This window comes from Hemitrygon akajei, chromosome 21 (genome assembly GCF_048418815.1).
Source record: "Hemitrygon akajei chromosome 21, sHemAka1.3, whole genome shotgun sequence".
Taxonomy (NCBI): Eukaryota; Metazoa; Chordata; class Chondrichthyes; order Myliobatiformes; family Dasyatidae; genus Hemitrygon; species Hemitrygon akajei.
The window spans coordinates 926,112-1,036,883 of record NC_133144.1 but is presented as its reverse complement, the minus strand read 5'-3'; the positions used below and the strand labels follow the sequence as shown (position 1 = coordinate 1,036,883).

Genomic DNA, 110,772 nt, shown 5'->3' with positions numbered 1-110,772 from the left:
GTGACACTTGCCCGGAATACGGAGAGCAGTCGCCGAAGTTGAGACGTTGCACCCTCCCGGTGCTGGGGTGAATGGGGTGCTCCTGGGGTTCACGAGAGGGGTGAGGGGGCCGGGCTCAGCTGATTTACTGCGGATGCCGGATAACGCTCAGAGCAATGAGGGGCGAGCGACAGTATTAAACACAGGTAGACTGGGTGTGGACAGGAGTGGGTCAGAAGAGAGGAGCCCCTTTACCCTGAGGGTGGTGAATCTGTGGAACTCATTGCCATGGGCGGTTGTGGAGACCAAGTCATTGAGTATATTTAGCGCGGAGGCTGGTAGGTTTTTGGTTACACAGGACATCAAAGGTTACGGGCAGAGCGCAGGAGAATGGGGTCGAGAGGGAAAATAAATCAGCCATGATGGAATGGCGGAGCAGACTCGATGGGCCGAATGGCCTCATTCTGATCCTTTGTTTCATTGTCTTACATGGGATCCCCCCGTAATTTAAACCCGCTGTTGCGGAAGGACTTGAGCGAAACCAGGCCAGGACTCGACCAGCTCTGGATCACCCTTGGCTCACGCCGGATTCTGACCGATTCGAAACCGACGGCTGCAGTGTCCGGACAGACCGTTTCAGCACCTCCCGCCGGACCGGCTCTGACTACCCAACCCAGAACCCTCGCCCCAGGTCACAAAGTCAGTGGGGCGTCTCACTGTTGGTTAAGCGGTCAGTACCCGTGCCTCGAACCCCATGATATTGTCGACCCTATTAGCACCAAGTCCGTCGACGCTGTCACCGAGGAGGTGGAACGGTGCGAGCACAGCGCTGGCCAGTAAAGAGATTGTCGTGGACTTCTGGAAGGTTCAGGCAGACCACTCCTCCGTGGAGAGTTGGGAGCACCAAGTGTGAGGGAGTGGACATCTCCTGGTCCCTCAAAACCACGTTTGGTCAAGGAAGCAGACAGAAGCGCCTCCACCTCCCGAGGCGAGTGAGCACCCCCCCCCCCCCATTCTATCTAATTTTTACAGGGGCACTGACCGGCAGTATCACCGTCTGGAAGGGGAAATGCAAGGCAGCTGAATGCCAAACCCTACAAAGGACAGCTGGGGGGATCATCGGTGTCTCTCATCCGAGATATTTATCAGGAGCCCTGTGTAAGCAGAGCCCTTAGCATTGTCAGTGACCACTCCCATCCATCCAACAATCTCTCTGGCCCCCCACCATCAGGCAGGACGTACCGCAGCATCAGGACAAGGTCTGTTAGGATAGGAAACAGCCTCTTTCGCCCAGGCTGTAAGCCGCCTGAACTCCCAGCCACACCAGGTCTCATCCCGTATGAAGCGCCAGTTGCGTTATATTTTTTAAAACTTCTGTCGTAAATGCAGCTGATTATTTGTTAATTAATGTGTGATAATATTACTTTGTGTTGTGTCTGTTGGTCGAGAGCATTGTTGTTGTCGAGCGGAATACAGGTGTACGGTTGAAAGACAATAATCTGAACACGGCGAGGAACTGGCACCGAGAACAGCTGGGCATTGCGCGGGCAAGACCCTGTACCAGCTCCTCTGACAAGAACCGCTCTCCACTAGGAGATTAAAGTTCACTTTCAACTCTAAGCAGGAACCTTTAGCCCAGTTCTTTGGGAAGCGGGGGTCACAACTTAGACCGGGTTGGAAAATCACGCAAGTATGATGTTAAACAAACACGAGATGTGCAATGCCAGGCCGCAGCTGTCCGCACACAGTTCCGCTTCGAGATTTTGGGCGAAAGCGCGACCACGTGCACCGTGGCTGCCCGCGGCCGATCCGACAGAGACTCCTGGATAGGGACATAGAGAAACAGAGGGCTATGTGTAATCTCTAAAGTAAGTACATGTTCCGCACGGCATTGTGTTGGCAGGTTTTCGGTGTTTCTAAGCCGGGGCACACCCCTCCCCTCTGATTGTGGCGGGTACGGCTGTGTGGAGACAGAGACGGGAACAAGGGGAAACCCCAAAGTGTTCCGTAAAAGCAACAATATTCAACATTCAACTTTTGTCCCGTGATGTGGAACAGAGAACAGTACAGCTCAGGAATAGGCCATTCGGCCCACAAAGTTGTACTGAATCAATTAAATTATTCGTCAAATGGCCAATTAACCTAATTTCTTCAGCCTACACAATGTGCATATCCTTCCATTTTCCTCACATTCATCTAAACGTCTCCAAGTTATCTGCCCCCACCACCACTCCAGGGCAGTGGCCTGTCAGACACCCACCATTCTGTGTAAAAAACTGTCCCTCACACCCCCTCTCGCCTTAAATACATGCCCTTGGGTTTCAGATATTTTATAGAGAAGTACAGCACGGAAACAAGCCCTTCGGCCCATCTAGTCCATGCTGAAAACCATTTAACCTGCCTACTCCCATCGATCTGCACCGGGAACAGAGCCCTCCATATCCCTACCATCCACGTATTTATCTAAAATTTGAAATTGTGCTGACAGCTCATTCCACACTCTCACATCCCTCTGAGTGAAGAAGTTTCCCCTCAAACTTTTCATCTTTCACCCTTAACCCATGCCCTCTGGTTGTAGTCCCACCCAAGCTTAGTGGAAAAATGCCTGCTTATATTTACCCTCATCATTATGTATACCTCTATCAAATCTCCTCTCAATCTTCTACACTTGAAAGAATAAAGTCTTTACCTGTTCAATCTTTCCTTATAACTCAGGTCCTCCAGACCCAGCAACATCCTTGTGAATTTTCTTTGCACTCTTTCAACCTTGATTACATCCTTCCCATAGGTAGCTGACCCAAACTGCACACAATACTGCCTCACCAACATCCCATCTTCTGTACTCAACACTTTGATTAATGGCCAATGTGACTCAAACAACATCCCATCTTCTGTACTCAACACTTTGATTAATGGCCAATGTGACTCAAACAACATCCCATCTACTGTACTCAACACTTTGATTAATGGGCAATGTGCCCAAACTTCCTTTAAGACCCAATCTGAAAGTGATGCCACTTTCAACAAATTATACACCCGTATTTCCAAATCCCTTTGTTCTACCACACACCTCAGTGCCCTACTGCTCACTGCGTAAAACTTTGCCTAGATGGCTCTACCAAAGTGCAAAACCTCACACTTATCTGCATTAAATTCCATCTGCCATTTTTCCAACTGATCCAGATCCCTCTGCAAGCCAGTACAGTCTTCCTCAGTGTCCACTACTCCCCAATCCTGGTGTCATCTGTAAATTGGCTGATCCAGTTAACCACATTATCATCAAGATTGTAGATGACAAACAACAAAGGACCCGATCTCTGTGACAGGTCTCCAGTCAGAGAGGCAATCCTCTACTGCCACTCCCTGGTTCCTCCCACAATTCACTGCCTCATCCTGCATGCTGAGCCACTGAGCCTTCTTGACAAGACTCCCATGTGGGATCTGCTCAAATGTCGTGCTGACGTCCATGTAGACAGCATCCACTGCTTTGCCTTCACCCACTTTCCTGGTAACTTGATTGACAAACTCTATAAGATTGGTTAGACATGACCTACCATGCATGAAGTCACGTGGGCTATCCTTAATCAGTCCATGTCTATCCAAATACTTGTGTATCTGGTCCCTTAGAATACCTTCCAATAACTTTCCCACAACTGATGTCAGACTCACTGGCTTATAATTTCCTGGTTTCTGTTTAGGGCCATTTAGAAACAGCAGAACAACATTGGCCAATGAAAGCCAATGTGCAAAAAGATTTCTTGAAGACCCTATCTACCAATTCTCTGGTACCTCTTCTGTTGCTAACGATATTTTAAATAGGCTTGTCGGGCCCTGGGGATTATCCACCTCGATTTGCCTCAGGGTTGCAAACACCTCCTCCTCTGTAATCTGTACGGGGTTCATGAAGTTGATGCCGCTTTGTCTCACTTCTGTAGACTCTGTGTCCTCCTCCTGAGCAAGTACAGATGTAAGTAATTCATTTACCATCTCCCCCATCTCTTTTGGCTGCACACATGGATTATCATTCTGGTCTTCCAGAGGACCAATTTTGTCCCTTGCAATCCTTCTGCTCTTAACATATCTGTAGAATCCCTTAGGATTCTCCTTCACCTTGTCTGCCAGGGCAACTTCATGGCTTTTAGTCCTCCTGATTTCTTTCTTAAGTGTTCTCTTGCATTTCTTGTACTTCATAGGTACCTCATTTGTTTCTACCTGCTATACACCTCCCTTTTTTTCTTAACCAGCACCTCGATATCTCTTGAAAACCAAGGTTCCCTACACTTGTTATCTTTACCTTTTATTCTGACAGGCATAAGCTTTGTACATTCTAAATTCAAGTACTTTCCAAGTACACCTTTGCCAGAAAACAGCCTGTCCCAATCCACACTTGCCAGATCATTTCTGATACCATCAAAACTGGCCTTTCTGCAATTTGGAATCTCAACCCACGGACCAGACCTGTCTCTTTGTATATTTACTTTGAAGCTAAAGGCATTGGGTCACTGGGTGCAAAGTGTTCCCCTAAACAAAATTTTGTCACCTGCCCTGTCTCATTCCCTAATAACAGATCCAATATCACATGCTCTCTTGTTGGGACTTCTATGTACTGATGAAGGAAACTTTCCTGAACACATTTGACAAACTCTATCCCATCTAGTTCTTTTACAGTACGGGATTCCCAGTCAATATGTGGAAAGTTAAAATCATCTACTATAACCTTATGTTTCTTGCAATAGTTTGCAATTTCTTTACGAATTTGTTCCTCTAAATCCCTAGGACTGTGGGGTTGTCTATAATATAATCCCATTAATGTAGTCATAGCTTCTTATTTCTCATTTCCACCTATAGCACCTCACTAGACGAGTTCTCCAGTCGGTGCTGACAGAGCACTGCCGTGACATTTTCTCTGACTAGTAAAGCAACAGAAATCCCTTTAATCCCTCTTGCTCTGTCACACCTAAAACAACAGAACTCTGGAATATTGAGCTGCCAGTCCTGTCCCTCCTGCAAACTAGTCTCACTAATAGCTACAATATCATGATTCCAGGTGTTGATTCATGCCCGGATCTCATCTGCCTTTCCTACGACACTTCTTGCATTGAAATATATGCAGCTCAGGACATTAGTTACATCATGAGACCTTTTGATTTCTGACTTTGTCCAACATCTGTCTCCACGACCTCTCCACTAACTGTTCTGGCACTCTGGTTCCCATCCCTCTGCAATTCTAGTTTAAATCCCACCGTGCAGCATTAACAAACCTTCTCACTAGGACATTAGTCCCCCTCCAGTTCAGGTGCAAACCATGGGAGAAACGATTCTGTCTGTCTACTCTATCAATGCCTCCCATAATCTTATGAACCTCTATCAGATCTCCCCTCAGTCAGAGAAAACAACCCAAGTTTGTCCATCCTCTCTGGATTAGAGAGCACATGCACTTAATCCTGGTAAACCTCCTCTGCTGGGAATGGAGAGGGTTCACAGGACATTCTTGAGAATGATCTGTGAATGAAAAGGTCACTGACTGGGAAACATTTGATAGCACTGTGCCTGTACTCATTGGAATTCAGAAGAATGAGGAGGGATCTGATTGAAACCTATGGAATATTGAAAGGCCACGATAGAGTGGATGGGGAGGAGATGTTAACTGGGATGGAGGGGTATAAGATGAGAGCACACAGCCTCAAAATAGAGAGGTGCCCTTTTTGAATGGAGATGAGGAGGCATTTCTTTAGCCAGAGGTTGTTGTTTCTGTTGAATTCATTGCCACAGATGGCTGCAGAGGCCAGGTTATTGAGTATATCAGACGTAGAGATTGATAGGTTCTTGTTTAGCAAGGGGTGGGGGTGGGTGTAAGGCAGGAGATTAGGGCTGAGAGGGAAATTAAACTAAATCAGGCAGATGAAATGGCAGAGTGAACTTGATGGGCTGAACGGCCTAATTGGCACAGGGTATGGGGACACTGTATACAGTGGAGTGGGTGAGAAGGGATGAAGTCACAGTAGTCACGGGACACCAATTACAAAACCTCAGGAAGCTCGGCTGCTCATCTGATCCATTATTTGGTAAGCAATAAGATTGCTGTTCCTGTTCCTAGCCCATAGGGAAGTTGGCTGTCAAGTTCTTACACAGATTCCTGTTGTGGAGAAGCAGACAGTCACATCAGCAAACTCCACTTCCCTTCCTGATGAGGACAGACAGTTTTAGTTCCATCAGGAAGACATTCAGTCTGATACCAAAAGTGCTTTTACATTAGCTGGGCTGCTGCCTCTCCAGAAACCTTCACCCTTCAGGGAGTTGGAGATCTTAACCCAGCATCTTAGCCAGGGACGGTTTTTAATGGCCAGCAACCAGCGAACCAACAGTAATAGGTAAAAGGCGACACAGTGAATCAGAGGGCGCTTGGGCCTATGTTGAACAGAGGGAGGATGGACAGCCCTGAGGTTGCACATCAGGTGGATGGTGTGTTTAAAGCTCCACAGGGATAGTACAGGCCCTTTGGCCCACGATGCTGAGCTGACCTAACCCAAGATCAATCTAACTCTTCCCTTGCATATAGCCTTCCATTTTCCTATCATCCATGTGCTTTTCTAAGAGTCTCTTAAATGTCCCCAATGTATCCGTGTTTAACACCGCCCCTGGCAGAGTGATCCAAGCACCCACAACATCCTGTGTAATAAACGTACCCCTGACATCCCCTTTACACTTTCCTTAAAATTACGCCGCCTTGTATTAGCCATGTCCACTCTGGGAAAAGGTCTCTGGCTGTCCTCTGTCTATGATCTGATGCTTATAAGGCTACTATCCAGTAACGGGTATATGGTTGGTATGGGGATGATGAACTGAGGTGACTGTTCTTGTACAGTCTAATTCACAGGATATTGCACAATTATATTACATCAATTTCAAAATTATATTATTTAAAAGACAATTCCAGCTGCATGGCTGCACAGGCCACGTGCACAGCAGTATTTTAGTTACCGTGCAGCCACAGACGCACGCAGCTTAGAGGGAACAGTAACGGAATGTCTGGAGACACTTGTGAGCTGCCCCAGCACATACACGGGTGTGTCGGTTATTAATGCAAATGAAGCATTTCACTGGATGTTGATAAATAATCTGAATCTTGAATCTTGAAATGTTTTCACACAATGAGCAGTGAAGATTCGAAACACATTCCCTCAACACATTTAGAAAGTCCACGAATCAGACATCAGAAGTTTTGAGAGGAGGCGACTTCAATCAGGTCCACTGCCCGGGTACAAAAGGCAGCAGCGGATTGATACAGTGAAAAAGAACTTTGATCAATGACCAATTGGTGTCTGGGATTGATCAGCAAGAGCAAATTAAAGGAAGGCTGGGGCAATCACAGCGGCCATCATCACAGTGGGCAGAGTCAGAGTGGACAGAGTCACAGTGGGCAGAGTCGGAGTGGGCAGAGTCGGAGTGGACAGTCACAGTGGGCAGAGTCAGAGTGGGCAGAGTCAGAGTGGACAGAGTCAGAGTGGACTGAGTCGGAGTGGACAGAGTCGGAGTGGGCAGAGTCACAGTGGACAGAGTCAGACTGGACAGTCAAAGTGGGCAGAGTCGGAGTGGACAGAGTCGGAGTGGGCAGAGTCGGAGTGGACAGAGTCAGAGTGGACAGTCACAGTGGGCAGAGTCAGAGTGGACAGAGTCGGAGTGGGCAGAGTCACAGTGGGCAGAGACGGTGTGGACAGAGTCAGAGTGGACAGAGTCACAGTGGGCAGAGTCGGTGTGGACAGAGTCAGAATGGACAGTCACAGTGGGCAGAGTCGGAGTGGGCAGAGTCACAGTGGGCAGAGTCGGAGTGGACAGAGTCAGAGTGGACAGTCACAGTGGGCAGAGTCAGAGTGGACAGAGTCGGAGTGGGCAGAGTCACAGTGGGCAGAGTCAGTGTGGACAGAGTCGGAGTGGACAGAGTCAGAGTGGGCAGAGTCGGAGTGGGCAGAGTCGGAGTGGGCAGAGTCGGAGTGGACAGAGTCACAGTGGGCAGAGTCGGAGTGGGCAGAGTCAGAGTGGGCAGAGTCGGAGTGGACAGAGTCACAGTGGGCAGAGTCAGAGTGGACAGAGTCAGAGTGGACAGAGTCAGAGTGGACAGAGTCGGAGTGGGCAGAGTCGGAGTGGACAGAGTCGGAGTGGGCAGAGTCGGAGTGGGCAGAGTCACAGTGAGCGGAGTTGGAGTGGACAGAGTCACAGTGGGCGGAGTCGGAGTGGACAGAGTCGGAGTGGACAGAGTCAGAGTGGACAGGGTCGGAGTGGACAGAGTCAGAGTGGGCAGAGTCGGAGTGGACAGAGTCACAGTGGGCAGAGTCAGAGTGGGCAAAGTCAGAGTGGACAGAGTCGGAGTGGACAGAGTCAAAGTGGACAGAGTCGGAGTGGGCAGAGTCGGAGTGGACAGAGTCGGAGTGGGCAGAGTCGGAGTGGGCAGAGTCGGAGTGGGCAGAGTCACAGTGAGCGGAGTTGGAGTGGACAGAGTCACAGTGGGCGGAGTCGGAGTGGACAGAGTCGGAGTGGACAGAGTCAGAGTGGACAGGGTCGGAGTGGACAGAGTCGGAGTGGACAGAGTCAGAGTGGGCAGAGTCGGAGTGGACAGAGTCACAGTGGGCAGAGTCAGAATGGACAGAGTCGGAGTGGACAGAGTCAGAGTGGACAGTGTCAGAGTGGACAGAGTCAGAGTGGACAGGGTTGGAGTGGACAGAGTCGGAGTGGACAGAGTCAGTGTAGACAGAGTCGGAGTGGACAGAGTCACAGTGGGCAGAGTCAGAATGGACAGAGTCGGAGTGGACAGAGTCAGAGTGGACAGTGTCAGAGTGGACAGAGTCAGAGTGGACAGGGTTGGAGTGGACAGAGTCGGAGTGGACAGAGTCAGTGTGGACAGAGTCGGAGTGGACAGAGTCACAGTGGGCAGAGTCAGAGTGGACAGTGTCGGAGTGAACAGAGTTAGAGTGGACAGTCACAGTGGGCAGAGTCGGAGTGGGCAGAGTCAGAGTGGGCAGAGTCGGAGTGGACAGAGGCACAGTGGACAGAGTCACAGTGGGCAGAGTCAGAATGGACAGAGTCGGAGTGGACAGAGTCAGAGTGGACAGTGTCAGAGTGGACAGAGTCAGAGTGGACAGGGTTGGAGTGGACAGAGTCGGAGTGGACAGAGTCAGTGTAGACAGAGTCGGAGTGGACAGAGTCACAGTGGGCAGAGTCAGAATGGACAGAGTCGGAGTGGACAGAGTCAGAGTGGACAGTGTCAGAGTGGACAGAGTCAGAGTGGACAGGGTTGGAGTGGACAGAGTCGGAGTGGACAGAGTCAGTGTGGACAGAGTCGGAGTGGACAGAGTCACAGTGGGCAGAGTCAGAGTGGACAGTGTCGGAGTGAACAGAGTTAGAGTGGACAGTCACAGTGGGCAGAGTCGGAGTGGGCAGAGTCAGAGTGGGCAGAGTCGGAGTGGGCAGAGTCACAGTGGGCAGAGTCGGTGTGGACAGAGTCAGAGTGGACAGTCACAGTGGGCAGAGTCAGAGTGGACAGAGTCGGAGTGGGCAGAGTCGGAGTGGACAGAGGCACAGTGGGCAGAGTAAGAGTGCACAGAGTCGGAGTGGACAGTCACAGTGGGCAGAGTTGGAGTAGACAGAGTCAGAGTGGGCAGAGTCAGAGTGGGCAGAGTCAAAGTGGGCAGAGTCGGAGTGGGCAGAGTCTCAGTGGGCAGAGTCGGAGTGGACAGAGTCACAGTGGGCAGAGTCAGAGTGGACAGAGTCGGAGTGAACAGAGTCAGAGTGGGCAGAGTCGGTGTGGGCAGAGTCAGAGTGGGCAGAGTCGGAGTGGACAGAGTCAGAGTGGGCAGAGTCACAGTGGGCAGAGTCAGAGTGGGCAGAGTCGGAGTGGACAGAGTCAGAGTGGACAGAGTCAGAGTGGGCAGAGTCAGAGTGGGCAGAGTCGGAGTGGACAGAGTCACAGTGGGCAGAGTCAGAGTGGGCAGAGTCGGAGTGGACAGAGTCAGAGTGGACAGAGTCGGAGTGGGCAGAGTCGGAGTGGACAGAGTCGGAGTGGACAGAGTCAGAGTGGACAGAGTCGGAGTGGGCAAAGTCGGAGTGGACAGAGTCAGAGTGGGAGGAGTTGGAGTGGACAGAGTCACAGTGGGCAGAGTCGGAGTGTGCAGAGTCGGAGTGGACAGAGTCACAGTGGACAGAGTCAGAGTGGGCAGAGTCAGAGTGGAGAGAGTCAGAGTGGGCAGAGTCGGAGTGGACAGAGTCGGAGTGTGCAGAGTCGGAGTGGACAGAGTCAGAGTGGACAGAGTCACAGTGGACAGTGTCGGAGTGACCATCGCCTGAGTGGACAGTCAGAGTTGACAGAGTCGGAGTGGACAGAGTCAGAGTGGGCAGAGTCACAGTGGACAGAGTCACAGTGGACAGAGTCGGAGTGGACAGAGTCAGAGTGGACAGAGTCACAGTGGACAGAGTCGGAGTGGACAGAGTCAGAGTGGACAGAGTCACAGTGGACAGAGTCGGAGTGGACAGAGTCAGAGTGGACAGAGTCGGAGTGGACAGAGTCACAGTGGGCAGAGTCAGAGTGGGCAGAGTCACAGTGGACAGAGTCACAGTTGACAGAGTCGGAGTGGGCAGAGTCGGAGTGGACAGAGTCAGAGTGGACAGAGTCACAGTGGACAGAGTCACAGTGGACAGAGTCGGAGTGGACAGAGTCAGAGTGGACAGAGTCACAGTGGACAGAGTCACAGTGGACAGAGTCGGAGTGGACAGAGTCAGAGTGGACAGAGTCAGAGTGGACAGAGTCGGAGTGTGAAGAGTCGGAGTGGGCAGAGTTGGCAGAGTCAGAGTGGACAGAGTCACAGTGGACAGAGTCAGAGTGGGCAGAGTCAGAGTGGACAGAGTCAGTGTGGAGAGAGTCAGAGTGGGCAGAGTCGGAGTGTGCAGAGTCGGAGTGGACAGAGTCACAGTGGACAGAGTCAGAGTGGGCAGAGTCAGAGTGGGCAGAGTCAGAGTGGAGAGAGTCAGAGTGGGCAGAGTCGGAGTGTGCAGAGTCGGAGTGGACAGAGTCGGAGTGGACAGAGTCAGAGTGGACAGAGTCACAGTGGACAGAGTCGGAGTGGACAGAGTCAGAGTGGGCAGAGTCAGAGTGGACAGAGTCACAGTGGACAGAGTCGGAGTGGACAGAGTCAGAGGGGGCAGAGTCAGAGTGGACAGAGTCACAGTGGACGGAGTCGGAGTGGACAGAGTCAGAGTGGGCAGAGTCAGAGTGGACAGAGTCACAGTGGACAGAGTCACAGTGGACAGAGCCGGAGTGGACAGAGTCAGAGTGGGCAGAGTCAGAGTGTTTCACTATTTCACAGAAATGGACACTGACATGGCCATGCCAGGACATTAACTTTGTTGTTTTTAAGCCATTGGCTTTACGCTTGGAGTCATTGTCTTGCTGGAAAACAAATCTTCTCCAAAGTCACAGTTCTCTTGCATTAGGTTTTCCTCTAGGGTTTCTGTGTATTTTACTGCATTCATTTTACCCTCTATATTCACAAGCCGTCTGAGGCCTGCTGTAGTGAAGCATCCCCACAGCACGATGCAGCCACCACCATGCTTTACGGTAGAGATGGTGTGTTTTTGATCATGCGCATTTAATCTGATGGCCAATTTCGGTTTTGTTAGACCATACTGCCTTCTTTCAGCTGATTTCAGAGTCTCCCACATGTCTTCTGGCAAACTCTGGCTGAGATTTCACGTTGAGTTGTTTTTTTCTAACAATGGCTTTCTCTTTGCCACTCTCCCATAAAGCTGTGACTGGTGAATCACCCGGGCAACAGTTGTATGTGCAGTCTCACATCTCAGCCACTGAAGCTTGTAACTCCTCCAGAGTTGTTATAGGTCTCTTGGTCTCCTCCCTCACTAGTCCTCTTCTTGCATAGTTACTCAGTTTTTGAGGACAATCTGCTCGAGGCAGATATACAGCCGCGCCATATTCTTTCCATTTCTTGATGATTGACTTAACTGTACTCCAAGGGATATTCAGTGACTTGGAAACTTTCTTGTATCTATCTTCTGACTTCTGCTTTTCAATGACCTTCTTGTGGATTTGCATGGAGTGTTCTTTTGTCTTCATGGTGATACTGACTCACCAGCAATTGGACCTTCCAGATACAGGTGTGTTTTTACTACAATCAATTGAAACACCTTGACTGCACACAGGTGATTTCCATTTAACTAATTATGTGACTTCTGAAACTAATTGGCTGCATCAGTGATGACCTGCTGTGTCATATTAAACAGGGAGGAGGGTATACTTAATGCAATTAATTATTTTGTGTTTTATATTTGTAATTAATTTAAATCACTTTGTAAAGATCTGTTTTCACTTTGACACAAAAATGTATTTTTCTGTTGATCAGTGTCAAAAAAAGTCAAATTAAATCCACTGTGATTCAATGTTGTAAAACAATAAAACATGGAAAGTTCGGGGCGGGGGGGGGGTGAATACTTTTTTTAAGCACTGTGTTTTGTTCTCCTTTACAGTTGTGTACTGAAACCTACATTGATCAATCCTGAATCTTCAATCAAATAAATCTTGGCCTTTAAAGGCTACAGTGTCCCCTCTGATCCAGGCACAGCGAGGGGACTGACCAGCTGCAGGTCCAATTCATTGACTTTACAGTTACTGCCAGACAGACAGCCAGGATTCAAGACTTCCGAAGCAAACGTTTCCTGAAAGACTCTCTGTCTCTGATTGGGAGACAGCAGCTGCCGGCAAAGGCTCTTTCAGACTTTGCCCACAGTGAATGCTATTCACATTATGCTAAACTTGAATGAGGAAAGGCTGCCGGCAAAGCTCACAAAGTGAAAAAGACTTTTGAGACGAGCAAATTTCAAAGCCAGGAGGCAAAACAAAACTTGGTTGAGAAACCAGCTGAAAGATGATTTTGACAACCAGTCACTGAGAGACGAACATGGGCAGCTCCACGAGCACACAGCACGCCGGTCAGGAAATCCAAGTGGCCAAAGTGTTCTGATTTTGTTTAAAGAACACAGTGATGAGGTTTGATAGCAGCAGACGTGAACTCCTGCATGGACTCCCAAGCCTGATCGTGAAAGGAGGAGGGTTGGGTATGGGGCTCGTAACCCCATCCCATAAAAACCCAGCATTACAAAGATGCCAACAGAAACTCCAAAGACCTCATCCTTGCAAGGAGGAGGATCTTCGATGGGCTACACCTTGAAAGACTGGCCCATGACAAGGAACCTGATGAGCTGCTGTCAGCAGGCTATGCCCAGTAGATGTGTTCTTCCACTTAGGGTGATAGACACTGAGTATAACAGCACCAACTTCCACTGTGTGCTAGGTTCCCATCTGCCCAGCGGTGGAGATTGGCACCGTCCATTCTGCTAGATCACATCACCTCTATCCACAGCCGTCTGTGCAGAAACTCAGGTTAATCACTTCGTCAGGGGGGAAATAGCAGGAGTATTATTTAGTACACAGGACAAAATGTCTGAAGAGATGGGGTGTCCTTGTAACCGTCACTGAAAGCAGAGAGAGACAGCAGAGACAGATGATCGGGAGGCCTCAAGCACAAGAGGGAGAGGGTCTCACTGAAGTGTGGGGCCTTGTGTAGAACACACCAGCAAAGTTATTATACTCTCTGTTTAAACTTTGTATATATTCTTCTATAACTTATAGTAATTTGTGTGTGTTGCACTATACTGCTGCCACAAAAAAACTTCACAATGAACTGTATGTCAGTACAGTGAACTCTGTACTGGCTGAGCCAGCCAGCTCTAAACTTGATAGAGCGACGCACAATCAGAGGAACTCAGCATCTGTAGGAGGGATTGTTACTGTGCCAGGTCCTGATGCACAGCTTCAGCCCAAAATGGTGACAGTCCTTCCCCTGCACCCTCTCCCCACTGATGCTGCTCGAGCCGCTGAGTTGCTCCAGCAGAATGCACGTTGCCCCAATTACAGCATCTGCAGCCTGTCGCGTTGCTGGGACTGGGCTGACAAGGCTTGTAGTTGCTGAAGTTCAGAGGAACAAGGTTACAGTAATTGAACACAGAGGCTAGATCCTGGCCTGGGAAGGTGGGGAGTGACAGAACCATGTTAAAGGGCAGACAGGTGTAAAGGCCTGTCTCCCCCCTCCCTTTTTCTCTCTCTCTCTGCCTATCACTCTGCCTGTTCTCCATCTCCCTCTGGTGCTCCCCTCCCCCTTTCTTTCTCCTGAGGCCTCCCGTCCCATGATCCTTTCCCTTCTCCAGCTCTGTATCACTTTCGCCAATCACCTTTCCAGCTCTTAGCTTCATCCCACCCCCTCCGGTCTACTCCTATCATTTCGCATTTCCCCCTCCCCCCACTACTTTCAAATCTCTTACTATCTCTCCTTTCAGTTAGTCCTGACAAAGGGTCTCAGCCCAAAACGTTGACAGCGCTTCTCCCTATAGATGCTGCCTGGCCTGCTGCGTTCCACCAGCATTTTGTGTGTGTTGCTTAACGGCCTAAAGCTGTTTTATCCCGTTTCAAGTAGATTGGGCAGTAATTAGTTTGAAGTTTCAAAATCATTGGTGTTCTAATGGCATCCACACAGAAGGGTTTTTGGAATCTGGACTGCTTGAGGAGCAGGGCTATAAACCAGAACCCTATCCTTTTCATGAGTCTACAGCCAAATAACCAAATTTTACATTCTGATTAAAATAAAATTCCTCTAGAAAAATGCTTCTTGCAGCCTCCGAGGCCCTGTGGGAAAAGCATCTGAACGTTCCTCCAGCAGTGGCCCGGCTCGGTAGTCTACAGCCTGACGGGCACTCCCAGACAGACTCATCACACGCATCCAGAGCCTGTTGCCCTCGAAGTGGCTGAGACCAGCATCCATCTCCTTCAGGAGTGTACGTCGTCCCACAACTCTCCCCACCCCCAAGTGAGGTGTGGACAAGATAGAGGGGACTTTGTGCTGTCTAGTGCAGCAAAGGAGGGTTGCAGTTAACATAAATCCTTCACAACACCAGCGGTCAGGCTTCAGTTTCTGCCATTGCCTGTAACGAGTTCGTAAGTTCTCACAGTGACCATGTGGATATCCTACTCTGGTTTCCTCCCAGATCCCAAGAGGTGTGGGCTAGGGTTAACAAGTTGTGGGCATGCCATGCTGTTAACATGTATGGACTGCACCAGCACCTAATCACGTTGTGCTGTTAATGCAAACAAATGTTTCGATCCAGAGAGTCCGAGTGGTACAACTGAGAAACAGACCCTTCAGCCCATCTAGTCTATGCTGAAAACCATTTAAACTATCTACTCCCATTGACCTGCACTGAAATCACAGTCCTCCATATCTCTACTACCCATGTATCTATCCAAACTTCTCTTAAACTTCTATTCAAACTTCTCTTAAACGTTGAAATCGAGCTCACGTGCACCATTTGTGCTGGCAGTTCATTCACACACTCACGACCCCGAGTGAAGAAGTTTCCCTTCATGTTCCCCTTAAACTTCTCACCTTTCACCCTTAATCCATGACCTCTGGTTGTAGTCCCACCCAAGAGCCTGTTTGCATTTGCCCTATGTATACCCATCATTGTTTTGTATACCTCCCACTCTAGAAGATACAGTCTGAACCTATTCCATCTTTCTTTATAACTCAGGTCCTCCAGACCTCGTAACATCCTTGTAAATTTTCTCTGTACTCTTTCAGCCTTATTTGCATCTTTCCTGTAGGTAGGTGACCAAAACTGTTCACACAACACTCCAAATTAGGCCTCACCAACATCTTATACAACTTCAACGTAACATCCCATCTCCTGCACTCAATACATTGATTATAAAAGGGTAAATTGGCAACAACACTTTATGACCCTATGTATCTGTGCTGCCACATTAAATAAGTTATGGACCTGTATTCCCAGATCCCTTTGTTCTACCGCACTCCTCAATGCCCTACTGCTCACTGTGCAAGTCCTACCCTGGTTGGTCTGGTGGAAGTGTAAAACATCGCACTTATCTGCATTGAATTCCATCTGCCATTTTTCAGCCATTTTTCCTGCTGATGCAGATCGCTCTGCAAACTATCCCTAATCTTGGTGTCCTCTGCAAATCTGCTGATCCAGTTTATCATCCAGAGCATTGATATACTGTTTATGACAAACAACAAATGGCCCAGCACAGATCACTGCAGCACACCACTAGTCACAGGCCTCCAGTCAGAGAGGCAACCTCAGGGTTGCAAACACCCCCTCTGTAATCTGTACAGGGTCCATGAAGTTGATGCTGCTTTGCTTCACTTCTATAGACTCTCTATCCATTCCTGAGTGAATACAGATGCAAAGAATGCAGTTAAGATCGCTCCCATCTGTTTTTGGTTCCACACAGATTACTATTCTCGTCTTCCAGAGGACCAATTTTGTCTCCGGCTCTTAACATATCTGTAGAATTCCTTAGGATTCTCCTTCACCTTGTCTGCTAGAGTAACTTCATTTAGCCTTCCTGATTTCTCCCTTGTGTTCAGTTGCATTTTTCATACTCCATAAACAACTCATTTGTTCCTATCTGCCTACACCTACTATGCACCTCCTTTTTTTTGTCTTAACCAGAGCATTAATGTCTTTTGCAAACCAAGGTTCCCTACACCTGTTATCGATACCTTTTATTCTGACAGGCACATACAAGCTTTGTTGTCTCAAAAAAGGCCTCCCATTTTCCAAGTACACCTTTGCCAGAAAACAGCCTGTCCCAATCTACACTTGCCAGATCATTTCTCATACCATCAAAATTGGCCTTTCTGCAATTTAGAATCTCAATTCATGGACCAGACTTGTTTTTTGCTGTATATTTATTTTGAAACTAATGGCATTACAGTCGCTGGATGCAAAGTGCTCCCCTACACAAAGTTCTGTCACCTGCCCCATCTCATTCCTTAATATCAAAACCTGTACCACACGCTCTCTCATTGGGATTTCTATGCACTGATGATGGAAACTTTCCTGAACACATCTGACAAACTCTATCCCATCTAGTCCTTTTACAGTATGGGATTTACTATCAATATGTGGAAAGTTAAAATCACTTACTATACCTTATGTTTCTTGCAACAGTCTGCAATCTCTACAAATTTGTTCCTCTAAATCCCTCAGATTGTTGGGTGGTCTGCAATATAACCCCATTAACATGGTCATACCTTTCTTATTTCTCATTTCCACCCATAACACCTCACTAGACGAGTTCTCCAGTCGGTGCTGACAGAGTACTGCCGTGACATTTTCTCTGACTAGTGAAGCCACCCTCCCCCTTTAATCCCTCTTGCTCTGTCACATCTAAAACAACAGAACCCTGGAATAATGAACTGCCAGTCCTGTCCCTCCTGCAACCAAGTCTCACTAATGGCTACAACGTTATACTTTGGTATTGGCCCGTGCCCTGAGTTCATCCGCCTTTCCTACGATACTTCTCGCATTGAAATATACACAGCTCAGGACACTAGCTGCACCATGCCTAACCTTTGATTCCTGACTTTGAGGCCTTACCAACATCTGCCTCCACAACCTCTCCGCTAACTGTTCTGACACTGTGGTTCCCATCCCCTGAAACTCTAATTTAAACCCCACCATGCAGCATTAACAAACCTTCCCACTAGGAAGTTAATCCCCCTCTAGTTCAGGTGCAAACCTACCCTTCTGTACCGGTCCCACCTTCCCTGTAAGAGAGCCTAATGATCTAAAAAGCCTTCCCTCCTACACCAACTCCTTAGCCACATATTAAACTGTATAATCTCCCTAGTTCTGGCCTCATGAGCACATGGCAATGCTGAGGTCACAACCCTGGAGGTCCTGCATTTAACTCTCTGAAGTCCCTGTGCAGAACCTCATCACTTGTCATTGGTACCTACAGTTGACCACAACCTCTAGCTGGGAATGCTGAAGACTCCCTCCAAGATGTCCCGTACCCTGGCACCTGGGAGGCAACATACCATCCGGTACTCTCATACCATCCACAGAACATTCTGTCCGTTCCCCTAACTAATGAATCCCCTATCACCACAGTATGCCTCTTCTCCCACCTTCCCTTCTGAGTCTTGGAACCAAACTCAATGCCAGAGACATGACTACTGTGACTTTCCTTTAGAACCATAGAACATTACAGCACAGAAACAGGCCTTTTGGCCTTTCTTGGCTGTGCCAAACCTTTTTTCTGCCTAGTCTCACTGACCTGCACCTGGCCCATATCCTTCCACACACCTCTCATCCATGTACCTGTCCAAGTTTTTCTTAAATGTTAAAAGTGAGCCTGCATTTACTACTTCATCTGGCAGCTCATTCCACACTCCCACCACTCTCTGTGCGAAGAAGCCTCCCCCCCCCAATGTTCCCTTTAAACTTTTCCCCCTTCATCCTTAACCCATGTCCTCTGGGTTTTTTTTTCTCCCCTAGCCTCAGTGGAAAAAGCCTGCTTGCATTCACTCTATCTCCCATCATAATTTTATATACCTCTATCAAGTCTCCCCTCATTCTTCTATGCTCCAGGGAATAAAGTCCTAACCTATTTAACCTTCTCTGTAACTCAGTTTCTGAAGTCCTGGCAACATCCTTGTAAACCTTCTCTGTACTCTTTCAACCTCATTAATATCCTTCCTGTAATTCGGTGTCCAAAACTGTACACAATACTCCAAATTTGGCCTCACTAATGCCTTATACAACCTCACCATAACATTTACAACCTCACTTACACTCAATACTTTGATTTATAAAGGCCAATGTACCAAAAGCTCTCTTTACTACCCTATCTACCTGTGACACCACTTTTAGGGAATTTTGTTATCTGTATTCCTAGATCCCTCTGTTCTACTGAACTCCTCAGTGTCCTACCATTTACCTTGTATGTCCTACCTTGGTTTTTCCTTCCAAAGTGCAATACCTCACACCTGTCTGTATTAAACTCCATCTTCCATTTCTCAGCCCATTTTTCCAGCTGGTCCAGATCCCTCTGCAAGCTTTGAAAACCTTCCACACTGTCCACTACACCTCCAATCTTCGTATCATCAACAAATTTGCTGATCCAATTTACCACATTATCATCCAGATCATTGATATAGATGACAAATAACAATGGACCCAGCACTGATCCCTGTGGCACACCACTAGTCACAGGCCTCCACTCAGAGTAGCAAGCCTCCACTACCACTCTCTGGCATCTCCCATTAAGCCAACGTCTGATCCAATTTACTACCGCTCCATGTATACGTAGCGACTGAATCTTCCTAACTAACCTCCCATGCGGGACCTTGTCAAAGGCCTTACTGAAGTCCATGTATACAACATCCACTGCCTTCCCTTCATCCACTTTCCTGGTAACCTCCTCGAAAAACTCTAATAGATTTGTTAAACATGACCTACCACGCACAAAGCCGCGTTGACTCTCCCTAATAAGTCCCTGTCTATCCAAATACTTGTAGATCCTATCTCTTAGTACTCCTTCCAATAACTTACCTACTACAGACATCAAGCTTACCAGCCTATAATTTCCTGGATTACTTTTAGAGCCTTTTTTAAACAGCGGAACAACATGAGCTATCCTCCAATCCTCTGGCACCTCACCTGTAGAATCCGACATTTTAAATATATCTGCCAGGGCCCCTGCAATTTCAACACTAGTCTCCTTCAAGGTCCGAGGGAATACCCTGTCAGGTCCTGGGGATTTATCTACTCTGATTTGCCTCAAGATAGCAAGCACCTCCTCCTCTTCAATCTCTATAGGTTCCATGACCTCATTACTCGTTTGCCTCATTTCCATTGACTCCATGCTAGTCTCCTTAGAAAATACAGATGCAAAAAACCCATTTAAGATCTCCCCCATTTCTTTTGGTTCCACACATAGCTGAACCACTCTGATCTTCAAGAGGACCAATTTTATCCCTTACTATCCTTTTGCTCTTAATATACCTGTAGAAGCTCTTTGGATTATCCTTCACCTTGACTGCCAAAGCTACCTCGTGTCTTCTTTTAGTCCTCCTGATTTCTTTAAGTTATTTTTGCACTTTTTATACTCAAGTACCTTATTTGCTCCATTTCCTATACATGTCATACATCTCTCTCTTCTTCTTTATGAGAGTTCCAATATCCCTAGAGAACCTAGGTTCCTTATTCTTATTCACTTTGCCTTTAATCCTGACAGGAACATACAAACTCTGCACTCTCAAAATTTCTCCTTTGAAGGCCTCCCACTTACCAACGACATCCTTGTCAGAGAACAACCTGTCTCAATCCACACTTTTTAGATCCTTTCTCATTTCTTCAAATTTGGCCTTTTTCCAGTTTAGAACCTGAACCAGAGGACCAGATCTATCTTTATCCATAATCAAGTTGAAACTAATGGTGTTATGATCACTGGAACCAAAGTGTTCCCCTACACACACTTCCGTCACCTGTCCCAACTTGTTTCCTAATAGAAGATCTAATATTGCATCCTCTCTAGTCGGTACCTCTATATATTGATTTAGAAAACTTTCCTGAACACATTTTACAAACTCTAACCCGTCTAGACCTTTAACAGTATGGGAGTCCCAATCAATACGTGGAAAATTAAAATCCCCTACTATTACAACTTTATGTTCCCTGCAGTTGTCTGTTATCTCTCTGCAGATTTGCTCCTCCAATTCTCGCTGACTATTGGGTGGTCTATAATACAACTTCATTAATATGCTCTCCCTATAGATGCTGCCTGGCCTGCTGTGTTCCACCAGCATTTTGTGTGTGTTCCATTAATGTGCTCATACCTTTCCTGCTTCTCAGCTCCACCCATATGGCCTCGGTAGACAAGCCCTCTAATCTGTCCTCCCTGAGCACTGTTGTAACATTTTCCCTGACTAGCAATGCCACCCCCCACCCCACCCTTCATTCCTCTGCCTCTATCACGTCTGAAACATCAGAACCCTGGAAATTACCAGTCCTGCCCCTCCTGTAGCCAAGTTTCACTAATGGCTACAATGTCATAATTCCACGTGTCAATCCACACCCTCAGCTCATCAGCCTTCCCCACAATACTCCTCGCATTGAAATAGACACACCTCAGAAGATTATTACCACCACACACAACCCTTCTATTTGTGACTTTGCATGAAACTTTATCATTTATTTTCACCCCTGCTCCACTATCTACTCTGTCACTGTGGTTCCCATCCCCCTGCAAATCTAGTTTAAACCCTGCCCCCCAATAGCACTAACAAACCTCCCTGCAATGATATTGGTCCCCCTGTAGTTCAGGTGTAACCCGTCTCCCTTGTACAGGTCCCACCTGCCCCAGAAGAGGTCCCAATGATCCTGAAATCTGAAACCCTGCCCCGTACACCAGTTCCTCAGCCACGAGTTCATCCTCCAGAGCATCCTACACTTATCCTCACTGGCACGTGGCACAGGTAGCAATCCTGAGATTACCACCCTTGAGGTCCTGCTTTTTAACTTCCTACCAAGCTCTCTATACACTCTTCAGGACCTCTTCACTCTTTCTTCCTACGTCATTGGTACCGATGTGTACCATGACATCTGGCTGCTCACTCTCCCATTTCAGAATGCTGTGCACATGATCAGAGACATCCCTGACCCTAGCACCTGGGAGGCAACAAACCATTCGAGAGTCTCTGTCACGACCACAGAACCTCCTGTCTGTACCTCTAACTATCGAGTACCCCATCACCACCGCTCTCTTCTTCCCCCTCCCTTCTGCACTGCAGAACCAGACTCAGTGCCAGGTTAGGTCATTCCCCTAACAGTATCCAAAGTGATATACCTGTTGTTGAGGGGATAGCCACAGGGGTACTCTGCACTGGCTCAACCCCTTTCCACTTCTTGTCACCCAGTTTCCTGTGTCCTGCACCTTGGGTGTAGCTATCTCTCTATATTCCCTGTCTATCACCCCTTCAGCCTGCTGAAAAATCCGGAGTTCATCCAGTTCCAGCTTCAACTCTTTAGCAGTTTGTTAGAAGCTGCAGCTGGATTCACTTCTCTCAGTTGTGGTCATCAGGGAACCCGGAGGTCTCCCTGCCTTCCCACATGCCGCAGGGGAGCATTCCACTATCCTGCCTGGCATCACCACTGTCCTAGCTGAGCAGATATAAAAAAAGGGGGAAGACAGCTTCTGCAATGATGGTGGCTACACTTATTCCTCCTCCCTTTATTTTGTTCTTGCTAATCAATCCCAAACGCTGTCTGGTCGCTGGTCAGAGCTCAATTATGTTTCAATGACACTGGCAGTGGACCTGAGTGAAATCCCCTCCTCTCGAACTTCTGACATCTGGATTGGTTGCTGGTCAAAGCTCAATTACATGTGACAAAGAAAGCTAATCTTGGTCTGGAGTCATTACCAGTTTTCTTTGTTGGGAGAGGTAAACAGATTTCTGGAAGATGAGACCAGTGAAAGAGCCCCTAGGGTCTGGACAGTGCCAGGAGCTGTTCACAGTCTTGCTGACTGTCCACAGACTGGGCTCCCCTCCCCAGAGGCTCAGATACAAGCCCATGTTCAACAAGCATTTGCAATCAGACAGTTTGATCACAGAACGGGTGAAAGTGAGGAGCCACACTCACACGACACGTCAGATCATTCTAAGCTCAGTGAACAATGCAATATTGAGAACAAACCTAGAATAGAAGAATGCCCCTATTATCCAAGCATTTCTTTTCAGACCCATCATCTTTCATTCTTAAAGCCAAGGCTCCTCTGCATGCTGAGCTGGAGTGTGACGGATAGATCTCCATTGACTGGGCACCCCTGAGGCACTCTGTCCCACAGCACACACATGCAGGTTTTGGGACTACACCATTGCATTTCCAAAGCAGTCACTGTCCTTGCCCCAGGTTTGAAAGGTCAGTAGATTGCAGAGAGCTGTGCATTGTAGCTGTAGTGTGCCAACAGACGGAAATGATTGAGATAGGGCTGGAAGGCCTATTCTGCACTTAGACACCTCGCCTAGCAACTCCCTGTTAAATCTAGTCTACTCACGGGACAATTTTACAATGACTGATTAACCTACTAACTAGTACATTTATGGACTGTGGGAGGAACCAGAGCACTTGGAGGAAACTCGTGCATTCCATGGGAAGGACATACAGACACCTTACAGAGGGCACTGGGACTGAATTACAAGCTCCAACGTCCCAAGCTGTAATAGCGTGCTAGCTGTGTCTTCACTCCTGCACAGGAGAAATGAGTAGTTTCACAAGTTCTGACAAGGGAGTCTTGACATGAACCAGAGCTGTTTCTCTTCCCACTGATGTGGCCTGGCCCGAGTATTTCTAGCTGTTTTTAAAATTTTTACTTTCAATATCAACTGGCTGAAAATAAATACAGAAATGTGAACTAGATGTGCATGGTCCAGGGACCTCTCTCCCAGACAAGTAGTGTAGCAGCTAGATTAATGCATTACGGCATCAGCAATAGGGGTTCAATTCCTGCCACGGGGCGACTGTGCGTCCCACCTGGGTTTCCTCTGGTTTTCTCCCACATTTCAAACATGTCTGCGTTAGGGTCAGTGAGTTGTGGGTGCCAGAAGTGTGACAGCACATCGCTGGACTGTGTGCCTGTTTTCACAATTGATACATTTCACTGGATGTTTTGATGTCTCAATGTAATGTGACAAACAACGCTAAATAAAGCTTCCAATAAAAAAATTTCCCTCCCCTCTTCTGTTCCCTACTCTCACCCGCCTATCACCTCCCCCCCCTCCCCCCAGGTCTCTTCCTCTTACAGTCCACTCTTCTCTCCTATCAGATTCCTTCCTTTCCAGCCCTTTACCTTTCTCACCCACCTGGCTTCACCTATCACTTTCTAGCTTGTCCTCCATCTTCACCCCCAAATTCTTATTCTGGCATCTTCTCCCTTCCTTTCCAATGCTGAAGAATCTTGCCCCAAAACATCAACTGTGTATTCATTTCCATAGATGCTGTCTGACCTGCTGAGTTCCTCCAGCATTTTGTGTTTTTGCTAAAGCCAATTGTTATCTTTAAGTCATTATCCAGTAAAGGTATACTGAGCAGTATATGTTGATGCATTTGCTAATTGTGGGATTGGCACCCAGCAGCTGATTATCTACTGGCAGAGTTGTCCTGCATGGCAGAACACTGAGGACACCAGGTGAACTTAACAGTTAACATTTCGACTTCCTGCTGTGACAAAGAAAACAATAGGATTCAGTAATTTTTTTTAAATCAATTTATTGTGAAAGTAAGAGTCACAAAAACAGACAAGGAACTGAGAATTGAGAACTTGGTGATAAGGGAAGATCTCAGATCCTCTGGAATTACATTAATCAAAAGTCAAAAAGATTCTAGTGCATAATGTGCAAAGATTATGTCTGTGCACTTGAGTAACCAGTACCTATAAACTGAATACGAGACTAGGTACCCTGTGAGGGTGAATAAGACCATGAGAACAGAAATGTAAACAGTGTAGAAAATAGTTCTTGCTGCCTCTATCTGTCCTTGCTGTCAGTTCAAGAACACAAGGTCACTTGTCTTGTTAGTCAAGGCAGGGTGCGCTGCCAGACAGGCGCACACACACACACAGACATTACCCAGGAACTTAACGACAACATGGCAGTGGGGTAGGCAGGAGAAGACAAGGGTTTGGGTGTGACGCTTCAACAGGATCAGTGTGAGCTCCCCCAGTGGTTATTGTAATATTACTCCATCTCACAGTAAAAATATCAACTCTGGTAACTTGCAAAGAAAGCAAGCTCAATCTTCAACATCAAATTTTCCATGGCAAACACAAGTGTTGTAGAGTTTCCACAAACAAGGTGCAAAGCAAAATAATCCCACTCACTGCGGGCAGAATGCTAACAGGAGGTTAAACTGGCTCTCGACAAGGTGGTGAGTCTCATTTTAAACTACCCACTGCAGTTATGGCAACCTATGTGTTTTGGCATTTATAAACTCGATCTGTTTGCAAGGGAATGCTGGAAGCCTTGCCAACACAAACCAGCTGTGTTCTCATGAAGGGGTTGGACTATCAAAGCACATGGTCAGTCCAAGTAGAAAGCTCTTGTACAACTCTATATCCACATCACAGGACTCCTCACATTCACATTGTTGCACAAGAAGTGCACCAGTCCAATGCGTAGCTTCAGGAATGAGAGGCATTTGTTAAACAGTTCCCCCTACTTGTGAGCTTAGCTGGCCTTGGACTGAGACCAACTTTGAAAGCTACAGCACAATGTTATGTGAGAGAGCTGGGAGGAAGACCCTGCCCTGACCACATGACAATTAGTCATGTGCCCTACAACATCTCTCGGCTCTCCCACAGCCCTGTAAGAAAATAGTCAGAGACACACAGCTCTGCATCTCTTTTCATTTCAAGAGCAACTCCAAGTTCTAGCTGTGTCAGGGCAGAGAGCATGTGGGAGTTTGTCATCAGGAGAGCCAAGTGTGGCGAATACTGACACTGCCCCATTCACCCATCTTCCTGTCTCCCTCTCAAACTCACATTTCATGGGCACCAACTTGATGCTCCCAACACTAAAGGAAATATGTAAATTACAGATAGCACGAGGTTTGTATGAAGAGCAAGGAAGAGCTGCGACATTGAAGAGACTGTCCCTTTCACAGACGAGATTGCAGTTTCATTTATAGGCTGGAGGTAAAGTATAAAATGCAGCAAGTGTCCATTCAGCTCAGCTCCCATTATGCAATTGCTTTAGCTTCTGGTAGAAAGGCTTCCCAGTATTTAATAAGCTGTCAAGAGAAACAAGAGTCAGAACAGAACACAGAACACCACAGCACAGTACAGGCCATTCAGCTCAAGATGTGCTGACTCCAAGATAGATCCAACCTGCTCTCCCCTATAACCCTCCTTTCTCTACCATCCACATGCCTTAAATGTCCCTAATGTACCCGATTCTGCAATCACGCCTGGCAGGGCATTCCACACACTTACCACCGTGTTAAAAAACCTCCCCTAATACTTTTCTCCAATTACTTAACATTACAACCCCTTGTATTAGCCCTGGGAAAAAGGTGCTGGCTGTCCACTCGATTTTCTTTGTAAACCTCTATCAAGTGTTCTCTCATCCTCCTTCGTTCCAAAGAGAAAAGCCCTGGCTCGCTCACTCTATCCTCATAGGACATGCTCTCTGATCCAGGCAGCACCTGGTAAATCTTCTCTGCACCCTCTCTAAATCTTCCACATCCTCCCTATAATGAGTTGACTAGAGCCAAACTCAATATACCATTAGTGAATTAGAAGATACAAAAATTTCTCAAGAATGAAGACTAGATGGAGTCATTCACAACATTTTGGGTTTCCCAGGCTGCCATTTCACAGTCCCATCTCTCCCACCCACCCACCCCGTCTCCCACAGGGGGGGGTAAAACACCCAGTTTCTGGTATCCCAGTCCCATCTCCTCTCTCACCCACCAACCCTGTTTACCATGGGGGGGGGGGGGGGGGGGAATGAAGACCATCCAGTTTCTGCTATTCCAGCTTCCACCACAGAAAACGTTGCTGTCCTTCTCACAAGCGAAACATAAACATGGTCATGAACCAGTTAGATTAGACCTTTTCCCCACCCAGAGATTTCTGTCACTCAAAAAGTTTAGAACTCTATCCCACCTCCCTCCATCCAGTGAGACCATTTTCTGTGTTCAAAATGAGAACTGGTCACCCCTACAAGGCAGAATCCTATTCACAGCATGACAAATTTGACCACAAATGGCAAGTTATTACAGAGACTGACATCCTAATTCCTGAACGCTGTTGTTCAGCTTTGTAGAGCTGTTCTTTCCCCAATCACAACCTGCCAGACGTTACTAGAATGAGAGAATCACATGGACAAACGGAGTATTAAGAGATTAGGACCACAAGACAGGAGCAGGATTAGGCCATTCAGCCTCCCAGGTCTGCTGTGTCACTCCATCATTCCCTTAAGGAGATATGAGGTATATGTGTTTCCATACTCAGGGTAGTGGCTATCTGCAATGAGCTGCCAGAGGAGCTGCTGGGAGAATGTTGAGATAGCAAAGGTATAGGGGAGTAAATGGCCTTTCCCCATCCAGCTTGTCCAGAGTGTTGAAACTCTCCTTGTACATCTGCAACCTGTTGTTCCTGAGGGTGAAAATGTTCTCAGTGATATCAAGTCATCAAAGGAAGCAAATCAGTTAGTATAATGGCGAGGGAGCTGGGCGATGTGCGAGATGCACGAGGGATCCACCGAGATCCAGACAGGAGGAGGAGCTAGCGGATCCAACAGGGACTTAGTAGAGTACTGGTCAGTCTGTGCCAAATATTTTGTACAACCCCCTGATCTTGCGTTTATTTCTGCCCACTCATCTTTTACAGATGACCTTGAATAAGCAGTGCACCAGTCATACTAAATTCTGGCATCTCCACTACTCAGCGATCAATCTAATCTATCACAAACCGATACCAATAGACAATCTTCTGCCCTGGGTCAAATTACTCACCTGTTGCTGAGAATTCTGAAGGGTTTCTAAATACGTAATAATTCGACTTTTAAAGTCTTTGATTCTCTCAATCTGGACAAGAACAGAATACAGGAGAATATTTTTTAGAAAAGGAGTTTCAACTATAGCAAGATCAGAATATTGCAGCACATCTCTTGGACAGCCTCAGAGCACTCACCTCAAACCGAGCAAATTCTTTTCGAATAGTGACCGAGATCCGCTCAAAATCTCTTTCACATTGCAGGACTTTGGGTTCCCACTGTGGGAGAAATGATGGTTAGTTCTCACAATTTATCAGCCAATGCCTCCGTCCCACAACATCACTCCCTATAAGGCAGCATCTCTAAACCGGATACTGGAGGAGGGTAGGAAATGGCCTCGAGCCCTACAATCACGAACACAGCTGGATTTGGAGTCTGATCACAATACAGCTTCAGGTGCTGAGAGAACATCATAAGATATAGGAACAAATTAGGTCATTTGGCCCATTGAAACTGCTGAGACATTCCATTCTGTCTGATTTATTCTCCCTCTCAGCCCCATTCTCCTGCTTTCTCCCTGCAACCTTGGACACCCTGACTAATTCAGAGCCCATCAACCTCTGCTTTACATATTCTCAATGACTTGGACTCCACAGCCACCTGTGGCAATAAATTCCAGATTCACCAGCTTCTGGCTAAAGAAATTCTTCATCTCTGCCCTAAATGGATGCACATCTTTTCTTAGATAAAGGGCCCAAAACTGCTCATAGTACTTCAAGTGCAACCTGACTTATAAAGCCTCAGCATTACATCCTTCTCTGTTATTCCCACTCCACAGATAACAGAACTAGGTCATGAACAGTCAGCACTCAGCATCTTCAGTAACATTTTATGGTTTCTGTAGACCCTACACAGGGTGAATCTTAGGTAGCTTTAGCAAATTTGAAAAAGTGCACTAAAGCTTTATCACAGAAAGGTTAGAAAGAGAGTCACAGACACAGATGGAGAAATAAATGGAAGAGTTTAGGGAAGGATTTCCAGAGCTCAGAGTGTTGCTGTTGAAGACACAGCCTCCAATACTGACAGGCAATCAGAAATATACAAGAGTTCGGTGGGAGGCAGGGTAGATCAGCAAGGCCAGGCATGAGAAGTTGAATGAACTTGTGTGAATCAGGGAATAGTTTTACATGAGTTCCAAGGGTAGAACAAGGGACCAGATACTGGGAGGCTCGCAGCAAAGAGGAACTTAATGCTGATGTAATGCAGGATATAACTAAGCAAGGGAGCATAAGCCTCAGATTCATTGATCTGTACCATACCAGAACACCTCCCCTCTCCTGGACCTCACCCACTACCCATACCATATGTTATTAGAGCAGAATTAGGCCATTCATCCCATCAGGTTTGCTCCACCATTCCATCATGGCTGATTTATTATCCCTCTCAACCCCATTCTCCTGCCTTCTCCCTGTAATCTTTGATGCCCTGACTAATCAAGAAGCTATCAACTTCTGTTTTAAATATACAAATAGTCTCCACAGCTGTCTGAGGCAATGAATTCCTCAGATTCATCACTCTCTGGCTAAAGAAATCTCTCATCTCCGTTCTTAAGGGACTCCCCTCTATTTTAGGGGTTTCCAGTCTGGGATCCCTTGCTTAGTGGTTTTGGTCCATGACACCAAAAAGGTTGGGAAACCCTGCTCTATTTTAACTCTGTAACTTCTGGTCTTAGACTCAGCCACTAGAGGAAAAGTCCTCTTCACACCCATTCTACCTCGGCCTCTCAATATTGGAAAGGTTTCAACAAGATCCCCCTTCTTTCTTCTAAATTCCAGCGAGTACAGGCCTAGAGCCATCCTAACCATAACTCTTTCCTTCCCTGAATCATTCTCATGAACCTCCAATAGACTCTCTCCAATGTCAGCACCTCTTTTCTTAGATAAGGGGCCCAAAATTGCTCTCAATACTCCAATTGCGGTCTGACCAGTGCATTAAAGCCTCAGCATTACATCAATTCCTCTTGTATTCTAGTCCTCTTGAAATGAATGTTAACATTGTCCCTAATATACCCCCTCACTGCAAGTGATCCAACATGGGTAATCACCGTATCTCGTATTTGCTCAACTCCTCCTATCCCCACTACAGGATGTCTTCAACGAGTAGGCATAGGCAGCCATGGGGTGTGGGAAACAATCTTCATCCCACTTCCAGCAGGGACCTGAGCAGGAGAGGGGAGTGTACTGGCTCCCTCTTCACACAAAATGTTGAAGGAACTCAGCAAGACAGGCAGCAGCTACGAGGATGCAGCCTGATTTGTTGAGTTCCTCTAGCACTGTGCATGTTGCTCAAGATCTGCAGAGTCTCTTGTATTTGTGACTCCCCTTTCAGCTTGGGAGCACTGCAGTCAATCTTTACAGCAACCCAAAGGCTCAAGGCCATTATGAAATCCTTCTGGTCTGTAGCTGGGCTTTCTGCTGTCTGTACACATGTATACTGCTGAACAAAGCAATGTTCCTCTGGACCAAGGTGCACAACACTACACACAACATATAAAGTTATATTACCACAAATAAAGTGCATATACAATACAAACTAAAAAGTAAACAGAATAATGACACCGCATGAAGAGATTCGTATGTGGTGGCAGGGAACCCAGTAGTCTTATGACCTGAGGGATGAAGTTGCTTCCCATCCTAACAGTCCTTATCTTAATGCTACAGTATCTCCTGCTTGATGGTAGGGTGTCAAAGAAATTATTGGACAGATGGGAGGGTTCATTGACAATACTAAGGACCCTGCACACACAGCGTTCCTGTTAAGGATCTCCAAGATAATCCTCTCAGCAGTCCTCTTCATAGGGACCCAAGACTCAATACAGGAGTCCCTCAGGGCTGTGTACTAAGCCCCCTCCTTTACTCCCTGTATATCCATGACTGTGTCACCACCCACAGCTCTAATTTGCTAATTAAATTTACCAAAGACACTACATTGCCTGATCTCAAACACTAATGTTTGAGAAGTCACCTCTCTGACAGAGGTGTCAAGAAAGCAACTCAATGGTCGCAAAATCAAAAGAGCTGGTTGTGGATTACAGGAGGAATGGAGACAGGCTAACCCTTATTGACATCTATGGATCTGGGGTTGAGAGGGTAAACAGCTTTTACCCTCTCAACCCCACATCACCGAGGACCTCACATGGTCTGTACACACCAGCTGTGTGGTGAAAAAGACACAACAGCACCTCTTTCACCTCAGACGGTTGAGGCAGCTTGGTATGGGCTCCCAAATCCTAAGAATTTTCTACAGGGGCACAACTGAGAGCATCCTGACTGGCTGCATCACTGCCTGGTATGGGATCTGTACTCCCTTAATCGCAGGACTCTGCAGAGAGTGGTGCGGAGAGCCCAGCACATCTGTAGTTGTTAACTTCCCATGATTCAGGACATTTACAAGGACAGGTGTGAAAAAAAGGCCTGTAGGATCATTGGTGACCTGAGTCACCCCAAATACAATCTATTCCAGCTGCTACTATCCAGGAAACATTACCGCAGCATAAAAGCCAGGACCAACAGGCTCCGAGACAGCCTCTTCCACCAGGCCATCAGACTGATTAACTCACGCTGATCCGAGTGTACTCTATATTACATTGACTGTTCTATTTATTATAAATTATTAAAATTACTATTATTGCACATTGTACATTTAGACAGAGACATAACGTAAAGATTTTCACTCCTCATGCATGTGAAGGACATAAGAAATAAAGTTAATTCAATTAAAAAAAGTAAAAAAAAACTGTCAGGGCTCTAACAGTTCCACGCTTATCCCTGACATAGGCGTCATAGCCATGTACACAAAGCCAATCCATTCCTTATGGTCCAAGACAATCAACGAGCCTCAGTGAGCAGCAAGGATGCATACCTGCTCCGATTAATGTAACAGCCTAAAGGAGCAGTTCGAGAAGGTCCTGACCAGTACTAAAGTTGCAGCTCTATAAAACCGTGGTAGGACCACACTTGGAATATTGTGTTCAGTTCTAGTCACTTCATTTTTAGGAGGATGTGGAAGCTTTAGCGAGAATACAGAGGAGATTTAACAGGATATTGCCTGGATTAGAGTGCATGTCCTATGATAGGCTGGGTGAGCTAGGGCTTTTTTCTCTGGAGTGAAGAAGGATGAGAGATGACTTGATAGAGGTGTACAAGGAGGACAGTTCAAGTAGACTGCCGGAGACCCCGCAAAGGGTAGAAATGGCAAACACAAGGGAGAATAACTTTGTGATTGGAGAGAAGCATGGATGGGGGGGGGGGGGGGAAGGGGAAGATGTCAGAGGCAAGCTTATTTTTCAAAAAACCAGAGTGGTGTGTCCTGTCAGAGGTGATGGTAGAGACATTTAAGAGGCTTAGACAGACACATGGATACAAAACAAAAAATGGAGGGCTATGTAGGATGGAAGGCTTAGATTGATGCTAGAGTTGGTTAAAACTTCATCACACCATTGTGGGATGAAGGGCCTAAACTATAGGTCATAGGGTGGCATACATAGATTGGACAGTAAGAGAACAGAAGGCAGAATACAAGGGGGCATAATTAAGGTGATTAGGCAGTATAGGGAGGATGTCAGAGGTAGTTCTTTCATTACAGACTGGTAGGTGCTTGGAACACCCTGCCAGGGATGGTGGTAGAGGCAGATACATTGGGGATATTTACCAGACTCTTAGATAGGCACGTGGATGATAAAAGTGGAGGGCCCTGTGGGAGGGAAGGGCTAGGCTAAAGGGTCAGCACATCATGGGCCAAAAGGCCTGTACTGTTTTATGTAATACACGTACCTCTGTTATCTCATCCTTGGCTTGCTGCAGTTTCTCAGGTTTGTTGGCCCAGATGAGTCGTGCTTCATTCTCTCGTTTTTTCTGCAGCGTAGTCTGTGCATCCTGCCAGCGTTGCCATGCCTTCATCCGCTGGTCAAACACTCCCTACACCAGGACAGCCATACCTCCTTAACATTCAGTTAAAAGCAACCTGCTACCCCAACAGTTTAGTGCACATGTTAAGTTAGTGGAACCACAAGGTTCAAACTCTGTCACTGGTGGGTACAAGACTCGGGGCAGGAGAATGACCCAGAACCACAGATGGCAAAAACAGCATTGGGCCCAGCTGCAATTCCTGCCCCATTTGCCAATGCCCGCTGTGAAGATAGAGGACCCTTCACAGGAAGGAGGCATGAAATGACAAAAACCCTACCCACCAGCATTTGCTCTCTCAAGCATCTGCACACAGACTGCAGAGCAGGGATTTCCAACCTGGGATCCACAGATCCCCCAGTCAATGGCATAAGGAAGATTGGGAACCCCCCCCCCCCCCATAGAGGTTATTACAGCTGGATGAAATCTGTTAAGAGGGAACTGCACCACGAGAGTGATCTCCACTGTGCTGCAGAGAACAAACAGCAGCTTTGAAAGGAGAGACTGAACAACCAAAAGACCCAACCACTAACCCCAGCCACCACGTACTCATGTCCACACTACAGCAGGATATGTGAATCCCAGACCGGTGTCTACAGCCACCCAAGGACCCAACAGACAACCCCTCAGGAGAACATTATACTCTATTCAAGAGATGGCTGTAAAGTTACACTTCCCCCAGTACAAGGACACCAACTCCACCATGGATGTTCTCAAGACCGGTTGCAAAAGGAAGAGGGTTGGGCATGGGGCCAGCAATGACATCCCATAAAAAACACAGTGCTACAGAAACTGTAACAGAAGCCTCATCCCTGGGACAGAAAGAATACACCAAGGAGGGCTACACCTGGAGACTGGCCCAGGCAATCTACTGCCTATGCCCCAGTAGGGGTAATGGGCTTGAGGAGGGGGAGTACAAGGGCAATGGCAAAATGGAACAGTAGATATACAGATAATCAATAGCTAAAGCATCCAAGCATGAAAATGGCGAGGAAGAACCCTGCAACAGGAAGGATAGGGGTGAGGACCTTTACTGCGGAGATCAGCCGGATGTAGTCACTGAACAGCTCAGCCAGCAGGAAGAAGTCATTATTGGCTTGCTCCTGCTGAAGTTGCTCAATCTTCTCCTGAACCTCTGCCAGCTGCGACAGAGCCCGTGATAATGCTGTGTGGTCCTCCGAGCTCCCCAACATGGCAGCGCTCTTTGCGAAGATGCCTGTGTTCACCGCCAGCTCTGTGGACAGAATCACAATGTTACTAACTCCACTCCTGATGTGGGATAAACCATTACACCCGCCACTCTGCTTAAACATAGGACTTCCTGCCATTCTTGGTTCAGTTCAAAGAAACTGGAAAATTAGGCTATTCAGCTCATCAAGTCTGTTCCACTATTCAGATTGTTTATTGTCATTTAGAAACCACAAATGCAATGCAGTTAAAAAATGAGACAATGTTCCCCCAGAATGATATCACAAAAGCACATGACAAAACAGACTACACCAGAAAATCCACATAACATTTGGCAATCCCCAATCCAGAGTCCACCATGGTATTAATGGTATTAATACCGCGCTACCATCTTAGCGCGTTCCCCGGAAAGGAGCTCCAATTCCACCAAACAAAACAAGACCAAAAACTAAAGCTACAAGACCTGCACAAAACCACATAGTTACAACATATAGTTACAATGGTGCAAATAGCATAATTGATTTAAAAAAACAGACCACGGGCACAGTAAAAATAGTCCAAAGATGTTAAAAGACTACAAGTTCAAAAGAAACCACCACATAGTTTCCACAAGTCCTCAGGGTTCCGATAGACTCGTCATCCCACGCAGGCGGCAGAAGGGAGTACACCCGCTATGGACTTCCACGGCGCCGCCTGACTCAGCTTCGCAGACGCAGCACACAGTGAAAGTGCCCCGACCGCAGCGGATTCCGAGTCCGTCAAACCTCCGAGCCTCCGACTATCCCCTCCGGCACAGCTTCTCCGAGCACCATCCTCTGCCGAGCGTATTAAGACGGCCCCACCAACGGCCATCGGCAATGTGACCCCGAGGACTGGGGGCCTGTTCTTCCCAGCAGAGACCCGGACCTCACAGCAGCAACGAAGAAGGTCTTCCTGGAGATTTCCAGATGTTCCTCTGTGCTCCCACGTCCGTTTTTCATCCGATTATGATTGCGTATGGCACCCCACTTCACAAATAACAGATAATCAGCTCCAGAGTGGCCGCTGCAAGCTGCGTCGCACCGCCATCTTGGAATTCAGCACCATGGAATTCCACCATGGCCGATTTATTATCCCTCTCAATCCTGTTCTCCTGACTTCGCCATGTAACCTTTGATGCCCTGATTAATCAAGAACCTATCAACCTCCACTTTATATATACCCAATGACTTGGCCTCCATAGCTGTTCACGGCAATGAATTCCACAGATTCACCACCCTCTGGCTAAAGAAATTCCTCCTCATCTCTGTTCTAAATGCCTCCATTTTGACACTGTGCACTCTAGTCCTAGACTCCCCCAGTATTGGAAACACCTTCTCCACATCCACTCTATCTCAGCCTTCTAATATTCAATAGGTTTCACTGAGAATCCCCCTCATTCTTCTAAACTCCAGCTGAATATTGAAAATGGGACACAGATTGAATTGTTTCATTCTATGTGAAAGGAGCAGTAGGAGGAACAGAGAGAAAGACTGGTGCCGGAATGTGTGACAACAGTTGTGAGCTGCTCCCAACACCCTTGGCTGTGTTGGCTGTTACAAACAATGCATTTCACTATACATTAGGTGGCCACTTTATTAGGTACACCTGCTTGTTAATGCAAATACCTAATGATGTGGAAGCAACTTAAATGCACAAAAACATGCAGACATGGTCAAGAGGTTCTGCAGTCTCCCAGGGGATTCCGAGAGATAGAGGCAGTGTGCTGCAACTTCATGGTGAGAAGGCTGGAAGCCAATGTTCGACTCCATTTCACTAGTTAAAGCTTCCATTGTTCACTGATTAAAGTGACAATGGATTTTGAAATGCCACCTGCCTGCGTCTTTAAAAAAATCGCGGGGGGGAGGGGAAATCGCTCTACTGCTGGAGAGGGGAGACTGCCTTTTTTTAAAATCGCTGGTGAGAATGTTCTGCTACAGAAAGGGAGAATGTTGCCCAGGTATTCTGCTTTTTGCATGTAGACTTTGACTGTGGACTTTCTTTTCAGTCATGTTTTATTGAATTCTGAGGTTTTACCCAACCTTTTCCATTCTTTTTGTGTGCTGGGGAAGGGGATTTGGAGGTCGATGTGCCTGTTCTGTTTTTTGTACGAGCAGGGATTTGGGGGTTGATGATTGTGCTGCTGTTCTTTTCTTTCTCACTTTCATGGCTATCTGGAGAAGAATTTCAGAGGTGTCTACTTTGATAAATGAACCTTTGTAATTCAGACCGAACATCAGAATGGGGAAGAAATGTGATTTAAGTGACTTTGTGGAATGATTCTTGATGCCAAAGGAGGTGGTTTGAGTATCTCAGAAACTGCTAATCTCCTGGGATTTTCATGCAGTCTCTGGAGTTTATAGAAAATGGTGCAGAAAAACAAAAAAAACACATCCAGTGTGCTTCAGTTCTGTGGGTGAAAATATCTTGCTAATGAGAGGGGTCTGAGGAGAAGGGCCAGACTGGTTCAAGCTGACAGGAAGGTGACAGTAACTCAAATAACCCCACCTTACAACAGTGGTGTGCAGAAGGGCATCTCTGAACACACACATTGAATCTTGAAATGGATGGGCTACAACACAAGACCACACTGGGTTCCACTCCTGAACCTAATAAAAAGTCCACTGAAAGAATGTTTAATGCACATGTGATAAATAAACTAGAATTTGAAAGATTAAAGCCCTTTCTATACTGCCCCATCAGAAGTGACCTCACAGGTTAGATACACAACATAATACGGTCAAACCATCCTGCAACAACCCAACGTGCCCAAGTTACTTAACTGGAGACGAATGGTTCTAGAATAAATACCAGTTACAATCATAAGCCATGTGTCAATATTATGTTAATAATTAAACCTGGACAAACACATCTGTTGAGGGCTGGGCTCACCTTTCCAAAGGATAAAGTTATTCTCAGTCAATCTATCCAATTTCTGGAATGCAGCTGATCAATCTTCTTCAGAGGACACAGCAAGGTGAACACCACCATTGAGCGAGAACGCAAGGAAAGCCATGTAGGTCAGAAACAATCTCCCAGTCCCCTTCACGTTTCAGTGTTCAGACACAATGTCAATGTCAACACAGAGCAAACACCACCTTCACGGCTTGTTGGCATCAACACATTCAGCCTGGATTAAACTGGGAGAATCAAATTGCTACTGTACCAAATCTCAAAATGCATAGCAGTAACCACGCCAAACAGACACATGTACAGTCCTGCGATTAGCAAGAACAGCAAAGCAGATGTGAGGAGGCTCTGCCTTTTACTAAAACCAGTTAGGTTCTTACAAAACCACAGATCAAGGGTCCAAAATGGCAAGTTTATTCCCCTCCATAGGTGCTGCAGTTCCTCCAGTATTTTGTGTGCAGTGTGGAACTATAGGTAAATCTCAAGCTATAGGGCAGCCTCAGGAGAGACGAAAGCTGTGGGAGTGAAACCCACACAGCAAATCCGGAGTGGAGCCCCTAAGGGGCAGGAATCACTGAACATCCTTCTGGCAGCTCTAGCAACCAAGCTGTGCCAAACATACTGCTTCGCTTTCCTTTAGAATACATCAGTGATACCAAGAGAGGGATCTTGACAACTAGGCATCCCGAGATCTCCTGGACTTGTGCCCTGGAGAGGTCACTTCCGTTGTCCTTCGAGACAGACGGATGCCATTAGAATGTAGACTGCTTATCACCCTTCATAAATGCTGCCTGACCTGAGTTTCTCCTGCACTTCAGATACTCTATGCAACCAGCCTATGTGCTCCACACCTCTCCATACAGGTGGGTTGATTTTGCAAAGCAGGTCAAAGAACAGTTTAACTGGATTTGTGGGGCTTTATGGGACTTTACTGCCACAGTTAACAACTTTGATGTTATTGCCACTTCTTTGAACTACACGCCTCACCTTTCCTGTGATTGACAAGGGTTTCAACAACGGCATGGAGTTTGCGTAACTGCTGGTCTTCATTCTCAATTTCCTGAAACTTCTCTTCAAACCACTAGAAACAGAAGAAACATTTTGTATAGCAGAGGCAAAACAGACAAAACAATAAAGAAACCACCCAGTGAAGGACTCCTGTCTGGACATTCCATGGCCTGTGTCAGACGTCCAGGCACAGGGCGAGAGCACACAGGGAATGTGAGGAAGAAACTTATGCACCCAGAGAGCACTGCAGTGCCCAAGGGGGTAGTAGTGGCAGCACATTACTGAAGTTGGTAACCAATACATATTTCCACCACGGCTTTGACATTGAATAGCTGGGGGAAGTTACAAACCCTAACTCAACACAGCCGCAGAACACACCTTGGCAAAAAGGGAACGTGTAGTTTTTAAGGAACTCAGTAGGTCAGGCAGGATCTATGGATGGGAATAAACAATCGACTTTTCAGGCTGAGACCCATCAGGATTAAAGGCCTCAGCCCAAAATAATGAAACTTTATTGCTCTCCATAGATGCTGGCCTGCTAAATTCCCCATCATCGTGTGTGTGATGCTCTGCATTTCCATCCTCTGCATAACCTCTTGCTTAATGTGTGCAGCTTTTAAAACTGAATACACAGAGAACCAGGAACAAGGAGCAAACCAATACATCTAGTTGCAGTCACATTTTCTTTCTAGGGTCCAGGCTGCTGACAATAGAGCACTGTCCCTGGTGAGCCACATACTCAGCAGCTGATGCAGCCAATGCTCCTGTACCTACCAGCTCCCCCCCCCCCCCAATACCCCATAAGAGGGCAAATATATTGGTAAATGAAAGGTAACAGGTTAATTACCTGGAACTGGCCATAGATGGGACAGGACTAGTTGATTGACATGTACAGCCATAAAGCAGAACCATTCACAGCAGCATCCAGTAGTGTTAGAACCTTCCAGTTAGTCAGGGGTTCCCAACCTGACTATAAATAAGGTTGGGAACCCATACAAGTGATGGAAATTCTTTCTTATACAACTAGGAGGCACAAAACACTTACGATGTCAGACTCGTTCATCTTTATAGTCATCTTACTGACAGCATCAGCAGCTTTGTTGACCATCCGAAGGAGACCAGCACCACTCAGAGCCTGAGTGTTTACTGCACGTGGTAACTGAAAAGCAAGTTCAAATATTAGACAACTCTACACAAAGAGCATTCCCTTCAAAATTTCAACATCTTCAACAAATAAAGCCACAAGACACAAAAATAGAATTAGGCTGTCAAGTCTACGCCACCATTCCTTCAAGACTGACTTATTTTCCCTGTTAATGCTATTTTTCTGCCTTCTCTCTGTAAACTTTGATGCAGTTACTAACAACCTCCACTTTAAATATACCTTTGCCTCCACAGCTGGCTGTGGCAATCAATTCCATAGATTCACCACCTTCTGGCCAAAGAAATTAGACCACAAGACACGAGAGCAGAATCAGGTCATTTGGCCCATCGAGCCTGCTCCGCCATTCCATTATGGCTAATTTATTATCCCTCTCAACCCCATTCTTCTGTCTTAATTTAACTTTGTGATGCAATAGAGTAACAGACCCTTTCAGACCAACGATCCCACACTGTTCAATCACACTCGTGTGACCAATTAACCTACTGACCCATGCCGTTGAAATGTGGGAGGAAACTGGAGCACCCAGTGAAAACTCACGTGATCACAAGGAGGGCATACAAACTCCTTACAGACAGCGATGATAATTGAGCCCAAGTCACTGGCGCTATAAAGCGATGTGATAACCACTGTGCTGCTGTGCCTTCTTCCCATAATCTTTGACACCCTTACAAATGAAGAATGCATCAACCTCTGCTTTAAATAAACCCAATATTACGCATTTTTGAGAGGTTTCTAATCAAACCAACAAGCATAGTGACCAGATTCAAGCAGCTCAGTAACCACACCACCAATGCTGCCCTGGAAGAGTCAACAGTCAGAAGAGTCAGGTATAGTTTCCATATGATACAAGTAATTGAGTGGGGATTTGATAAGGATGTGGGAAAAATTTGCAAAGAATAAATGGAATGAATGTAGGATTAGTATAAATGGGAGTTCCTTAAGGTTGTTATAGCTGGGTGGGGGTCGGGTGGTGGTGGGAACAAGCTCCTACTACCTATTTAACGCTCCCAATGGCGTGCGCCTCAAATAGCCTCTAACAACCACGTCCAGATCCTGGCCTTCACGTGTGGCTTAGCTACTAAGCCATTTCTACTGACACAGGGGCAAAGATGGGTTACTGGAAATTTAAAACCAGTTGCTTCAGGCAGATGGGACTCATCAGCCTTGGTTGGCAGCTCATCCATGAGGAAAGAAACCTCTGATCTCAAAGTTCCACTGCCTTGTGTCTATGCTCACTCATGGGGAAGGCTTTGAGAATAAACCGCAAAGAAAAACCCAGAGTTGGAATACCCAAGGCAGTCCTGCGTTGAGTTCAATGCTGACTGGCAACCCCTGCCACTCCGTTGATGCCAAACTGTATCAGTCTCTGCCATTCCATTGCATTCATCAGCTGTGTGGAGAAGGAGAGCCTGCTACAAGGGCAACAGCTTGCTTTCCATGTCATAGAAACATAGAAAATAGGTGCAGGAGTAGGCCATTCAGCCCTTCGAGCCAGCACCACCATTCAGTATGATCATGGCTGATCATCCAACTCAAAACCCTGTACCTGCTTTCTCTCCATACCCCCTGATCCCTTTAGCCACGAGGGCCATATCTAACTTCCTCTTAAATATAGCCAATGAACCGGCCTCAACTGTTTCCTGTGGCAGAAAATTCCAGATTCACCACTCTCTGTGTGAAGTTTTTCCTCATCTCGGTCCTAAAAGGCTTCCCCTTTATCCTTAAACTGTGACCCTCGTTCTGGACTTCCCCAACATCGGAAACAATCTTCCTGCATCTAGCCTGTCCAATCCCTTTAGAATTTTAAACGTTTCAATAAGATCCCCCCTCAATCTTCTAAATTCCAGTGAGTATAAGCCTAGTCGATCCAGTCTTTCTTCATATGAAAGTCCTGCCATCCCAGGAATCAATCTGGTGAACCTTCTTTGTACTCCCTCTATGGCAAGAATGTCTTTCCTCAGATTAGGGGACCAAAACTGCACACAATATTCTAGGCGCGGTCTCACCAAGGCCTTGTACAACTGCAGTGGAACCTCCCTGCTCCTGTACTCAACTCCTTTTGCTATGAATGCCAATATACCATTTGCCTTTTTCACCACCTGCTGTACCTGCATGCCCACCTTCAATGACTGGTGTACAATGACACCCAGGTGTCGTTGCACCTCCCCTTTTCCTAATCGGCTACCGTTCAGATAATAATCTGTTTTCCTGTTCTTGTAACCAAAGTAGATAACCTCACATTTATCCACATTAAATTGCATCTGCCATGGATTTGCCCACTCACCTAACCTATCCAAGTCACCCTGCATCCTCTTAGCATCCTGCTCACAGCTAACACCGCCGCCCAGCTTCGTGTCATCCGCAAACTTGGAGATGCTGCATTTAATTCCCTCGTCTAAATCATTAATATATATTGTAAACAACTGGGTTCCCAGCACTGAGCCTTGCGGTACCCCACTAGTCACTGCCTGCCATTCTGAAAAGGTCCCGTTTACTCCCACTCTTTGCTTCCTGTCTGCCAACCAATTCTCTATCCACATCAATACCATACCCCCAGTACCGTGTGCTTTAAGTTTGCACACTAATCTCCTGTGTGGGACCTTGTCAAAAGCCTTTTGAAAATCTAAATATACCACATCCACTGGCTCTCCCCTATCCACTCTACTAGTTACATCTTCAAAAAATTCTATAAGATTCGTCAGACGTGATTTTCCTTTCACAAATCCATGCTGACTTTGTCCGATGATTTCACCTCTTTCCAAATGTGCTGTTATCACATCTTTGATAACCGACTCTAGCATTTTCCCCACCACCGATGTCAGACTAACCGGTCTATAATTCCCCGGTTTCTCTCTCCCTCCTTTTTTAAAAAGTGGGGTTACATTAGCCACCCTCCAATCCTCAGGAACTAATCCAGAATCTAAGGAGTTTTTAAAAATTATTACTAATGCATCCACTCTTTCTTGGGCTACTTCCTTAAGCACTCTGGGATGCAGACCATCTGGCCCTGGGGATTTATCTGCCTTTAATCCCTTCAATTTACCTAACACCACTTCCCTACTAACATGTATTTCCCTCAGTTCCTCCATCTCACTAGACCCTCGGTCCCTTACTATTTCCGGAAGATTATTTATGTCCTCCTTAGTGAAGACAGAACCAAGGTAGTTATTCAATTGGTTTGCCATGTCTTTGTTCCCTATGATCAATTCACCTGTTTCTGACTGTAAAGGACCTACATTTGTCTTGACCAATCTTTTTCTTACTGTCGTACTGCCCTGGCCTGTATATCAAATGTAGATAGCTATGATGCAATATCCATGGTCAACCCTGACCAACGCAGTGGCCTCAAGCTCAAGTGTAAATTGCTGATGGTTAACGAGGACTGAGTGGACTGAAGGGTCTGCTTCACTACCTTTGTATTTGGAGCCAGTTTAATTTCTGATGCTAATTATCCAAGATTTAGCCAATAATTAGAACTTCCCAGAAACTCAAACACAATGAAGGGTGCAATACCCGATGAAGGACCTCGGTTCAAAACATTGACTGTTTATTACCCTCCATAGCTGCTGCCTGACCTGCTGAATGTGTTACAACAGAACTTCCCAGGAGCTCAGTATCAGAATAAACCGGTCTGGACACATGGACCGTAGAGTAGAGCCAGATCAGAGACTGATTCTACACCACGAGGCACTGAAAACCAGGGCAGATCAACCCCCACCCTTTGCTTTGGCGAAGAACCTCTGAAGGAGCAGAGCAGACAAATACTGAATATGAACAGAGCAACACGGCCAACCAACCCTCCTAATGGACTCCAGCCATCTGAAGCAGATTACTGACGTGAGGGAGAATCTCTGGTTAAATCTTCAGTAACTGGCTTCAATTAGAATGCCACCAAATTTTATTTTGCTTGATTTTATTTGGAACCATGGCATGGAACAGGCACTCATGACCCAATGAGCCGTGCCACCCAACAACTCATCAACTTAACCCCTAGCTAATCATAGGACACTTAACAATGACCAACTCATTGGTACGTCTTTGGACTATGGGAGGAAACTGGAGCACCTGGAGGAAACCCCATGCACACATGGGAAGAACTTACAAACGTGCTTACAGAGGATGCCAAGACTGAACTCCCGAACTCCGATGCCCTGAGCTGTAATAGCACTATGCTACAGAGGCATCCAACAACAGCACAGACATGGGCCATCATTACCCAATCCTACGTAAATCCTGTTTAAAATTCTTCACTTATTCTTATCAACTCCCCCCTCCCCCACACACTTGGGATGATTAGTGGTTAATTCACCTACCAACCTGTCAGTCTTTGGAATGAAGAACATGGGAGAAAGCTGGAACATCTGCAGTCACAGGGAGAACATGCCAACTCCACACAGTCAGCACCAGAGATAGCAGTTCTCCAAGTTGTTGCACTGTGCTACGAGGTATCAAATCTTGCGGGAAGGTGGTAGGAGAACGGGGGTTGGGAGAGTTAATGAATTAGCCATGATAGAACGGCCTTATTCTGCTCCTACATCTTAGGGAAGCACTCAAAGAAATAGAGGGTCGAAACAATAACACAAGGAGGTAAGTCACTGCTGTTACTGTCGTTATTGCTGATGTTAGACTGTCGTTAAACTGGAAGTGCTGATATTTAGAAATAAAAAAACTGCAGATGCTGGAAATCTAAAATAATTCAGATCAGCAGCAGCTGTGGAAAACATAGCTTGGGGTCTGCTCAGTCTCATCGTCTGCTATTCCCCTCCACTGCGTTCCAAACCACCTTGCATTGAGCAGTTACCTCATCTTTTTCCAAGAATTCCCTCACATCAGGATCCTGTAATAGTGTGGGGTGTTTAATGATCCGCTGTAAATACCTGGAATGATCAAAACATTGGATGTTTAGTCTGGAGTTCATTATTTTGATAATTTAATACTGTTTTTGTACAAACTTCGTTACACCAAGGCTTACAACTGTGGGCATGTTCAATCTTGGTAACAGCAAGAAAGATATTAGCTGCCTTCTCAGTACGCTGTAGAAATGCCTAGTCTAATCCCGAACAGGAAATGTCAGAGGCTGGCACATTCTGTAACAGTGTACCTAATTATTGATTGTTTTAGAGGTAGTGCAGAACAGGCCCTTCTGGCGCCACCCAGCAATCCCCGATTTAACCCCAATATAATCACAGGATAATTACCCTGATGCTTTTGGATGCTGGAGGTAACTGGAGCATCCGGAGGAAACCAACTCGCACATGGGAAGAACAACCAAACTTTCTTACAGAAGACACTGGAATTGATCTCCAATGTCTCAAACTGTAATAGCATCACACTAACCTCTATGCTACTGTTGTAAGAATATAACTATGTTGTGTGTGAGTTTTATGCAGTGTTGTGCTCCTTGGTCTGGAGGAATGTGTTTCATTTGGTGATATATGGTTGAAATGGCAATAAACTGAACTTAAACTAATACCACTGATTATCAGCAACCACAACAATTAAAGATTAGCTTATTTTATCACATGTATTTTAAAGCAAATACGCAAAACGTGTTGTGTGTAAAACATCCGTTTCAGGTACTGGCCAAACCCATACAATATTGAGTTTACATCAGCACACCTACAGTGGTGAATAAGAGCAATTTCTCTCTCAGCAACTTGTGGCTCAGGTGCCACCTGGTGTAGAATGGCTGAAACTGCAGGAGGGCACAGACCTCATCAGCTGAAAGAGCATAGCATTAATTATTATTAGTAAATTTATTATCAAAGTATTTATATGTCACCATACGCAATCCTGAGATTCCTCGCCTTGTGGGCATACTCAAATCCATAATAAAATAATAACCATAATGGAATGAATGAAAGACCACACTAACAAAGACCGCATCAGCCAGTGTGCAAAAAACAAACTGTGCAAATACCAAAATAAATAATAAATAAATAAGCAATAAATAGAGAACATGAAATGGTGAGTTGACTTCTTGACAGCAAGTTCAGAGGTTACAAGAACAGTTCAGTGGTGGAGCAAGTGAAGTCATCTCCATTGGTTCAAGAGCCCGATGTTTGAGGGGTTAGAACTGTTCCTGAACCTACAATTGCGAATTACAAGTGCAAGTCCTGAGGATACGATACCTTCCTCCTGATGGCAGCAGTGAGAAGAGAGCGTGACCTGATTGGTGTGGGATGATGCTGCTCTTTAATGTGACAACACTGTATATAGATATGCTCAATGGTGTGGAGGGCTTTACCTGTGATGACCTGGCCATATCCACTACTTTTTGTAGGACCTTGTGTTCAAGGGGATTATCAGCTATGATGCAATCAGTCAATATGCTCTCCACTACACATCTGTGAAAGTTTGTCAAAGCTTTAGATGTCATGCTGAATCTTTGTAAACTTCTAAAGAAGTAGAGGCACTGCCGTGGTTTCTTCATAATTTCACTTACTTGCTTGTCCCAGGATAACACCGAGGAACTTAAAATTGCTGACCTCTCCATCTTTGATCCCCTGATGAGGACTGGCTCGTGGGCCTCCGATTTCCTCTTCCTGAAACCAATGATCAGCTCTTGCTGACATTGAGTAAGAGGTTGTTGTGGCACCACTCAGCCAGATTTTCATTCTCCCTCCTATATGCCAATTCATCACCCCCTTTGACTTGGCTGATGACAGTGCTGTCGTTAGCAAACTTAAACATGGCAGTAGAGCTATGCCATCTGAATAGATTGTGTTCAATCTGAACTGACTGGGTCTGCAAGTGAGGAAATTGAGGATCAATTGCACAAGGAAGTACAGGTAAGTCCACAAGTTACGAACGTCTGACTTACGGACAACTCGTACTTACGAACTGAGGAAGGAGAACGTCGTCCGCCATTTTAAGTCAGATTGCGATGCTGTCTGCCATTTTAAGTCGTTGCAGTTGACACTGTGTTGAGTGTTTAACTTCGTATTTTGCTTAAATTTTTCTTAGCAGGATTCACCCTGACCCCGCCCCCCCCTGTTCCAGTCGGCTGGTGGTGCATGAGATCAGTGCTGGGCTCGAGAACAGAGGTTTCCAAGTTCGATTTAGTGTCAGACCACTCCTGTGCCGGGTTGATGTCGATCCAGTGACTCCCGTACCATCCGTGCCGGGTTGATGTCAAGCTCGCAACTCGACCTCGTAAAAAAAACCTCCAGTTTAAATTCCCACACGGAATATTGTGGAGGATCAAATACCCAAACCCAGCACAGCCCCCACTTGTCCCAGTTAACCTGTCTCAGTGCAGTGGAGTTTAGGACCCGGGGATTTCTGTGCCGTGGTCCTTAGGACCCAGCGGACCTTGGAAGCCAGCACAGGTCGGGACCCGCCGCCCGCAGTGTTTCTGTTCCATTGACGGGAAGCAATCGCGATTGAAAATAAAATGGAAATAATAAAGCGTTTGGAAAGAGGTGAAATGCCATCGGTCATTGGAAAGGCATTAGGCTACAGTCAGTCAACAATCGGAACAATTTTAAAGGATAACGGATAAAGTGAGAATAATGGAGCATGTGAAAGGCCCTGCCCCAATGAAAGCTACAATTATCACTAAGCAACGCAGTGGTTTAATTATTGGAATACATATGTTCCTTAAGTGTTTTATATGCATAGAAAGGTAAAATATATACTATATACTAAGACAAACGTTTGACTAACTGACACTAAATAATACCGGATGCACTTGTTCCGACTTACGTACAAATCCGACTTAAAGACGGACTCAGGAATGGAACTCGTACGTAACCCGGGGACTTCCTGTATTGAGGTCAAGGTCTTGAAGCCTATTGATTAGTTTTGAGGGGATGAGGATATTGAATGCCGAGCTGTAGCTGATAAAGAACATCCTGATGTATGTATCTTCGCTGTCCAGATATCTCAGGATTGTGTGAAGAACCAATGAAAAGGCATCTGCCGTTGACCTGTTGCTCCTATAGCCAAATTTGAACAGATCCAAATCACTTCAAGTAGGAGTTGATATGTTTCATCACCAACCTCTCAAAGCACTTCATCACAATGGATACAAGTGCTACTGCATGATAATCATTGAGGCAAGTTACCATGATCTTATTAGGCACCAGTAAAAGTGAAGCTGGCTTGAGGCAGGTGGGTATCTCAAACTTCCAATTTGAGAGGTTAAAAATCTCAGTGAACACTGCAGCCAGTTGATCAACGCAGGTCTGTAGCACTCACAGGTCTTTAGTTTCACAGCAGACAGCAGCCCTGAACCTCCACATTGTTAAACTGCAGGAAAGTCACACATTCTGACTTGTTAAACAATATCATTTTCTCCTCTCACTGCCCCAGCCACTAAGGGGCCACAGGGAGAGAAGAACAGAACTAAAAGGGACTGAGCTGTAAACTCAGCCAGCTCCATCATGGGTGCTGGCCTCCCCAGCATTCAGGAAACCTTCAAAAGGCACTGCCTCAAAACTGCAGCATCCATTAAGGACCCCCATCACCCAGAATGTTTTTACTGCTATTATCAAGGAGACTTAAGAGCCTGAAGATGCCAACACAACATTTTAGGAACATATGACCCTCTGCCATCAGATTTCTGAGTGGACCCTGAACCCTATCTATTTTTTTCTGCTCTTTTTGAACTACTTATTTAAAAATATTTACACACATACAAATTTCACAACATATGCCAGTGATATTAAACCAAATTCTGATTAATTTACTAAGGGATATTTAAGAGAAACAACAGAATGAATACAGGACAGTAGTACCATTCATGAAAGAGAACATGCCCTTGGTTTCAGAACCACAGCCAGCCTTGCACAGCACAGATAAAGGGGTTATTTTCAATGTCAAATCCTTCAGGGACCGAGATGCCAGGAACAGCTGGGTAGTTCACTATCAGTGGTGCAAAGTTTGTTTAGTCTGGGTAAGACTAGAGCGCTGAGCCATAATATTCTTCACTGCAGGGAGCAAGCTCTACACTCATGACCACACCATTCCTCCCATGACGACAGAAGTGAGGTGTTAGTTTTCAGAGAATGCTGGGAGCTTCAGGAATAGGACAGGCGGAGGTACAGGGAAAGGCAAGATTGGTGTTGGTGGGGTGGGGGGAAGAAAAACCACCTGCAGTTACTGACACCAGGAACTACATTTCTCTTTGGCAATTGTAAATACGGTAATTGAGAAGTGAAATTTGACAATGGAAGTATAAAGAGCACAAGGGTGGATTTGATAAGTTTCAGAATGAAACTAAATTCCAGCAAGGAAGCAATTCTTCAGAGTGTGAATCAGCTAATTTTCACAACTTCACTTTCAGCCTTCTCTGCTGAATACATTGAAACAAGGTTATTTTATTTAGATACAACAGTAACAGGCCCTTTCTGTCCAAAGAACCCTCACTACCCAATTACACCCATGCGATCTTTGGAATGTAGGGGGTACTGAGCATCTGGAGAAATCCATGCAGTCACAGGGAGAATGTACAAACTCCTTACAGAAATTGGAACACGGGTTGCTGGCCCTGCAAAAGCATTACGCTAACTTGCCACTCACATCTGGTGGGTCATTGCCACAAGTACTCCCACCATCTCAAAAAAAAATGGGAAGAAGATGTGAAAAGTCAGACAATGGCTAGAGCTAAGTATTTGATGTAACCCACCCACCCAAGTTCTGACACTGATAATTTTAAAAACCAGAAACCAACAATCACTGAACCATGGTGTCACAGTAGAAGCAGTTAGTACATCTTGGGGTGTTCTACAGTTCAGTTACAGCACTGTCTGCAAGGAGTTTGTATGTTCTCACGAGTGCATGGGAGAACCTGTTCCCTCTTCCAGGTGCTCCACTTTCTTCCCCCAGTCCAAAGATCTGCTGGTTAGTAGATTAAATGGTCATTGTAAATTGTCCTATGATTAGGCTAATATTAAATAGGTGGGCTACTGGGAGCTGCTGGAAGAGCCTGTTCCACGATGAATCTCTAAATTAAACAAATAAACGAACACTGCTGTTTTAACTAGGCAACAGGAAAAGTTTAGAGATTGCTCACTCTGCTTTGCAAAACTGATCTATACGAGAATACGTGTATACGAGAAAACCTGTATACACTAGGGCAGATTAGCTCCCATGGACAGACAATTGTGCTTATAAAATGTGCTGCAAGTAGATGCCTTGCTAATTGACATGGACTGGATCCAACAGGAAAGCCTAGAATTAAAGCACATTTCAGGCTACCTCCTCAAGCTGCCAACTTCACTATGGATTTACGTAGTGGCTGTAAGTGTGGTACGTCCTTTATGATTATACCTTAAAAGTTTCAGTTTTCATCCAATTTTCTTTAGCAGAGGTTGAACCTACATTTACCATTCATCCCTGGTATTTCAGTCAGCCCCTGTTCATTGACAGCCCTGGCAATCTACTGCCTCTGGATGCAACAGCAGTAGGCATTATGCCATGATGCCCTACATGATATAGTGAATTCAGGTAGCACGGTAAACACCCATTGGTGCTGACCTCCAGTGTTTGCTTGGTAGAAGACATGTTGGACCAGGGCAATATCCCACACACCATCAATATACAGGCCATGTTACTCAGGGACCCAAGTCACACAAAAAAGAGAAAGATAATATTACTTATGTTACTGTGTTTTGCACCTTGGCTCCAGAGGAACACTGTTTCATTTGGCTGTATGCATGAATGGTTGAATGACAATTAAACTTGAACCTGCCACAGGACATGAAATGGCCACTTGGGCAAACCATTTCATCCACCTCAGAATATTTAACTCTGATTCTCTGGAAGGCCCAAACTTACTTGCAGGGCTAATCCAAGTCTCTACTCAAGGAAGAATCAAAAACCCCATTGAACAGCAATTCTGGCAGAGAAGTGAGATCCATCTTCCAAATTCCAACTGCAAATTCCAGTGGGATGGAAGATTCTAGCTCCTCAGCTCCTGGTTCAAATGATGTTCATCTTGACAGCTTCAATGCTGTATCATCCACCCATTCAATAAGGGCTGGAACATATTACACACATCCTATAAAAAGTATTCACCCCCTTGGAAGTCCTTTATGTTTTATTGTTTTACACCACTGAATCACAGTGGATTTAATTTGGCTTTTTTGAAACTGACAGGAGAGAATCTTTCTGCTGATCAAAGTGAAAACAGATCTCTACAAACAGATCCAAATTAATTGCAAATATTAAACAAAATAATTGATTAAGTATTCATCCCTTCAAGTCAGTATTTAGTAGGTGCAGCAATTACAGCCTTGAGTATATGTGGTTACGTCTGTATCAGCTTTTGCACATCTGTACACTGCAAATTTTCCCCATTCTTCTTTACAAAACTCCATCAGATTGCATGGGGATTGTGAGTGAACAGCCCTCTGTAAGTCCAGCCACAACTTCTCAATTTGATTGAGGTTTGGACTGACTTGGCCAATCCAGAACATTAACTTTGTTGTTTTTAAAAGCCATTCCTGTGTAGCTTCGGCTTTATGCTGTGGTCATTGTCTTGTTGGAACACAAGTCGCAGTTCTTTTGTGGACTGCATCAAGTTTTCCTCCAGAATTTCCCTGTATTTTGCTGCATTAACTTTATCCTCTACCTTCCCAAGCCTTCCAGGGCCTGCTGCAGTGAAGCATTCCCACATCATGATACAGCCACCACCATGCTTCACAGTAGGGATAGTGTGTTTTTGATGATATGTGCTGTTTGGCTTACAGCTAAGTATAGCATTTAGTCTGATGGCCAGAAAGCTCAATTTTGGTTTCATCAGACCATAGAACCGTCTTCCAGCTGACTTCAGAGTCTTTCACGTGCCTTCTGGAAAACTCTAGCTGAGATTTCATGTGAGTTTTTTTTCCAAACAGTGGCCTTCTCTTTGCCACTCTCCCATAAAGCTGCACCTGGTGAATCACCTGGGCAACATCTCAGCCACTGAAGCTTGTAACTCCTCCAGAGCTGTCTTGGGTCTCTTGATGGCCTCCCTTACGAGTCTCCTTTTTGCACAGTCACTCAGTTTTAGAGAATGGCCTGCTGTAAGCAAATTTACAGCTGTGCCATATTCTTTCCATTTCTTGATGATTGACTTGATTGATTCTTAATGATTGGCGTGGAGGGCAACGAATGACATGAAGGAAATCTGGAGGTCGAACCTGACTAGAGGGCTCAAAAAGAGGATCTTCATAGCAGTCAGAGTCCATTCTCACATACGGATGTGAAACGTGGACACTCACCAAGACCATGCGTAAGTCATTATATGGTTACTATACACGAATGCTCCGGATGGCTCTTGATGTGAGTTGGCAACAGCACATGGCGAACGTCGAGTTCTATGACAACCTACTGATGCTCACTACTAAAATCAAGGCAAGAAGACTGCAACTAGCAGGGCACTGTCTACACCATCCTGAGCTACCTGCCAGCCTTGTCATCATATGGGAGCCCAAGCATGGGAGGATGAACCCTGGCTGCCCTCCCAAGACTATGGTCAACACGCTCCTAGAAGATAGCGGCGCAGCTAATGTAGATGAACTAAACACACTGATGAGGGAGAGGGAGTAGTGGAGAGTCCGTCATCATGCCCGACGCCAGCCCCCTAGGCCTGAGTCAATGTAGCAGTAGTAGACTTAACTGTACTCTAAGGGATATTCAGTGACTTGGAAATTTTCTTGTATCCATCTCCTAACTTGTGCTTTTCAATAACCTTTCTGTGGTGTTGCTTGGAGTGTTCTTTTGTCTTCATGGTGTAGTTTTTGCCAGGATACTGACTCACCAGCAGTTGGACCTTCCAGATACAGGTGTATTTTTACTACCATGAATTGAAATGGCCTTGACGGTACACAGGTCTTCAAAACCAGATCTCCATTTAACTAATTATATAACTTCTAAAACCAAATGCCTGCACCAGTAATGATTTTGTGTGTTATATCAAAGGGGGTGAATACTTATGCAATCAATTATTTTGTATTTTATATTTGTAATTAATTTAGATCACTTTGTAGAGATCTTCTTTCACTTTGACACAAAGGATTCCTTTTCTGTTGATCAGTGTCAAAAAAGCAAAATTAAATCCACTGTGATTCAATGTGGTAAAACAGTAAAACATGAAAACTTCCAAGTTTGGAGGGGGGGGGGGGGGGCGTGAATACTTTTTTATAGGCACTGTACATGTATACACACACATGTACTTACTGTAATTCATTTTTTTTCTATATTTATCATGTATTGCTATGTACTACTGCTGCAAAGTTAATGAATTTCATAACATAAGCCAGTGATATTAAACCTGATTCTGACTCTCACTGACCACCCTCAGTGACCTCTGGCTCTCAGGCCATCACTCAGTTCAAAGCCTCTATGCTCTCCCTTGGCTGAAATGCTCCAATCTTGCCCAAGTTGTCAGTACATCAACCCGTAGTCTTCAAGACCCACCAAAGAATAGATACAGCCTGGCTCACCGGCAGTTCTTCCAACCTCAACTCTGGAAGTCTGGTATTTCAATTGCTAGATTAGACTGCTTGTTATTCTCTTTGCAGCTTTACAATCAATTCTCTGCTACTTATATATACGTGAGAAAGTCCGCAGATACAGGAAATCCAGAGCAACACACCGAGGAACTCAACAAGTCAAACAGCATCTATGGAAATAAATGAACAGTCAACGTTCTAGGCTGATACCTTTCTTCAGGAATAGAAAGGAAGGGGGAAGACTCCAGAATAAAAAAGTGGGCAAGGGGAAGGAGGATAGCTAGTGATAAGTGAAGCCATGAAGACAGCCATGGTAAAAGGCTGTAGAGGAAGGAATCTGATAAGAGGAGAGTGGACCACAGGAGAAAGGGAAGGAGGAGAGGCACCAGGATGAGGTAATAGGTAGGCGAGAAAAGGCAAGAGGCCAGAGTGGGGAATAGAAGGGGGGAGGGATTTTATTTATATTTTTAAATGAAATTGAAACTGATATTCATGCCATCAGGTTGGAGGCTACCCAAATGGAACAAGGTGTTATTCCTCCACTAGGAGAGGCATAAGAGTCAGCCATGGACCGACATGTCGGAACAGATATATGCAATTGTTTAGTATGCTTCCTGGTAGTTGCAGTACGTATGTGCAGTTGTTCAGCATGTCCTCTAGTCTTAGCATTCTGGAAAGCTCTGGAAGCTTCTCTGGTGCTACATTATTTGAAAATGCGCTCTTTTAGGCAAATCAGAATGAAATGTTTCTTATGTGTGTAAAGAGCTGACCACAAGGCAGCATCACCTTTTTAGTTTTTGTTTTAACTTCTGCAGCTTGTTTCTGTTCCTGTTATTGTCTGTTTTCCAGTTTTCCTTGATCTATTAACGCTTAATAAAATGATCAAGACGCAACAAATTTTGTGCCTCTTTCCTGACTTCTGAAAGAACCTTGGATTAAAAACATCGAAATCCAACAGTATGCACAGTCCTTTGGAAGCTATACCACACTTTGCCTTGGTTTCCACACTCACCGTTCTAATGCTGCTCTCCTCCGCTCTAGGAACTCAGCCGAGGAGGAATCTTCTTTCCCAACTTTTACTTTGGTCATACCTTGCCAAACAGAAAACAGGATTAGGAAATGGGAAACTAGAGAGTGGAATTATGGTTATGACAAGTAATCAGCTTTCTAATAGTGTATTGGGGCTTCTCAGTCAAGGATGGGGACAAGCTCCAGGCTGCTCAATTTGGTATTTCTACATTTCAATCTGATACCAAAGTAATTTTGAATCCTCCAATGACCCAGATCATTTCAGTTTATCAGAGCAACCTTCTTGCAGCTGTGTAGTGCCACAGTAACATAACTGTTAGTGTACCGCTATTATAGCTTGAGGTGTTCTAGAGTTCAATTCCGGTGTCCTTTAAGGAATTTCTGTATGCCCTCTCCATAGAACGTGGGGCTTTTCCCCGGCTGCTTCAGTTTCCTCCCACAGTCCAAAGATGTACTGGGTAGGTTAATTGGACATTGTAAATTGTCTCGTTATTAGGTTGGAATTAACTGGGGTTGTAGGGTTGCTAGGGTGACGTGGCTTGAAGGGCCGGCTCTGGGCTGAATCACTAAATGAATAAAGAATCCTATTCTCCCCACAGTCCCATCAACTCACCCACCTGCACCAGGAGCAATTTACAGCAGACAAGTGACCTACTTTGGGAATGTGGCAGGAATGACTTGCAGCAGACTGAAAAGCTTGAGCATGTAGTTATTAAGAAAGAGGGCGTGCTGGAGCTTTTGGAAAGCATCAAGTTGGATAAATCACCGGGACCAGACGAAATGTACCCCAGGCTACTGTGGGAGGTGAAGGAGGAGATTGCTGAGCCTCTGGCCATGACCCTTGCATCATCAATGGGGACAGGAAAGGTTCCGGAAGATTGGAGGGTTGCGGATGTTGTTCCATTATTCAAGAAAGGGAGTAGAGATTGTCCAGGAAATTATAGACCAATAAGTCTTACCTCAGTGGTTGGTAAGTTGATGGAGAAGATCCTGACAGGCAGGATTTATGAACACTTGGAGAGGTATAATATGATTAGGAGTAGTCGGCATGGCTTTGTCAAGGGAAGGTCGTGCCTTACGAGCCTGATTGAATTTTTTGAGGATGAGACTAAACACATTGATGAAGGAAGAGCAGTAGATGTAGTGTATATGGATTTCAGCAAGGCATTTGATAAGGTACCCCATGAGAAAGTAAGGAGGCATGGGATCCAAGGGACATTGCTTTGTGGATCCAGAACTGGCTTGCCCACAGAAGGCAAAGAGTGGTTGTAGATGGGTCATATTCTGCTTGGAGGTCAGCCACCAGTGGTATGCCTCAGATCTGTTCTGGGACCCTTACTGTTCATGATTTTTATAAATGACCTGGATAAGGAAGTGGAGGGATGGGTTAGTAAGTTTGCTGATGACACAAAGGTTGGAGGTGCTGTGGACAACACTCGGAGGGCTGTCAGAGGTTACAGCGGGACATTGATAGGATACAAAACTGGCCTGAGAAGTGGCAGCTGGAGTTTAACCCAGGTAGGAGTGAAGTGGTTCATTTTGGTAGGTCAAATATGATGGCAGAATATACTATTAATGGTAAGACTCTTGGCAGTGTGGAGGATCAGAGGGATCTTGGGGTCTGAGTCCATAGGATGCTCAAAGCAGCTGCACACGTTGACTCTGTGGTTAAGAAGGCGTACAGTGTATTGGCCTTCATCAATCATGGAACTGAATTTAGGAGCCGAGAGGTAATGTTGCAGCTCTTGAGGACCCTGGTCAGACCCTACTTGGAGTACTGTGCTCAGTTCTGGTTGCCTCACTACAGGAAGGATGCAGAAGCCATAGAAAGGGTGCAGAGGAGATTTACAAGGATGTTGCCTGGATTGGGGAGCATGCCTTATGAGGATAGGTTGAGTGATCTTGTCCTTTTCTCCTTGGAGTGAAGGAGGATGAGAAGTGACCTGACAGAGGTGCACAAAGTGATGAGAGGCATTGATCGTGTGGGTAGTCAGAGGCTTTTTCCCAGGGCTGAAATGGTTGCTACAAGAGGACACAGGTTTAAGGTGCTGGCGAGTAGGTACAGGGGAGATGTCAGGGTTAAGTTTTTTTTACTCAGAGAGTGGTGAGTGCGTGGAATGGGCTGCCAGCAACGGTGATGGTGGTGGATACGATAGGGTCTTTTAAGAGGCTTTTAGATAGGTACATGGTGCTAAGTAAAATAGAGGGCTATAGGTAAGCCTAGTAATTTCTAAGGTAGAGACATGTTCGGCACAACTTTGCGGGCCAAAGGGCCTGTACTGTGCTGTAGGTTTTCTATGTTTCTATGAAACACTAGCACCCAGGGTAAATCTATTCGGTTTAAAGAAGATAATGGAAAATACACAACAGCAGCACCAACCTACTAACTGTGCCACTAGACCATCATGAATTGAGGTCCACTGGAACCTAAACCTAGAATCATCAAATGAGAAGTCCCAAGCACTACCCATCACTGAAGACTTGCCAATTGGGAAGGTCTAAATTACACTGATTAGATAAACATCTCTGGTGATAGAAATCACTTACACAGTGCATTAGGTTCAGAGCACTCGGTGTGGAAACTTTTCAATCCCCTTTGTACAATTTTCCCTCTGAGTAGAACAGCACAGGTAAAGATTCCATAAAACACCACCCCACACAACATGGGACAAATTCAACATGTAGATTTATAGAACAATGCTGGGAAAATGAAGGCAAGACAAGACACCATCTACAGACAGGAACAGCAGTCAGTAATACAGCACACAAACAGTCCCTTCAGCCCAACTGATCCATGCCGAACACAACATCCTTCCTGTTAGACCCAGTTACCTGTGTTCAGCCCAAAACTCTTCAAACACCTGTTCAAATGTCTCTTAAATGTTGCAATTGTATCCACTTTGACCACTTCCTCTGGCAGCTCGCTCAATGTGCTCATTACCCTCTAAAATTACCTCTCAGATCTCTCCCCTCTTATCTCGTGTCTGTGCTCTCTAGTTTTGGATTCCCCAGCCCCGTGGAAAAGAGTATGAACAGCAACCTTATCCACACCTCTCACTATTTGATAAACTCCTGAAGTCACCCCTCTTTCTCATACACTCCAGGAAATAAAGATCCAATATGGCCAACTTCCTACAATTCAGACTTCCTAGTCCAAGCAGCTTTTTGCACCCTCTTCAGCTTCACAATGTCTTTCCTATAACAGCCTGACCAAAACTGTACTCAATACTCAAATACGATCTCACCAATGACTTGTATAACTACAGGATGTCACAATGTCTTTCCTATAACAGCCTGACCAAAACTGTACTCAATCCTCAAATACGATCTCACCAATGACTTGTATAACTACAGGATGTCACAATGTCTTTCCTATAACAGCCTGACCAAAACTGTACTCAATCCTCAAATACGATCTCACCAATGACTTGTATAACTACAGGATGTCACAATGTCTTTCCTATAACAGCCTGACCAAAACTGTACTCAATCCTCAAATACGATCTCACCAATGATGTCCATGCTCCCAAATTCAAAGCCCTGACTGAAGGCCAGCGTGCTGAACTCCATCACCATGTCCACTTGCAGCGAACTGTGTGCTCATACTTCCAGGTCCCCCTATTCACAACACCTGTCAGGGCCCTGCCATTCACTGCACAAACCCCTACCCTTTACCTCACAGTTACCCAAACTGAAATGCATTTACCATTACTCTGCCTATTTCCCTGACTGATCCATTCATCATAACCTGCCTCACTGTCAATGAAACCTCTAATTTAGTAAACTCACTCACTGTTAGGCACAAGAGTACATTCAGCCAGAGACTCATTCCACCGAGATGTAACACTGAGTGTCATAGGAAGTCATTCCTACCTGTGGCCATCAAACTTTACAACTCCTCCCTCAGAGTGTCAGACACCTTGTGCCAATAGGCTGGTCCTGGACTTATTTCCACTTGGCGTGATTAACTTATTATTTAATTATTTATGGTTTTATATTGCTATATTTCTACACTATTCTTGGTTGGTGCAGCTGTAATGAAACCCAATTTCCCTCGGGATCAATGAAGTATGTCTGTCTGTCTGTCATGCCATGTACAATTTAAATTATTTACATAAATAATGAATTTATTTTAAAATGAATAGTGCGGATTGTTTCTTGCTTTGTGGCTGCCTATAAATAGACAAATTTCAAGGCATATAACTTGTACATTCTTTGATAATAAATGTGCTTTACTTTGAATCTGTGAGTGAGAGGTCCCTCGAGTATCTCACTACTCACAGGCTTCCAGTCAACCTTCAATCATCATCCTCTTTCCTGATTTCCCTCAAACCTGGTCTTAACATTTACATTCTTTGAGGGATTTTTTAGTATCCAGTTGCCAAACCGTGATGTATGCTTCCTTTTCCTTACCAGAGCTCCAACATCTCTTGCCTAAAGGGCTCCCTGAGCTTAGTATATTTCTACCTTTCACTCCAAGAGTACCTGGGCCCTCGATATGACCTCCCACTTGCCTGCTGTTCTACTGCCTTTGAATAGAATCATCCAGTTGACCCTAGCTCGATCCTGCCTAATGCTCTCTAACTGGCCCTACTCAAGTCAGGACTTTGACCTCTGGACTTGTTCTGCCTTTTTCCATGATTATTTTAATACTAATAGAATAGCGGTCACTGAATCCAAAGTGCTCCCCAAATGCCACTTCAATTACTTGGCCTACCTCATTCCCCAACAGGAAAGCCAGCATTGCTCCTTCCCGAGTAGTTCCTCAAAGTTCTAAGTAAATTATACAGGTACATACATGTCACAATACAAAACCGAGATTCATTTTCTTGCGAGCATACTCTATATTGCAGAGGAAATTGCCTTGAATCCATCTCACAAATTGCACCACATCCAGGCCCTATGCAATCTGAATGGCTCAGTCAATACTGGGAAAATTGAAATCACCTGCTAGCACTACAGTTAATCTCTCAAAACATCTGCTCCTCAAGTTTCTAGTAGCTATTGGGAGGGGGGTGGTCTAGAATACAGCCCTGAATAAGGTCTAGAATAAGGGGAAGGTCTCCATCCCCTTCTTCTTTCAAAGTTCTGCCCAAATGGCCTCAGTAGACGATCCCTTAGGGTCACCCTCTGTAAGCAGGTTATGTATTCCCTTACCAAAATGGCAACACCCACTCCCCTGTTCCTCTGTCACACTTAAAGCATCAGTATTGCAGAACATTGAGCTGCCAGCCCTGTCCTGACAGAGAGTCCTGGCCCAAAAAATTGATTTTTTATTCCCCTTCATAGGTACTCCCTGACAAGTTAATTATTTATTTTAGTTAGTGATACAGTGCAGAGTATGCCTTCCTGGCCCTTTGAACCACACCACTTTATCAACCCCTGATAAACCCAACTAACTCTAACCTAGTCATGGGATAATTTAAAATGACCGGTACATCTTTGAACTATGGGAGGAAACCAGAGGTCCTGGAGAAAACCTGCACATTCCATGGGTTAAACTCTGAATTTTGAAATGCCCTGAGCATCGTGCTACTGTGGCACCCATCATTTTGTGTGTGTTGCTCTCAATTTCCAGCATCTGTAGAATTGCTTGTGTTAATGAGCAGCCACACCTGCCCTGCTCTCAGCCACATTTGCGCTATGGCCACAATATTCCAGTCTCTAGAGCCAATTCACACCCTAGGTTCATTTGCCTTACCCATTAATCTATATGCATTGAAATAGACTCAATTTAAAGCAGTTGCCCTATCTGCCCTTTGGCTATCCTGGTTTACACTCTCTGCCTGCTGCACATATCCCTGTTTTCTCACTTACTTCACTCAAGAGTCAGCCCTTTGCCAATGTAGTTTAAACCCTCCCTGGTAGGAGAAGCTAACTTCCTCACTAGGGATATTGGCCCTTTCCATTTCAAGGGCAACCTGTCCCATTCTTGTAAGGAAACAAATGAATCCAAGATTAATCCTTTAGGGTTAATTTACTCTGCAAACCCCTTATTGAATAAAACACCTCTCCATTGTTCTTGTAACACCCATTTGCAAAAGACTTCAGAAAAGTATGCATTACAATAGACACAGGACAACAAAGGCAAAATTAGTTTCTGTTTATCTCCAACTGCTGTACCTATTAAGCTTTTTTCAGGAGGTAGAGGCACAATGAAGCCATTTTGAGAGTGTTTTTCTGACAGACGATCGTATAATCCTAGGAAGTCACTAAATCTTCGCTTAACACTGAAATCTTTCCTCTTGAACATTGTTAAACTGGTCTGAAAAGCAAAACAATGCATTAATATATTAGACACATTAGGGTTAGGCACATCACAGTTTCCAAGGAGATATTGGATTGTACATAATTAGGCACTTGGCAAGGGCCAATAACAAAGTTAGGTTTAAATGGAATGGCTTGTGGGAACGGGACAGCGAGGAGTTCAGACTTTGGTGAGTGAGGCAGAAGCTGTAGGTAGATTTTTTTTGTCTACATTTTTTTCTTGCAGCATTTAGAGCAGCAGAAATGCAAGGCAGAATAGTGGAATGCTCCTTTTGCGGATGTGGGAAGGCAGGGACACCTCCAGTATCCCCAAAGACTACCCCTGCAAAAAGTACATTCAGCTGCAGTTTCTTACAGACCATGTTAAGGAACTGGAACTAGATGAACTCCAGATCTTTCAGGAGGCTGAGGGGCTGATTGACAGGACACATAGGGAGGTACACCCAAGATACAGGACACAGGTAACTGGGTGACCATCAGGAGGGGGGGGATAAGGGGAAAGGAAGCCAATGCTTGGATACTTTTTGGAGGATTGATCTAGCAAATGAAAGCCAAGGCAGTCAGGTCTCTGGCTCTGGGGCCCAGGAGGGAAGGAGAGAAGAGGCAAGCTGCAGTGACAGGGAATTCAATGGTTAGGGGAACAGACAGCAGTTCTGACGAGAATGAGATTACCAGAAGGTACATTGCCCTCCAGGTGTTAGGGTCAGGGGCATTTTTAATGGGAAGGTGATCAGTCAGAAGTCGTCGATATATTAGTACCAATGACATGAGTAGGAAGTAGGACGAGGTCCTGCAAAGTGAATTAGGTGCCAAGTTAACGCAGAATCTTCAGGATGTATTCTCAGGATTGCTGCCTGTGCCACATGCTAGTGAGTCCAAAAAACAGGAAGTTCATACAGTTTAACATGTGGCTAAGGAGAGATGGTGCAGGAGGGAGGGATTCAGATGCTTGGATCATTGGGCTCTCTTCAAGGGAAGGTGGGACCTGAACAGAAGGGACAGCTTACACCTGAACTGGAGGGGACCAAAATCCTAATGGGAAGGTTTGCTACCGCTGCTCAGGTGGGGATTTAAGCTGGAGATGGGAGCCAGAGCAGACGGTGGAGTGGTTAGAATTATAATTTTATTTCTTACACCCATCTCACAACGAGGGAGTAAAATTCTTTATGTTGCACCTCTTTCACTATGTAATAAGGAAGAGAAATGTGAGTGGATATTGCTCAAACACTAAGATTGTATACATAATTGTTTTGTATACATGTATGAACAGTCAGATATGCAATCAGATCACTGTGCATTGATCAATCTGATAGCCTGGTGAGAGAACCAGTCCCATTGTAGGGAAAGATGTTAACCCTACAATACAAAGTCAGGAATTGAAAAGGTGAGCATGGTGAGACTAATGTTCTTAATTGTGTATATTTCAATGTAAGGAGTATTGTAGGAAAGGCAGGCAGTCTTGGGTATGGATCAGCATGTGGAATTAAGGCACTGTAGCCATTAGTGGGACCTGCTTACAGAAGAGGCAAGACTGGAAGCCCAACATTCCACAGTTCCATTGAAGTGTGAGAGAGCTGGAAGGACTAAAGGGTGAGGACTGGCATTATTCAGACAGTACAGTCTGGAGAGCTCATCTCGTGAGGCTTTATGGGTGGAACTGAAGAATAAGAAAGGAATGGCCACATTAATGGGATTCTATTATAGAACACCCAATAGTCCATGGGATTTAGAGGATCAAATCTGTAGAGAGAGATCACAAACTGTTGCAAGAAACAGAAGGTTGTTATAGCAGGTGATCTTAACTTTCCACATATTGATGGGACTCTCAATGTAAAAGGGCTGGATGGGATAATGTGTATTAAACTTGTCCAGGAAAGCTTCCTTAACCAGTACATAGGAGTCCCAACTAGAGGGAGAGTAATACTAGGTCTTCTGTTATGGAATGAAACAAGGCAGGTGCCAAAACTTTGTGTAGGGGAACACTTTACATCTAGTGATCACAATAATTATGGGAAAAAGTAAAAGTAATTATGGGAAAAGGTAGGTCTGGTCTTCAAGTTGAGATTCGAAATTGGAAAAAGGCCAATTTTGATGGCATCAGAAGGGACGTGGCAAGTGTGGAATGGGACAGGATGTTTTCTAGCAAACGTGTACTTGGCAATTGGGAGGCCTTCAAGTGAAATTTTGAGAGTACAAAGTTTGTATGTTCCTGTCAAAATAAATGGCAATAATAAAAGGTTTAGGGAATCTTGGTTTGAGAGATATTAAGGCCCTGTTTTTCTTTTAAAAGAAAGAGGTGAATAGCAGGCATAGGCAGGGAGGAGCAACTGAGGTACTCGAGTATAAGAAATGCAAGAGAACACTTAAGAAATTGATAGGCTGTTCTAGCAGACAAGGTGAAGGAGAATCCCAAGGGTCTCTACAGATACTATGAGCAAAAGGATAGCAAGGGACAAAATTGTTCCCCCAGAAGATCAAGGTGGTCATCTATGCATGAAGTCCAAATGGGGGCTATCTTAAATGAAATTTTTTTTTTGCATCTGTATTTATTTGAGAGATGGTATACAGATTACAAGAGGTGGTGTTTGCTGACTTGATGCAAATTAGGATGGATCAATCCCCACAGCCTAACAAGGTGTTCCCTTGGACCCTGTGGGACACTAGCACAACTTGCAGCCGCCCTAGCAAAGATATTTAAAACATCCTTAACTACAAATGAGGTGCCAGAGTATTGGAGGATAGCTAACGTCTTTCCATTTTTTTTAAGAAAGGCTCTAAGATTAGTGCTGGGTCTATTGTTGTTTGTCATTTATATCAATGATCTGGATGATAATATGGTAAACTGGATCAGCAAAATTGCAGATGACACCAAGACTGGGGGTGTAGTGGACAGTGAGGAAGACTAAAGTTTGCAGCAGGATATGGGCTAGCTGGAAAAATGGGCTGACAAAAGGCTGATGGAATTTAATGCAGATGATTGCAAGATGTTTCACTTTCGGAGGCCGAACCAGACGAGCAGTAGGGCACTGAGGAGCGTAACAGAACAGAGGGATCTGGGAGTAAGATCCGTAATTCATTGAAAGTGGCGTTACAGGTAGATAAGGTCATAAAGGAAGTTTTTGGCACATTGGCCTTTGAAAATCAAAGTATTGAGTACAGTAGCTGGGATGTTATGTTGAAGTTGTATGAGATATTGAGGAGTCCTAATTTGGAATATCGTGTGCAGTTTAGTTACCTACCTACTGGAAAGATTGAAAGAGTGGAGAGAAAATTTACAAGGATGTTGCCAGGACTAGAGAACATGAATTTTAGGTTGATAGGTTAGGATTTTATTCCCTAGAATGTAAGAGAACACAGAGATTTGATAGAGGTATACAAAATTTGACGGGTATAAACAGGGTAAATGCAAGCAGTCTTTTTCCACTGAGATTGGGTGAGACTAGAGGTCATGAAATAAGAGTGAAAGATAAAAAGTTTAAGGGGAACATGAGGGAGAACTTCTTCACCCAAAGATGGTGAGTGTGTGAAACGAGCTGCCAGCAGAGATGGTGGATGCGGGTTCAATTTCAGTATTTAAAGGAAGTTTAGATAAGTACATGGATGGGAGGGGTATGGACTTTGTACAGGTCGACAGGACTAGGCAGATGAATAGTTCAGCATAGACTAGAAGAGCCACAGGGCCTATTGCTATGCTATAACATTCTATGACTAGCACTCAAGCTGTGCAGTGCTATAAGAATCTAAAGCACTGTGACTGCAATTTCCTGTATGCCCAGCACTTTTCCAAGCTAGCATTGTGCTTTTGTAGCATATCACAAAATAAGCAATAAAGCATACCGTCTAATCAATGAGCACAACTGTCATTGTTACAACATATGAAAGGGCATTGCCATGCCATTTAGAACAGTGTGCCCGACTGTAAGAGACACCAGCCAGTGCACTGATACATACCAGCGTGGACACTTTGTAAGCCATGTAGGCGGCCATGCCATCACCTGAGGAAAAATTGAAATAAATATTCCAGTACATTGCTGCTGTATAATGTGTTCATTCTAGTTTCAGCAAGAGCAGTGGTTCAAAGTGAAAGTTATCACAGTACATACATGTTACCATATACTACCTTGAAATCTGTTTGAAATGTAAAAATAATATTTTTCAGTATAGTAAAATACAATAAAGTTTATGAAAAACTATAAATAACAAAGACTTACAAACAGCCAATGTGCAAATAAAATAAATAATACTGTGCTGTTAAGTTCTTGAAAGTGAGTCTGTAGTTTGTAGAATCTGTTCAGTGTTGAGGTGAGTGAAGTTCTTCATGATGGTTTAGGAGTCTGATGGTTGAAGGGTAATTCCCGAACGTGGTAGGCACCTGTACTTTCTGCCTGATGGTAGTAGCAAGAAGAGAGCATGGCCTGGCTGGTATAGTTCCTTGATGCTGGATGCTGTTTTCTTGTAGCAGTGCTCCAAGTAAGTGTGCATATGACACGAGAGGGCAATTTCATGCATGTCAGCACTGGAGCCACTGTCCATACACACAGACAAACACTGCTTACTCAGGAGAACATGTGCAATTCCGTCAGCTACAGAACAGGAACACTAAGACTCAGTGTTTTGCCTCATCTGCTCTCATTCTTTCACAATAACCAGACAGGGATCTAGTCTGGGACTTGAGCCATGAGCCTTGAATTTCACATTTTAAAAGGCAAAGCCAGTAAGAAGTACAGGGTGCACACACAGAATGCCGGAGGAACGCAGCAGGTCAGGCAGCATCTATGGAAATGAATAAACAGTCAACATTTCAGGCCCAGACTCTTTATCAGGACTAGAAAGGAAGAAGGCAGGCAGAAGCCAGAATAAGGTGATGGGGGAAGGGAAGGAGGGTGGTTAGGATGAAATAAGAAGCTGAGGTAAAGGGCTGAAGGAGGAATCTGATAGAGAGAGGAAAGGCAAGGAGGAGGGGAACCAGAGGTAGGTGATGGGCAGGTGAGAAGGGGAAAGAGAATGGGAAATGGAAAAAGAGAGGGGGGTTGGGGGAGGTGGGAAGAAGAGAAATTACCAGAATTAGAGAAATCAATGTTCATGCCATTAGGTTGGAGGCTACCCAGATGGAATAAAAGGTATTGTTCCCTCAACCCAAGTGTGGCCTCATCATAGTAATAGAGGCAGCCATAGACCAACCTGTCAAAATGAGAAGTCTAACTGAAATAAGTGACCACGGAGAAATCTTAAGCGTAAAGCAGAGTGTGGAGCGGGAGGGAAATACGTAGGATCCCATTGTAAATAGTGGAAGTTATAGAGAACGATGTGCTCATAGTGTGATAGGCAAGGACAGGGGAACTCTATCCCTATTACGGTGCCATGATGGTCTGGCAAGAGCAGATGTGTGGAACATGGAGGAGAGGAGGGTGAGGGCAGCATCAATGATGGTGGAAGGGAAATCCCATTCTTTGAAGGAAAACTCCTTAGATATTTTAGAATGGAAAGCCTCATCTTTGGACCAGATGCAGCAGAGACATAGGAACTGAAAACAGGGAAAAGCATTTTTACAAGTGACAGGGAGGGAAGTGGTATAGTCAAGATAGTTGTGGGAGTCAGTAGGTTTAGAAAAGATTAATAAATAGTTTCTTCCCTTTCTCAACCTCTGTCCCTTCAGAGATCAAGATCGTCACTTTTTATTGTCATTTTGACCATAACTGCTGGTACAGTACACAGTAAAAACGAGATAACGTTTTTCAGGACCATGGTGCTACATGAAACAATACAAAAACTACACTAAACTACGTAAAACAACACAAAAACTACACTAGACTACAGACCTACTCAGGGCTGCATAAAGTGCACAAAACAGTGCAGGCATTACAATAAATAATGTACAAGACAACAGGCACAGTAGAGGGCAGTAAGTTGGTGTCAGTCCAGACTCTGGGTATTGAGGAGTCTGATGGCTTGGGTGAAGAAACTGTTACATAGTTGGGAGAGACTGAATGCTTCGGTGCCATTTCCCATATGGCAGGAGGGAGGAGAGTTTGTATGATAGGTGCGTGGGGTCCTTCTGCTTTGCGGATGCAGCGTGTGGTGTAAATGTCTGTAATGGCCGGAAAAGAGACCCTGATGATCTTCTCAGCTGACCTCACTATCCGTTGCAGGGTCTTGCGATCTGTGATAGTGCAATTTCCGAACCAGGCAGTGATGCAGCTGCTCAGGATGCTCTCAATACAACCTCTGTAGAATGTGGTGAGGACGGGGGGTGGGAGATGGACTTTTCTCAGCCTTTGCAGGAAGTAGAGATGCCGCTGGGCTTTCTTTGCTATGGAGCTGGTGTTGAGGGACCAGGTGAGATTCTCCGCCAGGCAAACACCAACAAATTTGGTGCTCTTAATGATCGCTACCGAGGAGCCGTCGATGTTCAGCAGAGAGTGGTTGCTCCGTGACCTCCAGAAGTCAACAACCATCTCTTTTGTTTTGTTCACATTAAGAGACAGGTTGTTGGCTCTGCACCAGTCCATTAGCCGCTGCACCTCCTCTCTGTAAGCTAACTCGTCGTTCTTGCTGATGAGACCCACCACGGTCAGGTCATCGGCGAACTTGATGATATGGTTCAAGCTGTGTGTTGCAGCACAGTCGTGGGTCAGCACAGTGAACAGCAGTGGACTGAGCACACAGCCCTGGAGATGGATGGAGTCGGAGATTGAGAAAAGGGGAAGAGGCATCAGAAATGGACCAAATAAATTTAAGGGCAGGGTGGAAGAGGAGGGCAAAGTTGATGAAATTAACAAGCTCAGCATGGGTGTATGAAGTAGCACCAATGTAGCACAAAAAGAATTGGGGAGCATTACCAATATAGGCTTAGAACAAAGACTATTCCACATAGCTGACAAAAAGCAGGCATAGCTGGGTCCATGTGGGTATCTATGGTTACACCTTGGACCTGAAAGTGGGAAGAGCCAAAACAGAAACTTGAGGGGGGAGGACCAGTTCCACCAAACAGAGAAGGATGTTTGTGAAAGGGAACTGATTAGGTCTGTTATCCAGAAAGAGATCTTTAGGGCCTTCTTGATGGGGAACAGAGTGCCTAGCAGTTAGATGATCATATAAAAATGAGGTGATCAGGGCCAGGGAATTTGAAGTGATTGAAGAGATGAAGTGTCACAAATCCTAAGAAGAAAGGAATCGAACCAAGGGAGACAAAATGGAGTCAAGGTATGCAGACACTAGTTTAGTGGGGCAGGAGAAGGTAGAAACAGTGGGCCTACACAGACAGTCAGATTTGTGGATCTTTGCTAGGAGGTAGAAATCACAGTGTGGGGCAAGGGAACTGTAAGTTTGGTGGCAGTAGATGGGAGTTCTCCAGAGTTGATGAGGTTGGTGATGGTGTAAATCTTCAAAATGCCAGGTTGTCAACTCAGTGAAGTGCTCTTGCAAACTTCAAACTTGCAATTACTTCTTTGGTGATTTCTTTAATAATGGACTGGTACACATGGCACTTACAAACACACACTAACACATTACTACAGCTCCCCAGATTTTAACATCAAGGCAGTTGCTGCCTTTGTTAAGCTACCACTTCCATCCCCCTTCAAGGACTCTTCAATTTACCTGTTTGCCTACATTACAAAACAGATAAAGCTGGTGACTGAGAAAACTGAAATAATGATATACATATCTTCAGCTTCTTTTGCCTCTCTAAAAGCAAACATGAACGTATGCAGCATATCTTTTAATCCTTTGCACACTAAAGTGATCCCTTTATCAGTATGAATAAGTCCATATCTAGACCAGGATATATCACAATAGCAGCTTTGATTTTCACTAAATATTTCTTTTATCATCTTGCTCCTCTATGCCAAGCTCACTTGCTCCTCGTGCTGAGAAAGGTGAAGTGCAGGCTCTGACTCTATGCGGAGTTATTCACCAACAGTGCAGCCCGGAAATAACTACCTACAGCTTCCCTAATTTTTGGAAATTGCCCAGACTCCAGGCTTTGTCGGAACAAGCAGACTCACCCTCTACCACAAAGGCACTATAACTCTGCTCGGTGCATCTGCTCCATCACCACATGCATCTCTCAAAGTCAAATGCCGCCAGTACGTGAGAGAGTAAATTTATAAAGACAGATACTACATTTGGGGTGTCCAGTGAAGGGGCTTGTCATGTCTATCCTGGGGAGGTTCACTCATTACACCTGTGGCTCCAAGTAGATGTTTGCATATGACAGCACCACACACCAGTACACCACTGGGCTAAACCAGATGAGGGTAGCTGGAGGGTCTCATATGCCCATGAAATTGTGACACGCCTGTCCTAGCATGCAAAGTCAGCTCCAGCTTACTGGGTTGATCCAACGGCCAGGAAGACAGCTCTGCAACGTTTTGTGGAGAGTGGAGGGCATGACAAGACATGGTCATCCACTGCAATCAAGAAAGCCCCCGTTGTGACAACCACTCATACCACTGGACTCGGACTTGCAAGGTCGAGAGAGTGGAACAGTCCTAGTGTAACGGCTTTTCCACTTTAAAAACTCTCCTGCACAGGTTTCCTGTCATCACTGGACTCGACAGATAACCACAATTCCAATTACATTCTTTAAAAATTTACAAGTAATGTATAGGAACCATTAGTACAGCAGCCAAACACGCAGTGCCCTAGACAACAGAAATATATTCCAGAGACAAGATGCTGGAATCTGAAGGAAGATAACCTGCTGGAGGGACTCAGCTAGTGGAGCAGGTTCTGTGTGATGCTTTGCTTTTGGGGCGGGGGGGAAGAATTATCAACATTTCAGGAAGTTTTGACCCAAAGCATAGCAATTCCTGTCTTCTCACAGACAGTGCTGGACCCACTTCCTCCAGCAGATTGTTACCTGAACTATACTCAATGTTTCTAAGCAATAGATTAATCAGAAGTAAATCACTTGGCCCTTGGGCATAGAGCCGCCTTTGAAGATCAGACTTACCCACTTTCTCCGGCTCAGTAACTGTAACAGTCACATCAAACTCATCCTCATCTTCCTCCCCTTCTTCTTCAACTAGCTGCTGAAGGAACGAAACCACACACCAATCTTAACCCACAGTGAACAGGCAAAAACACACACCACACAGTTTTTAGTCTCAATTACTGTAGCCATGTGACAGAAGCAACTTTCTCCTAGTTAACACTCAGGATCATTATGCTTTCCAGAAAATCTTAAATTCCATCATTAAGTTGTGTTTATGGGTCCATGGTTTACAGCTTCAGGAAGTCAAAGTTACCAGGAATGTTAATGAAGGCAAGGCAATGGATGTTGTCTACATAACTACAGCAAGGCATTTGACAAGGTCCCACATGGGAAGTTGGTCAAGAAGGTGCCGTCATTTGGTAGTAAAGTGGGTTAGATATTGGCATAGTGGAAGAAGCCAGAGGATGGTAGTAGACGGTGGCCCCTCTTACTGGAGGTCTGTGACTAGTGGTGTGCCACAGGGATCAGTGTTGGGTCACCTACGTCTACGATCTGGATGATAATGCGGTAAGTGAATCAGCATATTTGTGGATGACACCAAGATTGAGTATATACTCAACAGTCAGGAAGACCATCAAAGCCGGCAGTGGGATATGGACCAGCTGGAAAAATAGGCTGAAAAATGGCAGATGGAATTTAATGCAAACAAGTGGGAGGACAAACCAGACTAGCACTTGCACAGTGAGCGGTAGGACACTGAAGAGTGCAGTAGAACAGAGGGCTCTGGGAACGTAGATCTATATTTTCTTGAAAGTTGCATCACAGGTAGATAGGGGTGCAAAGAAAGCTTTTGACACATTGGCCTTCATAAATCAAGGTATTGAGCACACAAGTTGGGATGTTATGCTGAAGTTGTACAAGACATTGGTGACGTCTAATATGGAGTTCTGGTCACCTACCTACAGGGAAGATGTCAATATGATTGAAAGAGTTTCAGAGAAATTTTACAAGGATGCTGCCAAAACTTGAGGACACAAGTTAAAAGGAAAGGTTGAATAGATTAGGGCTTTATTCCCTACAGCGTACAAAATGAGGAGAGATTTGCTAGCGCTAAACAACATATAGATAGGGTAAATGCAGGCTGGCTTTTCCCACTAAACTAGAAATCATGAGTTAAGGGTGAAAGATGAAATGTTTAAGGAGAACATGAGGGGGAACTTCTTCACTCAGAGGGCAGTGAGACGGTGGAACGAGCTGCCAGTAGAAGAGATGAATGTAGGTTTGATGTCAACATTTAAGAAATACTTGGAAAGGTACATGGATAGGAGAAGTATAGAGGGCTATGGTCCAGGTGCAGGTGAATGGAACAACACAGATTAATAGTTCAGCACAGACTAGATAGGCCGAAGGGTCTGTTTCTGTGCTGTAGTGTTCTATGACTATGACTAAATTTATCAAAGCACATTCAATATATTTTACCACATACTACCTAGAGATGTAAATTCCTGCAAGAAAATGAAATATAATAAAATTTATTTAAAAATATAAAGACCGATAAATATCAAACTATGTAAATAAAAAAAACTGAGAACATGAGTTGTAGAGTCCTTGAAAGTGAGACTTTTCAGTGTCACTTGAGTAAGTCTTATAACAACTCATGGAAATCTACCATCTAAACCAATGCACCACTATACTATTAGTTCCAATAACAGGGAAGGGAATTAATAATTTGGTTCCTCTCATCAAAAACTGCCAGTTACTACATTCAACGAAGAAAGATGGGAATTTGGTTTAAGTTACCTCATCAATACAAGACCAACACTGAGACTTGTTCTACAATATACCAGCAGCATTTCAGCAACACACCTTTTAAACAGAGCAAATGGTACCAAGGTTCTGAGTAAACCTTATAATACACATTAAAACAGGCAACATGGAAAATGACCTAGCTTCTCACAAGGCCTAGGATCTGCACTGCAGGGATCAAGTTAAACAGAGTGCAAAGGAAAGGAAGTAATTACTCAAGGAACTCATTACTGGTTTTCTTGTATATCCAGTCTGTTTTCTACACCCACCGCCATCCCCATACAAGCAAAACTAGAGGTATAACAGATGCAGCTCGACTGTTTGACAGTGTATAAAGGGAACCTGCAACCCACCAGATGCAACTATCTCAATTCAATTTATACAAAGAACAGGGGTCACTTTGGGGGCAGCTGAGGGAGACAGGCAGAGGAGGACTAGGATCTATTCTAAGGGATGTGTACAATCAGCTCCTCTGGCGATGTGCTAATTGCAATAGGAACTGAGCAGTGAACACGAAGCAGACCTGGGAATTGTACGAGACTCAGAACTCAGCAAACACACAGTGACTGTAGAGATGACTGAGTGCTCTGATCATTAAAAGCAAGTTCTGTATGATAGTTTGAATGGCATTGGTATTGGCCATAGCATTTAAAATAGAACAAAGCAACATTACTGCCCGAAAATATTCTAAATGTAAATTTGCCAATTACCGCCAAAAAGCAAAGGATCCTATCTAGGCCACACCAGCCCCTTTGTGGGCGATTACAACAAAGTAAAGGAAGCACTTCAATGGTGTGTGATGCAGAGAATCTACATCACCCACACACATGAACAGCCCCTTCAACAATCAAATGTACACAATTACCTGCTCCGTTTAACCTTGTTCAGGCAACCAATGAGAAAGGCGAATGCCACAGCCATCAAACTTAAACACAATAACCCTGCTAGTGTAAGTCTACACTACTGTACCCCAACGGGCCAGCACATTAAACAGTGACAAACTGACTGTATTAAGAAGTTTATTCAGACATCCAGCTTAGGCCAAGTAAATGTTTTCAGCACTCCCTTAATAAAGGGTTTAAAATATGGGATTCCTGCTAGTTTCTGTCCAAACAGTAGGTAGCATCAGAGGTAGATACACATTCATACTAAGAGCAACTCAAGACAGCCATAAGAACAGCCTTGCATGCTGATGCAACCCAATTGCACTCAGACACTGTGCAAGTCCTGTAATGGTGACTGCCAGTTATTTCCTCATTCGACCATAGGAGCAGAATGGGGCTATTTGGCCCATCAAGTCTGCTATGCCATTTCATCATGCAGCTCTTCTGCATTAGGCAGCAAACAGTAGCTCTTCTCTTGCTGTTACATACAGTGGATTCCAGTTCATCAGGCCAGACACCTTATTTGGGTAACTCTTAACGAGCAAAACCTAAGCAAGAAAATATCTGGGATTCCTTTGGTTAATTTAGGACACTGAGCCACTTAATTGGGACAGACCAAACAGTTTCTAACTAACATCAGCTGCAAGCACTTGTGTGTCTGTTAGACAATACACTGTATTTAGAGTGAATAGTTTTTAAATAGCATCTGTTGAGCACGTTTGTGTTCAAAAAGCAGTGATTTTTGTCACTGATAGTTGATGAGAAATAAGCAGCAAGACAATTCAAAACTGTTTTGCTCACTGTGGTTTCAAGAATTGAGGCTTGGAGATCCCAGAAATGGCCTGGAGTGAAAATGAAATAAGTTAGGAACTACAAGAGAATTTGAATCAGAACACCATGAGATACAGGATCAAGTCTGCTCTGCCATTTCATTGTAGTAGATCCATTTTCTCTCTCAGCCCCAATCTCATGTTTCCTCCCCGTGTCCCTTCATACCCTGACTATTCAAGAATCTATCAACCTCTGCCTTAAATATACCCAGTGACTTGGCCTCCAGAGCCACTTGTGAAAACAAATTCCACAGATTCACCACTCTCTGGCTAAAGAAATTCCTCACCTCCATTTAAAAGGACATTCAAGTCAAGTCAAGTCAACTTTTGTTGTCATTTCGACCAAAACTGCTGGTTCAGTGCATAGTAAAAATGAGACGACGTTTTTCAGGACCATAGTGTTAAATGACACAGTACAAAGAACTAGACTGAACTAAGTAATAAAAAAAACACAGAAAGCAACACTAGACTACAGACCTACACTGGACTGCATCAAGTGCACAAAAACAGTGCAGGCATTACAATAAATAATAAACAGGACAGTAGGGCAAGGTGTCAGTCCAGGCTTCGGGTATTGAGGAGTTTGATAGCATGGGGGAAGAAACTGCTGGGCTTTCTTTGCTATGGAGCTGGTGTTGAGGGACCAGGTGAGATTCTCCGCCAGGTGAACACCAACAAATTTGGTGCTGTTTACGATCTCTACCGAAGAGCTGTTGATGTTCAGCGGGGAGTGGTCGCTCTGTGCCCTCCTGAAGTCAACAACCATCTCTTTTGTTTTGTTCACATTAAGAGACAGGTTGTTGGCTCTGCACCAGTCCGTTAGCTGCTGCACCTCCTCTCTGTAAGCTGACTCGTCGTTCTTGCTGATGAAACCCACCACAGTCGTGTCATCGGCGAACTTGATGATATGGTTCAAGCTGTGTGTTGCAGCACAGTCGTGGGTCAGCAGAGTGAATAGCAGTGGACTGAGCACGAAACCCTGGGGAGCCCCCGTGTTCAGTGTGATGGTGTTGGAGATGCTGCTCCCGATCCAGACTGACTGAGGTCTCCCAGTCCCTCTATTATGAGGCTGTGTCATCAGGTCTGAAACTCCTCCATGATAAGAAACATCCTTTCCACATCCACTCTATCGAGGCCTTTCACCATTTGATAGATTTCAATTAAGTCACCCCTCATTCTTCTGAATTCCAGTGAGTAGAGGCCCAGAGCCATCAAACACTCCTGATATGATAAGCTTTTCAATCCGGGAATCATTTTCGTGAACTTCCTTTGAACCATCTCCAACATCAGCACCTCCTTTCTTCGAGAAAGGTTCCAAAACTACTCTATACTCAAGGGATGTTTCACCAGTGCTTTCTAAAGACTCAACATTACATCCCTGCTTTTATATTCTAGTTCTCTCAAAATAAATGCTAATATTACATTTGCCTTCCTCATTACAGACTCAACCTGCAAATTAACCTTTAGAGAATCCTGCACGAGGACTCCCAATTCCCTTTATACCTCAGATTTTTAAATTTTCTCTCCATATAGAAAATAGTCTGCGCTTTTACTTCTTCCAAAATGCATGACCATACACTTCCTGACATCGTACTCCATCTGCCACTTCTTGGTCCATTCTACTAATCTGTCTAAGTCCTTCGTAGCCTCTCTGCTTCCTCAAAACTACCTGTCCTTCTAACTATCTTCATATCATCTGCAAACTTGGCCACAAAGCCATCAATTCTGTCATCCCAGTCATTGACCCATTGTCTATCCTGCTTTAATTTCTTCAAAGAATTCCTACAGATTTGTCAGGCAAGATTTCCTCTTGAGGAAACCATGCTGACTGTGGCCTATTTTATCATGTGCCTCCAAGTATGCTGAGACCTCATCCTGAAGGACTATGGGCTATTTTATCATGTGCCTCTGAGAACCCCAAGACCACATTCTTAACAATCAACTCCAACATCTTCCCAACCACTGAGGTCAGAATAACTGGCCTATAACTTCCTTTCTTCTGCCTCTCTCCCTTCTTGAAGAGTGGGATGACATTTGCAATTTTCCAGTCCTGGGGAACCATGCCAGAATCAACTGAAAGATCATTACAAATGCCTACACAATCTTTTAAGCCAACGCTTTCAGAACACTGGGATATAGGACAACTGCTCCAGGTGACTTATCTACCTTCAGACCTTTCAGTTTTTCAAGAACCTTCGCCCTAGTAATGACACTTCACACACTTCTGCCCCGACACTCTTGAACTTCCAGCATACTGCAAGTATCTTCCACAGTGAAGACTGATACAAAATACTTATTCAGTTTGCCTGCCATTTCCTTTTCCCTCATTACTACTTTTCCAGCATCATTTTCCAGTGGTCTAATATCTACTCTCACCTCTCTTTTACTTTTTATATATTTGAAGAAACCTCTGGTGTCCTCTTTATTCGTATTCAATCTTTTCCTGCTTTGTGACTTTTTTAGATGCCTTCTGTTGGTTTTTAAAAGCTTCTTAAATCTTCTAACTTCCCACTAATATTTGCTCTATTACATGCATTCTTGGGTTTTTATGTTGGTTTTGACTTCAAAGTTCAAAGTAAAATTTGTTATCAAGAGTACATACATGTCACCACATAGAACAGTAACTGAACTACAAACATTAGGAACTACTAACTGTAAATAAACTGCGCAAATGCAGATATAAATAAATAGCAAAACGGCATGAAATAACAATATAATATCCATAAATATAAGTCTTTAAATGAGTGTAGTTATCCCCTTTTGTTCTAACAGCCTGATGGTTGAGAGGTAGTAACAGTTCATGAACATGGTGGTGCGAGTCCTGAGGAAAGAGTATGGCCTTGTTGGTGAGGATCTTTGATAATGAATGCTGCTTTTCCACAGCAACGTCTCATGTAGATGTGCTCAATGGTTGGGAGAGTTTTACCCATGATGTACTGGGTTGAAGTCACAATGCAGCCAGTCAGCACACTTTCCACCACACACCTATAGAAGTTAGCCATGGTTTTTGATGACATGCTAAACCTCCACAGACTCCTGAAGAAGTAGAGGCACTGTCATGCTTTCTTCATAATAATATTTATATGATGGGTCCAGATCAGTTCCTCTGAGACAGTGACACCCAGGAATTTAAAGCTACTGACCCTCTCCACCTTTGATTCTCATTGGCTCATTGACTTCTGGTTCCCCTCTTCTGACGTCTACAATTAGTTCCTTGGTCTTGCTGACATTGAGTGAGATGTTGTTGTTATTGCACCATTCAGCAAAGTTTTCAAGCACCCTCCAGTATGCTGATTCATCACCCCCTTTGATACAGCCCACAACAGTGGTGTCATCAGCAAACTTGTATATGGTGTTGGACCTGTACTTAGCAACACAGTCATAAGTGTAAAGTGAGTAGAGCAAGGGACCAAGTACACACCCCTGTGGTGCCCCTGTGCTGATGGAAATTGTGGAGATGTTTTTGGCAATCTGAACTGACAGATCTACAAGTGAGGAAATCCAGGATCCAACTGCACAAGGGAGTATTGAGGCCCAGGTCTTAGAGTTTATTGATTACTAATGAGCTTTGCCAGCCACAGTTGTGTCATCCTGTCTTTAGAATACTACATGACTTTAACTTCCCTAATATTGATTGGCACTTGATTAGTTCCAAGGGTTTCGATGGGGCAGAGTCTGTTAAGTGTGTCCAGAATGGATTCCTGTCACAGTATGTTGACAGGCCGACTAGGGGGAATGCCATACTAGATCTAGTATTAGGTAACGAACCGGGTCAGGTCACGGATCTGTCAGTGGGTGAGCATCTGGAGGACAGTGATCACCGCTCCCTGGCCTTTAGCATTATCATGGAAAAGGATAGAATCAGAGAGGATAGGAAAATTTTTAATTGGGGAAGAGCAAATTATGAGGCTATAAGGCTAGAACTTGCGGGTGTGAATTGGGATGATGTTTTTGCAGGGAAATGTACTATGGACATGTGGTTGATGTTTAAAGATCTCTTGCAGGATGTTAGGGATAAATTTGTCCCGGTGAGGAAGATAAAGAATGGTAGGGTGAAGGAACCATGGGTGACAAGTGAAGTGGAAAATCTAGTCAGGTGGAAGAAGGCAGCATACATGAGGTTTAGGAAGCAAGGATCAGATGGGTCTATTGAGGAATATAGGGTAGCAAGAAAGGAGCTTAAGAAGGGGCTGAGAAGAGCAAGAAGGGGGCATGAGAAGGCCTTGGCGAGTAGAGTAAAGGAAAACCCCAAGGCATTCTTCAATTATGTGAAGAACAAAAGGATGACAGGAGTGAAGGTAGGACCGATTAGAGATAAAAGTGGGAAGATGTGCCTGGAGGCTGTGGAAGTGAGCGAGATCCTCAATGAATACTTCTCTTCGGTATTCACCACTGAGAGGGAATTTGATGACGGTGAGGACAATATGAGTGAGGTTGATGTTCTGAAGTATGTTGATATTAAGGGAGAGGAGGTGTTGGAGTTGTTAAAATACATTAGGGCGGATAAGTCCCCGGGGCCTGACAGGATAGTCCCCAGGCTGCTCCACGAGGCAAGGGAAGAGACTGCTGAACCTCTGGCTAGGATCTTTATGTCCTCATTGTCCATGGGAATGGTACCGGAGGATTGGAGGGAGGCGAATGTTGGCACCTTGTTCAAAAAAGGTAGTAGGGATAGTCCAGATAATTATAGACCAGACAACACACACAAAATGCTGGTGGAACACAGCAGGCCAGGCAGCAAACGTCGACAGTGCTTCTCCTTATAGATGCTGCCTGGCCTGCTGTGTTCCACCAGCATTTTGTGTGTGTTGTTTGAATTTCCAGCATCTGCAGATTTCCTCGTGTTTGCTCTTTAAATTATAGACCAGTGAGCCTTACGTCTTTGGTGGGAAAGCTGTTGGAAAAGATTCTTAGAGGTAGGATCTATGGACATTTAGAGAATCATGGTCTGATCAGGGACAGTCAGCATGGCTTTGTGAAGGGCAGATCGTGCCTAACAAGCCTGATAGAGTTCTTTGAGGAGGTGACCAGGCATATAGATAAGGGTAGTGCAGTGGATGTGATCTACATGGATTTTAGTAAGACATTTGACAAAGTTCCACACAGTAGGCTTATTCAGAAAGTCAGAAGGCATGGGATCCAGGGAAGTTTAGCCAGGTGGATTCAGAATTGGCTTGCCTGCAGAAAGCAGAGGGTCGTGGTGGAGGGAGTACATTCAGATTGGAGGGTTGTGACCAGTGGTGTCCCACAAGGATCTGCTCTGGGACTTCTACTTTTTGTGATTTTTATTAACGATCTGGATGTGGGGGTAGAAGGGTGGGTTAGCAAGTTTGCAGACGACACAAAGGTTGGTGGTGTTGTAGATAGTGTAGAGGATTGTCAAAGATTGCAGAGAGACATTGATAGGATGCAGAAGTGGGCTGAGAATTGGCAGATGGAGTTCAACCCGGAGAAGTGTGAGGTGGTACACTTTGGAAGGATAAACTCCAAGGCAGAGTATAAAGTAAATGGCAGGATACTTGGTAGTGTGGAGGAGCAGAGGGATCTGGAGGTACATGTCCACAGATCCCTGAAAGTTGCCTCACAGGTAGTTAGGGTAGTTAAGAAAGCTTATGGGGTGTTAGCTTTCATAAGTCGAGGGATAGAGTTTAAGAGACGCAATGTAATGATGCAGCTCTATAAAACTCTAGTTAGGCCACACTTGGAGTACTGTGTCCAGTTCTGGTCACCTTACTATAGGAAGGATGTGGAAGCATTGGAAAGGGTACAGAGGAGGTTTACCAGGATGCTGCCTGGTTTAGAGAGTATGGATTATGATCAGAGATTAAGGGAGCTAGGGCTTTACTCTTTGGAGAGAAGCAGGATGAGAGGAGACATGATAGAGGTGTACAAGATATTAAGAGGAATAGACAGAGTGGACAGCCAGCGCCTCTTCCCCAGGGCACCACTGCTCAGTACAAGAGGATATGGCTTTAAGGTAAGGGGAGGGAAATTCAAGGGGGATATTAGAGGAAGGTTTTTCACTCAGAGAGTGGTTGGTGCGTGGAATGCACTGCCTGAGTCAGTGGTGGAGGCAGATACACTAGTGAAGTTTAAGAGACTACTAGACAGGTATATGGAGGAATTTAAGGTGGGGGATTATATGGGAGGCAGTGTTTGAGGGTCGGCACAACATTGTGGGCCGAAGGGCCTGTAATGCGCTGTACTATTCTATGTTCTATGTATCTATCCTGCACCTTCCAAATTGCTCCAAGAAATTCCAGCCTTTGCTGTTCTGCCATTATCCCTGCCAGTGTTCCTTCCAATCAATTCTGGCCAGTTCTTGCTTCTGTAATTTCCTTTATTCCACTGTAATATAGATACATCTGATTTTAGCTTCTTCTCAAATTGCAGGGTAAATTCTATCTCATCATGATCGCTTTTTCTTAAGCTTTAATGAATTCTGTTTCATTGCACAACACCCAATCCAGTATAGCTGATCCCCTTAGGGGCTCTACAAGTTACACTTAAAAAAAAGCCATCCCATACGCATTCTACAAATTATACCTCTTGGGATCCATCACCAACCTGATTTTACCCAAACTAACTGCATATTGATGACTATCAAAACATTGCCCTTTTGACATGCATTTTCTATCTCCCTTTGTAATTTGTAGACCACATCCTTACTACTTTTTGGGGGTTTGTATACAACTCCCATCAGAGGCTTTTTACTCTTGCTGTTCCTTAGCTCTACTCACAATAATTCTACACCTTCCTGTCCTATGTCACCTCTTTCTAATGATATGATTTCATCTTGAATGATATAATGAAAATGAAAAATGAAGATCTGTAAGATGTAATCATTGAAGGTATTGTATGAAGGCAGTCCATTATCTGCATTAGGTGTCTGTGCTGATTTTGTTTGTTTACAGCCAATCAAAAGAATGCGGCAGTGACCACATGAATCCGTAAGACCAAGACACTGGAGCAGAATTAGGCCATTCAGCCCATTGAGCCTGCTCTGCCATTCCATCGTGGCTGATCCTGGATTCCACTCAACCCCATACACCTGCCTTCTCGCCATCCCCTTTCGTGCCTTGACCAATCAGGAATATCCCCCTTATCTAGAGTATCTAGATTCCAGTGAGTACAGGCCCAAGGCTGCCAAACACTCCTCATACATCAACCTCTTCATTCCCCAAATCATCCTCATGAACCTCCTCTGGTCTCCCACCAATGAGAACACCTCTTTTCTGAGATATGGGGTCCAAATCTGTTGACAATACTTCAAGTGTGGCCTGACTAGTGTCTTATTAAGTCACTGCATTATCTCCTTACTTTTATATTCTATTCCACTTGAAATAAATGCCAATATTGCGTATGCCTTCTTTACCAGTATCCTCCATCAATAATTATTAGGAACTAATACTCAATTTTATAGTACTGTAGTAGTATTGGTTGTGTTCTAATCTGTTCTGTATTTCATTTAAATACACAATTTAGTACTCAGTTAAGCAGTAGTTTGTCTTTTTTTTAAATATACCTTTGTTACTATTTTCATGAAACTTCAGCTGCCTATTGTAGCAGCTACTTAGTTGGGCCAAAACATATTGGTCCTTGATGAGTACCAATTAACTGGAATCCGTTATACTTACCAAAGGAGAGAAAAAAAAATTAAAATCTCTCAGAGAACCAAATACAGCTGAGGACAGGGAAAAGAAGGGAGGTGGAAAAATACCAAGTCATGTTCCTCTATGATTTGTGCACATTAAACATTAACACTTTGAAATGCCTCCTCACCTCTTGACTGACTTTGCTCTTTGATGTGCTGGGTGGAAACTTTACCGATGACTCTGCAGTGAATGGTTTGGTCTGACTCTTGTCATTTGGAGGACTGTCCAGAGACAACTCCACTGTGGCTTCTGCAACAAGAAACATTCAATCTAACTTAGTGGGGCCACACTACCCTCAGCAAGTCTGACCACAAACAAACAATACCTTTGACAAAATGAAGGATGCCAACATAACATGCAAGATTCAGAATTTATCCTGCTAAGAGCTGGATCATTCTGATTTGATACAGCAAAGCTCAGACCATGATTCAAACATTTACAGCCAATGTCACATATCACACTTTATACAAGACTCCATTCAGTTTTGTTTAATTTTTAAAAATTTATTTAGAGATACAGCACAGAACAGACACATCGAGCTACACCACTGGCAACCCACCTGTTTAATTTTAGCTTAATCATAACCAATTAACCTACTAAGTGGTACACCTTTGGGCTGTGGGAGGAAACCAAAGCACCTGAAAGAAACCCATGGGAAGGAAGGTAAACTTGCTTCCAGAGAACACTGGAATAGAACTCTGAACTCTAGCACCCTGAGCTGCAATAGGGTCATGCTAACTACCGTGACACCCCAGTTGTGTTACTGGAACTCAGCACTATCTGTTCCCTTATAAAACCCAATCTCTCAATGCTGCAGCTCTCCCCAAAATCATTATAAAGCCCACTTGACAAGTGCTCACTTTAGTACAAATAGGCTTTGGTTCTAGATAACTGAGACAGATTCTATTCACTTATTAACATGGCAGTTTTTATCATTTCTAATCACCCTGCTGAGGGTGTATTGTACATATTTGCTCAAAAACAAAACAAAATCAATGACAAAGAACCCTACAAATGTCAACACATTATATCTTAACCAGAGAAAATGAGTTCTGCAATTTGCAATGAAAGCAGGAAATGCCATATATTTGGCACGTCTAGCCACCTCTGTGGAAAGCCCAACAGAATGTTACAGATCAATGACTTCTAACCATCTCTACTCTTCCTATCTCTCTCCCAGCTGCAGAGCTCAGGCCAAACAGGGACCATGTCTGATGGGGTGGAGAACCAAGCGGCTAAGTGACAAATCCTAGTGCTAGGTTGTTAATCAGAATCAGGTTTAATATCATTGGCATATGTCATGAAATTTGTTACACCCATCTTCATTATATGCGGGGGATACGTTCCTCGCAGTCAACGCATAACGTAAAATCGCATAACACGAATAATTATTTAAATGAAGAAAATAGGGATGCGTCCCAGAGGGCTTCCTAAGTAGGTTTTATCTGTAATTTATTCACATTTTCATACCAATACGACACAAAAGCAGTACCACAAGGCACATCTGTATTATATTTCATCAATTTAAGGTAATATTCAATGTAATAAATCATTGAAAGTTAACATACTAGGGTGTACAGTACTCACCAACAGTGGCAGGTGTGTTCGCTCTGGGAGGTGAGTGGTTGTTGTGGTGTCAGGCAGCTTTAAGTGGATAAGGTGCATGGATGGTTGTGGGCGTCAGGATCATATCAAGCACAGCAAGGGGTGAAAGAAGACTCACAGAACTCTTAGAACTGCCAGCACTGGTTTGAAGAAAGTGGTGAGGGTTGTTTGCTTGGCAGCATTTTGTTTTTCAGCATAAATTTGCATGTAAGAAAGAAGGGTTGACGGCAGAGAATGTCTGAAATGCTGACTCCGTTCTAAACTTGGGTCCACGTCCATCGCCGTTTGGGCCAAGTGTTCCGAATTTCACCATTCCCTCACCGTTGGCAATCTCCCGGGATTTTCAAAATCGTCTGTTGCTTGCAGCATCTGAGAGATAGGTCACCGTTAAAAAAAGCGCCTTGAATATGGATCACACCTTGGCTGAGTGACTGAATTAGCGATGTTGTGTTAGGTGGCAGAAAATGCACTGTTACATTAGGATGAATGCTGTCCAAATGTTTAGGATGGGCTGGCACATTGTCAAGCAACAAAAGAACTTTAAAGGCAAGATCCTGTTCCCGGCAGTAGCGTCCCAGAGCTGTGATACCTCCACCTGATGCTGCGCTGTTTATAATTTCCAACTTTTTCCCCCCAAGTGTTAAAGCGGTTCTCTGCCGCTCGGCTGATGGCCCAGGACATGACATCGGATGCTTAGGAGGCATAGTTAAATATTTCAAGCATAAAAATCACTGGGCTGTAGGTAAAACCAACAAAAGTTTAAGAGTGCAAGATCACGAATCCACACCTTGCCAAAACCAATGCGAGACTGGCAGGAGTGAGATTGTGAGGCGCGCACACCTGACTTGTATTGGCAGGAAAGCAATGTTCCTCGCATAACTGAGTTTTGGACGCATATAAGGAGACATTGGTAGAAATAGGTTCCTCGCATAACCGTGAATCCGCATAGTCTGAAGACGCATATAATGAGGATATGGTGTATCTTGTGGCAGCAATACAATTTTAAAACTATAATTAGTACAAAAATAGAGGAAAAAAGGTGAGGTAGTGTTCATGGGTTCATTGTCCAGTCAGAAATCTGATGATGGAGGAGGAGAAGCTGTTCTTAAAATGTTGAGTGTGTGTCTTCAAGCTCCTGCACCTCCTCCTTGATAGTAGCAATGATGTGAGGGCATGTCCTGGGTGATGTGGGTCCTCAATGATGGAACTTTCCCATCAGCTTTTGAAGATGTGGAAGCTAATGTCCATGATGAGGCTGGATGAGTTTACAACTTTTTGCAGCCTTTTCTGATTCTGTGCAGTGGATCCTCTGTACCAGACAGTGATGCAAACAGTTAGATTGCTCTCCATGGTACATCTGCAGAAATTTGCAAGTGTCTTTGCTGACATACCATGTCCAACACTTCACAGTTGATGTATGTAGGAATGTCAAGAGGGGGAATGCATGTGAGCAGTAGAACAATAATGTAGCTGTCAGATGCAGAACTCTATTGTTACACGGCAAATTAGGTAGCATTTGCGGACAAAAAGCAGTTTATATTACAGATGGATGACCTTATAGACCAGTCATGATATAAACACGAAAGGTTATTTATGCAAGGTTGTAGAATTCAATAGAGACCTTGTGGTCAGTTTGCCTAGACAGAAGAAGGTAGCGTTCATCAAGCTTATGCTAGACGGGCTCCCTGAATGCCTCAAGGGAAGTGTTACAAGTACTAGTATGACATCTGCCCTTTTATTCATTTTTACCCTTCCAAATTTGGAACATTAGACCCTTTTGCAACAGGAGGAGGTCCACAGGAGTCTGAGCCCCAGAATGTAAGGGTTAACGTACGAAAAGCATTTGATGTCTCTGCGCATGTACCTGCTGGAGTTTAGACTAATGAGGGAGGATCTCATTGAAACCTATCAAACATTGAAAGGCCTGAATATAGTAGACGTGGAGATGATGTTTCCATCTGTTAGAAAATGTAGGACTACGTGGCACAGCCTCAATAGAAAGGCATCAATTTATAACAGAGAATAGGAGAAATTCCTTTAGCCAGAGGATGGTGAATCTATGGAATTCATTACCATAGACTGCTGTGGAGGTCAAGTCATTGGATATATTGTTGACAGGCTCTTGATTAGTCAGGGATTCAAAGCTTCTGGGGTAAAGGCAAGAAAATGAGTTTATATTAATATGGAAAATAAAGCAGCCACGATTGAATGGCAGAGCAGATGCAATGAGCCAAAAAGCCTAATTTTGCTCCTCTGTCTTGTAAGAGTGGCCTGGTCCAACATAACAGCATTGCAGGAATCCCAGGACTCAGTGCTCAGCATTGTTTAAATATATTCAGAACATGAAATGCAGCATTTTGATTGGACATTCACTACAAAGGCAATAGACTTCCAACCAATAACGTGCCCAAGATTTTCAGATGGCAATTGAAGAGATGTGATCCCTGGCTTCAAACCTGTGTCGCACTGATGAAGGAATATAGTCACATTTTTACCAAGCATTTGTCCTCCAAAAGACAATTCACATTATCCACATTCATCTATGAAATTCTTTATACAGAAATACCTCCCCACATCCATTGAAATGGTAATGAAAAAATGAAATGCAAAGTGTCTGATTGCTGGGTGGCAGAATCCTTACCTGCAAAAATATCTTGCTCTTCATCATCAGAATGTATGCCATTTGTCTTGGAGTTGCTGCTGAGAGTCTTTGTGGAATCCATGGGCAAAGGACTAATCTAAAATATAAAGGTCATTAAATATTACCCACAGAATTACCCACATGTTCAGACTTCTTTTTTTAAATCAAAGAATCAAACTTCAAGATTTCAATAAAGTCAAGCCTCAGTCAGTCTGAGCACTTACTGGTGGCACAGACTCTCTACATCAAGGATTCCCAGCCCTTTTTATACCACGAACCCCTACCATTAACCAAGGGGTCCATGGACCCAAGGTTGGGAACCCCTGCTCTACATCAAACTGGACAGTGTTTCTAACGATATTACCCACCAATACACTCCAATCCCTCACCAATGAGGAAACACAAAGGAAACACACAAGATTCTGTGGATGCTGAAAATCCAGAGTAACACACAGACAAAATGCTGAAGGAACTCAGCAGGCCCAGCAGCTCCTATGCAGGGGAATAAGCAGTAAATGTTTCAGGCAGAGACCCTTCATCAGGACTGGAAAGGATGGGGGAAGAAGCCAGAATAAGGTGGTGGTGGGGGGGAGAGAAGGGGAAGTCTCCAGTTTCTTCACAGAATTCTCCAAGCGAACAAATGCCAACTTTCCTGCAAGTTGGCAAGTATTAGTGTCTCAACCCAACTCAGGTTTACAAGGAACAGCTTCTCAACCCAGTCTGAGTTTACAAGGAACAGCCTCTCAGAACTCTCTGCCTTTTCAGTTAGAGATTGAACAATTGCCATCCAAATATTCCACTAGACGAGGGGTTCCCAACCTGGGGCCCATGGACCCCTTGTTTAATGGTATTAGTCCAAGGCATGCAAAAGATTGGGAACACCTGCTGACTCGACTTTCTGTTTTTCTTAATAGTTTCCCATTGTTCCTTTGCAAAACCAGAACACAACAGGCAATGATTGCAAGAGGATATTATCTGCGAAAAGCAAATCGTATTATTTTGATCATAATGCATTCAATCAAGGCCCCAAACACTCCACACAGCTACTAAACAATTTGTGGCAGAGGTCAGTGACCAGACAAAGCAACCTCCAAATACAAAGCAAAGTAGGAAACAAATTCCTGCCCAGGATGATGGACAATACATTCCAAACACAATAAATCTGTCAGATTAAAATGTCAGGTTCAAGGTTTGTTCTGCTACAACCTACACAGACAGAACAGAATCACAAACAAAACAAAACCATTCCAACAACAGAGGAAGCTGTGAAAATGCAGAGCCTGATAGACGTGGCACGAAGCAGCTGTAGTTCATTACTCTCTTGTTCCAACCTCAACCACAGGGAAACCATTACACTCTGATCTTTCATTACTGGTCTAAATCATTTAACGAGCTATTGAGATCAGTACCCAAATAAATTTTGTTAAAACAAACTATTCACACTTGCACTTCTTTACATAACAATTTTAAATAGACCACGATTTAGTTTCAAATGAAAAACGTGGTTTAAACTTTAGGAGTACATGAATATATAAAGAAATTTAAAATAGTGAGACTATGATATAAACAAAATACTTATTGTAGAGTTTGGTGCAATAAATGGTTAATCACTTTAAATCTCATACTAAAGATATAGCAGGGAAAAGAACCTGAATCACTGTGGTGAAATATTGGATCTCAGCAGCAGTGACCAGGCATGAAGACAGTGCGGGGGGCAGAACAGATTGGATAGGCTCAGGAAGTTGAGTGATCCTCCTGTCTTCCAGGACTCACACCAGGTTCAGGATCAGTTATTGCCCCTCAAACATCAGGCTCCTAAACCGGGGGGGGATAACTTCATTCGCCCCATCACTGAACTGTTACCAAAACCCACGAACTCATTTTCAAAGTCTCTCCATTTCATGTTATTGAAATTTATTGCTTATTATTATTGTTTTCTTTTTGTATTGGCATAGCTTGTTGTTTTTGCTTGTTGTTTAGTTGGTGCGGTCTTTCAGTAAATCTATTATGGTTATTATTCTAGTATGGATTTAGAGTATGCCCATAAGAAAATGAATCTCAAGGTTATATATGGTGACTTTGATGATAAATTACACGGGCATGGGCTGCAGAGGAGAAATTCAAATAAACTCAAATTGACCAAATGTTAGGTTTATCGATTTGGTAAAAACAACCAGAACCCTTGTGGTGTGACTGGAGCAACATAAACACCGGCGTTCCTCAGCACTGCAGGTCAAGTTTGTCTGTGACACACAGCTTCACCCTACCGTCAGCAAACTAGTCAGGTGACACTTGTGCAATATGGATTTGACTACATAATTGTAATTTTCTCTGCAGTTTAACAATTTGATATGTATTTTACGTAACTACCTATTTACATACAATTGGTTAGTATGTTTCCTAGTGGTCACAGTATGTACTGTATATGCAGTTGTTCAGTTTGTCCTCCAGTGGTTACAGTTCTTTATAATTCTGGAAGCTTCTGTATTGCATTGTTTGTTAGGGGATATCTTATGTACAAATTTGAATGGAATGTCTCGTATCTATGAGATACCAGGAAGGCAGAGCACGTAGGCTTGCCATCTGTATTCTTTACTGCTACTTTCCTTCCCTTACTAACCTCTGCATCTTCCCGTTTCTAATCCTGTATTCTATTTGTGCTTACTAAAATTATCATGATGCAATAAGTTTTATGCGTCTTTTGTAACTTCCATAAATACACTGGATTAAAAACAGAATCCAACGAGTACTAGGACCAGCTGGGAGGCTGGAACCAAGGAGCATTACTGCGACAAAATAGCTACATTTTGGAGAGGACTACTATCCAAAATAATACCTGGAACTTCAATCCAGGTCCAGTCCAGTTTGGCACCTGTGCTGAGCTTGCAGAAGTAGTCGGCAAGTATAACCAACTTGGGAAGGGAAGCAAACAGAAATAGTCAGAACCAGCAATGGGAGTGTGCAACACAAATAGAACATGAAACAGTTAATGGACCACGTCCTAAGACCAATCCTTCAGAGCAAATCCAGTGTATCACTCCTTTCAGCTCTGCAGATTTTTCTTATTCAGGATCTGCCCCTACCACTTTCCCAGTTAGATCATACTGCATCATGTTTCCTTAAATCAGTGCTTTCTATTACCATATCTCTCACCAGTTCCTCTATAGTCAGGAAACCAATCATGATTTTGAACCTCAAACAAAAGCAAAAGGGAAATTCTGATAAAGAGCTGAATGTGCAATTGCTAATGAGAATTGAGAAAATGCTTTAAAAGCTCTGCATTTATAACTATGCACATTAACACAGGTCACCCAGATTCAATAAAATCATTATATTCATGTGAGTTGATAGGAAGGAATTTTATGTTAGGAACGAGATCTTGTCCCTTCACCACAATAGCAGAAAAGGCCTTTCCCCCATCTGCAAGTTTACACCAGGATCATGGTGGGATATCTACACTTGCCTATAACACCTGGCTAGCCTACAACGGTTATCATTCAGAAGGGAAGGGTGACAGGCATATGAAGACGACTGGACATTTCCCCACATTACCCAGCCTCAAAATATATCACAATTTCTCCATGCAACACACACAAATTGCTGGTGGAACGCAGCAGGCCAGGCAGTATCTATAGGGCGAAGCGCTGTCGACATTTCGGGCCGAGACCCTTCGTCAGGACTAACTGAAAGGAAAGTTAGTCCTGACAAATGGTCTCAGCTCGAAACGTCGACAGTGCTTCTCCCTATAGATGCTGCCTGGTCTGCTGCGTTCCACCAGCATTTTGTGTGTTATCTTGAATTTCTAGCATCTGCAGATTTCCTCATGTTCACAATTTCTCCACTGCCGCTGGGTTCTTCCTCACCAATACCGTGGAGTGTTTCACCAAAGAACTGCTGACATTCAAAGTCACAGTTAATCACCACCTTTGAAAAGGCAATCAGGGAGCAGAAAAAAGCATTGTCAGTAATATCCAAATCTATTAAAATTATACAATAATTAAGATTTGGCTATATTAATTCTGATGAACGGGGAGAAGGCTTCCAGTAACATGTTCTTCGGGCCATTTGAGTTGGTAAGTAGCAGGAATAAGTCACTCTTGCACCCAATACCTACTGCAGCCAGAGCAACCATTTTATTAGCTGTGCTCAAGGTCTATTTGTGATCTTTGGCTCCATGGTTAAGTTTAAAAGTTTAAGCATCAACTTGCCTCGAAAGGCAAAGCCTCACTCACAAAAGGATACAACAAACCGCACCAGCAGGCTTGAACAAGCAGAATTCCTCTAACCAGATACACCCAAACCTCACAACCTATCGTCCACAGCAGCCTCAATCATAGCAAAACTTCTCCTTCACCACACAAAGCATGTGGTATATAATTCCAACAAGTCAGCATCTAATATACAACTCTCTGCAAAGCTAAAGGGTGTAGCTATTTGTAAATACAGTTTCATTGCCAATCTGAAATGAATTTTGTATCAACTCTGGATGCTGGCTAAATTCATTAGAAAGTCTACAGAAAATATATCTCCTGAGGCTAATGAATTCACTCCCTTAAATGCAACTAGGCATGCTTTATTACTAATCACTGAAAACAACATTCATTGGTTAATCATGGTAGAAGCAACATGCAGGTGACAGATCTCTTAGACACGAGGCCATATTAACTTGACCACAATCTCACTCTACACCCAACAAATCTCACTTTGCTATTGCTACAGCCTACTGGTATCTATTGTAACCGATTTTTCAGCCACATACTATACAAACTTTCTTAAATTTATCATTGGGACTGACAACCAGAAGTTGGCAAATCTCCTCTGCTCATCCTGCTCCAAACCTAGACCTAAACACACAGACATTTTGGGTGGGAAGGGTGGGACTGCTCCCACCACAAACAGAGTTTACAGCAAGTAACTCACCGCTTTCACCACCCTAACTCATGAACTTCCCTTCAGCAACACACATAAAATGCTGGAAGAACTCAGCAAGTCAGTCAGCATCTATGGAGGGGGATAAACAGTTGACATTTCAGTCAGAGATCCTCGATCAGGACTGGAGATAAACGAGACAGAAGGCAGAATAACAAGGTTGTGGGATGGGGGATACAAGCTTGCACGAGATAGGTGAGGGAGAAAATGGGTGGGGGGCTGAAGTAAGAAGCTGGAAGGTGAGAGGTGGAAGGGATCAAGGGCTGAAGTTGCAAACACCAGAGGGCATATGTACAAAATTAAGGGAAGGAAGTTTAGGGAAGACATCAGGGGTAAGTTGTGGTTTTTTTGTTTTTCCCCCTTTAAAACACAAAGGGTTGCGAGTGCCTGGAATGATTTGCCAGGGATGGTGGTGGAGGCTAAAACATTAGGGGTATTTAAGAACCTCTTGGACAGGCACATGGATGAAAGAAAAAATGGAGGGTCATGGGGTAGTGTGGGTTTAGTACTCTTTTTTTAAGGATTATATGGGTCAGCACAACATGGAAGGATGAAGGGCCTGTACTGTGCTGTAGTGTTCTATGGTTCTAACAGAAGAGGACATTGGACCATGGAATAAAGGGAAGGAAGAGGGGTACTAAAAGGTGACAGGCAGGTGAGGAGAACGTAAGGTGTCAGAGGGGAACCAGAATGGCTTAAAAAAAGTGAGGGGGACAAATTAGAAGAGAAATCAATGTTTATGTACCTCCTTCATCACTAGAACACTCCAGACCATCTACAAAAGGCAGTGCAGATATTCCTCAAGGCATGGGAGTAGCTTCATCACTTGATTGCGATGGTTCAACTCTCCACCGCTATTGAGTGCAATTATGAATGGGTAAAAAAATCTTAGTGCTCTCAGTTATACTGAGATCTCAGATACCAATCATAATGAATGCTGAAAACTGTTCAGTACATTGCAGAACCTCCTCTATTCCATCCTTGTTCACAAAGAACCCTACAGTGCCCTACATTGACAGTTCTCACAATGTCCTATGCTGTTTTCAATAACAGAACTTTACATATACACATCCAATTGCTTCAAGAACAGACTTAAAACGTCTGTATCACAATATTTAACTATTTAAGCTTCACCCAGTTTGCACAAGATTATAAAAATGTGTCCAATGTGGTCCAGAAACTCCTTTCTGTTGAACTCACAGAACTGCTTTTCCCACCAGTAAGGCAACTCTCGTTGTTGTCTCAGTGTGATGTTTCAAGTCCAGAATGGAAAACATCACAACTGATATAATGAGTCATTTTAGTTTTCAGACGCTCCTTGGGGAAATCAGCTCTCATTACACCTCTTGTTATTTATCTACAGTGGGTTTTGGTTAATCGGGGCATCTGCTTAGCTGTTGCAGGACAGCAGCACCCATCACCGGAGGCCCACACCACCCAGGTCACGCTCTTCTCGCTGCTGTCATCAGCAGCTTCAAGATTCACCCCTCAACTACCAGCCTCTTGAACCAGTTGGATAACTTCATTCACCCCACCATTCAGAACATACAGACTGACTTTCAAAGACTCATGTCATGGTCTCAATATTTATTGCTTATTACCTTTTCTTCTTTTGTATTTACAATTTGTTGTCTTTTGCACACTGGTTGTTCGTCCATCTTTGTTGGGTGCACTCTTTCAGTAATTCTGTTATAATTTGTGGATTTATTGAGTATCCCTGCCAGAAAATGAATTTCAGGGTTGTATATGGTGACACATGTACTTCTGATTATAAATTTACTTTGAAGTGAAGATTTGGAGGATGTAATCATCAAAAGCATTGTATGAAGGCAGTCCATTATCTGCACTAGCTGTCTACGCTGATTTTGTTCATTTACAGTCAATCAAAAGAACATGGCAGTGTACACCAGATGAATTTTTCCATTGATAACTATTTGGAACTATTATACAATGTTCTAGTACTGTAGTGGTCTCGGCCCAAAACGTTGACTGCACTTTTTTCCCCATTGATGCTGCCTAGCCTGCTGAGTTACTCCAGCATTTTGTGTGTAGTACTGTAGTACTACTGGTACTGTTCTAATTTGTTCAGTATTTCATTTAAATACATAATTTGTTCCTCAGTTAAATGATAGTTTTGTGGCGACCCACTTTCTGCGCAGGCGAACCAGCTCACAAATAGCCAGCGCGCGGTGGGAGACTTTGGTAATGCACCTCTGATGTTATTTCCGCCCGGAGAGGGCGGGCGCTAGGGATTAAATGCCAGCGCCGCGAAGTTTGAATAAACTAGTCTCGAAACGACTTACCGACTGTGTGTCATTATTTCAGCGCTGTGTGTAGCACATCGCTACATTGGTGACCCCGACGGTCCAAACGGGATTTGGACCAAGATGACCAACTCTTCATCTGTTCACGCAGTTTCGCTAAAACTGCCGACTTTCTGGACGCTGCGACCACACGTGTGGTTTAGCCAAGCAGAAGCCCAGTTCCAGATTCGGCAGATAACTTCTGATTCCACGCGTTACTATCACGCAGTGAGTGCCCTTGACCAGGAGACGGCCGCCCAGGTTGCGGATTTCATACAGTCGACCCCGGAAGAAGGCAAATATGAAGCATTCAAAGCGCTGCTTATTGGGACCTTTGGCCTCTCGCGGCGTGAGCGAGGTGCCCGCCTGCTTCACCTTAACGGTTTGGGAGACAGACTGCCGTCAGCATTGATGAACGAGATGCTGGCCCTGGCTGACGGAGACAAGCCCTGCCTCATGTTCGAGCAAGCGTTCCTAGAGCAACTGCCTGGGGACATACATCTGCTGCTGGCCGATGCAGATTTCAGCGACCCCTGGAAGGTGGCAGCCTGGGCAGATGTGCTGCGGAAAGCCAAGAGGGAAAGTCCGTCGGTCAGGTTACCAGGCCACGCACCCAACAGCGGACCACACCAGGCCCGGCAGGGGGGGGGCGCACACAACACAGAGGCAGGAGTGAGGAGGCCAGTGAACACTGGTGTTTCTACCACCAGCGGTGGGGAACAAAAGCCCGCCATTGTCGCCCAACCTGCAAGAGCCAGGGCCAGCTGCCGCTAATGACTATGGCGGCTGGCCACCAGGACAGCCTCTTGTACGTCTGGGACAAACAGTCAGGACACCGTTTCTTGGTCGACACGGGAGCGGAAATCAGCGTCTTGCCCCCGACTGGGTACGACACCCACAACAGGAAGCCAGGACCCACCCTGAGGGCCGCAAATGGCAGCATGATACGGACCTACGGCACCCGCACAGTGCAGCTGCAGTTCGGCGCCAGCCGGTTCACGTGGGACTTCACACTGGCCGCCGTGGCCCAACCACTCCTGGGGGCGGACTTCTTGCGAGCTCACAGCCTGCTGGTCGACTTGCAAGGGAAAAGACTGGTACATGCCGAGACTTTCCAGACGTTCTCCCTGGGTGAAGCCAAGTTGCCGGCCCCACACCTGGATTCCATCACACTGTTGGACAACGAATTCACCAGAATCCTGGCGAACTTTCCATCGATTCTGGCACCGCAGTTCATGGCAGCCATGCCCAGACACGGGGTTCAGCACCACATCCCGACCAAGGGACCACCCCTCCACGCCCGCACACAAAGGCTCCCCCTGGAAAAGCTCCGCCTGGCGAAGGAGGAGTTCAAGAGGATGGAGGAATTGGGGATCGTACGGAGGTCCGACAGCCCATGGGCCTCCCCCCTGCACATGGTGCCCAAAGCAGCTGGGGGTTGGAGACCATGCAGCGACTACCGCAGACTGAACGAGGCTACAACTCCAGACCACTACCCCGTGCCGCACATACAGGACTTTGCAGCAAACCTGCACGGGGCAAGAATATTTTCCAAAGTAGATCTCATCCGGGGATACCATTAAATCCCGGTGCACCCTGAAGACATCCCCAAAACAGCACCCATCACCCCATTCGGCCTGTTCGAGTTCCTCCGAATGCCGTTTGGCCTAAAGAATGCCGCACAGACGTTCCAGTGGCTAATGGATGCGGTGGGACGCGACCTGGACTTTGCGTTCATCTATTTGGACGACATCCTTATAGCCAGCAGTAGTCGCCAGGAGCATCTGTCCCACCTCCGCCAGCTCTACTCCCGCCTGAGTGATTTCGGCCTCACGATCAACCCGGCCAAATGCCAGTTCGGTCTCGATACCATCGACTTCCTGGGCCACAGGATTACCAAAGACGGGGCAACACCTCTGCCCGCCAAGGTAGACACGATCCACCACTTTGCCCGGCCCAACACGGTCAAAGGCCTACAGGAGTTTGTTGGTATGGTGAACTTCTACCACCGTTTCCTCCCGTCAGCAGCCCATATCATGCGCCCTTTGTACACCCTGATGTCGGGTAAAGGCAAGGACATTACTTGGGACGAGGAGGCTGCGGCCGCTTTCGTTAAAGCCTAGGAAGCCTTGGCAGATGCCATGATGCTGGTACACCCCAGAACGGACGCTCCAACTGCACTCACGGTGGACGCATCTGACACAGCAGTCGGTGGGGTGCTGGAGCAGCTCATCGAGGGGCGCTGGCAACCCTTGGCGTTCTTCAGCAAGCACCTACGACCACACGAACTCAAGTACAGAGCTTTCGACCGGGAGCTGTTGGCACTGTATCTGGCAATCCGGCATTTTAGGTACTTCTTAGAAGGCAGGCCGTTCACCGCGTTCACGGACCACAAACCGTTGACCTTCGCGTTCACGAAGGTGTCCGATCCCTGGTCAGCCCGCCAGCAGCAACATCTGTCCTACATCTCCGAGTACACGACGGACATCCAGCATGTCTCGGGAAAGGACAACGTCGTGGCGGACGCACCCTCCAGACCAGCTGTCCAGGCCCTGTCCCTGGGGGTGGACTATGTAGCACTGGCGGAGGCACAGCAGGCAGATGACGAGATGCCCAGCTACAGGACCACAGTCTCGGGTTTGCAGCTGCAGGACTTTCTCGTAGGCCCAGGTGAGAGGACCCTCCTGTGCGACGTGGCTACCGGCCAACCTCGCCCCATCGTCCCGGCAGCCTGGAGGCGGCGAGTTTTCGACTCCATACACGGTTTGGCGCACCCATCTATCAGGACAACCGTCCGGCTGGTCTCCAGCAAGTTCGCGTGGCACGGACTTCACAAGCAGGTCAGTGAATGGGCCAGAACATGCGTGCAGTGCCAAACAGCCAAGGTGCAGCGGCACACTAAAGCCCCGCCACAGCAGTTCGAACCCACCCACCGGAGGTTCGACCACATTCATGTGGATATCGTGGGCCCCCTACCAGTGTCCTGAGGAGCGCGGTACCTCCTAACTATGGTAGACCAGTTCACAAGGTGGCCAGAGGCGGTCCCGCTCACCGACACATCTGCCGATTCCTGCGCCCGAGCACTGATTGCAACCTGGGTAGCACGCTTCGGAGTACCGGCCCACATTACCTCCGACAGAGGCGCCCAGTTCACCTCCAGCCTGTGGTCGGCTGTGGCCAGCCTGTTGGGAACGCAGCTACACCACACAACTGCCTACCACCCACAGTTGATCGGACTAGTGGAACGCTTCCACCGTCACTTGAAGTGAAGTCACCTGAGAGGACCTAACTGGGTGGACGAGCTTCCCTGGGTCCTGCTTGGAATTCGCACAGTGCCCAAAGAGGATCTGCACGCTTCGTCGGCCGAGTTAGTGTACGGCGCACCCCTTGCCATCCCAGGAGAGTTCATACCAGCCCCAAGGGGGCAAGAGGAAGAACCCGCAGCGGTCCTGGACAGACTACGCGAACGGCTTGGCAACCTGGCCCCCGTACCAACTTCACAGCACGGACGGACCCCGACCCATGTACCCAAAGACCTGCAGAACTGTAAGTTTGTGTTTGTACGAAGGGGCGGACACCAGGCACAGCTACAGCGGCCGTACGAGGGGCTGTTAAAGGTGATCAACAACAATGGGTCCACGTACGTTCTGGACATTGGGGGGAAAGAGGAGGTTTTCACGGTGGACCGACTCAAACCAGCCCATGTGGACTAGGCGCAGCCGGTCAAGGTTCAGGCACCGCGGCGCAGAGGCTGATCCAGACTGTGGACATTGGGGGTGTATCGCCGGTTCTGGGGGGGTTATGTGGCGACCCACTTTCTGCGCAGGCGAACCGGCTCACAAATAGCCCGCGCGCGGGGGGAGACTTTGGTAATGCACCTCTGACATCATTTCTGCCTGGAGAGGGCGGGCGCTAGGGATTAAATGCCAGCGCCACGAAGTTTGAATACACTAGTCTCGAAACGACTTACCGACTGCGGGTCGTTATTTCAGCGCTGTGTGTAGCACATCGCTACATTGGTGACCCCGACGGTCCAAACGGGATTGAAACTAGTCTCGAACCGACTGCGGGTCGTTGTTTCAGCGCTGTGTGTAGCACATCGCTGCAGTTCGTCTTTTTTTTTTAAAGAACTTTTTAAACTACTTCCATGAAACTTCAACTAATTGGGCCAAAATGTACTGTTCCCAATATGTCCCATTTAATGGGAATCCACTGCATTTATAAATTGCTAGTTTACTTTTGGAAACTTCTGAGCTGGCTAACACGAGCTAGGAAGGGGATTGACCATTCCAAATATGGAGATAAAGATACAGACTGTACAGATCAGACATTAAGTGGGTAGATAGGACAGCACCAACAGGAGATGCACACCAATACTCAGAGGATGGTGAGAGTGTGGAACAAGCTGTCAATAGATACGACGGATGCAGGTTCGACTGTTACATTTAATATAAGTTTGAATATGATGGGAGGGGCACTGAGGGCGACAGTCCAGATGCAGGTCAAAGGGACTAGGCAAAATAACTGTTTGGTACAGACTAGATGGACCACAGGGCCTATTTCTATGCTGTAGTGCTTTGAGTCTATCATGCTGCCAACAAATTGCAGACTTCCACCACAACCCTTTTACCCCCGTCTTCACAAACACCCATCACAATTACCAAAGCAACAGAAAGCATTCAATCCACAATAACTTACACTTCAATAAACTCAAGCCACTGCAATAGAAATGTTGAGCCAAACACTTAACAAAGGATTTGTGTGTTGTGCCCAGTGTAATATCGTACTTACTGCTGGTCCATGTGCAGAGTTCCGGGCCAAACAAAAGGAGGCACTGGACAGCATTAAGAGAACATGTAATTCTTGTAGTCTTCACCACTTCAAGACATCAAGCGGCTTCAATGTTTTCTGTTCTATTCTCACTTCAAAGTTTTAATATTGTTCATTGCATAACTGAGGCAGCCAGCCTCAGTAGAACAAGACCACTAACCTGAAGTACTTGCAGCTCAGCAGTAAATGTTAATCCAAAGTCTAATCAGATAGAAAGTCCTGATGCACCCTGCCCAGTGACAGACACAAAGTCCAAATGTAATTTGCTTGAATTTCACTCCAGATGAATATTCATGTACCCAAATGAGAAATACCTCAGCAGTCAGTCACTTGACTACCAAGTGTCATTTTAAAATTTTAACTGGAAAAATAAACATCTCAACAAATTCAGTTGTCCAGTCAACTATTTACAAGAATGGGCAACAAAGCACAATTTTATTTAGCAAACTTCAGGTATTGTGGCTTTCTGGAAAAAAAAGGAATAAATGCCACAGATGCAAACAATGAATGATGTGAACAAATCTGGCAGCTCAATCCTCCATTCATTGTACAAACCAAGTACTTCATTATACAACATTCCCATACGAATCACAGCACTACAGCCCACCGAGTCAGTGTCGACCCGTTTTCCTATCCAGCCCCATCTACTCACACCCGTACCATATTACTCCAACAATGCACTTTTCCAAACTTATCTGAAGTGTTGCAGTTGAACCTGCATCCACACTCACACCAACTTCTAGTGAAGTTCCTCCCTTAGATTCAACTTAAATATTTACCTTTCACATCAAAACCATCACCCCCAGATTTAGAGTCACCCAACCCAAGGGAAAAGCCTGCATGTATTTACCCTATCGACACCCCTCAATTTTATACACCTCTGTAAGATCTCCCTTCATCTCCTATGTGCCAGGGAATAAAATCTTAACCTATTTAAACTTTGCTTATAACCAAAGTCCTCAAGACCAGGCAACATCCATGGAAATATTCTCTCACCTCAGAACTCTAGCTTCACTATGCAAATCCTACCCTGGTTTGTCCTCCCAAAGTGCAACACCTCACGTCTCCATCAAATCCCATCTGCCAGTTTTTCGCTCATTTATCCTGCTGGTCCAGATCTAGCTGTGAGCTTTAATGGTCTTCCTCATTGTCCACAACACCCCCAACCTTTCTTGTCATCTGCAAATTTGCTGATCCAGTTTACCAAATCAGCGTACATCCAACAGGAACAGACAGCACTACATGGCAATTTTGTATTGCAAAAAGGTAGCAAGATTTGTTACAATTTTACAGGAAACTGGCAAGGCCATACAGTTTTGGTGCTTGGCACTGCAGATAATCTAGAAGAGATCTATTAGGCTATGAGAAAGCTATCGTATATAAGTAGCTAAAGAAGATCCATCAATACTATTTGGAGTTTAGAAGAATGACATGACCCAACTGAAACATACAAAACTACCAGGCAAATTGTATACATATCAAGATGCTTCCAATAGTGCAAGAATCTCAAGAGTTGCACAATCTTTTAAAATTAAACAGTTTCTCCCCCAGAACACAGAACCTTAGGAAGTCTCTTCTCCAGAGGGCTGTGGAGAACTTAAAGAGGTACAGCTTTGAAAGTTCAGGGAATTGATCATGAGGAAGTGACGTACACTTTACAAGAACTACAAGTGAAAACCTTAAGAATGCAAATGAGAACAAGGATTGCACTCCAAAACGATACTGCAGCAAAATACTCCGCCAAACCAAACTCCTGCAGAAGAAGTCTGGAAGACGAGTAACATGTCACTCCTGCAAATTCCTCTCCTGTCACGGGTTGGAGGCGCCGGAGATTGAGGGAGGAGGATGTGGTGCAGGGCCAGGACAAGCACCGGGCTGAAGCCCGCGGTCACGGGTGGGGTAGGGTGACTTAGGGCACAGATTGGAGGAACGAGCTGGGAGGAGGGAAAAGGGAAACAGAGAACCCAGCGCGGGGTGGACGGGCCGAGAGGAGAGAGCTAGCAGGGGGATGGATAGGGTTAGAGGGGACGCACGGTGACCGGCGGGGGGGGGGGAGAGAGAGAGGAAGGGACGCCAGGGCCGAGGGGCCGCGGTGACGGGAAGGAGGGGGCGTCTCCCCCTGTGTCCGAGGTCCAGAACCCTATTCCCTTGGGCCAGGAGCTCTGGACAGGCGGCGAGAAGGAGCCGGGAGCTGAGGCCCATACTCACGCTGCCGATGAAGAAATCCTCGCCTTCTAGACCACCGCTTTCTGCCTCGCCCTCCGGCGGTTCCAGCTCTGGCGGCCGCTGCTCCGCCGCCATTTTGTGCCTGACAACTCGCAACAATACTTTATTGTTCCCACCCGGAGCAGAGCTGCGGCCCCGCCTCTCGACAATGCTTTATTGTTCCCTCTGGCGAACACAGGCCCCGGACCGCGGCGTTTCCACGACAACTGGGGTCCAACCGTCCGGGGCGCGGGTTGTGGGGGAGAGATCGAGGCCTCCCGGAAAGATTCAAGGTTGTTTAATATCATTTCCAGTACACATGTGTAAAGAACGGCGAAATAATTGTTACTCAGAATCAGGTTTATTATCACCGGCATGTGTCGTGAAATTTGTTAACAGCAGCAGTTCAATGCAATACATAATACAGAAGAAGAAAAATAATAATAATAATAATAATAAATAAATCAATTACGGTATTTGTATATTGAATAGATTAAAAATCGTGCAAAAAACAAATAATATATATTTTAAAAGTAAGGTGGTGTTCACAGGTTCAATGTCCATTTAGGAATCAGATGGCAAAGGGGAAGAAGCGTGGTGACTCTCCTTAATAAGTCCCTGACTATCTAAATACTTGTAGGTACAGGGTTTGGGGTGGCTATACCAGCAAAAGCAATTGCAATCAGCAGAAGAACATCTGATAAGTTGGCGGTGTATACAATGGAGATGATGGCAGTGTTGGTTGGGTTGCGTTGGGTGGAGAAAGCTAGACAAGTCAAAGCGTTGATATGCTCAGTTTCATCTTCAGTTCTAGCAAGTTTAAGGTCTTTTCACTCAAACAGCCGGCAAGATATACTTTATGAAGTCCTTCAGTCAGTCACAGGAGTTGCAAATCAGGGAGGTCAGGTTAAATTTCTATGGGTTCCAGCTCATGTAGGGGTGAAGGGGAATGAAAGGGTGGATGAGTTGGCAAAGAGGGCATTAAAGAAAGAAAATATAGAAATGCACATTAGTATCAGTAAAGCAGAGGTTAAGTGTGTAATCTGGGGAAAAAATCAACCAAATGTGGCAAGAAAGATGGGACAGGGAGGGGAAAGGGAGGCATTTATATCAAATACAAAAAAGTGCTGCAGGTACTAGGGTAGGTAGTAGATACAGAAGAGAGGAAATTGTGTGGACTAAGTTAAGGCTGGGGCACTGTGCACTAAACCAACATTGAAATTGATAGGGGAACACCAGACAGGACAGTGTGAGGAATGTCAGGAAGAGGAGTCAGTAGAACATGTAGTTCTGAGTTGCAGGAAGTATGGGATACAGAGAGAGATGATGAGAATTAATCTAAGGGAATTGGAAGTGCAGGAATTCACATTAAAAGGGTTGCTGGGCATGGGTGAGAGAACACAGGTTAGGGTATTTTTAGCTTTCTTAAGGGGTACAGGGTTTTTTTTATAGGATATGATGGATAAACAGGAATAGGGTACTAGGATGGCCAAAGATGGGAGGATGAAGTGTAGGTTAGGGTATGTGTGTGTGTGCGATTGGGTGAAGGGATTTAGAATGTGAGTCTATCACACACTCCGGAACAGAAGGAGGCGGTAATGCACCATTAAGCTGGGTGCCAACCGCCGTAAAACAAGATGGAGAGAGAGAGAGAAATACTTGAAGGTCCTATGTCTTAGTACTCCTTCCAATAATTTACCTACTACCGACATCAAACTTCCGGCCTATAATTGTCCGGATTACTTTTAGAGCCTTTTTTAAACAATGGAACAACATGAGCTATCCTCCAATCCTCTGGCCAGGGCCCCTGCAATTTCAACACTAGTCTCCTTCAAGGTCTGAGGGAATACCCTGTCAGGTCCTGGGGATTTATCTACTCTGATTTGCTTCAAGATAGCAAGCACCTCCTCCTCTTCAATCCTAGCCCAGTGCTGGGATTCCCTCATCCTGTGCTGTGAGTCCCTTGTCCTGTCCAGGAGTTTCACGTCCAGTCCTGTTGTCTCTCCCTCAGCCAAGGCTCTGTGTTCTCGTCTTGTCCATGTGCCTCGCCCAACCCAGGAATACCTTGCCCAGCCCAGTGCTGGGATTCCCTCGTCCTGTGCTGGGGTTCCCTTGTCCCGTCCAGAAGTCTCTCATCCCATCCTGTGCCTCTTCTCGTCTTGTCCTCACCTGGTTCTGGAGTCCGAGCCCGAGTCAAGACCTAGGTTCTGGGTCCTTGTCCAGTCTCTGGCTCAGAGTCCAAGCCCAGGCTCCTAGTTCCCAGTTCCATGTCCTGGTTCCACTGTCCTAGTCAAGTCCTAGCCCAGGCTCGGAGTCCTTGTCTTGTCCGGGGCCTGTGTTGTGTCCAGCATCCTTTCTTCCTCTCTTCCCTTGCTTCCTTCTCACGCCTAGTTCTGTTCCTGGTAGTCCAATGTCTGTACCTTGCTTTTGGGTCCGCTCCAATGCCCCCCTTATGACACTTTTAGCCCTCCTGATTTCTTTCTTAAGTATTTTTTGTACTTTTTATACTCCTCAAGCACCTTATTTGCTTCCTGTTTCCTATACATGTCATACATCTCTCTCTTCTTTATCAGAGTTCCAATATCCCTAGAGAACCAAGGTTCCTTATTCTTCAAACACGAGGAAATCTGCAGATGCTGGAAATTCAAACAACACACACAAAATGCTGGTGGAACACAGCAGGCCAGGCAGCATCTATAGGAAGAAGCACTGTCGACGTTTCGGGCTGAGACCCTTTGTCAGAATCTCAGCCCGAAACGTCGACAGTGCTTCTTCCTATAGATGCTGCCTGGCCTGCTGTGTTCCACCAGCATTTTGTGTGTGTTCCTTATTCTTATTCACTTTGCCTTTAATCCTGACAGGAACATACAAACTCTGCACTCTCAAAATATCTCCTTTGAAGGCCTCCCACTTACCAACGACATCCTTGTCAGAGAACAACCTGTCCCAATCCATGCTTTTTAGATCCTTTCTCATTTCTTCAAATTCGGCCTTTTTCCAGTTTAGAACCTCAACCTGAGGACCAGATCTATCTTTATCCATGATCAAGTTGAAACTAATGGTGTTATGATCACTGGAACCAAAGTGTTCCCCTACACACACACTTCCGTCACCTCTCCTAACTCGTTTCCTAATAGGAGATCTAATATTGCATCCTCTCTAGTCGGTACCTCTATATATTGATTTAGAAAACTTTCCTGAACACATTTTACAAACTCTAACTCGTCTAGACCTTTAACAGTATGGGAGTCCCAATCCCAATTAGATGGAAATGCAAACAATTATAATACACCTGATGCAGTGGGCATCTGTAGATATTTCCTTGGTGACATAAGCAAAATCCTCAACATCCTAATGGATTATAGACATTGGAATGCCTTCCTTGTGATTGCACCAACGTGTTGGGTGCAGGATATATCCTCTAAGATGCTGATGCAAAAGACAGCCAGTAAGCTGTCACTGTTCTACATCTTCTGCGGGGAAAGCAAATTGCAGCAAGTCTAAATCCCTGCTCAGGCTGGAGTGGAGGTGCAGGCAGGGAATAAAACTCTGGGCAAAGATAGGGATTGGGAGTCTGGGAAGAGACTGGGTGAAAACAGGGATTAGGAGTGTCAGTACAGACTGGGTATATACAAGAATTGGGAGCGTGGGTAGAGACTGGGTAAAGACAGGGATTGGGAGTATGAGTAGAGACTGCGTAAAGACAAGAATTGGGAGCGTGAGGAGAGACTGGGTAAAGAGAGAGGTTGGGTGTGAGGGTACAGGCTGGGGAACTATGAGACTGTGGAATGATAGGGATTGGTAGTGTGGGAAGTGACTGTGTAAAGACATGGATTGAGAGTGTGAGTACAGACTAGCTAAGGAAAGAGATTGGGAGTGTGGGTAGAGTCTGGGTAAACACAGGGATTGGGAGTGAGGGTACAGACTGGGTAAAGGGAGAGGTTGGGAGTGTGGGTACAGACTGGGTAACTGTGACACAGGGTAAAGACAGATATAGAATGTGGGTACAGACTGGGTAAAGACATGGATTGGGAATGTGAGTACAGACTGGGTAAAGACAGTGATTGGGAGTGTGGGTCTATGCTGGATAAAGAGGGAACTTAGAAGTGTGGGTAGAGACGGGAAAGTCACGGATTCAGAGTGTAAGTACAGACTGGGTAAACGGATTGGGAGTGTGGGTACAGACGGGGTAAGGAAAGGGATTGGGAGTGTGGGTACAAACGGGGTAAAGAGAGAGGTTTCATGTGTGGGTACAGACTGGGTAACGCGAGACTGGGGAAAGACAGGGATTGGGAGCATGGGAAGCGACTTGGTAAAGACTGAGATTAGGGAGTATGAACAGAGACTGGGTAAATCCAGGGAGTGGGAGTGTGGGTATAGACTGGGTAACTGCGACACTGGGGAAAGAAGGGAATTGGGAATGAGTGAAGCGACTGGTTAAAGACAGGGATTGGGAGTGAGTGAAGTGACTGGTTAAAGACAAGGATTGAGAGTGTGAGTACAGTCTGGATAAACACTGGTTTGGGAGTGTGGGTACAGTCTGGATAAACACTGGTTTGGGAGTGTGGGTAGAGGCAGGTGAAGACAGGGATTGGGAGTGTGAGTACAGTCTGGATAAACACTGGTTTGGGAGTGTGGGTAGAGGCAGGTGAAGACAGGGATTGGGAGTGTGGGTACAGTCTGGATAAACACTGGTTTGGGAGTGTGGGTAGAGGCAGGTGAAGACAGGGATTGGGAGTGTGAGTAAAGGCTGGGTAAAGAGTGATTGGGAGTGTGGGAAGAGATTAAGTAAAGACAAAGATTGGTAGTGTTGCCACAGACAGGGTAAAGACAGGTATTGGGAGTGTGGGTACAGATGGGGTAACTGCGACTGGGTAAAAACAAGGATTGGGAGTATGGGTAGAGACTGGGTAAAGACAGATTTTGAGTTTGGGTACAGACTGGGTAAAGACAGAGGTTGGGTGTGTGGGTATAGACTGGGTAACTGCGAGTCTGGGTAAAGTCAGGGTTTGGGTGTGTGGGAAGGAACTGGGTCAATACAGGGATTGGGAGATGGGTACATACAGGGTAAAGACAGGGATTGGAATTTTGGGTGGAGACTGGGAAAGACGGGGCTTGGGAGTGTGAGTACAGACTGGGAAAAAACAGAGGTTGGGTTTGAGGATACGAACAGGGTAATGACGGATTGGAAGTGTGAGGACAGACTGGGTAAAGACAGAGATTGGGCATGTGAGTAGAGACTGGATAAAGACAGGGATTGGTAGTGTTGCCACAGACTGGGTGAAGACAGGGATTGGGCGTATGAGTACAGACTGGGTAACTGTGACACAGGGTTAAGACGGATATAGAGTGTGGGGTAGAATAGGCAAAGAAAGGGATTGGGAATATGAATATACAGTGGCATGCAAACGTTTAGGCACCCCTGGTCAAAATTTGTGTTACTGTGAATAGTTAAGTGAGTAGAAGATGAACTGATCTCCAAAAGTCATAAAGTTAAAGATAAAACATTCTTTTCAACATTTTAAGCAAGATTAGTGTATTATTTTTGTTTTGTACAATTTTAGAGTGAAAAAAAGGAAAGGAGCACCATGCAAAATTTTGGGCACCCCAAGAGATTTGAGCTCTCAGACAACTTATACCAAGGTCTCAGACTTTAATTAGCTTGTAAGGGCTATGGCTTGTTCACAGTCATCATTAGGAAAGGCCAGGTGATGCAAATTTCAAAGCTTTATAAATACCCTGGCTCCTCAAACCTTGTCCCAACAATCAGCAGCCATGGGCTCCTCTAAGCAGCTGCCTAGCACTCTGAAAATTAAAATAAATGATGCCCACAAAGCAGGAGAATGCTATAAGAAGATAGCAAAGCGTTTTCAGGTAGCCGTTTCCTCAGTTTGTAATGTAATTAAGAAACGGCAGTTAAAAGGAACAGTGGTGGTCAAGTTGAGGTCTGGAAGACCAAGAAAACTTTCTGAGAGAACTGCTTGTAGGATTGCTAGAAAGGCAAATCAAAACCCCCATTTGACTGCAAAAGACCTTCAGGAAGATTTAGCAGACTCTGGAGTGGTGGTACACTGTTCTACTGTGCAGCGACACCTGCACAAATATGACCTTCATGGAAGAGTCATCAGAAGAAAACTTTTCCTGCATCCTCACCACCAAATTCAGCGTCAGAAGTTTGCAAAGGAACATCTAAACAAGCCTGATGCATTTTGGAAACAAGTCCTGTGGACTGATGAAGTTAAAATAGAACTTTTGGCCGCGAGGAGCAAAGGTATGTTTGGAGAAAAAAGGGTGCAGAATTTCCTGAAAAGAACACCTCTCCAACTGTTAAACACGGAGGTGGATCAATCATGCTTTGGGCTTGCGTTGCAGTCAGTGGCACGGGGAACATTTCACTGGTAGAGGGAAGAATGAATTTAATTAAATACCAGCAAATTCTGGAAGTAAACATCACACCGTCTGTAAAAAAGCTGAAGATGAAAAGAGGATGGCTTCTACAACAGGATAATGATCCTAAACACACCTCAAAGTCCACAATGGTGCAAGAGGTGCAAGCTTAAGGTTTTGCCATAGCCCTCACAGTACCCCGACCTAAATATCATTGAAAATCTGTGGATAGATCTCAGAAGAGCAGTGCATGCAAGACGGCCCAAGATTCTCACAGAACTAGAAATAGAAACTACAGTTTCTTATTTCGAAACTGTAAAAGATGGAAATAAAAAAGTAATCTTGCTTAAAATATTAAAGAAATGTGTCATCTTTAACTTTATGCCTTTTGGAAATCAGGTCATCTTTTACTGGTATAGCTATTCACAGTAACAGAAATTTTGACCGGGGTGCCCAAACTTTGGCATGCCACTGTAGATTGGGCAAAGACAGGGATTGGGAGTGTGGATACACACTGGGTAAAGACAGAGATTGGTTGTAAGAATACAGACTGGGTAACTGCGAGACTTGGTAAAGACAGGAATTGGGACTGTGGGTCTATACTGAATAAGGACAGAGATTAGAAGTGTGGGTAGAGATGGGAAAGATTGGGTAAAGTCAGGGTTAGGAAGTGTCAATACAGACCGTAAAGACAAGGATTGGGTGTGAGGGTAGAGTCTGGGTAAAGACAGGGATTGGGACTATGGGTACAGACTGGGTAAGGAAAGGGATTGGGAGTGAGGGAGGAACTGGGTAAAGACAGGGATTGTGAGTGTGGATACAGACTGGGTAAGGAAAGGGATTGGGAGTGAGGGAGGAACTGGGTAAACACAGGGATTGGGAGGGTGGGTAGAGTCAGGGAAAGACAGGGATTGGGCGTGTCAGTAGAGACTGTGTAGTGACAGGGATTGGGAGTGTGACTACAGACTGGGTAATGTCAGAGGTTGAGTATGAGGGTACAGACTGGGTAACTGCGAGACTGGGGAAAGAGGGATTGGGGGTGTGGGAACCGATTTGGTAAAGACAGGGATTGGGAGTGTGTGTACAGACTGGGTAAGGAAAGGGATCGGGGGTGTGGCTAGAGACACTGGGTAAAGACAGAGATTGAGAATATGGGAGGAGACTAGGTAAAGACAGGGATTGGGACTGAGAGTACATATTGGGTAAACACAAGGATTAGGCGTGTGAGTAGAGACTGTATAAAGACTGCGATTGCGAGGGTAGGCACAGACAGGGTAAAGACAGGGATTGGATGTGTCAATAGAGACTCTGTAAAGACAGGGTTTGAGAGTGTGAATAGAGACTTGGTAAAGACAGAGGTTGGGCGTGAGTGTTGTTATGAGTGAGGAACAGACCTGATGGTCAATGGAGTGCAGAGTTAACCATTCCCAACCCCCCTCCTGAGAACTACGAACTATTGTTGCTGCTATGCTGCTCATGAGAGAGAGATAAAGCCCAGGCAAGAACATCTGCTACAGATAAGAGGGGGAGAGAGACTGTTGATTTACTGTATTATGACTCTTCCTGGATTATTTACCTTCTACTACAAGGACTGTACTTTGCTCGTTAACATTCCTCAGGAGACAGCAGGAGTGGCCTGATTTGATGGACACGGTCATTCAGAGTTGATGGATAGCTGAGACCCCGTGAGTGGGGATAAAAAGACAGGTCTGGAGAGACACCCTTCAGACACACCAGTGGACACTGACTGAGTGTTGGGAACCCACAGAAAGGTGGGGGCTTCGGAGACCGAACCAGGAGATCGGTCAGTAAAGTTTACAGTGTTACAGCAGGGCCGGTGGGGACTTGTGTGTGTGTCCACTCATGCCAGAGTGACGAGTCCACCATAGAAGAACGGTCTAGCTGAAGACCAGAGGGGTCATAACTGAATGGCCACAACGACACGACGGATTAAGAAAGCCACAAAAAAGTTTGCCTGCCGCAGCTGTTGCTGTTACATCTTGCTCGCCCTCTCTCTCTCTCCAACGATTTCAATACAACAAACATAACTACATCAGCATTTATGAACTGAACTCTATACTTTCCTATGACAATTCCTTTACCCCTAGACATCGATAGAGCTTGTTTATTATTACTTATTATTATTCCTACACTTTTAGGTTTATTACTGCTAACTTGTTTTATATGTATATTTGCATTTTTGATATTGTATTGTGTAGTTTACTAATAAACACCTTTAGTTTGGTACCACCAGACTCCAACAGATTCTTCTTTCTCTGCTGGTCAGACACCCAGTTACGGGGTACGTAACAGTGTACAGACTGGGTAACTGCAAGACTGGGTAAAAACAGGGATTGGGAGTATTGTCAATAGACAATAGGTGCAGGAGCAGGCCATTCAGCCCTTCGAGCCAGCACTGCCATTCAATGTGATCATGGCTGATCATCCACAATCAGTACCCCGTTCCTGCCTTCTCCCCATATCCCTTGACTCTGCTATCTTTAAGAGCTCTATCTAACTCTTTCTTGAAAGCATCCAGAGAACTGGCCTCCACTGCCTTCTGAGGCAGAGCATTCCATAGATCCACAACTCTCTGGGTGAAAAAGTTTTTCCTGAACTCCATTCTAAATGGCTTACCCATTATTCTTAAACTGTGGCTTCTGGTTCTGGACTCCCCCAACATCGGGAACATGTTTTCTGCCTCTAGTGTGTCCAATCCCTTAATAATCTTATATGTTTCAATCAGATCCCCTCTCAACCTTCTAAATTCCAGTGTATACAAGCCCAGTCGCTCCAATCTTTCAACATATGACAGTCCCGCCATCCCGGGAATTAACCTTGTGAACCTACGCTGCACTCCCTCAATAGCAAGAATGTCCTTCCTCAAATTTGGAGACCAAAACTGAACACAATATTCCAGGTGTGGTCTCACCAGGGCCCTGTACAACTGCAGAAGGACCTCTTTGCTCCTATACTCAACTCCGCTTGTTATGAAGGCCAATACGCCATTAGCTTTCTTCACTGCCTGCTGTACCTGCATGCTTACTTTCAGTGACTGATGAACAAGGACACCTAGATCTTGTACTTTCCCCTTTTCCTAACTTGACACCATTCAGATAGTAATCTGCCTTCCTGTTCTCGTCACCAAAGTGGATAACCTCACATTTATCCACATTAAACTGCATCTGCCATACATTTGCCCACTCACCCAACCTGTCCAAGTCACCCTGCATTCTCCTAACATCCTCCTCATATTTCACACTGCCACCCACCTTTGTGTCATCTGCAAATTTGCTAATGTTACTTTTAATCCCTTCATCTAAATCATTAATGTATATTGTAAATAGCTGCGGTCCCAGCACCAAGCCTTGCAGTACACCACTAGTCACTGCCTACCAATCTGAAAAGGACCCGTTAATCCCTACTCTTTGTTTCCTGTCTGCCAACCAATTTTCTATCCATGTTAGTACTCTACCCCCAATACCATGTGCTCTAATTTTGCCCACTAATCTCCTATGTGGGACCTTATCAAAGGCTTTCTGAAAGTCCAGGTACACTACATCCACTGGCTATTGGTACAGACTGGGTAAACACAGGGTTTGTGAGTGTGGGTACAGACTGTGTAAAGACAGAAATTGGGAGTGTGGGAAGTGACTGGGTAAAGATATTGGAGTATAAAAGTATAAATTTTGCTGTGTAACCAAAACTATGTAGTCAGTTTTGAAACTTGCTATTTGCTATGCATGTACCCAATTTAGTAGGAGAATGAAATCCTAAGAATGTAGAAGACAATGGTGTGTTAATAAGAGGTAGCTAAGAGATGTAGATTAGAACATGATTAAGTCAATGGGTAGAAACAATAGTGGCAGGATGTACGTGTGATACGCAACTATAGACCGATTGCATATGCTAATGCAACTGGACCAGGAGATTGCTATAAAGAATGCTGTGTCCAAAGGATCGGGGGGGGGGGGGGGGGGGGGCAATCAGCGACTAGTTCAATGACTGTCTCAGCTTTGATTTACAAATTAAAGTTTAACCCTTCTTGAAGAATCTTCTCCGTCTCCTGGTCATTTGTGGGGCACGAGAAACCACGATAAAGACAGGGACTGGAAGTGTGAGTTGAGATTGGGTAAACACAGAGGATGGGTGAGTGAGTGCAGACTGGGTAACTGTGTGTCATGGTCTGGTCCGTGAAGTCCGCGTTCCAGTTCGCAGTCTGGTCCATGGACTCCGGACTCCGGGTCTTCTGGCTGTTCCTTGTTTCAGTTGGGCTTAATCACAAGCACCTAATGCTCGTCTTGGGGCTGGGAATATAAGTGGCCCTGGGTTTGAGTGTAGGTGCTGGTTTGTCTTGTCAGTAACCTGTCCTCGCCTCCGTGGGGTAAGTCAGGCTGTTTTTGCAGTTACCCTGAGGCTGGACTGTTCCCTTTCCTTCCCCTTCTTTCTGTAATCCTTGGCTGAAGCCTCACCTGCTACCTTTCGCCTGCAGCCTCGCCTATTCTCGCCATCAAGTTCTACTGCTGGAGCAAGCCTTGCCGTGTCTAGATAAGGAACCATCTATCGTTGTTTGGAACTGTCTCTTTGTGTCCTCACCTTCGCTAGGTAGATCTGGCTGTTTGCTGCTACCTTGAGTTGGAACTGTCTCTTTGTGTCCTCACCTTTGCTAGGTAGATCTGGCTGTTTGCTGCTACCTTGAGTTGGAACTGTCTCTTTGTGTCCTCACCTTCGCTAGGTAGATCTGGCTGTTTGCTGCTACCTTGAGTTGGAACTGTCTCTTTGTGTCCTCACCTTCGCTAGGTAGATCTGGCTGTTTGCTGCTACCTTGAGTTGGAACTGTCTCTGTGTCTACGCCTTTGCTAGGTAGGTCCAGCCGTTTGCCGCTACCTTGTGTTGGGAACCGTCTCGTCGTATTCAGCTTTCTATATACGAGTCCCGGCCCTGCGTCCTGTTCCTAAGGAGGGGTCCCAGCCTGTGTTCTGTATATGAGACCCAGCCCTACATCCTGTTCCCAAGGAGGGGTCCCGGATCAGTGTTCTGTGTTCCTCTCTCCCAAGACCAAGGCTCTGTGTGCCGCGTTCCTGTCTCCCAAGACCAAGACTGAGCTTCATGTCCTCATCCAGCCCAGGAGTCCCGCGTCCTGCCTCCACGTCCAGTCCTGTTGCCTTGCCACGTCTTGCCCTCGTCTAGATCCGGAGTCCGAGCCCGAGTCAAGACCCAGGTTCCGGGTCCCTGTCCAGTCTCTGGCTCAGAGTCCTTGTCCAGGTTCCAAGTTTCTAGTTCTTAGAGCCTCGTCCAGGTCCCGCTTTCATAGTCTAGTCCTAGCCCAGGCCTTGTATCCTAGTCTTGTCCAGGGCCTGTGTCTTGTCCAGTGTCGTTTCTTCCCCACTTCCTTTCCTTTCTTGACACACCTAGTCCTGTCCCTAGTACTTCAGTGTCCGTGTCTTGCATTTAGGTCCGCTCTCAATGCCCACCTTATGACATTGTGAGACTGGGTAAAGACAGGGATTGGGAGTATTGGTATAGACTGGGTAAACATAGTGTTTGGGTGAGTGGGTACAGACTGTGTAAAGACAGGAATTGGGAGTGTGGGAAGTGACTGGGTAAAGACAGGGATGGGGAGTATGGGAAGTGACTGGGTAAAGACAGGAATTGGGAGTGTGGGAAGAGACTGGGTAAAGGCAGGGATTGGGTGTGGGTACAGTCAGGGTAAATGTGACACTGGTTAAAAACAGGAATTGGGAGTATTAGTAGAGACTGGGTAAAGACAGATTGAGTGTGGGTACAGACTGGGTAAAGTCTGTGATTGGGAGTTTGTGTCAAGACTGGGAAAGATGGGGATTGGGAGTATAAACAGCAGCAAGGTAAAGACCAGGATTGTGAGTGTGGGCACAGACTGAGCAAAGGCAGATGTTGGGTGTGTGGGTACAGACTGGATAACTGCGAGAGTGGGTAAAGACAGGGATTGGAGTGAGGGTACAGTCTGGGTAAAGACAGAGATTGGGACTGTGTAGTCCGAGTAAGGACAGGGATTTAGTGTGTAGGTTGAGACTGGGAAAGACACGAATTGGAAGTGTCAGTACCGACTGTGTAAATCCAGGGATTGGGAATGTGAGTAGAGACTGGGAAAGACGGCGATTGGGAGTAGGAGTAGAGACAGAGTAAAGTCAGGGATTTGGAGTGTGTGTACAGACTGGGTAACCGCGAAACTGGGTAAACTCCGGGGTTGGTTGTGTGGGAAGGGACTGGGTTAAGACAGGGATTGAGAGTGTGGGTACAGACTGGGTAAGGTATGGATTGGGAGTTTGGGTTGAAAGTGGGAGAGACGAGGATTGAGAGTGCGCGTACAGACTGGGGAAAGACAGAGATT

At 45.3% G+C, this 110,772-nt stretch overlaps 1 protein-coding gene across 3 annotated transcripts; it reads right to left on the bottom strand.

Annotated features, from left to right (window-relative positions):
- Positions 1 to 24,756: 24,756 nt before the first annotated feature.
- Positions 24,757 to 98,155, bottom strand: LOC140714037 (sorting nexin-1-like). 3 transcript variants are annotated; one of them, XM_073024698.1, is made up of 15 exons: positions 98,019 to 98,155; positions 83,749 to 83,845; positions 79,630 to 79,751; positions 68,346 to 68,424; positions 63,341 to 63,384; positions 59,246 to 59,387; positions 53,106 to 53,184; positions 43,453 to 43,528; positions 38,532 to 38,645; positions 37,466 to 37,559; positions 33,391 to 33,596; positions 32,231 to 32,374; positions 27,596 to 27,676; positions 27,418 to 27,489; positions 24,757 to 25,689 (listed from the first exon to the last, which is right to left on the bottom strand). In XM_073024698.1, exons 1-15 carry the CDS (start codon positions 98,109 to 98,111, stop codon positions 25,639 to 25,641), a joined length of 1,494 nt encoding a protein of 497 aa, XP_072880799.1. In that variant the 5' UTR covers positions 98,112 to 98,155; the 3' UTR covers positions 24,757 to 25,638. The 3 variants fall into 3 exon arrangements, with proteins under 3 accessions (XP_072880799.1, XP_072880801.1, XP_072880802.1); XM_073024700.1 differs by having other exon boundaries at positions 68,346 to 68,421; XM_073024701.1 differs by lacking the exons at positions 27,418 to 27,489; positions 27,596 to 27,676.
- Between the last annotated feature and the right edge of the window lie 12,617 nt (positions 98,156 to 110,772).

Excerpts from the sequence above, each read along its gene's own strand:
- LOC140714037 (XM_073024698.1), bottom strand. The coding sequence starts at position 98,111 with ATGGCGGCGGAGCAGCGGCCGCCAGAGCTGGAACCGCCGGAGGGCGAG. Across the intron at positions 53,185-59,245 it reads TCCTGAAAAAAGCTTAATAG|GTATGACCAAAGTAAAAGTT; the intron begins GTACAGCAGTTG and ends CTGTTTGGCAAG. Across the intron at positions 43,529-53,105 it reads AGGAGAGCAGCATTAGAACG|GTATTTACAGCGGATCATTA; the intron begins GTGAGTGTGGAA and ends TGATCATTCCAG.